The sequence below is a fragment of the Aplidium turbinatum genome, chromosome 6, assembly GCF_918807975.1.
Source record: "Aplidium turbinatum chromosome 6, kaAplTurb1.1, whole genome shotgun sequence".
In the NCBI taxonomy this organism is placed as follows: Eukaryota; Metazoa; Chordata; class Ascidiacea; order Aplousobranchia; family Polyclinidae; genus Aplidium; species Aplidium turbinatum.
Genome location: NC_137477.1, coordinates 22,828,104 through 22,944,985, shown reverse-complemented (window position 1 = coordinate 22,944,985; position 116,882 = coordinate 22,828,104). Strand labels below are relative to the sequence as shown.

Here is a 116,882-nt window from a genome sequence, read left to right as displayed (position 1 = left end):
GGCTACCTTGCCACTTCCCTGAATTGACGGCAGTCGTATCAAATACTTACCATCAATGACACCTTTCTCTCTCCAGTCTTCCACCAATTTTATAACGACCTGTTCCTGAGATGATCTGGTGCCGTCTGGTATCTCATGCATCCCCAGAAGCTTTCATTTCTGCATTACCTTCATCATCAAAACTAACGCCAGATACATATACACAGCACTGTTCTGATGAAACATTTCCTCTCATTTTCAGAATCTTACCGGCCCAGTGAATTATTGGCAAATCAGGGGCCTGGAACTCATCTCTGATAATTAATTTGGGAGTGAGAGGACCTATAGTCTTATTAGCCAGTCTATGAGCTGTTGTGACCTATATTAATATCTTCGACTTGTATGCCGGACGCTTGAGCCACATAGCGAACATTGTTCTTTGCCGATAGCTCATCCAAGTCGATCAGATGTTAAAGGTATAGACTAGGCGACATAATACCCATTTTCTTTTCCATTCAGGAGTTTTCCAGTTGTCACTGTCACTTTCTGTTTCTTCATCTGTACTTAAGTCCAACTTCACGGTTTTCAGATTGTCAGCAACATCCTCTTTCTGTTTCCTTTTACCAGCTGCACTGTGTCGTTTTCTCTAGCTCAGTCCCGTCTCTTCTACAGAGCATCTCTGCCCAATGCGCAACCTACTTGATCTCTCTGGAGCTGATTTTTCAGATGTTCCAAATCTGTACTCCAGTCAATAATACCAGAATGCATGAGAATTGATCGCGAAGTAGTCTTACATATATTCAGAGAATCCTTGAGCTTTTCTTCCATATCATGCAAACGTTTTTTTAAATGAATCACTATATTATTCCTCTCACGCCTGGAATCAAGTTCTAGTTGATACCAAGTTTCATACAAATTCCTCAGATGCTGATCTATATCAGCATTTTTAACAATATTAACCTTTCACGATTACTTCTCTGTTCCAGATTGTTTCTCATTTTTCTTACCAAATACCAAACCCACGCCAAAATGATGTTTCCATACCTGGCGAATTTCTTCCCTTGCTATCACGATGGATTGGTTGATCGTTCTGTGACTTTCGTCTCTGAGGAACAACAGCCTAGCAAGAACGTCAGAGCTTTTAGGAAGCTTTGGAACACCTAGTCTTTCGCTAGTGTTCCCAATGAGGAAGAACTTTCTTTTTGGTTTTTGTGCCAGTGAGCGGTGTGCTTCACCGGCCGTCTCATTCAGTGGCATTACTGATCTGAATCTTGTAACTTGCGTACGATCACTAGCTACTCTTCGAGTCACTGAGCTAATGATGATCTTCGTCGTGTAAAAGTAAAGCATTTACCCAGTTGGGAGAGTTCAGTTCGGCTTTTCGAACTTTTTGGTCTGCCATGGGGTACTCTGTTGCCGTCCATTAGTTAATAAGCAGGTAGGTTAGTAACTATAAGTACAGGCTATACTGTGGACTAATTAGTAGATTTTCATCGGATGTGAAAGTACACGAGAAAGTACATGTTATTTTTCCCTCATACTGATTGATATAATCACACCGACTAAAAAAGTTTATGCACAGCCTACATGCATTTCAAGGTTAAAATGACAATAAGATGCTCTTTTCATGTAAATCTGTAGTCCAAAACAGTGTGGTCACATCTATATGTCAAAATTCACTTTGCAAAATTGTTGCCGTAGAGTGTTTTTAACTCCAAATTCGAGTTCTGCGACCTCAAAAACCCCGTAATCGACATATTATATGATCACATTACGCCAGTTTAAGGCTGTAGACTTTCATAATATCTTATCTGGACGCCATTTTTTCAAAATGGCGGCAGAACCACAGTTTTGGCGAGAAAATTCTGAAACTCTACCAAAATACTTTTTAACAAAAGTGGAAACCCGTAATACATAGCCGCAATAATTTCTAAAAACTTTTTGAAAAATGGTACACCCTACTGTCCAGTGTCCACAGACTACAGCTAGCATGTTCACTACTGACTACTCCACTCTCTATGTCTATTGGCAGGGAATGGGAAGGGATGGAAGATGGAAAATGTCAAGGATGGAAAGGAATGGAAGATCTTGATGATCTTCCATCATTTCATCCCAATTTCATCATTAAGTTTCTATTATCAAGACATGAAAAATATTACGTTGCTTGCTGAAATAATTCGAACGGTACCGTACGTTTAAACAATAATTCAAACGGTACGTAATCCTTACGAAAATACTGCTGTTAAATTTTTAGCTTAAATTTAGCCTATGGTTTCGGAATGGCCCGTTTCGGTGAGTCCGATTCGGTGAGTCTGATTCGGTGAGTCCGATTTGGTGAGTCCGATCCCTTAACGGGGGATTTTTTCAATTTTTTTTTTAAATTATCGGGTACCGTAGCCTAATTATCATTGCCGTTTTAGGGTTAGGGGTTTAGGGTTAGAGGTTAGGAACTCACCGAATCAGACTCACCGAATCGGACTCACCGAATCGAACTCACCGAATAGTAGCAGACCCTATGGTTTTTAGGTTTATTTGTAGCATATTCAACGCGGAGATCAGAAAATGTAAAGATGGAATGGAGATGGTAGAAAATCTCAGGATGGAAGACAGAAAAAACGTCTTCCACTCCATCCCCTACCCTGTCTATAGGCTACTGGCACTGTTGCCACTCTCTTGTCATGGAAAAGTACTAGATTTGACTGAAATAAACACTAGATTCACAAAAAAAACACTAGTATCATAAATACACGATCGTTTACATTAGAGATGTACCGATATATCGGTATCGGCATCGGTATCGGTGATATCGGCCATTTTTGAGTATCGGTATCGGCATCGGTATCGGCAAAATTTGGCCGATACTGTGGCCGATACTAAACATGTATATAAAAAAGGCGTTTGCTGCGGATTTTCTGCGGAAGCAAAGATATAGATTTTTTAAAGTAGTAACTAACATCACATTGAAGTAGAAAAATAACAACCTGTTCAAATTTTTGATACCTCACAGTCCCATGATTCCCATCATGCAGTCCCATCATGCACGCACCTTTTGGCATTGTTTGCTTACAGTGATTCTTTCACTCAAACAAAACGTTTTGTTTCAGCAGTTTTGCGTTGTTCGATTCTTAAGTTGTGAAGGAGACTCAATTTCTCCAATATTTATCATTTGTGTTTTTTTTTCTTACTCTCAGCAGAGGATAAAACCAGGCCAAGACTACCCAGGTGGCGGGAATGTGTAGTTTTGCATCGTTTTTGCGTTGCTGGACGTTTGAGGGACCCGTGTGGCTTGGTTGTTTTTTGGTGGGCTGGTTCTGTCAGTTTGTGATTTGCAGGCCTCGAAATTCGTTTTTGTTGACGGCGGACAAACGTGTCCGGTCTGAGCAGCTATCTCGGCGGACAAATTAAGTCTCACGGCGGACACACCAGTTTTAACGTCGATCGTCATACTTAATCCCTTTATCTTGATAAATCTTCGCCATTTGAGAATCATAGCTACGGTTTTGGCTTTTTAAAATTTCAGCAAAGTTACTCTGAAAGGCTTTCATCAGACCAACAACGTGCGCTTGACGCCGTGTAGCTACTAAATATGATGATGATGATTGTTAAAAATTTGAATTCTATGGACTTTTTGTGTCTGATGCAAATAAATAATAAAAAAATAATACGCCGCATAACTGATTAACTTCCGCCGAACGAGGTCGTGTGGCTTCTTGCGTCACAATGCTCTGGGCACGAGTCGGAAAACTCTAACGCGTAACGCTACTATTTTCTGATGTGCAAAGTTTCACTATAGGCTTTTTTCTTTAGGTTTATTTTTACATGTTATGTGAGCGAAAGTGACGAAAAGAATAAACAAAACATTAGAAAAAGCACAATTATTTTTCCCCTCTCCATGATGCGGTCGCCTTTTCAAAATAGTATCAGTATTCCACGAGACCACGGCAGGCTCGGAGTTATAATCAGCGCAATCAAGGCCATCCAAACATATGCTTATGATGAGAGCTTCAATAGCATCGATCTTCAAAGACGTGCGCCAATCTCCACGAGATCAGTGCTTGTCGTTAAGATACGTGATACCGAGATCTATTCCGTGTCTTTTCTCCAGACCGGCTAGTTGAGGGAAAAACGTAAATGCGAGCTCTTCTTTAGCGATGAAATATGCGATTTCAAACAACCTCTTTTGATTTTTTTCGTTGTCACTCATATTGTTGATGGCCTTGATGATCGGAAATTGATGGCTTGGGGTAAACGATATGTTGTGATCTTGGACAAAGCTAATCCTTACATTCGTTGTTCATTTAATATATGCGTCTATCACCACTAAATTTCCTAGTAGTAGGTTCATCGCCCTCATTCTCACTTTCAGAATTTTCCCTGGGCCTTTTCTTTCTTACTGTAATACCAAAACTTAAGTTTTGCTGCATCTTGCTGTAGTAGCCTACTCTTATAATCTAACTTTGTAACCAACCTTGCCTTATCAATATTACTCGGAGATCAAAGCCAGACATTGTGACGTAAGACTTGAACTAAGTTGCGCGTGATTAGTGTAGAAGTACCGGTACTCCCATCGATTCTTAGCAAAAAATTCACCTTTGTTACGCTGATTCAATGTCATCAATCGTTAAAGCAACGTAAAATTCGAAAGTTTTTCTGCTTGAATGGAAGCTAAAAGATACAGTATTAACTTTTTCTAGATGCGCGCTTGGAATGCGATAATTTCGCATTCCCAGCGCAAATTATATTCTTGCAACAGTTGTTCGTGCTATGCAATGACGATTTGTATCGCTAGTTTCTGCGATATTTCTCGGCGGACAAATATGACCGATCTAGAGGGTACTTCCCGCGGACATCACATGCTGTGACGGCGGACATGTCCGCCGTGTCCGCCGTGAATTTCGAGGCCTGGATTTGGTTTCCGCCTTTCGTTGTGGTGGACTCACCAGGCTTGAACAATGTTGTGGCGGAGTGGGTGGGCTCGGGGTGGGGCGGTGGGACTGCAAATCCTCACTGAACTAATCAATAAGTAGTCTTGTTGCGCCTGGGATGGCGGCCTCATTGTGGGGGGAGTGTCCTTTCCTGCTGTCGGCACGGGGCTGGGCGCTCACTGGTGCGGCGGGCTGTTGCGATTCGCTGGCCATAACGGTGTAGCTTCCACGCTAGCCATTTAGACCATCCAATCAACTATATGTTTCTCGGCAGCCGTTTTGTAGCAAGAATTGAAATGGCTAGTGTGGAAGCTGCACCGTTGTGGTTGGCGGGTCACGGCAGCTCGCTGTGCTGGTGAGTGCTCAGCCTTGTGCTGGTGGCCGGGGGGGACGCTCCTTTCTTCGCAATGAGGTTGTCATCTTGGGCGCAACAAGACCATTTTGATTGGTTTGATGAGGATTCGTGGTCCAATTGCTTTCTTTTTGGGCCTACTTATTCTGCCGTGACATTGTTTTAGCTTGGTGAGTTTATTGCGGCTAAGGGTGGAAGTTGAATCGCCGACTGGTGGAGCCAGCTTGCTGGGGGCAGCCAAGTTGCACGGGTTTTTTGAGCATTTGGCGGGGTGGGAGCGATGCAGAATTGTGCATTTTTGCCGCCTGGGTGGTCTTGGCCTGGCAAAAGCTTTTCAACCAAACGACAAGCGCCTTTAGGTTGCACATTACTTGTCGAATAGTTTTTTGTGCGACTACACAAATCACTTGGTTTACAATTTACATCTTATTATTAAATATGATAGCCTATTTGGAGAGTTTGCGCAAACACTTTATTAATTTTTCAGAAACCCCAATTATGATGTAATGTTTTTTTCCTTATACCCCAATCATCAATTACGGTGGCCTTTCATTACTAAAACCTACTATTATGACACAACAATGCGGTTGAGATTGGATTCTTGAATCTTTAATAAATTATGCCAATTCAAAGCTTTTTTTAATAGTTTTATGCAAATAAGGTAAAACTTAGCATTTGATATAATTCCTTGCAAATACCAAAATTGCTTCTTTTTGTAACATCAAAGTATCGGCCAAAATATCGGTATCCGTATCGGCCTAAAAAAGTGATATCGGTATCGGGATCGGCCAAAATATTGGTATCGGTACATCTCTAGTTTACATGCATAATGTACAAAAATGACAGCCAATGGCGTTAGTGAGTGCTAAAAGTCCTCAAAATTTCAAAGTAGAACTGAATTTCTTTGAAAGTGAGAGCCCTGAAGGCATAGCCGTAGGGGAGTAAAACATTTTGGGGGAGCGAACAAATTTTCCCAAATTTGGCCTTTGCAAATATATATATTGTCAAAAATGCAATATTACTCACAATCATCTCTGAGGTAGCGTAGTCTAAGAACTCCACACTCATCAAATGTAAGCCGACGAAATGTAAGCCTCCGGTACCATATGGTAGGCTACGCTACCTACTTTAGTCTACTTTGAAGACTTTTCACAGTCATTTGTGTGTATTTTTTAAAGTATTTATGCTAAATATCTCAAATTTGGTCATCATTGGGTGTAACCGTGTAACTAAACAAAAAACTCGAGTCCACTTTGAAAAGCACTGCAAACACATTAATGCAGCCAAACAAAAATAGGTGGGGCTACTTTGAACACTGCCCAAACTTATGCACACCAACATAGCGCTAAATTGCTAAAAAAACATTGGATAGCAAAAAAAACACTAGAACACTAGATGCAACCCAAAAACACTAGCAGTGGCACCACTGGCCAAGGGCGTCCGCAGGTTTTCGGTTAGGGGGGGTCACTCTGCCCTTTCGGCCGGATGCAAAATTTTTTTTGAAAATTTGATTATTAGGCTATACCATCCAGACAATTTATCATTTTTATCAGTGTTTACATTTCTACGGATTTTTATCAAAATTGGCCAGAGCAAAAATTATCAGAGTTATATAATCGTGTTATTGCATACTATTATCGTGCTCAAGTGGACCTTGCGTAATGTGTAATATATACATTTGGGGTAATAATGCACTTTGTTTTGTCATAACTGTGTGGTTTCCGCAGCGACCGACTGCTAGTAGCTATAGTAGTTCCAAGAAGAGATAGTAAAGGAAGGTAAGAACAGAGAAAAAGAAGCATTTCAATTACGCGATGGTATTTGGGAGTCTATATAATCTTTAAAACCATACACAGAAAAAAGTTATGAGTTGTGAATATATCAACAGCAAATTTGAAAATTATCGTCAAGTATTCAGAGCAAATAGCCTACGCCCTACTGCGGTGGCACCAGTGAGGAATACTATCGCCGCTCTATTTACGTTCCTTACATGGACTCTTTAATCCAGTCTCTGAAGCTGCTTCTCAAAGACGAACATGCCGGCATTCATGTTATACCGACTGCATCCAGTGCAGATGGAAAAAATTGACCGTTCAGACTACAAAGCCCTGGTCAAAACCATACACCAATTCTACAACTTTGACAATTTTCAGCAGGACGCCATGTCGTGGTATGACATAACCATAAAAGGAAAATTTCCTCAGTCCGAAGACCAGGAAGAATTGGAATTTGTGGACTATGAAACTTTTTCCAGCTGTACGTCAAGCGATGATAACATTACTGACCTTCCCCGCCACTACTTGTACGGTAAAAAAATCGTTCAGCACAATGAGGTGGGTCAAAACATGGCTCAGATCAGCTATGTCTGATGACAGGCTATCCGGGCTGTGTATGATGAGTGTTCACAAAAGCCAAATAAACTGGGACAAAATTCGTTCATCCAAAAAGCCATCGAAACATTCGGCAAAGACCCACGTCGACTTCACTTTTTATTCAAGAACTGATTAACTAAAGTGGTGGGCTGGTGGCTGATTGTTCTTTTCTGGATGATTCAATGTTACGAACAGCTTCATTGAATTCACGAAATACGAGATGATTTTATCTGAAACTTTGAATTATCCTTCTTCAGATTTATGTGAGATAAAGCCAGTGCCCGCACTAGTAATGTGGTTCTGAGAGTACAGGAGCTCAAGTTGTCGAATTTTGCGATTACCAGTAGCTCGTAGGTAGGCTATCTTTGTAAATTAATAGAGGAAGTGGGATACTCCCGAAGAAGGGTGATGATCACAATCAGAGAGCTTGACCAGCCAGTCATCACTCGTATCACCTTCACCCCTGCCCCCTTTTTCAGAAAATTGCCTATTTTTGCATGTTCTCGCTTTTTTATTTTTCATCCAACAATTTTCCAGGGGGGGTCAGCTGACCCCATTTGCCCCTATGTGCGGACGCCCATGCCACTGGCTAAAGTACTGGGAGTGGGCTACTAATCAAAACGGATATACAGTAGGTCAGACTCCAAGTGATGATAACTGATAAGTGATACTTTTATTTGCAATTTACTTAAAATAATACTTTCTAAACCGGTCAAAATGTGCAACCATAAAAAGGGCCAAATAAGGCGAGATTTTCTGGTCTCATTTTCATTAATTTTTTAGACCAACAGCAATTTAAAAAGGCTAGCTTTCTGAAACTTGGCCGGAAAAAAGGCCATCCGGCAACCCTGTTAGCATAGTATCCGTTATCCGAATAAATATCTAAAATAGCCTTACATCTGCTTACCAGTTGTAGGTATTCTTTTAAATTTAATTTCTGCAGATACTGAATCGCAGCCAAATTGAAATACCAAATACTGTTATAAAAGCATCCAAAATTGATGATGCTACATTTCACATTCTAAGAAAAATGTTAATGTACCGGTACCTCAAAATACAACACTAAACAGTTCCTAAACTGGTTGAATGTTGAAAACTCATAGTGAAAATTGATTTGTCCAAATAAGTAGACATTTTTTCCCACATGATTTTATTAATAACTGCATTAGTAGGATATAGAAAAAAAAGCTAAAAAAACATAAAAAACCTAAATAAAAAACATAAAAAAAACATAAAAAGACCTAACCCAGTACCCCGTGAAGCAAACGCGCCGACTCCCGGGGGGGCCGGGGGGCGGCGCCCCCCGTAAATTTATGGTTGAGGAGCAACAAAAATGGCTATTACAAGTGGTGTTTCAAAGATAAAATACTTCGCGAAAGAGATTTAGATCATTTAAACGAACTTAAAGAATGCCGAAATCGAAAAACAGCCTACGTTGCTCTTGCCCTCAAACGCGCTTTTTCAACGAGGTCTTCCCGCTGTGAAATCAATTATGATTCAACAGAACGCATTGTTTTGTTCGCAATGTGTGAGAATTAAATCGAAAACCGATAAAAGAAAAGGTGTTAATAGTCTTGGTCGCATATATTGCCTCTATTAACGATGTCTCTTACCGCTATTATGACCTAGCCAACCTGACATCATTGTTTTATGCGGCCGCTAAGGTTTGACATCGACTTCAACGATCATGGAATGTTACGTAACAAGAACGATTATATCCTATACGCAAAGATAAAAAAAATGATCTCTTAAAACAGCTCTTTCTGCTGTTTTGTCTCGTGAGCTTTGCATATTGCTCAACAGGTGCATATAGTTCAGAATTGACAAGAAATCATTAAATTTGAAAATTAAGTTTGAATCACTACAAATAAACGTATTCAAAGCTTTTACTTCGGCCGACGTCTTTTCACACTTCATAATCTACGTCGGCAATGATTTTTCCGCAGCAAAAATGCGTTCATTTTAAAAACTGCAGAGCTGGAGATAACAGCTTGTCCCGTGTATAAGTTGAACCTGTCTTTTTGAGGTGAAAATCACTTGCGAAAAGCTCGACCTATACTCGAGTATATATACATATATAGGTAGATTAGTATTGATAGTTTTCATTGTTTTATCGAGTATATATATATAGGTATTCGATAAAAGACTATAAAGACTTTCGATAAAATACAGAAGAGAAAACACTTCGCCGTTGTTAACGCTTTGAAGGGTAAGTAATTAACAAAAGGAGCAATGCGAGGTTAATAAAACCGATAGCAGGTTTCCACTCTGCTTGAGATCATGATTTTTTGCGTTTTATTTCAATAACTTCACTGTCGTGATCGTTGTTATTCACTCGCACGAAAAGGAAATGAATCGGCTTGTTTTCCAATTCCAATTATGAGCTAACAATATCAATTTTTTTACGAACTACAGTAGGCGTACTGCATGCGTAAAACTAATCGTATCAAGCAGCGGTTTAAAGAAATTAGGGTTGCGACCTAGGTGTCAATATAAAAAAGACACTAAGCTTGATCAAAGACTATTTTAATCGAGTAAAATATCGTTATGGTTATGACGTCATCACCTTTCTCGTCCCCCAAGGTTTTTTGAAAAGTCGACGCCTATGCCGTGAAGAAATGTAGCTTAAATGCTAGAGAATAAGCTTACCTCTGCTCCCCAACAGACCTTTTCCGCAACTCTGTGCAATGAAGCATGACGTGGAAAACAATTGCGCTGGTTGCTTCACTTGTAAGTATCAAATAGACCTTTTGCATAACAAACCAACAGAGCGTGACGTTGGAGTCATGAACGACTAGCCGCTGTTCACAATGCTGTGCGATAGGGTTAGTGGCGTAGTTTGCAGGCAAATAAATTGTTTAACGTTTGCTTGAGCTGTTGTTTTGTGGTCTTTACAGGCGTGTATCAGTGTTTCAGTATAATTTGCCAGAAAATAAAACTCTTTTAAGTTGTAAACTTAGGCTACAGAAGTGTAAACCTTTGACCAGTTCTTTGCTGTATTGGAAGCAATCTTGCCAGGCAAAAATAGGAAGAATTTCTTGTATTATACAGCTTCAAAAGCTAAGCATGCAAATCAAAATATTGATGCAGAACTTAATGACGAGGCTACTTTCAAAATACCTCAAAATGCTATAGGAGCACTGCATCTACATAGATTAGCGGTGGAAGATTGAATTTTTGCTGGTGTTGAAGCTTCGCACCGTATTTTTCATTCATGAATGCACCTCATGTATTTAAGTTTGATTAGTTTGAACATATTCCCTCATTGTGACGTTATCATAGCAACCATGAAGCCAGACTTCAAAAAGGACTACCCAAGCACCATGATCATCATCGACTGCACTGAAGTAGGCCTACGTCTCGAAACACTGTCCTCACTTCACCGTCAGTCGCAAACGTACTCGAACTATAAAAGTACAAACACTGCAAAGGCATTAGTCATTAGTGGGAGTTGATCCAAATGGGGGTAATATGTTTGTATTTCAGTTGTACACTGGTAATGTGAGTGCTGTGACAAAGAAATATATCAGAGGAGTGGATTTTTTCACCTTTTGAAGCAGAAAATAGCTGCTAATGAACTGCACTTCATGATGCTGTTATGGCCGATAAAGGGTTTCTTATAGAAAAAGACTTATAGCCTACATGGTATTGGTCTACATTTGAATATCTCACCGTTCCTAGGTAGAAGGCCTCAAATGAGTGAGGACAAAGTGTTGAATAAACGAAGTATTGCACGCCATCGCATTCATGCAGAGAGGACCATAAAAAAATTCGTCAATTTCACATCTTCGACAGGAAAATACCAGTGACTATGCTTGGTATCATCAATAAAATGTGGTTGGTTCGTTGCATATTATGTTATGCAGAATGAAAATAAAATGTTGCAAGAGAAGGTGCCACTATCGTGGTCCATAATTCCCGGTCAAAATGCACACGCTTCACAATGGCGTCCTAAATTGCCTTTCCTAGTCTGTTAGCCAACACTATGATAAAAACGAACTAGAATTGAAGTGTGCCGATAATCTACAACAATTCATAAACACAAAAAATTTACTTTCACCTGCCACGGACCCCACTCTTGCTTGCAATAACAAGAAACGACTTCATAAACCGTAGTAAACCAGCGATTCTCAACCCTCAGACTCCGCGTAACTCAAACATCACGCTCTGGTGATTTTGAATGTGCAAAAGGTCTATTGCTTGTGAATACTTAACAACTTGTTTAGCAATTAGTGAAATCTTCATAAAAACGTGGAATTGTACCGATTGCAGTTTTGCATTTGTATACTTCTATGTTATTATTCAATGCAGTCCAGTACCCTCACATTCAACTTAACCTTCAAGCTTAGTTTATCTTCATTGTGACTGGCAGCACTGGTTCAATCATAGACATTATGACGTCACATGGCTTAACGTATAGAATAGGTAGGCACTTTTACGTATTGCACTGCCCGAAGAGGCAACCGGAATACACACACATTATTACACACATTGTACACACATTCACATTTCGGCATTCACATTGTTCTGCAAATTTATTTCACATTTGTCGCTCATGGTAAGATTGGTGTCGTCAGCAAATAGTTTAACATTCATGTTTGTTAAATTTGGTAAGTCATTTATATAAAGTAAGAAAAGAAGGGGTCCCAATGTCGATCCTTGGGGCACACCGCAGGTAACCTGTCTTGAGTTTGAAGAGATTCCATTGACGACCGTGTGCTGTAGACGATTGCTGATATAGCTTTTTAACAATTGTAATGGAAGGCCTCGAAAACCATATGTTTGCAGTTTCTGTATGAGAATAGTGTGATCAATTGTGGTCTAAATCCATACTGATGTGGTGTGATCAGGTCTTTTTTTGTTAGATAATTGTACATTTGTTCATACAGGCATTTTTCGAATATTTTGGTGAAAGGGGACAATAGTGATATGGGCCTGTAGTTGGGCCTGTAATAACATTTGGCATGGGATAAGCAGTGAAATAACGTGTATATCGATCTATAACGGTAAACAAGTAGCGATTATGATCTGACTCAGGTAGTGGACCAACAATGTCTACAGATATGTTGTGAAAGCGATTTGTGGGAAGATCAAACTTTTGTGGTGCAGGATGAGAATGTCGCCATACTTTACCTTTTTGACATTGTGGGCAAGCTTTGACCGATTCATTAACTTGCTTCTTCATTCCTGGCCAAACAACTTTTTCTTGAAGTTGTTTGAGGGTAGGCATTTTACCGCCATGTGATAACGAATGAAAATGATTGAAAACAGTCTCACGAAATGAAACGGGTACAACAGGGCGAATGGCGGTTGTTGACGTATCACACAGTAAAGTTACGTTGCAATTATGTATCGGAAACTCTTCTATTTGAAGAGACGAGTCACTGCTATTGAGCAATTTGGTAATCTCCGCGTCGTTCGGCTGAGCTTTTGCCATCTCAGCATAATCAAACCCTGGTACGTACTGTACATTGTTGATTTCTATACGAGACAGGGTGTCTGCCACACTGTTGTTTTTGCCGTCGATGTGCCGTAAGTCATTGGTAAATTCGCTGATGAAAGATAATTGACGTGCTCGGCGTGGGATGAGAGATTGATGCTGGGAATGAAAACGTGCAACAAAAGGTTTATGATCGGTGAAAATGGTGACGTCACGAAGTTCCAAATAATGTCTGAATTTTTTTACGGAATCGAATATAGCAAATAACTCTTTGTCAAAGGTGGGCTTTTTAGTTTGACACAAATCAAATTTTTTTGAGTGGTAAGCAAGTGGTTGTAGCTCAGCACCGTTGATGTCTTGAAAAAGACAACTCCCAATAGCAAAATCGCTCGCATCAGTTTGTAAAATCAGTCTTGCCCCCGCTTGAGGGTAATTGAGCTTGGTAGCATCAGCAGCGATGCGCTTACTGTCTTGGAATGCTTTAATAGATACGGCATTCCATGAAATTTTTCTGATTTTACTGAACTGTTTCGTTAAAAATTTTGTCAATGGGGCAAGGCATTCCGCTAATTTAGGTATGTGGGCATGATAACCGTTATGGTCTACTTAACCTAGCTGGCGTCTTACGTCATGGAAATTATTTAAAAAATGTGCAGAGATTGCAACATACTTCGTAAGACTTGTAAAACATTGCACAAACCGTTTCAACACCTGTTGGGAATTGAATAACAATGTTTATTACTGTTACGTCACAAAAGCTGGTTACGTGCATTTCAAATATCTCAAGTCAGTTTCGTCATTTTAGAATCGTTGGAAGGTTGGTCAAATATTAAAACTGTTTTGCTTGTGCTTACCAACTAGACGAAATTTCCGTCTTTTATTCAAGTAATTTGTATTGTGGTGACAAGTTTTAGTGGTGTATCGCGTTGCACTCCATTTTCGAAAGTCTGTTGGCTATTTTTTGCTGAAATAGCCTACAATTCTTGAAAGACGTTTTCAGAAGAGTATTTTTACCGTGTCATTGCATACAGACAAAAGGATCCGGGAATTTTATGTTACAACTTTCCCACAACTTTCAAGGGTACGCTGTAGCCTATCCCCCTCTCATAGACCTTGGTCATGACTAGTGTTTACGTTGACGTTGAGGCTAGCGCCGATAGTTTATTTTGGTTGATGGAAGTGAAAGCGCCGTCAACTATTTTGCCGATTTTAAGCGTCAAGTGCTATGCGTCATTTTTCGTTTCACAATGAGGGTTTCACAACAATGTATTCTGGCCAGCACGACTCATCCGAATTACCCGCTTTTGTGGTAACATATTTTATTTAGGTTATTTAAGTATGAGTTTAAGTATGAGAATGGTTTGTTTATAAGTTGAATTAAGATGAAGTCTGTCTAACTGCTTGATGAAATTTCTATCTATCTAATTTATCTAGTTTGGCTATCTGACTCCATGAAATAATTTCCACACAATTGTTATTCGAATTATAATTTTAAGTTATCAGAAGGTGTTCGTATAATGTTGTAGGTCTATAACACAATTTGATTTTAAACAGTACAGAATAATGAAATTACAGGATAGTGAAACATTATCACGAGTTATTACATTTTAATTAAACAATCAATTTAATGTTTTTCTGAGAGCTGAACTGGTCTAACTGAGTTGGTTTGATGTGAGCTAGTCCGATTTGATAGAGCTCTCGTCAAAGGACGAACAAGTCATTTTATAATCATCAGTTCCCTTTTTCTTATTGACTTCGGGAGCAGATTAAATGGAAAATTACAAAAACTTTAGTAAAAAGCAGGAAAACTTATATGTTGAAATAATGGATCGCTACACTTTCACGTTTGTTGGAATGGCTCCCTGGAATACAAGCGGAAAAAGTTCGCCAAATGGTGATCACTCATATCGTGAGTAGTATCGAGAACGAGGGATCAAAGAGAGAAAGCGAAAAATCAATGAACGTCATGGCGAAGATTGAAGAAACTTTATTTCAAGAGCTCTATGCCCTTGAAAAGAACGATGCTGGTGCAGTGGGTCTCGTTAAAATAAGATTTATACCTATCTAAGCCATCACAGCACGCTTGGAACAGTGATAAGCTACCTTTCCGAGTAAACGTTTTCAAGACTTGTTTTTGAAATACAACATACCAATACCATTTAGTGCTGCTGTGGAACGCATGTTTCACTTGGAAAGGACATTATGCCTCCCAAACGCAACAGTTTGTCGCACAAACGTTTTGAAATTCTTGTACTTCTACAAAGAAATGACTAATAAGCTAAAGCAGCTAATTAGGCTACAATAGGCTACAGTTTCAAAACACAAAACTTGCTCTTTATTTGTAGCTATTGTTAGTCTACACTTGGTTGAAATACTTCTGTTTTGTGTGACCCTGGCTAAAATAGCGCTGACGCCGTCAATTTTTTTTAAGAACTGACGCAGTACGGTACTTTACGCCGTAAACTTTTTGGGCAATTCGCGCTGACGCTTACGCCGTCAATTTATTTCATTGATTATATGAACACCTTCTGATAACTTAAAATTATTATTCGAATAACAATTGTGTGGAAATTAGTTCATGGAGTCAGATAGCTAAATTAGATAAATAGAACTTTCATGAGGTAGTCAGACAGCCGTAAAATGCAACTCAACTTATAAACAAACCATTCTCATACTTACATATAAACTATCCTTATACGTTAAATATAACCTGTTCCAATTTAGCCCAAATTTGGGGGGGCCTCTGTAGCGATCCATTATTTCAACATATAAGTTTTCCTGCCTTTTACTAAAGTTTCTGTAATTTTCCATGCAACTGCTCCCAAAGAAAATAGAAAAAAGGGCACACACAATAAAATGGTTTGTTCGTCCTTTGACGAGAGCTCTATCTAGGGATATTGGACTTAGGGGATCCGAAGCTTATCCGTTTTTTCATTTATTCCGTCCAACTGAAGGGCATGCCTAAATCGTGGTGTGCTCGTTTTTAGTTTGGTTTAAGCTGGTAGGTTATGAATATGGAAGACAAAGTTGTGACTAGTGTCAGATAGGCTAGACCGAGCAGATTTTTAATTTTCAAAATTCTGTTGATTGGATGAAGTGTCGATCTGCTATTGCCTGGAGTGGTCATTTTCTAGGCCTTAGGGTACCAGTACGGTATGTTGGAGGGAAATACGATAGTTAATTTCATTATAAACTAACGGTCCAAGTTTATTCATAATAAAAACATACTTGAGTTTAGTGCAATTCTTTTTGGCGCAGACAGTTAGGTGCCGGTCAAATAGACGCGCACACTGTGGCGTCTGGATATTTAGGTGCGGAGCACTGTGGCGCCCGTTTATTTAGGTGCTATTCCTAGTAAAGTCTGCAGATTGTATCAGCTTGGCAGGTAGGGCAATGCTTTTCACACAAAATGTTATATTGAACAAAAAAATATGTCATGGCTTCCGTGAGTGAAGCTGCTTATGCCGGCAATGCTTTTCCCACAAAATGTTATATTGAACAGAAAAATATATTGTATTTTAATGCGCGTGTTCGGCATTTATTTGTTGTTGGTCCAGGTTTGCGTCGGCGAACGTTTTATCAATAAATTATTCAAGTTTCCGAACATTACTGAGTTCACTTTTAGTTAAGTCAAATAATAACTACACTAAACATCAGTAAAAAATATACCGTAGCCTATATTCAAGCGGATGGTAGGCTTGAGTGAAGAGTAACTTAGTTTTCTGTCAAAACCCTGACTAGGTTTAATAACGAGCAAAGTCGCACCATTATGCTTGCAACTTGTAACCAAGGTTCACATGCCCTATAGAAGTGTATTCATGTAGTAGAGCGTCTACATACGTACTCGCAACACGACCAATCCATCCGAGTAGAAGTAATTGCGAAAGATAACAGATTAAGTAAAGGTCCATCTGGCTGCAACCTGTGTTCAGGATAAATAGCAAATGTCCTGTGGAGATGAGCTAAAATCAAGAGTAGTAGAGCGTTGTCTCGCACCTCATATCCACACGCGCATTAACAAAACAACATATTTTTCTGTTCAATATAACATTTTGTGTGAAAAGCATTGTCCTACCTGCCAAGCTGATACAATCTGCAGACTTTACTAGGAATAGCACCTAAATGAACGGGCGCCACAGTGCTCCGCACCTAAATATCCAGACGCCACAGTGTGCGCGTCTATTTGACCGGCGCCTAACTGTCTGCGCCTAAAAGACGTGGACCCAACACTGGTAGGTAGGCTAACAATACACAATTACACATCATTTCTACTTGTGCCAAAGAATGATATAATGCTACCAAGTCTTTTTCATATCTCATTGTGCTTATATCTGAAACTAAGTACTTGTGCTTGAATGTTATAGGTCATTCAAATTGTTTAACAATATGGGGTTTACCTGTTGCGTTCCTAATTGTAATACTGGTTATCGGTTATTTCAAAGTAATAGACCAAAAGTGTCACTGTTTCGATTACCTCGCAATCAAGATGCAATTCAAGCTTGGATTAAAGCTATTCCTAGAGAACAATATGCAGTCACTTCCTCCAGTAGAGTTTGTGCAAAACATTTTTATGATTCAGACTTTATAACAAGTACTACCGATGTCCGAGAAAGAAGAGTTGCAAAAAGAGAATGTTGCAACTGAAAAAGCTTCGCCTAAAACCGTCAGCTGTACCAAGAATATTTCCTGGTTTACCTGGTTATCTGACAAAGCAACAGCCACCTAAAAGATCCACTTCTACATCTACAGTGTCTGCAAGACTGAAAAAGGAAAATGATTTAACAACTAACCGAACAATTTAGACTCGTTTAATGATTTGAAAAAAGTGATGAATGCACTAGATGAAATCTTCTTTGTTGTTGCTGTCTCCGTTGACAATCATGTTTGCAACAGGTATTTATGTCTGCATGAATTGGTTGTGATGAGAGCTGGGTAATGATATTTTTGACATGCTTTAATTTGTCACTAGACCCAGGGTAGTTCCCAGTGCCGTTAAAGGGTAATGGTTTGCGCATGTGCGCGCCTATTTGACCGGCGCCTAACTGTCTGCACCTAAAAGACGTCGACCCTGGTAAGTTGGGTGTACTTTTATGCAGTTTGAATGTATATACAAATTTATTGGACAAAAGGTGTAATTTTATTGGTGGTAATGCTTTGCTTCACATAGTTCAAATTAACTAACAATGTACATACTCTTTTATTTAGAAAAATGTTCATGGATATGTGCGGGAACAACAAATTGTCAAGTTGCATTGTGCATCCTACAAGGAAAGAAAAGCATTTGTACCTATTATTTGACTTCACACACAATTTTAAAAATATTTTCAATAATTTTCTGAATAAAAAGACTTTTCCCCTGTTGGTGAAGATCATAGACACATCTTTGATGAAAAATGCACTGCTCATTTTGAGCATATAAAACGCTTGTATGCTCTTGAGGAACACAAGCCTCTGAAGGCTGCATTTGCACTGAGGAAAGCATCGCTAAATCCCAGCAGCATAGCACGTACATCACCTGGCAACATGCTTTAAGTAAGTAAAGTTGTAAAATATGGTATTAATGACACAGACCCATCTGTGAATTGAGTATAATATAGAACTCACTGCCTTGTAATGCATACACTTAAATGGTGCTCAGCTGGTGTAGTTTCTGTTTTGTATGCAGAAAGGTTTTGTCCGGATGATATGAGCATTGAGCACAACATTTTAAAATAGCATTTGAAATTGGTCGGTTATGACATCACAAAGACATATATAAAAGAAAGTAATAATATGCTAGTAATTTAGGTTAGCACTATTACTGGAAACTGTGTACGAAATTAAAGTCATAGAATAAAAAATACTGAATAAGACTATTTTTGCCAGCCGCAAGCCAACGATGGCCTTTGCTATTTTCAGGTGTGTTCTGTGAATCAACTGCGCAGTGCGCATGCCTTGGAGTTGTATGCTGAAAGCAATGCTGGGTTCCTGGAAACATCAACATTTGTGAAATTCATATCTAAAATTTGGAAAATCATGTTCGTTAAATCACCATTTAAGGGTATGTCATGTCACTATACTGATATCGCAAATTTTACATATATATAAAGCAGACTTCGTACAACCAACAGCAACAGCTTTTCTGCAAATTTTACACTAAGTTAGTGGAAGAAGTTAAAAACAGTGAACCAGCATATTTGGATCAATCTTATTGGTGCATACGACAGGGTTGAGAAAAACCCGGGTTTTTTTAAAAAAGCCCAACCCGCCCGGGTTTTTTTGGGTTTTATTGGTTTTTTTTTAAAAAGATGCAAAAAAAGGTAGATTCATGCTTATTTCACCTCAAAACTACTTTTTACGAGTGAAGTGCCTTTCACTCACAGTATAATACATGCTTGCATAACTCAATAAAATAATGCACTAGGGCTGTTGTTGCTTGAATGTTGCATCATCCATTAGTTTCAAGATCAAGTTGGATGTTGCATCATCCACTGATTTCTATACCAAGTTGATGCTACTGTGATAAAAATCACATTATTGCATCATTTGTTTAGATTTGAAGGCAAGGAGCATTTATGCCATCATGTTTAAATATTTTTTATCATTTATTATTTTATCATTTATATATATATTATATATAGTAATGGATGAGCAATTGAGCGATTGCGTGGCCAATTAGGCAAATGCTCTGAAACAGCCATGCGTTAGAATTCGGAATCTGTAATTGGTAAATAGCCTCCTAAATTGCATTTCACATCATATATACAGACTACAGTAGAGTAGTACTTTCACCAATTTAACTATAAGGCCTTCTTGCATAAATGAGTTTTAGTGTAGTATACACAAAGTGACATTACTTGATTTTTGTGTACTGTGCAATATCCACTGCGTTTTCAGTTTATTCTTGGAAATTACTTCACAATCTCATCCTTAAGTCCTAATTTAAAGTTTGTTGTAAGTGCCTTGTAGTGTTTTTGGGAATTTTTTTAATTTTCCAATGAAAACTGGACAAATATGATGCTCTGGGTTTTTTTATAGGTTTTTTTGGGTTTTTTTAAGTGGGTTTTATTAAAAAAACCCACCCGGGTTTTTTTGGGTCGGGTAAAATACCAACAACCCTGGCATACGACGACCCTAAAGCTGTTCTAAAGTTTATTATGCTTCCTGTCCACAACATTACTTGTGAAAATTTTCTGTTTTTTTTTTCAATCAAATTAGATCATGACCAAGTGGTAGAATCACTATCACCAGCAACTATTCCAACACATTAATAGCCAAATTCAGGACTTGTAGACTACATGAGGAAACATTTGCTACTAATAGCGGTTCGACATGTTACTTTCCAGGCGTCGCACTCTCTTATCAACGGTTACATATTAATGCAATGTTATTGATGACATTTTTTGTTTGTGAAATGCTCACTTAACTCACTGCATTGTGTGTTTTGAAGGTGTAGCAAAAAAGGATGACATGTGCATGCCAAGGAAATTTCCTAAAGAAGGAGAGGATCAACCTCCCATCATGTGCTACCTTGCAGCTGCAGTTGATATATTTGTGAAGTGGCAACAATCTGGAAATGCTTGTCTCACTGAGCAAACATTCTTGGCATACATTCAAACGATGACAGCAGTGCCCGAACTTGCTCAGTATTTGCATTAACAGTTTGGGATTGATGTACATTCTTCAGTGCCAACAGAGTTGTGCTTCGCTGTAACGACAATGGCTGTTCAGAATTACGATGTCGTACTCAGCAATTCTTCTGCTAAAAAGAAAATGCTCACCCTACCAAACTCACGCTCTGTTTTTATTCAAGCTCTTAAAAATGCAGCAGAGACGTCATTCGGTTTGCAGGCTGATGTGGCTTGTTCAAAAGGCCACTGCAATTTCGAGTTGATTGGAAAAACTTCGTTTAATTTTTTTGCCTAAAATGAACTAAAACGTTTGAACGCTCCCAGGCGCGAGGAACCCGCAAAGATGGCTCGAACAGCACGCAAGCTTACGAGTGGTGGTTCACGCAAGACTGCAAATACTTGAATTTGTGTCATTGCCTGATTGTGGTTACAGTGTAAAGTTATGACATCTGATTGTCCAGTGATATTTATTGGTATTATTTTTGTTTGTGTACATAGCCTAGTAGCCAAGTTTATGAACAATAAGCCATTAGTCGTTTTTTTTCTTTTGTGGATTCTACATGTAGCCTAATGAATTGGTTACCGGTATAACTTACAATATAAATAACTTTGTCATCAACATAAGATTGACAATAATGTACAGATACAACTTTTGTGAAACGACGAATAAAACAGCCAGTGCAAAACAAACATTTTCTCGTGTAGTAACACCGCATTGCGCAATTCATTGTAGGCAACATGGTTAGCCCTTCAGTTGGACGGACGAATTTTGAGTTTCGCATCCCGTTAGTGTCTAGGTATCCCTGGCTCTATCACATCAAACCAGCTCAATTAGACAAAAAGCTCTATCAAATCGGACGAGCTCACACGAAAGCAGCTCACATCAAACCAGCTCAATTTTGGAAAAGAGCTCAGTCACATTTTTAACTAAACAATCAATGTAATGTTTTCTGAGAGCTGAACTGGTCTAACTGAGCTCTTTTCCAAAATTGAGCTGGTTTGATGTGAGCTGGTTTCGTGTAAGCTTTGGTCAAAGGGCGAACAAACCCTTTTATTTTTTGTTCCCTTTTTTCTATTTACTTCGGGAGCAGTTTACATGGAAAATTACAGAAACTTTAGTAAAAGGCAGGAAAACTTATATGTTGAAATAATGGATCGCTTCAGAAGCAATTGAAGCATTGCTTCCCCTGTCAAAATTGAAAAAGAAGAAGATGATGTTTTTCAGTCAAACGATTTCGTAATTTTTTTTTACCTAAACACGAATTAGAACAGTTTTTAACTCATGTCCCCGTATAATTTCAGCTCGTTTTTCGTTTTAAAAAAGTTGGAAGCTTAAGGAAACAAAGATTCGTGTTGCTTCCCTTGCTCTCGTTTTTGGTATAAGGAGAAACAAGTGAGAGAGAAAGGCATAAAGCAACGCAAAGTTTGCGCGATTTACGTACCTTTTTACTAATCTGTGGAAGCAATTAGAAAATTGCCTCCTCCATCACAGAATTGCCAGAAGGGCCAAATTCCTCGAATTATGCTTTTTTAAGTTAACTCTTTAAAATGCATAATAATCAATATTTCTCAAATATCGTAACCTTACCAGATGAAACCATATTCACCATTGTTTAACGCATGTTCTATACTTGTTTAATACTCGTAATGTGGCGGATTAAAACTCATCTGCTAGAGTCCTTTTTTTTGCTAGAGTCCTTTTATACTTGCTATTTTTCGGGCTACTTTCAGAATTAATTTTGCTACAATTTATTAAAATCCGCTACAAGTCATAAAGTATATGTACATTTTACTATTTTTAATAGAAACAGGTAAATATATCCATTTTGCTTTTTTGCCTAATATTTTCCTTGTTTTTCTAATATTTTCCTAATATTTTCTAATTTTTCCTAATATTTTTCCTTGTTTTCCTAATATTTTCCGTGTTTTTTGCCTAATATTTTTCCTTGTTTTGGCCTTTCAAACTGAGGTGCGTTAAGAAAACCTTCCGTTTGAAGCTTAATGAGGGCAAATAGGTAAAAACTGACTGCATATTCGGAATCTATGATAAATTTCCAATATATATCAATAAAATAAATTTGAAAATTTTTTTTCTAAGTAGAACTGCCCCCTTAAGAATGCCATTCACCAAGCTTGAATATTAGGCTAATGAAACATACATGGAATAAGCATATAGATAATGGCTATAAAATTATATTTGGGTTAGGCTATCACAGCTGTAGAGGAAGCCTTTTTTAGAAAAATATATTAATTGTAATAGCTTGAGAAAAAAGCGCAGCAAGCGCGCATGCGCAGTAAAAGCGGCGTAAAGATTAAACAAAAGGCATGGAACCCGGCTACAATATATCTACGGCACCGTAAGCATAGCCACTTCCAATAAAATTAGGGTTTTGATCTTTGCCCAGGACTAAATAAAAAATTCCAAAATGCAAGTTTTTGTTTTCAACTGCTTTAAACTTTTCTCAGGTTAGTGCAGAACTCCTTATCTGGCAACATTATTGAGGCTATTATTACACTATGTAGTGTAAATATAGCCACGGCCTGAATTATAACAATTATGTGAAGTTTATACACTGGTGAAATGTCGAAACATTATGATGAGACATGACCATACTAGTAGAGATGACCGGCTATGTCACATTTTGAAGCCTTAAAATACCGGGCCGATTGTTTCGTAGCAGTTCGGCAGACAAAACACATTACTTTTGCCTTAAGAGTATGTAGACATGAATCGCAGGTTTTTGGACGTTGACTCAATGTAAGGAAAGTTCGTAAATTGAGAGCTGAAACATTGCACAGCTGGACATTTTGCTTGATGGGAGTGAACCATGAAGTAAACTCATACGTACGCAGTTAGTCACAGCATAGGCAAGTCTAGCAGCTAGAGTGAAAAGGAAAACAATAAAGTCGCACAATATGTGCAGTTAATTTTCATGTGATATTCTCAACAACATAGCACAGAAAAGTAATGCACGGTACCGAAATTATGCAGCTGATTACTGAGCAAATCAAGTTTCTGATATGCAATGGCTACAGACCTAGTTGTATCTTCACTTCAGCATACTTTTTAATTGCTACTGTAGCCTACTTTAACTTTGTAGTCAGTTGACGAAAAGAAAGCAGGTTAGCTTCATGTTTGCAAAACTAAACCCCACTAATCGGCCACCCCCACTAGTGGGGAACAAACCGACGATGGATTATGATGATGATGATGATAAACCAATCGTTTTCTGTTAGCAAAATATTGTAACTATTTGACCAATGTATGAATCGTAATATAATGCAAGTCTTGGCATGTAGGATAGCCTATACAATTATACATGACCACGAATCGGTCATGATCTGAAGTTCACATGTTCAAGTAGATGATGGACTTGTTGTTTCATTGCATTTTATAGGAATTAAGTGACAAAATGCCTAACAAATGCCTTGCGTTTGGTTGCAAATCAGGCTACTTTACTTCTGTTACCAATATTTCTAAGTTTGCTTTTCCTCTGGATATAGTGTAGTGTTGCTGCCGCAATGGATAAAATTTGTTAACCGGTCTAACTGGGAGCCTACAAAAAGTACGTTTTTTGTATGAAACATTTTGAAGAGAAATTTATAAGTTATGGTAAAAGAAATACCCTCAAGTGGCATCTAAATCCTGTTCCGACAGTTCACTCAATTCAAGCATTAAAACGCCATCACTCCATCAGCTTTACCAACTCCAGCACTAGCAGCACCTCCACGAAAAGCACCCAAAATTCATATAAAACAACTTTATGAACTGGTAGACATCTCGCAGAAAAACAGAATATCTTATTTTCAGTGACATAACTGGGGCACACTGCCCAGATGGTTTCCAGTAGGCTACTGTCGGGAATAAAACTTTTTGATTTTTTACAACATTATTTCTGACAAGTTGTCTGGCTTTCCCAAGGTTGCTGAAGCTGTTAGTAGATCGAAATTTGCATGTGCAAAAAGATTTGTTGAAAAGGGATATTCAATTTTGGAAAGAGGATCTAGCTGCAAGTGATCCATGCATTTCAAGCTTTGAAAAGTTTCAGGAAGATGTGGATGAAGTTGCCAATGAAATGTTTAGCGCAACATTCTCTTCTAATAGTGCAGAAGTTGGCTTTACAATAGCCGGTTATATTGCAAAAAACTTGTTAAACGCTCCAAATGTGCAATGTGCAAAAGTTTACTTACAGCTGATTCTGCAGCTAAAGCTCCTTTGTACTTTCAGCTTTTGTCAAGGGGGGCTTCAATGTGCCTTCTCAGCTACTTTCTGATTTTGTTTATAGTGCTTTTGCTGCTTTAGATGTTGTTGAAGAGAAGGTACGCAAATGTGGATTGCCTTGTCGAAAAGCTATGCAGTAGCCTATGTTTTCAAAAAATATATTTTCTCCGGTGTAAAGTTTGCATGTGACACACAGGTGGTCTGGGGCAACCACTTTGCATCGAAAATTGTTGTTAATATTTATTATAATAATTACCAAAAGATTATAAATGAGTCCAAAAGAAAGGATGACATTGTAGCATTTAAGCAAAGGCAAAAGTAGTTTAAGATTCTATTGTAGTTATGGGATGTCTTTTTTCCGTCACCATGATCACTATCGTCTTTGTAGTTCCCCCCCCCCCCCACTTCATTGAATAAAACATATATCATTACTTTCGCATGTCCTTACTCTATTTCTGTTGTAAAAAAATAGTCTGTGCTGTTTGTTATTGCTTATTTTGAGATGTTTGTTCACTAACAAATTATTAATTTGCACCATTCATTATGTAGTTTGGTAATGCAATATGTCTAAATGTAAGGTCAGGCACCAGTTACAGTATATGCATTAAAAACGCCTAACAAGTCTGAAAAATATCTGCTTTGTTGTACCCCATGCCAGTAAGAGCAGTTTCTTTGTTAGTCAAAATTTCAAGTATTTTTCTATTGGCCCGTTGTAAAAAGGCCTTCATATGTGACATAGCCGGCCATATTCTACTAGGTGGCCATGGATGAGATTGATTTGCCCGAATTAGCAACATTTTTTTTCACAGGGGGAGCGACTGCCCTCTCATCTCCTGCGGCTATACCCGAAAGATTCTGGCCGAGAGATCGCAAGGACAAAACATCTGGCACCCGAACGGGTGACTGTGGTAGTTGAACGACGATTCCTCACAAGATATGCTCTCTTGCAGGCCTCGAAATTCGTTTTTTGATGGCGGACAAACGTGTCTGGTCTGAACAGCTATCTCGGCGGACAAATTAAGATTCACGGCGGACACGCCAGTTTTAGCATCGATCGTCATGCTTAATCACTTTAAATTCTTTGCAATTTAAGAGCTATGGCGACGGTTTGGAAGGCTTTTTAAAATTTCAGCAAAGGCTTTCATCAGACCAACGACGTGCGCTCGAAGAGTCAAAGCGCCGTGTAGTTGCAATACGACATATAACTGATTAACTTTCACCGAACGAGGTCGTGTGGATTTTTGCGTCACAATGCTCTGGGCACGAGTCGGGAAACTTCTACACTACCGCACTACTATTTTCTGCTTTGCAAAGTTTTACTGGGCTTTTTTCTTTAGGTATGTTTTTGCGTGTTATGTGAGCGAAAGTAAAGTTTCCATGGGCCTTTTCTTTCTTACTGTAATATCAAAACTTAACAAATTTTGCTACATCTTGCTGTAGTAGCCTACTCGTATAATCTAATTTTGTAACCAAACCAACCTTGCTAGCCTTGCCTTATCAATATTACTCAGAGATCAAAGCCAGACATTGTGACGTAAGACTTGAACTAAGTTGCGTGTGCTCCCATCGATTCTTAGCGAAGAATTCACCTTTCTTACGCTGATTCAATGTCATCAATCGTGGCATCTAAGGGATACAGCTTGAATGGCATCTAAGGGATACAGTATTCACATTTTCTAGATGCGCGCTAGAATGCATGGAAATTATATTCTCACAATCGCAACAATTGTTCATGCTATGCAATGACGATTTTTATCGCTTATTTCTGTGTTATTTCTCGGCGGACAAATATGACTGATCTAAATGGTGCTTCTCACGAACATCACATGCTGTGACGGCGAACATGTCCGCGGTGTCCGCCGTGAATTTCGAGGCCTGCTCTTGGATTGCTATGGTTTGATTTCTTTATCGTAAAAAATAGGTTTGCCGAAAATTGGAATAAAACATTCATCGTTGAGAATCCTCACAATTTATGATTCTGATAAGGCCTCTACTAATTCCTTGGTTCGTTGAAATAAATCCAAGCAGAAATAAGAAAGTGATGATGAATTTCATGTTAAGCTTCTAAAAATTGTCATCGACTCTGCTTTTCACCTCACTATATATTTTGTTCTTAGTATTAGTTGAGCCCAATTAAAACGTCACATAGTACCAGACAATCCAGTAGACCAGTAGTCAGACTCGGAATTGGACCACTCAGCAATAGCATGCCGCAACCCCTATTGACGGTACTATTCTATTGAGTGATTTATGGTTTTTACAATTTCAGTACATACACATTTTCGTTCTGATTAACCACATAATAATCTCTTTTTTCAGGAATTGCATCTGAATTTATCACCAATCAATTGTTGATACTGTGTTTAATTGCATAAATTTTAAATGATATATTTTATCAATTATTCACAGCCTAGCTTATCTATTATATGTAGGCTGAGATCATAGCTATCAATCTCATAGCTATCAATTCAACCGTACAAGGTTTGCAACGTTTAAAAATGCCTGATTTTACAGATTATCATCACCATCACGTGCCGTCTCCGATCCAAAGGTTGGCTGTCATTTTCTTCCACAAGTCTCGTTCTTCCGCTAGGCCTACTCTTTTTGTTTCTCCAATGCTTGACAAATTAGCCCACTGTATTACATCATCTCCCCATGTTCATCTCCTTTTTCCCCTGCATCTCTTTCCTTCCACTATACCTTCAATAACCAATTGATGTAGCTGTCCTGTTGATCCTCTCAAAATATGTCCCGCAAATTTCATCTTTTGTTTTACTAAGTCGTTTGCCTATCTAATATCTATCTTGCACTGCAATTCTATTCCTAATTGCTTCGTTTGTAATGTGTTTTTTATATGATATTTTTAATATTCTTCTGTAGCACCAGAGTTGAAAAGCATTGATTTTTTTGTGAATTTCTTTGCTGTAGGTCCAACTTTCACTTCACCAACTTGCTGTAGGTCCAACGTTCCAGGCCTTATCAGATTTTACAGATCACCCCTTATTTATGAAGAAGATTTATACACAGCATTGTTTGAATTACAGTATAAGCTATGATGTTGTATTCTAGACTCAGTAAAACTTATAGCAAGCTAGTTAGCTGCTATGCATTTTTCCTTTCAAAATTTTTTACAATAATTTTTGAAAATTGTTTTTACTTAAAAACTGTACAAAATGACTTAAAAAAATTATGACAAACAATTTTGTAACTTTTAATCACTGCGAAATATTCAATGTGCAGTCTTCGAAATTAGCATATTTTTACTTCGGCAAAAACGGTGCCGAGGCCAAACGGCAAAAGTTTAAATTGTCTCGGCAATTGCTGTGAGCGTTTATTCCAAAAAAATTGTACTAAAACATGTAAAACGAGAAGTGAAAAATATACTAGAGTAGTCTATCACGACTGCACTATTTGATTTGTTGTGACGTAATAATATCAAAAGTAGCGATAAAGCGAGCAACACGATTACGCGTCACGCTGTTACAGCAATTCACGTTAAATAACTCACGGGGGAGGGAAGAAAGTTAATTTTGGGTTGATTCAACATTCGAATCAGCACAAATCGATTTAACTTTACCGGCGGGTTATATTGTGTAACAACAATGCCCAATAAGAAATTTACGTTTGTTTTACATTAATTCGACTTCTAGCGACGTTGAATTATCATAAAATAATGTTAAATGCTCAGCCAGATACCGGTAACAAATTAATAGCTCCCTGCGAGAAGATTGCCCCGATTTACGTATACAGTACACTAACATAATTTCAGCACAACTGCGAGCAACACAAAGTCTGTTTGATAAAGAACTAGAGCTGTCAGAATCGGAATCATCAGATGCTGTATCGGAGGAGGAGGTTGTCGCGTCATCAGACACATCAAGAGACTCATTGCTTGGCTGTAAATCTACACTGTCTTCGCCGTTCGCAATGGAGCGTCTACGTTTTGCGGCTTTTGTGCTTTGATACCGTTGCACACGCCTCTTTCGCAGCGGAATGGCTCGTTTCGGTGAGTCCGATTCGGTGAGTCCAATCTCTTAACGGGGATTTTTTCAATTTTTTTTTAAAATTATCGGGTACAGTAGCCTAATTATCATTGCCGTTTTAGGGTTAGGGGGTTGAGGTTAGAGGTTAGGAACTCACCGAATCGGACTCACCGAATAGTAGCAGACCCCTTTCGCAGAGCTCCATTAGGGTGTTGACTAAGGAACAAATCTATGGCTGTGACATAATGACTGGGAGGAATATCTAACCCTAACCTTACAACCGCTCGTGTGGCCTCGGCATTTTTGTTGCCGACGCTAATGCGCCATTCATGCATCTGCGTCGGCAATCACCTCGGCAATTGCCGAGGCTAATTTCGAAGACTGAATGTGTAACTTCACTTTGAATGCTGGGTATGTTATAAATGAAAGGTAGCCTATATAAAACCAATAGGCTGAGTAAACGAACAGCTCCTGCTGGATATCTTAAATTATTTTATTTTAGATTGTGTTTGCAGTAAGTATTAAAAGTTAAATATTAAACATGGCAAATCAACAAGAAGTGCCTGATATCATCCATGAAGGTCAAGACAATCAAGCGAGAGCTGCAGTAGTGGAACCTGGTGCTCCCCAACCATCTGCTGGCGTAGCGTTAGCCATTGTGGGGGCTAATAATGCTGTTGTTCATGAAGAGAATGCTGTGCAAAATTTGCGTCCTGTAGTTGGAGCTGTTTCTGGCATTCCTAATAGGGGTAACGTTTGTTTACGATGTTACAAATGTATTAGTGATATATATATATACAGAGGTGAGCATAGGCGTCGAAATAGGGTGGGCCGGGTGGGCGGCGCCCACCCTGCCGTGAAACGAGGGTGGGCAAAATATGTTTCGCCCATCCTGTTTTCATGATACTTATGAAGTGTTCCAGGCCTCGAAACAACTTTTTTTTTCCGGCGGCCAAACGTGTCCGACTGAAGCAAGCTGTTCGGCGGCCAATCACAAGCACATGGCGGCCATCGTAACGTCGACACGCATCAACATACAGTCTTCAAAATTAGCACATTTTTACTTCGGCAGAAACGTTGCCGAGGCCAAACGAAAAAAGTTGAAATTGCCTCGGCAATTGCTGTGAACGTTTATTACGAAACAATTGTACCAAAACGAGAAGCGAAAAATATACTAGAGTAGTCTACCACGACCGCACTGTTTGCTTTGTTGTGATGTAATAAAACCAAAAGTAGCGATAAAGCGAGCAACAAGATACGCACGTCGCACGCTGTTACAGGAATTCACGTTAAATAACTCAAGGGCAGAAAAGTAAGTTAATTTTGAGTTGATTCAACGTTCCAGTCAACACAGATCGATTTAATTTTCCGGCGGGTTATACTGCGTAACAACAATGCCCAATAAGAAATTTACGTTTGTTTTACATTAATTCGACATCTAGCAACGTTGAATTATCATAAAATAACGTTAATTGCTCAACCAGGTACCGGTAACAAATTAATAGCTCCCTGCGAGAAGATTGCCTCGATTTACATATACACGAACATACAGTAATTTCGGCACAATTGCGACACTGCGAACAACACAAAGTCTGTTTGATAAAGAACTATCTGTCAGAATCGGAATCATCAGATGCTGTATCGGAGCACGAGGTTGTCGCGCCATCACTGGAATCACACACATCAAGAGGCTTGGCTGTAAATCTACACCGTCTTCGCCTTTCGCAACGAAGCGTCCACGTTTTGCAGCTTTCGGGCTTTGATACCAATCCACACCCCTCTTTCTTTTTCATAGAGCTCCATCAGGGTGTTGACTAAGGAACAAATCTATGGCTGTGCCATAACGACTGGGAGGAATGTCTAACCCTAACCTTACAAGCGCTCGTGTGGCCTCGGCATTTTTATTGGCGACGCTAATTTCGAAGACTGAATATATCGCATCAATAAAGAGTATTGTGATGTCACTTGCATCCTGCTTATCAGACATCAGCTGCTTGGTCAATCAATAATGTTAAGAATTCAAGCATAGACAGTGTGTATTGTGATTTATCGGGTGCTTTGACTGCTTTCTAATCCTTTGTGATTATAAGTGGCAAAGTACTTTATTCACAAGACCGCTTGCGTAAAATTTTCTCGGAACTTCATGGCGGACAAATGCGGCCGACGGAAGGGCGAGACCAGGCGGACAAAATGTCGGTTTTTGTAGGTTAATCGCGGCCATGGCCGCCTTCAGTTTCGAGGCTACAATTATTTCCGTTTTTGTTAAACGCTGAATTATCCAACCAACTGTAGCGCAACTTCTTGTTTTACACTATGTCTCTCGCTAGGTAGCCTATTCGACAGAACAAAGCAATTCCGCAACAACGCTGCGTTGAAAAAATGCGGTATTCACTGCATTGTTGTTGCTACAGCAATTGCCACACGCTGGCAATTCCTGGTGAGAGAAAGCCACGTTCGATCTTTTCTCCGAATGGTCTCACTTTTGTTACGTCACAATCAAACTTCAGTTCCGGGTTAGCATAAGGGAATATGAATATGACATCATAATGAACATGACAATAAAATAACCAATACAAACTAAAGACGTACTGAAACAATCGCTTTTTACAAATCTTTCCTCACAAACTTGTTGCTGGGTATAAATAGGGGCACCGCGTAATGTTGTCATTTCATCATTGAAAAGTTAAATATGAAGCAAAGTGAAAGGCGCAAGAAAGCAAACATCAAACCTATTAAAGCTTAATTGCTGCAGCGACGCTAAACGTAGTCTTTGTGAGAAAGACTAACCATAGCGAATTTGCGAACATGCACATTCAATGAAATCTGTTTGAAAACTCTCGCCCACCCAGAATTCCTCTCTTCTAAGAAAAAATCGACGCCTATGGAGGTGAGCAGTAGCGCGCTACTTATTTGATAGTGGTCTCGCAGCTACAATTTTGTTGGAGTAGCGGGTGTAGTGGTGACGCTGCTTTTTTTCAATGTAGCGGAGAGGCGCTGCATTTTCTTCAGTTGCACTCTCGCTACCTACTACTTTCCAATTTAAAATGAAAAGAATGACTCGTTTTTAAAGATTTTTCATGGAAACAATGCGTGGTAAAATCAAAGCAGAAATTATTTGACTATTGCAAGAAAACATCGAGCTACGTTGATGCTGACAAGAATGTCCATTGTCCAACACCAATCACAACTTCAAGGATGAATTTTTTGGTGTGTTAGTGCCATCGCATGAAACGTCAGTACAGAAAAAAAGTGAATTGTGGCAGGCCCTTTTTCAGACAGAAGGAAGTCCTTGAGCTAATGTCTTTTTATTAAATACAGCACTCTCATTCCTTCCAGTGCTGCGGGGGAGAATTTTTTTTCTATTGGAAAAGGCGTTTAAAAGCCAAAGCGGGCAGGGCTCAGCAACCCAGTGTCTGTTTAAGCTATGACATATATAAGTAGCAGTTACGCACGCTACTTTCATCGATTGGTAACAAGTAGCATGTTACTATTAAAGTAGCGGATGCCCATCTCTGTATATGTATTTCTGCTGCGCCTGCGCCACATTCATTGTAAGAACAATGCTGATTAGAACAGACATTATATTTTTCCAATTCCTTGCTTACTCATTGCAATTTTGAAACCGAATTTAGCCAGCAAAAGTTATTTCTAAAAATTCAATGATGGATTGATCATGTGGAATTAATCTGGTTAATTGCTAAGTCAGATTTATGTTCACAGTTTTGTGTTGTGTGAATTGCTTAATACAACACCTGAATAGAGCACTGAGATTTAATTTAACTATGTGACTATGTGATTTAATTTTCAATCATAAAATGTTTTGAAATTAGTGTTGCTTAATTTTTTATTAACTACATGTTCAGATATTTCTTTGCATTTTGGAAGATTTATACTATTTTAGAATGGAAAGATATTACCACCTTTTTCATAAAGTAATAAATTAATTGATTCAAAGTTTGTAAGATTGTAATGTTGTCTCAATAATTCATCGCATTGTTTTTTCAGCAGCCAATCCACAACTGCCAATGGCACGTATTGCAGACAGGGGCATCAATGCTGTGCCATCATTTCCTGCTTTGGAAGTCATTGGACAAGTGGCTGGAAATCATCCCTTGTACAACTGGCAAGCGACCAAAGCAACATTGAAGGAAAGATTTCTTTATCTGTTCAACAATGAGCTCCAGGCAGATGTGCACTTTGTAGTCGGACGTGGTGGAAATTCACAGCGGGTTCCAGCACATAAAGTAGGCTATTTATTTCATTTAAAAAGAAAGATAAGATTTTTTGTTTTTGAGAAAACAAAATAATCTTCGTACAATGCTATTTTATGCAAGGGGACACTCCTGATGGAAATAATTTTTTAATAAAACAAAAATCATTTTGTAAGTGGTATGATTCACTCACCCTTATATTCTTTCATTTACTCGAGTATTTCGATTTTCAAAATGATATATGATAATGCTTACAAAAAGAGACCACTTCGTGTAATCCCTGTACTTGCATAAGAAAATCATGATGCGTGAATATTTTTATATCTTTAAAACGATTGATGGTAGAAAAAACTTGTATCATTTTTGGATTCAGCACTTGAAAATCATCTCCATACACTTAGAAAGTTGAGCCAAATAAAACTTTTAAAATGTGTTATTGTCATCTTCATTTTCTTTTAATTGCAGTTTGTTCTGTCCGTTGGCAGCGCTGTTTTTGATGCCATGTTCAACAGCATCCTCGCCACTCAATCTAATGAAGTGGAGGTGCCTGATGTGGAACCGGCTGCATTCTTAGCCTTGCTTCGTTTCCTTTATACAGATGAAGTAAATATTGGACCAGAGACTGTGATGACGACTTTGTAAGTATCCGACTTTGTATTTTGCGTTGAAGTTAAATGAATTTGAAACTTTCATTTGCATGGTGTACCTTTACTAGACGTGAGCTTTCATTGTGAGGATACTTTTTATCTGTTGTATATTTTTTAATATGGTTTTAGAAGTTGTACGTTGTCCAATTGTTGCCTTGTATGCATTCAATAAATGCTTTTTTAGCAAAATGCTATTTCCTCAAACTTTTGCATTAGGCAAAACATAGTCAATTAATCAAAATTAAGTGAAGAAAAAGTTGAATCAAATTCCTTTTTTTTTTATTTTATGGTAGAAATTCTTTGCTGCTCGTTTTTATTTTTTAAACTATTTTGTTAACCTTTTGTGTACATACGTCAAAGCTTTGCCTCATGTTTTTAGATATACTGCAAAGAAATATGCTGTTCCTGCGTTAGAAACTCACTGTGTTGAATTCTTGAAAAAAAATCTTAGTCCTGACAATGCGTTTATGCTTCTCGCTCAAGCCCGTCTTTTTGATGAGCCACAGCTTGTTAGTTTATGCCTGGATTGTATTGATCTGAACTCAAGGGAAGCTGTTTCTGCTGATGGTATGTTGATGATAATTTATCTCAGCCTGTTAACTTCGTTAATGAAAACAGAAAGATAATACTATTAGATTTAATTATCATCATGGTGTTTGAATAAATCTACATTATTGCTGGCAAAAGTGTACAAGAATGACACGAAAAAACTTCGGAATTCAAGATCAAGATGAAATAATACCACATGCATTACATTGAAGTGTATCAGAAAAGACATTGTTTGAAAAACTATTCCAGTTCAGAGTCAGGTTTGTTATGGCTTGAGATGGCTCGTCGGTCATACTTTAAGCTTAAAAGACCCTTTGCAGATATCTTTACTTTTTCATTTGTGGCTTGTCGTTATAACTAGGGCCATTTTTATTTTGACCTAAAAAATTTATTTTTACTTTATTTTGACCTAACGAAATTGCTTATTTGCAAAGGCCACAGTTCTTCCTTGAATTGATACCAGTTACCCAAACATAATATTTTGTCGATTTCAGACCCAAACGTGTTCAATAAAAGGGGCTTGTTCAATAAAAGTTTGCTTTGATTGCGATGCTTGTTGTCGCTCCAATCCAGTTTGATGGCGTTTACTTTTCTTGTGGCATTCAACAAAATCACATACTTTTTGTCACACTTCACTATAAACTCGCAAAAATTGCACCTTAAATCACCCCTCGGGAGTTGCATTAAATTTACCAGGAAAATCTCGACAAATCTGTCTAACTTTTGCTGAAGACGATTTAGCTAGCTTAGGCATTTTTATATTACGAAATGTCAGTAAGCTATTCCAAAAATCCAACTGTTGATCTTCGAAAAGACCACGTTTGTGGAGAGGAAGTGTTTTCTAAGAATTGTATGAATACGTAACAATGAATAAACAATGAACAATTTGCAATAAAAGTTACTGCTGATCCAAGTGGGCATTGTGACATATTTCCTGCTTTTATGGGTTAATATGGTAAAGGTTTAATTGTGTCCCAGTTCCTGATTTACAATGCTTCTGCGTGGATTTTGACAAAAATTACTCTCAGAAAACACAAAAAGTTTGTCAAAAACCATAATTTGACAAATTTTGACTTTATTGTCAATTTTGACTTTATTTTGACCTATAAACTTCTTAGAAACAGTCCCCTAGGTGCTGAAAACGACTTTATTCTTTGATTCGTGGACAGACGAGGTCCTTAAAAAATTTTGACTTTATTGACTTTTGTGGGCCCTAGTTATAACTTACTCTTTGTCTTGCATTTTTCAATCCAAGCCAAGTATTTCTGCATCACAGGTTTCACCGACATTGACTACAGTACCTTGATTAGTGTTTTAGAAAGAGACACTCTTGGACTGAAGGAAAGCTCCATATTTCCTGCAATGATTCGGTGAGTTGTCGTTGCTTTTTCACGACACGAAAGAAATATCCGCATTAATGCGAAAGCAATGTCTTATTGGATCTTTAAGCCATTCAGCCAATTTCTTCTAATATTCTTAAATTAAGTTTTGTTCCTTAGCGACGACGCAATTGTTTTTTTTTTTTTTGTTCGTGATCCATTGTTTGCATTGGTTCAGGTGGGCTGAAGCAGAGTGTGGTAGACAGGAGTTAGAATCCACCAAAGAAAACAAGCGGAAGGTGTTGGGTGATTCAATTTCACTGATTCGATTCCCGTTAATGAATGTCGAAGAATTTGCTCAAGGACCTGCCCAAACCGGAATACTAACTGATCGAGAGATTGTGGACTTGTTTTTGTACTTCACCCTCAACCCAAAGCCTCGGGTATGTGGCTGTGCAAACACAACAGTCCCTTTCAATCAAGTTTCTGTGCTAACAAAACGTTGTGGGGAAATTTGAATGCGTCAATTTTCTGCGCAACCATTTTTCACTGATACGTTTTTCGCACTTTGTATTTTTAACACATGGATTAATGCAAATCTTTCGATAGCGATTGGCGTTTCGCGCAAAAGCACATACCGCAGATTTTGCGCTAGAATTACTGTGACATGTGGTTGAGAGATTGCGTTGCTTTGTCAGGTGAGGTTTTCCGACCGACCAAGGTGTACTCTGACTGGAAAGGAGCACTGCGTGTGTAGATTTCTTGAAGTCTCTGAAAGGTTTGATGTCATTTTGTTTTCAATAGTTGCAAATTGCAATATTAAATGTTAATTTTACACCTGATTCTAAAGTGGCCCAAGTCAAAAAAGGATTTTGAGACAATCGAGCGTAAAGATTTATGCTATGATAAAAATGGTCATTGAAGGTTTGCAAGCTTTATTAATCTTTTTTAAGGTTAGCAATTTTTATAAAAAATAAAGATTGCAAGCCTTCAGTGACATATTTTATCATAGCATGAGTCTTTCAACTCGATGATCTCAAAATCACTTTTTTGACTTGGGCCACTTTAGAATCTGCTTGTCCCTATTGCATATTTTGCGTTTGGCTTGTTCGCGCAGCGATTTGTGATAAAGCCTGGAATCACTTTTATGGAAGTTTAGGAACTCTACTTTTTTTCAACACTGACAAAGCAGAGTTGTGCTTGTATGAAGTTGTTTACAAAGTTGGTCTTTTGGTAATGTCAATTTGCACGTAAACGCACTCTGTATAATGTTCACTTTGTCACTATCAACACATCCTTGCAACACAGATGGGGATATTCCGGTACAAGTGACCGTGTCCGCTTCAGCGTGAATAAAAAGATCTTCATCGTCGGATTCGGGCTCTATGGAGCTGTCATGAGACCAGCAGACTTTCAAGTCAACATCCAGGTATCGACCGAAGGACGATGTTTCCTACCTCACGCAGCCTACCTTTAATCAGCTGTAGCTCACCTACAAATTTTTCCCCGCACTGATGTTTTTATCACTGTATAACAACGTCGATTTTTGGAATTAAGAAATTAGAGAATACACAACCGGAAGTATCACGTAGTTCGAGACCGATCAAGACGGTTTAATTTCAAACAAATTCAGAACAAGAAGCATTGAAGGCACACCCCGTTGTTATCAAATTTTTTGTCAAGTTTTGATTACATCACTGAACTTTTCTTGTTGGACTAATCAAAAATTTATTTCTATTTCTCAACTGCAGGCCATCTGTTCAACTTTAAACAGCAGTGTGTAACCGTTTAGAGTGCTATGTAAATGGCTTTGTGCTAATTTTGTCTTCCAGATAGTTTCAATTGAAAGTGGAACAGTGCTCGGGCAAAATGATACCGGATTCAGCTGTGATGGAAGTGATAAAACTTTCCGTGTTATGTTCAAGCATCCAGTTGAAATCCGGCCGCACAACATTTACGTAGCTTGTGCTACCCTCAATGTAAGTGCAAGAAGATTTTGTTCCATTGACTGTCTTGTTCACCGTTATTAATGTATCCCGTAGTTTTTTGCCTTTACTTTTGTAACCTGTTTTGCAGCAACAAATTAAGGTTTGCTGTATCTAGTTAGTTTGCAAAGTAGAAGAAAGTGGAGTGGGGCATGTAAGGTATTTTATTAAATTAAGGCCTTTGGGATGTAGTCCTTTTTTAATGTGTGCAGTTAATGTTCTGAGAAAACAAATTCTTTTTTTAGAGATATTGATTTCTAGTCATTTGTAAGGTTTTTCAAATTTGTTTCTGTTTCTAAAAATGTTTAAAATATAATTAAAACTATTTTTTGTAAATATTACCTTTAGATCAAATAACAATATGCCACTGTTTGACGTTATGTAACAAACGATTAATATACGTATTTGAATGTTTGTAACATAAAAGTTGTAACGTTCAAATATTCAAAAAGGGGCACGACAGTTATTATGGGACTCGTGGCCAGCGGAGGATCACAAAGGACGTGCCGAACGAAGGCCAGACTGTGTTTACTTTCACTTTCGCCCATGGCGACAACAACGGAACATCTGTGGAAGATGGACAAATTCCTGAACTTATTTACTACACTTCGCATGTGTGATGTGTAGTAATATTTGGAGTAAAGGATAAAGTGATGTGACTTTAGAATTAAAGGAAGCTCGTCGTGTCGCACATTTCTTCTTCAACGTCACTCAACGGAATCTCGAGCAAAGGAAAACATTTCTGTTTCGTTTCCATTGAAATCGAAATGGTGTTATGAAAATTGGTTCATCTATTTTTGAGCTGACTGTTTGTTGAACATTCTTGTTGAAAACAGTGGTTTATTTTTCACAAGGTTTGTTTTGTATTTGGCGTTTATGGTACAGGAGATTTTTTTATGTTGTATCGCTTTGTCCTGCACATTATTATCTTGTTACAAATGGCATGCTACAGTCTTACTTTGTAACACGGCATGTTTAGTATTTGGTTAACGTAAATTGGGCTAGTTTAAACAGCGTATACCAGGTAGCCGACTTTACGCTTCATCTGATACCACTTTTAATGGCCAGTTTTTAAGCGTCTTTATTCATTGAGATGCGCAAGACAATACCACCCTTTCAGCACCTTCTTTGGATGCTTTCATATGGTGCGTTTTAAAAATGCTTTTGCAGAGCTCGTTCAGAATGAATTTATCAAAGAACGTTTCGAAGACATGATAAAGCTTATGGCATTTTTCAGAGCATCACTGCAAACACATTCTTTCCGCATTTAAAAAGAATGAAGTAATGAATGGTTGTTACTTCATTTTTTCTCGAATTTAATCTGTTGCCGTGTTTTCCTAGATTGTAGATTTCTCTAATGATAAATCCTGGTAATTCGACCCATCTTTTCATAATTCTCTGTCGATTATTACCGTATCACATTGCACTGACGTCACAACAAGAGCTACGTTGCTATCCTAGCTTGCAATATTCCACTCGTTTGCCGACGTTGAATCCACGGAGTTATGGTGGATTTTGTTAACTGTGATAAGCTGCACAGTGCACAATCCATCTGTGTTCACAAATAATTAGCAATCTTTGGTTTGGTTGTATTTGCAATAGTTTTTTGCGTTCATATTGTGCTGTCATTTCATTGCATGCTAGTGTTTTGGATTTTTTACTATCTACGAAATCCTTGGGGTCTGATGTGGCAAGGTTTTGGGAAAAATATTAGCTCATTATGACGTCATGAAGGTGTGGGACTTGGCCATTGAAGTTCCCAATACCGGAATCTTAACGTATACAATACTTATACAAAAAACTACTTTTTTGACTCAACAAGCAGTTAACAATCTGCCGCCCCCACTAGGGACAAAACCGAGTTTGGATGATAATGATGAGTTGATGACCAATCATGTTTTCAGCAACTTGGTAAGGTGGATAACGTATGTTTAAATTAGGGTGTCCCACTTTTAGGCGACTTTATGCCTACTGGAAGATATGCAATATTCAGTGACTGTTAGTAAACTCATCCTCTTCAGTAAACTCATCCTTAACAAAGCTAGCTTCTTCAAAATAACTTGTTTTACTACAGATACGCCGTTCGACCTTTAGAAGTAGTCATAGAAAACCTTATTCTGCAAATTTAGTCACTTTGCGATTAGTAGTTACCGAATTACGTCAAAATCCCGGTATTCGAAACTCAAACGCCGTGCCCTACGTCTTTACGGGGTAATAACGAGCTGAGCACATCTCATCACACCCTTGGCTTTTTAAAAATCGAAAATATGAAACACCCTACCATATTGCTTGTGCAGCAGGATAGTAGGCTACTACTTGCACCAGCAGCGTAGCGCGAGTTTTTTTTCGCACGATGTATAAAAATCAGGCTGGCCATATCAAAACGTGTATTTTTAATTGATGCTATATTTTTCGTTTGTTGGTAAGTCTGCCCACAATCCTGAGCGTGGGCCGGGAGGCTTTGGTAATTACAGCACTGATTTCACATCGGCCACAATTGTTACTTATTGTAACTTCGTAATTCAGGCACTTTATCGAAGGAAAGAAGATCAATCTTTGTGGATTCTCTTCGGGTCTGATTGTCAACAAAATCCTTACACTTCGACCTGCTGAGGTGTAATTGTCACTCCGATAGTATTACCATGTGTTGTTGTGATACCGTACCGATTTATATGTCAAAAATATAAAAGTTTTTCAAGAATATATGTTTGTTGTGGTTGAAATAAAGGCTGTTGTTAATTTAACGATAAAAAAAGCTTTGCTTATTGCAGCCTTCTTCTTTGCATTTCAAATAGCCGTGGTCCAAGCCCCTGCTATATTGTTTAACTCTGACAAGTCTTGTGCAGAGCATTTTACCTTCAGATCAGGTCATTCGAGCAGATGTATCGTCCGCTTTTTTTTTATAAATACGGTACTGCAACATTTCACATCTGCCGATGCCAATTCGTGGACGGTGGAGGCATGGCTCATGCTCACCGGGGAGAAGGTTATTCTGTGGGGCAAGTTTCATATTGCTTGGTGTGGGCTCGGTTGCTGGCGTTTCCTGCCATAGTAGGATTTGGAGCGATCTCGTCTTGATCTGCTGAATTTACCAAAGCAAGACTTTTTCTTGACTTTATTTGCCTTCGTCTGGAGGTACAGTATAATTTTTTGAAGGCTTATTTCGTTCCATACACTACGGCAGTGCTCTTCAACCTTTTTGTCTGTCATAGGCACAGGGATGTTTAATTGTGCACAGGAAGTAAAAAAAATAATAAGTAATTAATTAATTGTTTGTTAAAGTGATTATAGTAGTCTTGAACTGGACACAAGAAACTACGCATGCAAAAGTGCAAAAAATTGAAATTGATTTAATGGCTGGCTTGTTCCATTGTTTCGGCAAGTTGGACATAACGTGGTGTTAGCTCTTTCTCTATTGCCCCCCCCCCCCCGCATTAAAGAATCAATGTCAAGTATCGAGTTTCGTGTGTTTGACTTGATCTCAACAAGACTGGAAAATCCTTCTTCACACAAATAAGTGGTAGGCATCTGCACCAAGACATCAATGGCTTTTTACGCGAGATTTTTGTATTCGGGAAATTCAAGAAGAGAAACCCAAACATTCTGTGTAATCCACTTCTCGGAATTAGTATTTTTGATTTAAATCAGCCCGTAGTTCCAACAATTCCTCATCCTCAGTTGGTTCTTCATTGAAAACGGCACACGCATGACGCATCCAAAATGAGCGTATCTGTTTCAAAAGCACAAAGCAGGTTGGCGAGTAATAACCGCACACCAGCAGGTCCGGTTAAAAGTTTACAAATATGCCAATTGCTGTCTCTGTTGTGACTTCCACTATCACAGATCTAAGCTGTATACCTTAGTTTTGATCTGGTATACACTTGGGTTGGGTATACAGTATACCCGGTTGAAGAGCACTGCACTACGGTATATTATTTTAAATTAGTCTTGAGTGTTGTTTTCAAAATTGTGGTAGGCTACACGAAATCAAACGACCTGAGAGACACTAGTGTAGCATAAGTCCGGTCCTAAATTATGCACGAAGATATTTGAACAATGAATGACACCAAAATCCTTGGTGACACGTCAGTTTAACATCTACCAATAGGGCTAATCCAGTGGTACTTAATCTTGTTTTCTATCACGCTTCCTTTTAACAATGATTGCATGCTTTGCCCCCCCACCGAATTTTAATAAGTGCAGTATCAAAAGCATTTATTTGGTTGATCAGTCAGTGAGATGCTTGATACAGATTTTTAATTGGGGTTAATTGCACAAGTTTCTCCACCTAGCCTAAACCCAAGTCTTCAACTTTGAGCCTGTCCTTGGTCGAGTATTTATAATCTGTAGGTCGCTGCAGCAGCTGGGGTGTTTTGACCTGTGGATAACTCAACATAGAACAATTTTCCCTATGAACCTGAAGTCATTGTGACCCTTCTTGCACTCAGAGAGTTGATTCTTGCTTTGAACTTTGTTTGTTAATTGCAGAAGTAATGGACTAATGGGATTGGTGGAAATCGAACCCACGTCATCGAAATGAATACTTTCGTAACCTTAAACCGCTAGGCCAGACTGCCAACGGCGAAACGTGCACTTAATTTATTTTGCATCAAAAAGGTTTCGAGAAAAACGCTCACAATATCATGGGCATGAGTCACATGACAGCAACCAGCCGATTTACATCTTTCTTTCTGTTTGGTTAATAAACCTTATTATGTTCGTCGTCGTCGTGTGAGCTTCTGGGGCTGCCAGGGTCTATCCTTTTACCACCCCAAATTCACGATGTTCCCGGATTACATTGGAAGACTACTAGAGAGCGGCCAGTCTTTGGATTCATCATCCAAGACGGCTTGAAGATGGTACAGACATTGATGGTGTGATCTGCGGTCTGTTCCTCGTCACCACATTCACAGGAGAAGGAAAAGGTCATTCCCCATTGGTACAAATACGCTCCCTGGTCTTGGTAGCAACTGCAGCAGAAAATGTAGCTTCACAAGGAGATATGGAATCGAACTCAACAAGCATTCTAATTGAGACAAGTGGATATATAAGATAATTGGCCCAGAACGTTGAAAAAGTGAAAGATTAAAAGATAATTGACAATTAAAAGATAATTGTCAATGAGTAGCCTAATACAGTAACACTAATTTCTTTTTCACTTATAACAAAGCCACATTGTATACCAACCACAGAAGGTCCATCTGAAAAAACCTCTACTGGCGATTCCATTCCTAAAAAGCTTCATCTTTTTCAGTTTTGACGCAACAAAACAGGCTATATATCGGACTGACAGCGCAAAGCATCAAAATCACTGTAGATACATCAAATATCGCTATAGAGCTCGCATCCCCCAGGTTAAGAACCACTGGTCTAAACATTGCAGTATCGTTGTGCAACTTGTGCACATTGAGAAATAAAGCTTGTTTATTAATGTATTGTACTAACAAAACACATATGCTTTTGGTAAGCCATTGACACGCAATAATGACATGGCAATTAGCTGGAAACATGGAGAACAAAAGCACACAAGATTACCAGCAAGCAAAACTTATACACTCAATAAACTTTTGCGTTGAATAATCGTAGACAAGCAGATTTTATTAGCTTTGCAATTCATATTTGTGTTTGGTAACTTCAATAAATCAGCGACTTAATCTTAACTGCAGGAAGATAAGACCTATATGATGTAAATATACATTATTACATTACATTGTTTTATACATTACATTTCCGAAATATAATATACACTAACTTAAAATTTACTTTCACGCCATTTGCTCACAAAAATTACTGGTGGTGGGTGGTGTGACTGGTAACGTGAAATTGTAAATACAAAAATGCAAAAAAAACAAATCAAATCTATTAGTAATGTTATTATTCTTATTACATCAAAGTTAACTTGATAATGGGTCTACAACACCGCAGAAGCAATTTATCAACTAAGTCATTTCATGCAGCCTTCACAACAGATAGCGCTAATGCTCATTTCAGTCACTGGTATGGTCAACACTTAGCCTTGTGCTGATAGGTCTGGAAATTTTCTCCTTTTACAGGAGTTTCTTATCTCTGGGGTAAAACCAACTTATGGTTTATAACTACTAAATGTAAGATTAAAGTTAACAGGACTTGCAAATAAAATACAGCGCGTACAATTGTACATCCAGAAAATGACAAAACTGTTTTTTTTTTTAAAAAGGTTATATATATCTTAGGTGGATGGGCAACTACCGCAACTTAACAAATATTGCATTGCTTTACATATTTTGTACGAAAGCAAACAAAAATGTTCAAATAATCATCTCCAGTTCTCTGGCATAGTTGATAACCTGAGCAGCTAGTTCTGTGGCAGGTAGTGGTGCCGCTTCTTCAGTCTGCTGAGCTGTTACAAAATGAAAATTATTGTCACCCTCTAGACTCCAGTTTCTTTTTGATGCATAGTCTTTGAGATCTGATGCATCTTCAAAATACAGCATGCGAAGGGCTTCCTGGTATGATATTTTGGCATATGATTTTTCCATACACTTGGCAATTTCATCTCTAATGGTATCCAAAAGAATGTCTATAAAGAAATTGTAGCTTTCAGCTGGAACATTTCCTTTGGCCAGAAACAGCTTGTTATAATTTCCTTCCATTAAATATTGTTCCATAGCTATAGGATGCTTGATGTAAATGTTTGTTTGGATATCATTTGTGGACATTCTCTCCAATTCAGTGTGAAATTCAGCCACTCTATTTTGAGCTAGCAAACTTAACAAATTCAAACCAAGGAGCTGCTGCTTATAAGGAGATTCGGGAACTTGATCAGTGTAGTCCAGATAATAACATTTTAATTGTGACATATATCTCTCAAACGCAGGAATATCTTTCTTCATAATGCTAACTTGAGCTCCTATTTCTAAAATATCTCTAGCCAAAACATTCTCTTGAATAGAAGATGAGCTGCGATTAGATGGAAGGAAAGACAGGCCTGTTAAAGCAATTTTAAGACTCCGAAGATGCTGGTTACATTTTTCCAAATTAGGATTCTTTTTATTGAAGTCTTTCTTTAATAAGTGGTATGTGCTTACTGTACTTTTCAGAGAACCTGCCATTTCAGCTACTTAGAGTAAATGATTGGTTATACACAAGTCAATAAAATAACCTGAAAAAATAAAGTATTATTGATACACACAGACAAAATAGGAAGTTTCATATCATTATAACTTCTAGAAAAAGGAAAAGAGTTAAAATGCAACTACACTGGAAACATCCATAGTTTGCGTATGTGTACATCATTTTGTTAGGCATAAAGTTATTTATTTTTCAAGTTTGCTGACAAACGTTACAGCCTAGAATAATCCAGATCCTTACCCTCGCACTATGTGGAAATCAACAACCAGTTGCCACACCCCATATCAGAATGGCTAGATAGTAATAATCACATACAATCCAGAATGTGGGTATAAGGCCCTTAAAAAAGCTACAACTTCTATCATATTCTTATTAATTCTTAATTCAGCTCAAACCGTTTCCAACTTTCCAGTTCCCTCCACTCCAGGAGATTCTCTCACAACACAAAGTCTTCAAAAAATGACATATAATTCTAGGGTTTCCACTTTTAATAAATGTTCAGTTTTTTTTTTGTTCATTTTTTTTATTTCTGATCATCACAGCGAAAACAATACACGTCAACATAGCAAAGGTGTAGAAAAAGGTAGAATCGGCAAAACGCAAAATGAAATCTGCATATTAGTTGTCGCATTTGTTACAATAATATTACGGTAACAATTTATGTTACATCAGTTGGGAGCAATATTCCGTCAATTCTAAGTTTCCAAAATTGGCAATTTTCAGTCAACTGCCGCAGTTCTTTCGGACTGTGGTCTATAAGTTTTTTTTTTTTAATCTTTATCCTCGGACTGAAAAAGCCTATACTGGTTATTCCTGGTAGTGGTAGTTTCGCATACTTGTAGAGGCTTTTGACGCAGGGCCGGGTACAGAGATTGACAGAGTGAAGTTTACGATTGTTGAAGTCTGTTTGGGGAGAATTATTCCATTTACTAGGTGCCGCTGAATGGAGAGCAGTCCTGAAATGCGTTGCTCAAGCGCACACCCCGAGAGCCGAACCAGCGCGGCGTGATCTTGAGCCGAGAGCGTAACCACTGAGCTCAGGGCCGGATTTAGCTGATGAGGGGCCCGGGGGACTTTTAGATCAGGGGGTCCCGTGCAAAAAAATTTTTCGCGCCTACGGCGCGAGAAACCACCTCTACGTCTACAGGACCATTAATCCAGCACTGCGCGGTATTTTGCAGAAACTTCAAAGATTGAAAGATTAAAAAAAAAATCACATTTTTTTTCCACGAAGGGGGCCCTTTGACAGTCGGGGGGCCTGGGGCACCTGCCCCCTCTGCTCCCCCCTAAATCCGGGCCTGACTGAGCTAACGAGGCAGATGCATGACAAATCGAACCCTTCGCAATTGTGCTGATTTTCCTCGATTTATTTTCGCTTGCATCAGTTTTGACATTGATAATACTGTAGGAGAGTTTCATTGTAAACTGAGTTTATTGAATGTCGTATTTATTTTCCAACCACAACCAGCAGAATACACTGAATAAAATAAATTGTCAAAAATTAGTTCAAGTAAGTTTTCACGTCTTTTTCTTTCATGGTTGCCTTTGAAAACTGGACTCTGAGTATAAGACGACAAATGTGTGGTAACATTTATTTTGCGTAATAGTTTTATAACTAAAAGGTGATTTAAAATACCAAACAATGCACAAAATGGGTATGACCGCCTGAAGAGGTCGCCAGATAGGCTGGATTTATTGGAAAAACTTGGAAAATCACACAACTAACTGACTAAGGCGAAAGAGAAAATTGAATTGAGTCCTGTCTTTGTCATGAGTTACCAAGGGGGGTGGGGGGGGGCTTATATACCAGTCCCAGGTATACAAGTCCCCTCCCACCCCCATTGGTAACTCATGACAAAGACAGGACTCAATGGACATGGCTCTTTCGCCTTAGTTGTGTGATGTTCTAGGCGTTACCGGATTTATTTCATACATAATTTGCAGTCATACCAGGCTACCAACCCTCGGAATGGCCCGTTTCGGTGAGTCCGATTCGGTGAGTCCGATCCCTTAATGGGGGATTTTTTCAATTTTTTTTTTTAAATTATCGGGTACCGTAGCCTAATTATCATTGCCGTTTTAGGGTTAGGGGTTTGGGGTTAAGGTTAGGGGTTAGGCAGTGGTTCTCAACCGGGGGTCCGTGAATCGATTTCAGGGACCCCTAGGGGTCCGTGAATCGATTTCAGGGGGTCCGTTAAAGTTTCCGAGTTTTCAGCATGATTGATAAATTACAAAATTTAAAAAAATTTTGTGCTTTGTTTATGTATTAGCCTATAGTGATTCTCAAACTGTAAGTCGCAACGCATTGGTGCGTCGTTTGAAATTGCAAAGGACATTGCACAAAGGTTTGGTTTCTTAACAAAAAGTATCATATAAATCACTTAAACCTTTTAATAAGGCTATGTTGGCTTTGTTCAACTTAATTCTTTTGTAGCGGCAGATTGTTGTTCAATGATTAACTTGGAAATGTAAACTTCAGTCAGTCTGTCAATCACCACACAGTTTTGCAATGACTGTTATTAAAACGAATTAATGTTGATTACAAATGAAACAAGGGAAAACTTCTTTTTAATGGTCGCAAGTATTCTATTAACTTTTGATAAAATTTATAGAAAAACGTCAAATGAGCGTATAGGTTACCGATGTTGATCCTGTGTGCCAACATACCTATAGCTCATAATAACATAATTTCGTCAATCTCATCAATCGTCAAGTGCGTTGCAAATTCAGAAAATTCTTCTACGTGTGTTGCTTTGAAACTTATGTAACATAATGGTTCCATGAGGAGACGCGATATACCAAAAACTTTTAGGGGTCCGCGACCGCTTCGAAGGTACCAAAAGGGGTCCACCAAGACAAAAAGGTTGAGAACCACTGGTAGAGGTTAGGAACTCACCGAATCGGACTCACCGAATCGGACTCACCGAATAGTAGCAGACCTACCAACCCTACCATTGCTTATTTCAACATTATAATAAATTGACTTTGTTAATTGTTATTATTTTTAAAGGTCAACCTATTCTGATTGTTATTTTTTTTTCAATTTTGGTAGGGATGGTAGAAGTAGGCAGTGTTGGGCGCGATAACTCATTTTTCAGTTAAGCGATAACGATAATCGATAAACGAAAAATGCCTGAAGCGATAACGATAAACGATAAATCAAAAAAAAATTAAGCGATAACGATAAACGATAAATTATCGCCGATAATGTCCGATAACGATAAATTTTTTTTTCTTGATTAGCGCTGCCCCATCCCATGCAGCACGAACTGTTTTCATCAACATGACGAAAATCGAACATAATATACTGTCAAGGGACAAAACTTTTTGTAAGTTATGCATAAATAGAATCGCAATAGCGGTAGTGGGTATCGAATCTTCAACTTCTTGATCCAGAATCAAACCACTGAGGTAACCGCCGTGCTTATAATTATACTTTCAGGTACCAGTTGGATGCTTTTATCAATTGAGTTACACTGCCGCTTACGTGCAGTAGGCAAAATAATTAAATCAAATAAAAATACCATAAGAAATTCCAAACTTTGTATTTTGCTTTTAAAGGGCTGTTTAGTGTTTACAGCAAAGTCAGCAATAATTGAAAAAATTCCAAAAAACGCAAAATACTTGAAAATTTATCAGTAATCTTAAGCGTTATTGGTAGTAAAAATGTGCATACTGTGAAATCCATCAAGCTTGTCAAATTATCGTAATTTACTGATAATTTCAGAAAATTTTTTTTTGTTTTCTTTGTAAAACAATGGCAGAACGCTGAGTTGTTGAGATAAGCATTACAATGCAGGCACTGTATTAGTGGGAATAAAAATATTTGATTGAGGTAGGCTATGTCGCATAGGTAGGCTACAGTAAATAAGAAAGGTTATACTGTATTTAGCATAATTTTACCACGCAACTCGATCCGCCTATTGTCATGCACAAACTACTACAAGATGCAAAAAATGTGATGTCGGTCTGCATGTTAAATGCTTCAAGCAATATCATATTCCGCAATGACTTGTTGAACTTTCATTTCAATAAAATGCTCGATGACAATAATGACATGACCAGACATGAACAAGACATTTCCCATTAATCACTTTGAGCGATAAGTAAAATGTAGTAACGCTTAGCATTACGCACAAGAAACTTGTGAAATTTGATAACGGATTTGCCTAGCGTCTTTAATATAGGACGGCTTTTTTCTCAAAAAGTACAAACACAATTAGGAAAAAAATAATTGGGATATGTTTTTTAGGTCATATTATAATTATGCAATATTTAAATTTTCCGAAAATTTTTTAAGTATTTTCACTTTCGGCACAAATGGGTTAACTTTTTAAGTTAAATGGCACTTGTGCATTCGGTTATTATTTTTGGATTAAAGTTATATCGCCAAGCTAGAAAAATATCGATCTTACAGTCTATAACCGATCTTGTGTTGTTATTGTGTGTGAATTTTGTCTTTTAATCTGAGTTCGTGACGTAACCGCACGTCTCAAGGCAAGTTCTTGCAATTTTAGTTAATCTACTCATCTAAAGATTTAATGCGCTTAAAACAGTAAGTTCATGTTTTGACGAGAGAGATTTTATTTTTTTACGACAATTACTAAAAACCAACACTTCCAACGAAAAAAGAAAACACAAGAATAAAATAGTTGATCGTGAGGTGGCGCGAAAGACCATGTTTCCGATGTAAAAGCGACCTCGTATTGCGACACTTTCACAAACCACTTGCCAATTTCTTTCGCTTCGCTTCAAAGAAAGTTGTGGCGCCTGTGCGCTTACATTTTAATTCTAAAATTCAATTGCGATTGCCCATTGCAGCAAAACAACAAGAGATTTGTTGCATGCATTTCATTGCATTGCAATTTGCAACTCTAAAAATTATTGTGTTGTCAGGGCCGTCGCTGCAGGGGGACATGCCCCCTCTCCTGATAACGACCTGTGCACACACACTTCAGGCACTGAAGAAGAACTGGTTTTAATTTTAGTTTCATTAACTAGGTGTCTAGTAAAAATAATACTTTTCATGATCTTTCCACTTGTGTGTTGATCCGAAATAAAATTTATCGGCGATTAATTATCGGCGATAATCAAATATTGCCTTTGGCGATAACGATAAACGATAACAGAAAAAATAATTGAGCGATAACGATAAGCGATAGAAATTTATCGCCGATAAATATCGCCGATGAATTATCGCCGATAATGCCCATCACTGGAAGTAGGGGATTGCTCACTCAAAAGTAAGGTGGACAACTGGAGGGTCACAATGTTACGACAAAATTTGATGCAACTACAGCTTGATGTCTACTGCCATATGTCACATACTCAGGAGCAGTGGCGTAGCCAAGGGGGGGGTTTTGGGGGTTGCAACCCCCCCCCCCCCCTTTGGCACGCGTGTGACTTCACGATATTGAGAATGATGCTTTCAGTCTAAAAAAAATTGCTTAATTTTAAACAAAATTGCATTAAAAGAGCAAGTTTTGCCAATACTAAACATCTCAGCCAGGAATCAGCAACAAGAAAACATAGAGACTTAGCTTGATTTCCGAAAAAAGCCGAAGAAAACATGATCTTATCTTTTTGCTATGCCACCAGACACCAACATTTTACAGGAATATTCGTAACTACATTTTTGTTGAAAATGCTCTCAGAATGCACCAAATTCAAAGTAATTTTTCAAAATTTTCTGGGGGAGACTCCCCAGACCCCCCGCCGTTGGGTCGTCAAAACCCCCCCCTTTCAAAATTCCTGGCTACGCTACTGCTCAGGAGTCAGGTGCAGTTTATATGACCTGCCCAGTGCCCACGTGTGTACAAAGTGTGTATCGCCAAAATAAGTGTAGGAAATATGTGATATCATGTTTACGTCATGGTATTCAAGTAATGATAATGCAGGGGTAGATTTCACGCAACAACGGTAACGGTAGGTAGCCTCACACTGCTGCAGTAAGGTTTTGCAGATTTTCTAGCACCCAAAATTTTAACCAAATATAGCAATTCATTTGATGAGAATGAATTTACCTAAAAGCAAAGAAAACGTTGTACAGTTTTGCTGATTTTTGAACTTCTTAGTAACCCTCCAGATGTCCATTTCGCAAGAAAAATCGGTGCTGGTTAAGCATCGGCCGCCTCGGTCAGTGACGTCATTAAAATGTGTGACGTCATGCAAAAAAACGCAACTACTTTTAGGAAGGATGCAAAAACGCGGAATAGAAGTAAAAGCGGAAAGGCTATTGATTTTTAAATATTTGTAGTGAATAGTGCCTCCTAGCTTTCTCATTTCTGCTCGGATTTTAACAATTTTCCTATCGTTGCAAAGCATGATGCCTCATCTACCCGAATGGATTAAATGCCAGTCTAAAGTAGGCATTACATTTATGTAGCGCTAACTTTAACTTTACTATATTGTGCCAATTCTCAGCAATTCAATTTTTACAATAAAAATATCAAACCAACACAAATTAAAAGAGTATGTCTTGGTTTATTCATATGTCAACTTTCACATTTATATCTAATCAACAAAACGAGCAATCGTTGTTCAAACGTAACCGCTCGACGAAGCTTTTTTCCAATGCATTTTTCAAGGCGATTCGATCGTGGTTCAGTATAAGCCGCCCACAGTTTGCAGTGATCGGTGAATACTGCCTCCACCAAATGTGTTGTAGCTTTCTCATTTCTGCGCGGATTTAAGAAATTTTACCATCGTTGGAAAGCACGATACTGCATCTATCCGATTTAATTGGTTGCAAGTTTAAAGTATGCATTACATTGATCTAGCGTTAACTTAAACTTTACTATATTGCACCAATTCTCAGCAATTCAATTTTTACAATAAAAATATCAAATTAACACAAATTAAAAGAGTATGTCTTGGTTTATTCATATGTTAACTTTCACATTTATATCTAATCAACAAAACGAGCACTCGTTGTTCAAACGTAACCGCTCGACGAAGCTTTTTTCCAATGCATTTTTCAAGGCGATTCGATCGTGGTTCAGTATAAGCCGCCCACAGTTTGCTGTGATCGATGAATACTGCCTCCACCAAATATGCTGTAGCTTTCTCATTTCTGCTCGGATTCTAACAATTTTACTATCGTTGGATGGCATGATGCCTCATCTACCCGAATGGATTAATTGCCAGTCTAAAGTATGCATTATATTTATGTAGCGTTAACTTAAACTTTACTATTTTGTACTAATTCTTAGCAATTCATTTTTTACAATAAAAATATCAAACCAACACAAATTAAAAGAGTATGTCTTGCTTTATTAACCTAACAACTTTCACGTTTATATATTATCTACAAAACGAGAAATCGTTGTTCAAACGTAGCCGCTCGATGAAGCTTTTTTCTCAATTTTACCATCGTTGGAAAGCACGATACTGCATCTACTCGAATCAATTGGTGGCATGTCCAAGGTATACAGTACATTTATCTAACCCTAATTTAAACTTTACTATTATAACATCAATTACTCCAAAAGTGATATGACATTTGGACAACATCATGAACTCCAAACAGACTTAAGCAATGATATTCATAAGCAGACAATAGGCAAAAAGTGTTTACTAATTCCCTTTAATTGAATCTTGCTTGAACATTTTTAATTATTCCAGACATGTTGGATCAATGTGCTTGGCCTACGCAGTTTTTGAAGTCAAGATTCAGTTGGTCAAGCAAAAATAGTAGGCTACACATTTAGCCAAACGCAGCAGCACCACTTTTCAAGATTAAACAATAGAAACCCTTTAATGATGCAAAAATCAGTAGTCTTAACAGCATCAAATTTTACGTCTTGAAGCAGTTTAACATCGCCTATCTTAATACGAGAAGTAGAATGGGGTGACTTTGGTTCAGTTATGAGACACCGTTTACTTTAATTTTACAATGGTTCTGGGAGAAAACTTTAATTTACCCATATTGAGGGCTATCAAGAGCCCTTACATGTTACCAAGTTTGAAGTCATTTGGTCCATGCGTAGAATTAAAAAAAAAACAAAACTACAAGTGGTTTTCACTCCAGTGTTTTAAAAAAACTATAAGCAGTAATCTTTTTTAAGACATGCTCATTGCCAACCCCAAAAAGGGGTGTCACTGGCCTCTTTCAGAGTTTTTAAAATACTTTCAACAATCAGCACTCGTGATTACGTATCAAATATCAAGTTAATCGAACGAAAATGTACCACTAGTATATGGCCTGGCACCTGGTTTCCGTTTGTATTTCCTATAGGTATGTCAATTTTTGAAATATTAATCTGCACTCCATCAAGCCAAAATTGAAGAAAATGGATCACTAACACAGCTAATATTCTGTTATAAACGATAAAAAGTGGATTAACATCATACAAAAGTGGCCAAATCACACCATATTTTCTACATGTCAAGGGGTGACTATAGCCACCTAGGTGAAAGAAGCAAATGCCCAGCAGCCAAATTACATAATTAATACTGAACCTAGAGCTAAGACCTACTTTCTGTCAATGCTTGGCATACCCAGTATGGTCAGACACTGGCGTGCCAGGTAAAAGTTTGCAAAGTTATTTTTTGGTGTTATTTGGCGGCCATATTGGATCCTCCAGAGTGAACAACTGAATTCACATTTTTCTTAAAAAATTCTGAAAACTTACAAAAGAGGATATTTACAAACCTATGCAAATGACCAAAATATTGCAGAAATATTTTAAGTTGCTCAAGTTAACCAGTAACCTTTTTTTGTTTGGTACAAAGTCACCCCTGATGGCCAATGTCACCCATTTTACGGAATGATTTGTTCTTGATGAGAAACATCTGAAGTAGCATCTATCCATGATCGAAAATGTTTGGAACTGCCTATTTCATCCAAAAATTTGTTAATTTTTTAAGTTGGTACACTAATTGTTTTTGTGGCAAAAAGGGACCCCTTCAAACTTAAATAAACGAAAAACTACTCGTTTTTTCTTACAGTGCTTTGCTAGGGAAGAAAGTTACCCGACTTCCCTCCCCCTCTCGGAGCACCTGCTCGGTACCCATGAGATTCGCGGCCCCTAATCAAGGCACTTCTAACAAAAACGCACTTTGTATAAATATATGACTTAGTTTCTTCAATTTCCCGGACCTCTCGGAAGGGTTGCGGGACCCTCAAATCATCTCGGGCCCGAGTCCAAAAAATATACCTCCTTGTCAATGTACTGATTATATGTCTCGGCTTTTGTTGTATTGCATCTGTGATGTGTCATTGTCTGTACAGTGGGCTATGTTGTCGCAACGTGGTCAAGACAAAAGTGTTACAGTATAAATGTTATAATGGGACAAACTGATGTTTCTCATAGCTAGAGCAAGAGCAAGACGCTAGCCGTTTTGGTAACTTCTTCACTTCAAAGTACACGCAACACAATTCAAGTTTAAACTCTCTCTCCTCAGAATTGTTTAGAGAGTAGCCTATAGCATACCTATCCAAACAAACGAAACAATTTCTCTGTTATGGCTGTGAAAGCTTTGTCGTTTTTAAGTGTAAAATTCGCACAACATGGACTACTCTTTGTATTGTTGAGTAGCCCTAAAAAGGCCTGTTTTGGTAGCCCTAAAAAGAGCTTTTGAATAGTCAGGAAACCAAACCTTCTTACGATGTCGTTTGAAATTTCAAACGACACACCAGAACGTCGCGAGGTAGGCTAGGCTACAGTTTGAGAATCACGGTAATACACAAATAAAGCACATCCTACTTTTAAATTTCGTAATTTATCAATCATGCTGCAAACTCGGAAACTTTCACGCACCCTCTGGTCACAGCGGTAAACCATAATCTCTTCGTGGGAAAATTTTAACATAAAGTTCCCGAATCCGTTCGTCTGTATATAATGACCGAAGAAACACACACTTGAACTTCTTTTCAAACAGTGTATTTCTGTAAAATTAGCCCGCGGCTATCGAAATGGGGTTGCAACTCCTTGCACCTCTAAAACTGTCACTACGATACAGATTACTTGGATAAAAGACGGAGAATTTGTCCAGCTAGCAAGCACCAAATAAACCAGTTAAATGTGCGACCGACTTCCAACAAACAACTTCGAGAATGAATCAGAAAAATTTGTGATAACTCAAAGGCACAATGTTTAAACCGGTTTCAACAGGTTTGACACGAGTCTTACGGACGATGGTGCAATTTTGGCTCATGTTTTAGGAATTTCCATGACGTAATATTCAGTAGACCCGAACGGTTTCTACATGACGTTTGACCAGGCGAACAACCGTCTGGAACACCCTCTGAAATCGCTCTAAGACTCCTTGGGGTCCGAGGATTCCCGGCTGAGAACCACTGGCATAGATGACCTACCTGCAATGTACAACACAGTGGCGTAGCCAAGGTGGGGGTTACAACCCTCCCTTTGGCACGCGTGTGACGTCACGAGATTGAGAATAATGCTTTCAGTTTCTATGTCTCTAAAACAAAGTTTGTCTTATTTTAAACGAAACTGCATTAAAAGAGCGAGTTTTGCCAATATATCTAAGACTCCCAGAACCATTGCAAAATTAAACAAAGCGGTGTCTCATAACTGGACCAAAGTCACCCCATTCTACTTCTCGTATTAAGATAGGCGATGTTAAACTGCTTCAAGACGTAAAATTTGATGCTGTTAAGACTACTGATTTTTGCATCATTAAAGGGTTTCTATTGTTTAATCTTGAAAAGTGGTGCTGCTGCGCTTGGTTAAATGTGTAGCCTACTATTTTTGCTTTACCAACTGAATCTTGACTTCAAAAACTGCGCAGGCCAAGCACATTGATCCAACATGTCTGGAATAATTAAAAATGTTCAAGCAAGACACAGTTAAAGGGAATTAGTAAACACTTTTTGCCTATTGTCTGCTTATAGATATCATTGCTTAAAGTGCCCCTGACAGGTGGGATCCAAGTATAGTAACTTTTTAAAGCATTTCCTAGCGCAGAATTATACTTAGCGAACTTTTTAATCTTAACCTTGTAGCTCGACTGGTTAGGGCGTAATTTAATCAAACGACTGCTCCGCAGCGCCACCACAGGCGAAATTCCATATTTCACTGCTCTGGGACGACTTTGGTGGTATTACGTCATCCTAAGTGGACGTCGTTAGCAACGGATGAAACAAACGCTTCCTAGATGTAATTGGTGGATCACAGTTTGGTCGGAGTTGGTACAAGCGGTTGCTTTTTTCGAAGATTTATTGTTTTTTGCAGTTTAATAAAACTGTACTGGATACGTTCCTACAAAACCTAAAATATACTTTAAGTGAAAAATGAAGAAATCGTACGAATCATCATTCATATTTAATTCATCATCACTATTCAAAAATACATAAAAGTTCTCTCTCTCTCTCTCATAATGTGCCTTCAGTTGGCCAATGGCCATTGAAATCCTGTGTAACGGCCATCTGGATCTGGAAAATTGTTTCGGATTCGCCAAACAATGCATGACGGCATCACAATCCGATTGTTGCTTCCGAGAGCATCACCTTGTAGTATACACTCCAACACATGCCTGTAGGCATTTTTACTTTAGTGGTATTAACAAAATCATCTTCAGTGAAGTGAACATATACGACTAGTTTTGTACGGCCCATCCCACTTTCGAACACTTGAAGAAAACTTTGATCATTTTCTTCTCAGTAGCCTACCTTGTTTTGTGAGAAAGTAGGAAAAGAAAGCACACGGTCTTTGTCACTGACAATGTCACATAAACAGCAATTTGTAGGCATTGCCTCAACCATAAATCAAAGGTGCTGTTTGTGAAATACTGTTGTTACACTGCAAATGGCTATAGCCAGATTAGGACAAATAAAAAAGTATGAAAATTGTAGCCCTATGAAACTGCAATTTCAATTGAATTGAGATGCTGTTTGATAAAAGTAAACTCAACCTATTTGATCGAAACCTGATAGTAATAATAAGTTCACTTTTTCATTTCGGTAATTCTTAATTTGCGCATGCTTTAGATCAACAGAGCCCCACACATTCACGTTTTGCAGTAGCCGTACCATACTTTACCAAGTCATCACAGAGAAAAAATGTATCCTTCCCGCTTACTGTGACGTCACAGCGGTGTTGCCGTTTTTATTTTCGCAATTGAATGAGTGCCAGATTCGCCGATGTCAACGAAAGTTTGCAAGCGTGTAACTTAGTAGCCTGTTGATAATTTTTACGATTTGCTGGTCAGAAAAGTTTGTTAGTGTCATCTTTTTGGTATCTTAGGTAAATTTAGCGAATTTATTTTCCTGTCAGAGGCACTTTAAATCTGTTTGGAGTTCGTGGTGTTGTCCAAATGTCATATCACTTTTGGAGCAATTGATGTTATAATAGTAAAGTTTAAATTAGCGTTAGATAAATGTACTGTAGGCTATACCTTGGACATGCAACCAATTAATTCGGATAGATGCAGTATCGTGCTTTCCAACGATGGTAAAATTGTTAAAATCCGAGCAGAAATGAGAAAGCTACAGCATATTTGGTGGAGGCAGTATTCATCGATCACAGCAAACTGTGGGCGGCTCATACTGAACCACGATCGAATCGCCTTGAAAAATGCATTGGAAAAAAGCTTCGTCGAGCGGTTACGTTTGAACAACGATTGCTCATTTTGTGGATTACATATAAATGTGAAAGTTAACATATGAATAAACCAAGACATAGTCTTTTAATTTGTGTTGGTGTGGTATTTTTATTGTAAAAATTGAATTGCTAAGAATTGGTGCAATATAGTAAAGTTTAAGTTAGCGCTACATAAATATAATGCCTACTTTAGATTGGTAATTAATCCATTTGAGTAGATGAAGCATAATGCCATCCAACGATAGTAAAATTGCTAAAATCCGAGCAGAAATGAGAAAGCTACAGCATATTTGGTGGAGGCAGTATTCATCGATCACAGCAAACTGTGGGCGGCTCATACTGAACCACGATCGAATCGCCTTGAAAATGCATTGGAAAAAAGCTTCGTCGAGCGGTTACGTTTGAACAACGATTGCTCGTTTTGTTGATTAGATATAAATGTGAAAGTTAACATATGAATAAACCAAGACATACTCTTTTAATTTGTGTTGGTTTGATATTTTTATTTAAAAAATTGAATTGCTGAGAATTAGTACAAAATATTAAAGTTTAAGTTAGCGCTAGATCAATATAATGCCTACTTTAAACTTGCAACTAATTAAATCGGATAGATGCAGTATCGTGCTTTCCAACGATGGTAAAATTTCTCAAATCCGCGCAGAAATGAGAAAGCTACAACACATTTGGTGGAGGCAGTATTCATCGATCACAGCAAACTGTGGGCGGCTTATACTGAACCACGATCGAATCGCCTTGAAAAATGCATTGGAAAAAAGCTTCGTCGAGCGGTTACGTTTGAACAACGATTGCTCGTTTTGTTGATTAGATATAAATGTGAAAGTTGACATATGAATAAACCAAGACATACTCTTTTAATTTGTGTTGGTTTGATATTTTTATTTAAAAAATTGAATTGCTAAGAATTGGTACAAAATAGTAAAGTTTAAGTTAGTGCTAGATTAATATAATGCATACTTTAAACTTGCAATCAATTTAATCGGATAGATGCAGTATCGTGCTTTCCAACAATAGTAAAATTTCTCAAATCCGCGCAGAAATGAGAAAGCTACAACACATTTGGTGGAGGCAGTATTCATCGATCACAGCAAACTGTGGGCGGCTTATACTGAACCACGATCGAATCGCCTTGAAAAATGCATTGGAAAAAAGCTTCGTCGAGCGGTTACGTTTGAACAACGATTGCTCGTTTTGTGGATTAGATATAAATGTGATAGTTAACATATGAATAAAGCAAGACATACTCTTTTAATTTGTGTTGGTTTGATATTTTTATTGTAAAAATTGAATTGCTAAGAATTGGTACAATATAGTAAAGTTTAAGTTAGCGCAACATAAATGTAATGCCTACTTTAGACTGGCAATTAATCCATTCGGGTAGATGAAGCATCATGTATTCCAACGATAGAAAAATTGTTAGAATCCGAGCAGAAAGGCACTATTCACTACAAATATTTAAAAATCAATAGCCTTTCCGCTTTTACTTCTATTCCGAGTTTTTGCACCCTTCCTAAAAGTAGGTGCGTTTTTTTGCATGACGTCACACATTTTAATGACGTCACTGACCAAGGCGGCCGATGCTTAACCAGCACCGAAAAATCAATAAAGTGAGTCGTCCCGGTATTCCACTGTCCCTAAATTTTTGTACTGTCAAAAGCAATTTGAATAAATTTTGTGAGATTTGTGATTTCTAGACCACCTACTAAAGTTATTTTTTGCTCCATCGTAAAGCCACAGTGTTGTACTGTGATTTGGATTTTATATTTATTATACGGTACCGTAGGTACTGGTATCTACAGTAGTATGTGCCTATGATTTCTTGTTGTTTGTTCTCTGTTTACCGGTATGGTTTCTTTTGGTAGAACAGCAGCTTATTCTATTTTTTCCACTATATTTATTAAGTAATTTATCATGAAAACTAAAAAAGCACTACTGTGCTTGCAACACCACTATTATTATACGGTAATAAAGCAAACATATATCCTACTTAGATGCAACTTGGAAACAAAATATAATCGGTTTAGGCATAGGTTAGTCAAGTATGCTGTAGTTCAGAACCTATTTTAGAAGTGTAGATTGAACAATCTATTTCAGCCTAATGCTGCAGGTTTGCTGTAGTAATAGCAGTTTGTCATTGGAGATGACTAAGGAGCTACAGTATGTTCCAAAAGCTTGTGAAGTTAACTTATGTTACACCAGTAGCCTACCGTCAGAAGTGGGCACCCGCTACTTTTAAAGCTCGCTACCGCTACTTGGACCAAAGTAACGAGCGCTACCGCTACTTCTTTCGCTACTTTTCTCTAAAATGACACTAGGAAACACTCTTCAATGAATGTTATCATTCGTTTACACTGTCATTTTAACGTCGTTATAGAAAACACATTCTAAGGGAAATTTATTGTTACGCATCTTTCAAAAACACAAGTATTTCAAAATGAGAGTCACTAAGTCCAGCCCGCTTTGGCTTAAGCACATCTTTTCCAACAGAGAAATGTCTCTCCACCACAGCACTGGAAGGAACCTAAATAAAAGCGACTTAGGCTTTTATTAATTTTTTCTCTCGAATATTTCAGGGTACGAACTGAGGGTATGAACTGTTCAGGGTACGAACTAGGTTGCACCCGTTGTATTTAATGAACAGGTGTTTTAACTCGGTATTTGAAAAGCTCAAGGACTTGCTCCTGTCCAAAAAAGGCGTCCACAAATGCTGTTTTCTTTTTCACCGACGTTTCACGGAATGGCGCCAACACACCAAAAAATTCATCCTTGGAGTCGTGACTGGTGTTGGTGTCACTCTTCTCGGTATCAACCTGGCTTGATGTCTCCCGCAACAGTCGAATTACATCTGTCTTGTAATCGAATTACATCCGAAAGACCGAAACTTTGCAACCAAACCGAATATATAGCTGCTTGACCACGCCGGTATTGCCAAAAAAACGATTATTTTTTTATTTTTAATTAAACAGTAGCGGGTAGCGGGAGTGCAACTGAAAAAAGTAGCGCCTTTCTCGCTACCGCTACTTTGGAAAAAAATAGCACTTAAGCGCCGCTACTGCATTCGCTACTCCAACTAAAAAGTAGCGCCGCTACCGCTACTTTTACCAAAAAAGTAGCGTAGCTACAAAAGTAGCGCGTTACTGCCCACCTCTGAGTATCGTACATTTTAACTTGTTGCTTACATTTGTCAGCATGACAATTCTTTAAACCAAACAAAATTAATTTTCCAGTCTAATTTTTTTGGTGTTGTATTAGCCTATTTATGAAAGTTAGTTTTTTTTGGTTGATATACTGACACAGAATTTAAAAAAATTCTTTCAGATTATGGGCTGTAAATTAATAATTTTTTATTGATTAATAAGTGCATCAGGATGGCAGATCTACAAGCAACTTTTGAAATATCAGTGGACTTTCGAAATTTTTTTAATATTGACATGTTTCAGAGAGGGTTCTACCATGTTGTTATGGAAGCTGCAGATTCTTCATCAACTCGTTCCAATTTAGAACTTCACATCCTCAAAAATGAAGATAAATCATGTCTTTTACCTGCAATTATAAATGAGAACAGAGCTGTAACAAAAACAGTACAAATTCTTCATAAATATCAAGAAGTTTCTTTGGATCATACTTTTCTTTTTCGTTGTCATAGACTCATCAACAGCAGAAATATTTTGGAAAGTGTGTCTTCTCAAAAGTTTCATTTCATTGCAAAGCTTTGCTTTTGCAATATTGATGATGAAACACAATTGCAGCAAACTGATTTTGAAGCTGTCAGTACACGAAAAGTTGTTTTGCATGTTGATTCTATTGAAGGTTTACATGCATACACATTGCTTGTTTTTGACTATAGCTTTATGGCAGGAGTGGAAATGACCGTTCATGCATCTCTTGTAGCATTACACCAACCTTTGCTGTCAACTTTGATGGTATGTGGACCTGCTGGAGCAAATAATACACAAACTATTACATTAGAGAGTATTTTGTTTTCATCAGCAATTGCAGCTAAACAATCGACAGGGGCAATACCTTTGCAAGCTCAGATTGAACAAGCAATTGATATTCACAACAACATTATAGAAATTTTGTTGTCTATTTATCACCATATGAAAAACTATTTAACCATCATTCATCAGCATATCCCCGAAAAATCAACATATGTGTTCGAGTTTTCTGATGCTTTGGCTAAAATTGAAGACATGATTTTGTCTGATGGTAAGGGATTTACAAAAGATGAGTTACTTGATCAAGCCAATATGAATTTAGCTTCGGCTTGCTCTTTTGTACTTGCTTTATGGTCTCATATTTTGGAAATTATTTGTTTGAACCGACACATCATAAATAAACTGGCTTTTTCTTACCAGAAGAGGCGTGCTCAAAGATTTCAGTCATTATTTTTTTCTACAAGTAACCCACGCTTTTTATTTGATGAGCAAAGGTCTGCTTTATACAACAGCATTGCTACAGAAGTGAGATCATCCCCTTATTATCAAAACCTTCCACCACTGAGTTTAGAGTCTGTTGAAAATGATTGTGAAGCAGAGGCAATGCCTATTGTATTTGAGGACAATTTTGATGTGGCTTGTCAAGAAGTGCCAGTTTTTAAGCAAAAGTATAATTCATTTACTTTGGAACAAAATGTTACTCCCATTGCATTTGAAGAAAGGAAAAGTGTTTTTAGTAACCTGGACAAAAAAGAATCATTTAAAGATGTTTCTAAGTTACTACATAAAGCTAATGGTAGCTCATCAGAAAACCTCAAAAGTGTTTCTACATGTCCAACCAGCAATGTAAAAGCTTCAGCTGTAAGTCAACTGAACTTTACTGAAGAAATATCTTCTCATACCATGGAAGAACCTGATGATATCCCTTCCTTTGGGTCTGCACTTTCCCATAAAGCAACTGCACCAAGCGAAGATGTCACAAACTTTTCTTTTCCTGGATACAAGTCAAAGACTGTACCCACTATTTCACCACTTAGTTTAAATACTGTTGGCGATGGTGAAAAATGTACCTTACATTTAGAACCTCAGACAAATAATGATGCAATTCCTCCTTCATCAAATGTACTTGATTCATCTGAAGTTTTGACAGACTTGTGTTTCAATGAGTTTAATTGTCCACCAGTGTCAAAATCAAGTGGCAGTGTTAAAACTGAAAATAATGCTCAAGACAATACAAGTTCCAACACTAAAACAGAAAATGTCTCGAAAGGAGGTGATATGTTAACCTTGCAAGCATTTTTGGAAGAAGATTTAGAATTAAGTGATCTTCATGATGCTATATGTGAACCTGATACTGATGGTTTGATGAACACTGGAAAATTTGCATTAGGTTCAGTGTTTAATGGAAATGATAATAAACAGGATATTAGTTCATACCATAGCAGCTCTGAAGCAATGTTATTAATGTGGGAAATGAGACATGCTGCTGAAAAAAGTAAACTTCTCGGCCACCTTCAGTTTCCTGGACATATTTACTGTGACCTTCCTGTTACTATTCCTTTGTCACCTTATGTGATATCAAGAAAAGCGTTTATTAACAGCTACACAAGGTTTACCAACAATACACATCTCATTGTACTTGTTCATGGACTCGACGGGAGCAGCAATGATTTAAGAATTGTTAAAACATATCTCCAACTTGGGCTAAGTTCAATTCTTAATGCAGCAGGCTCATCAGACTCTGATGTTTCTTACCTCATGTCTGTTGCTAACGAAAAAGACACATATGATGATCTGCAAGTGATGACTGACAAGTTAGTGGATGAAATTCTTCATTACATAAAGTATCAATATACTTCAAAAAATGAACCTAAGCGAATCAGTTTTGTTGGTCATTCTCTTGGTGGTCTGCTGATTCGTTCGGCTGTAACAAGTTCAAGGTTGAAGCACTTATCATCCAGGTTTTATACTTTTCTGTCTTTTTCTGCCCCACATTTGGGAACCATCTTTAACAGCAGCACAATTGTTAACACCGGTCTATGGTTTATGCAAAAGTGGAAAAAATCTATTTGCTTGCGACAACTCTCGTGTAAAGAGGAGACTAACTTTCGTGACACATTTATTTATAAGTTGAGCATGAAAAAAGGTTTGGAATTCTTCAAAAATATATTATTGGTGGCTTCTGCAGAAGATCGGTATGTGCCTTATCAGTCTGCAAGAATTGAAATGTGCAAAACCGCACTAAAAGACAAAACACTCGGCCCATTGTATCAGGAAATGATAAACAATATCATGTCCTCCGTTTTAGACAAGTCAAACTTAAATCTGTTAAAGTATCACGTTGTTCACTCTTTGCGCACAAGAACAGCAAACACTGTCATTGGTAGAGCTGCACATATTGCTGTTCTTGATTCAGATGTGTTTTTGGAACAGTTTTTTCTTGTCACAGCTTTGCAATATTTCGTCTAAGGTAAAAAGTAGAAAATATCCGATGTTTTTGTGGTGTACCATGTTTATGTGCTTTTGAGGTGTTACCTTGTTAGTTGTTACATAATATGCAACATAACTAACATCCGTAGGAATGATCTCTAACATTTGTCATGGAATAAACGTAATGAGTGTTACAGAATAAACTTAGTGGAAGTGAAATATACTGTATAAATATGCGTATTTGATACTGGTTAAGCACATTAATATTTAAATGTCCATTGTCCAACCATACTCAGTTTAACATTTAGGAAGAACTTAGTCTATCAAATGTCCCTTATTGGTATGAAGTGATTAATGATCATGATATCATCATAGTAAGACCTTTAATTCGAAATCTGTGTGCATCTTTACCTTTGCAAACTCATGCAATGATGGTACGTGGTCACTAGTTAAGATTTGTCGAAATTCTGTTCTGGCCAGAATTCCATCTGGAATTTAGAAAATAGTTTATGTTGTGACCAAAACTTACAAAATGCCATCTAAATGTATTAACTAACCATGCAAACCACTTTATAATTGTGTGGATTACACTGTAACCATTCACAATTCTTTCAAAACTGAGAGATTCAATGTTATTTAATAGCATTACTTGGGAATTAACACATCACATCTGTGATCGCATTCTGCAATGAAATAGCAGTGCTGTGTGCTTGTGTAGCATCCAAGAAACCTAAAGAAATCGCTTAATTCTCTGATGTATTGTATTTGACCTTTGACCATCCCATAATCAATGAAACTTCAAATCTACATTGTCAATGAATAATTTTCACACTTCTGGAATGGATGAGTTCTTGCCATTGTGCTTGCAAAAAATAGAATGACAGATCGGTGATTCATAATAGGAAATTTTTCTTAATGTTTTTCTTGGCATCGCAGTTAAAATATGCTTATATTTTGTATAAACATATTGAGTTTACAAACTCATTTGAACTTGTTGTTGTCTTCATTTTTATAGATACCGTATATAATATACAAATCTTTTTGGAAAGCAGCAATTTTCTATACTTTTTTGATGTTTTCAAACTAAACTGGTGTGGACTGTTGTGTTTGTTTGTTTGTCTGGCATGAAATATTGTTTACATATACAAGGTATTTTAAAACAATGAAAACTATTAATACTCAGGCCTCGAAATTCGTTTTTGTTGACGGCGGACAAACGTGTCCGGTCTGAGCAGCTATCTCGGCGGACAAATGAAGTTTCACGGCGGACACGCCAGTTTTAGCGTCAAACGTCATGCTTAATCAGTATAATCACTTTATCTTGATAGTTCTTCGCCATTTGATAACTATAGCTACGGTTTAAAAGAAGTCAATCTGAAATGCTTATATCAGATCAACGACGTGCGCTTGAAGAGTCAAAGCGCTGTGTAGCTGCTTAATACGCTGCATAACTGATTAACTTCCACCGAACGAGGTTGTGTGGCTTCTTGCGTCACAATGCTCTGGGCACGAGTCGGAAAACTTCTACACCAACGCTACTATTTTCTAATGTGCAAAGTTTCACTGGGCTTTTTTCTTTAGGTTTATTTTTGCGTATCATTTAACGAAAGTGAATTTTCTCTGGCCTTTTCTTTCTCACGGTAATACCAAAACTTAACAAATTTTGCTGTAGTAGCCTACTCGTAGAATCTAATTTTGTAACCAACCTTGCCTTATCAATATTACTCGATCAAAGCCAGACATTGTGACGTAAGACTTGAACTAAGTTGCGCGTGATTAATGTAGAAGTACTCCCATCGATTCTTAGCAAAGAATTCACCTTTGTTACGCTGATTCGATGTCGTCAATCGTTGAAGCAACGTAAAAATCGAAAGTTTTTCTGCTTGAATGGAAGCTAAGGGATACAGTATTCACATTTTTTAGATGCGCAGGAAATTATACTCTCGCAACAGTTGTTCGTGCTATACAATGACGATTAGTATCGCTGGTTCCTGTGTTAATTCTCGGCGGACAAATATGACCGATCTAGATGGTACTTCCCGCGGACATCACATGCTGTGACGGCGGACATGACCGCCGTGTCCGCCGTGAATTTCGAGGCCTGAATACTACAAAAAGTGCTCAATGCTAAGCCAAAAAGCAAAGCAGAGCGAATTAAATCAAAATATAGTTATTACTATCTGAATTCTTAACAGCCTGTTTCACCTCAAACGGATCATCAGAAGGGTCTTATTCAAATAGATTCTATTTGAATAAGATTCTATTTGAATAGATTCTAAACTATTCTGAATAGATTCTATTTGAATAAGACCCTTCTGATGATCCGTTTGAGGTGAAACAGGCTGTTAAGAATTCAGATAGTAATAACTATATTTTGATTTACAAGGTATTTTATGTATTGTAGAGCTAAGGACATAGTGAGGTAAATGCCTTTCAGGTATATTTGTGCAGGGTATTGTAAATACACAAACGTTCTCTTTTATATTGTTTTGATCAATGTGGATTCACTCAAACGCACCTTTTTGAAAACGTTTTGGCTTTTGTTGTAGTCTTGCATGGTGTATATCAGTGGTCCTCAAACTTTTTCAAAAGATTTGTTGAACGGTCTTCTTGCGATTTTTTCAAGGACTCATGGTCCACCAAAAACTTAAGGCAAATTAACGCAAAAACGGTAAATAAAAATTTATTTATTACATGCAATTAAGAATACACACGTCAAGAAAATGGGTACACCTGCTTGGGTGTTATCAGTTCTATGTATGTTTGGTTAAACATGGTGTTGATATCATACGCGCCGACTTCCGAGGGGCGGCGCCACCTGTAAATTTATGGTTGAGGGGCAACAAAAATGGCTATTACAAGTGTTGTTTCAAAAATAAAATAAGAGATTTACATCATTTAAACGGACTTAAAGAATGCCGAAAGCGAAAAGCAGCCTACGTTGCTCTTGCCCGCAAAACAGCAGCTGATCGCATGGCTTTCTCTGGAACATGAATTACTACTGAGATGCGCACGCTCACAGTCACACACTGCTTATCTTCCCGCGTATGAAGAGCAACTTCAAAGTCAAAACACGTGGTACCGAAAAAGCGAATGCGAGGTTGAATGTTTATTCTCATTTCTCGAGTTATCCAATTGTCTGTTAGTTTTTTGTGACTTCAAACATGAAATCGGTTTTAGCAAACTTTATCGAGTTGAACTTAAAACTACGACACAACGAACAATTAAGTGACTAGACCTTAAAGAAAAAATGCACTTTTCAAAACTGTCATCCGTGTTTTGCTTCAATAAGCACTGTATTGATGTATTGTATATATTGTTAAAATGTACACATTTTATACACTCATCAACATACAGTTATACATTCTTGCACTACCTATTCGATAAAAGGCTATCGATAAAAAACAAAAGAGAAAACGCTTTGCCGTTGTTAATGCTTTGAAAGTAAGTAATTAGCGAAACGAGGTTAATAAAACTGGTAGCCGGTTTCCACTCTGCTTGAAATCATGATTTTGTTAGTTTTATTTCGAAACCTTGAGTGTCTTGATCGTTGTTATTCACTCGCACGAAAAGGAAATGAATCGGCTTGTTTTCCAACTGTTCCAAATGAGCTAATATCAAAATTTTTAGGACTACTGTAGGCGTACTGCATGCGTAAAACTAATAGTTTCAAGCAGCGGTTCTAATAAATTCGGTTGCGACTAGAGATGTACCGATACCAATATTTTGGCCGATACCGATCCCGATATCACTTTTTTAGGCCGATGCCGATACTGATACCGATATTTTGGCCGATACTTTGGTGTTACAAAAAGAAGCAATTTTGGTACTTGCAAGGAATTATATCAAATGCTAAGTTTTACCTTATTTGCATAAAACTATTAAAAAAAGCTTTCAATTGGCATAATTTATTAAAGATTCAAGAATCCAATCTCAACCGCATTGTTGTGTCATAATAGTAGGTTTTAGTAATGAAAGAATTGAGGATTGGGGTATAAGGGAAGAAACATTACATCATAATTGGGGTTTCTGAAAAATTAATAAAGTGTTTGCGCAAACTCTCCAAATATGCTATCATAATGGATAATAAGATGTAAAATGTAAACCAAGTGATTTGTGTAGTCGTACAAAAACTATTCGACAAGTAATGTGCAACCTAAGTCCTAAGGGCGCTTGTCATTTGGTTGAAAAGCTTTTGCCAGGCCAAGACTACCCAGATAGCAAAAATGCACAATTCTGCATCGCTCCCACCCCGCCAAACGCTCAAACAACCTGTGCAACTCGGCTGCCCCCAGTAAGCCGGCTCCACCAGTCGGCGATTCAACTTCCACCCGCTAGCCGCAACAAACTCACCAAGCCCAAACAATGTCACGGCAGAATAAGTAGGCCCAAAAAGAAAGCAATGGGACCACGAATCCTCATTAAACCAATCAAAATGGTCTCGTTGCGTCCAAGATTACAACCTCATTGCGAAGAAAGGAGGGTCCCCCTCAGCCACCAGCACAAGGCTGAGCACTCACCAGCACAGCGAGCTGCCATGACCCGCCAACCATAAGGGTACAGCTTCCACACTAGCCATTTCAATTTGTGTCGATGTCAATTCTTGCTACAAAACGGCTGCCGAGAAACATATAGTTGATATAGCCGACAAACCTATAGTTGATTGGATGGTCTAAATGGCTAGCGTGCAAGCTACATTTATGGCCAGCGAATTGCAACAGCCGCCGCGCTAGTGAGCGCCCAGCCCCGTGCCGACAGCCGGGAAGGACACTCCCGCCCACAATGAGGCTGCCATCCCAGGCGCAACAAGACCACTTATTGATTAGTTCAGTGAGGATTCGCAGTCCCACCGCCCCACCCTGAGCCCACCCACTCCGCCGCGCTATTGTTCAAGCCTGGTGAGTCCACCACAACGAAAGGCGGAAACCAAATCACAAACTGACAGGACCAGCCCACCAAAAACAACCAAGCCACACGGGTCCCTCAAATGTCCAGCAACGCAAAACTCACATTCCCGCCACCTGAGTAGTCTTGGCCTGGTTTTATCCTCTGCTGAGAGTAAAAAGAAACACAAATGATAAATATTGGAGAAATTGAGTCTCCTTCACAACTTAAGAATCGAATAACGCAAAACTGCTGAAACAAAACGTTTTGTTTGAGTGAAAGAATCACGTTAAGCAACCAATGTTAAAAGGTGCGTGCAAGAAGTCATGGGAGTGTGACTTATCAAAAATTTGAACTGGTTGTTATTTTTCTACTTCAATGTGACATTAGCTACTACTTTAAAAAAGTCTATATCTTTGCTTCTGCAGAAAATCCGCAGCAAACGCCTTTTATTTTACATGTTTAGTATCGGCCAAATTTTGCCGATACCGATGCCGATACCAATACTCAAAAAATGGCCGATATCACCGATACCGATATATCGGTACATCTCTAGTTGCGACCTAGGTGTCAATATAAACAAGACAGTAAGCTTAATCAAAGACTATTTTAATGGAGTGAAATAGCGTTATGGTTATGACGTCATCACCTTTCTCGCCCCCCAAGGTTTTTGAAAAGTCGGCGCCTATGGTTGATATTATGCATTACATCCAACATGTTTTGAGCTAGCTAGGTATCAATGTGACATTGACTTCTGTGTCTTTGACACCACCTGCGACAAATTGTTTACCGATAACTCAGATATTCTCCTCTTCACAGTGTCGTTTGACAGAGACACTTGCTTCAGCTTTTGAACTTTAGATTCTCCTAAAACGTTTGATACAATAATTTGGCAACATCAGTTGTTCTCCGATGGTGTGCAGCTTCTTAGCGATAGCTATTTTTCTTGCAACTTTGTAAGAGTTCCTTACCCTGCAGTATTTTCCTTTCATTGATCACTAGTGCTATCCAATCTTAACCTAACTAAACTATTAGCTTGCCGTTTAAAAAATCTGCATGTTTTGCTAATCTAGATGATATTAATGTGTTAGGCTACCAAATGTCTTTTCAGCTTGCTAGGTTTTAGAGCAGAACTTGCTAAAACTTTACAGCATAGCGCGCACTGTGGCTTTTCTTCTCCAGAATGTATCACAGTGAAACCAAATTGAACATAGGAATCATTGATCAAGAAAATGAAACATCTTCTGACAGGTGTTAAACCCACAACAATGCTTGATATGAACAAAAAGCTTAACTGAAGATAATCTAGCTACTAGCTGATCGAAATCGATTTTTAGCTATTTCTGATTAAACTAACTCATGTGAGAATAAATTCTTTTGCATTAGGAATCATTGCATCTTAATTTTTTTCGAGGCTGAGCCATTTTCACTTTTTGTACTCATATTTAAGTTAAAAATTCAGTTAGTAAAGTTAAAAAGTTATTATTTTTTGGCTAATTTGACTAAGGCTAAAAAATCTAAAAGTTTGGAAAGGCATTCAATTCAAAACTTACATCAGTAAAAATAACAAGCCTTAATCAACTTCGCCTAACTCCTTTTTAGTCAAGTATATTTTGTAATTCTGTTCTTGATCTGGTAAAGTGGTAAATACGAGTCTTGTAGGAGTACGTCACCACTATTTACCCCTTGATGTCACAAAAGCGATAGAAGCGAAACAAAGGCTATCACAACGAAACGAAAGGCCAGGCATAAAATCTGTGTGGAGGGATGCCAAGCCAGTTTACTAAATATATCTTTTAACTTCGGTTTGGAAAATAAGTTGCCTGAAAATTTTTATTTTCCACAAAATCTTTTTCGGGATTGTGTTAATTTTTTTGGAAGGTGCTTTGCGGTCCCAGTAAATTGTCTCGCGGACCCCAAAAGGACTGCGGACCCCAGTTTGAGAACCACTGGTGTATATGCATGAAGCGGTGGCTCTTGGCCATGTTTTGTTTCTTCCTGGTTTTTTTTTTGCTGAGACTTTTCGGTCATTTGTCCGAAATGACTTGAAAAAATTTGGCCATTTTTTATTTATTTTGGTCATTTTTAGTCATGTTTGGTTATATATAGTCAAATGACTATATATTTTTTCGGACATTTTGCTAAGAAATTGGTCAATGACCGATAAATGACCAAAACCCCCCCCCCCCCCAGGTTTCTTCCCTAAACGTCAACTCATGTATTATATTGCTTAAAAGTGTTTAAATAAAAGTACGTTCAAAAATTTAAAAAAAAATTAAATTAATAGCAAAATGTCACTTAACCATCTTAGATGTTTTTGTCTGCATATATATGCATGAAAAAATAGTGTGAATAAAGGTACTGTGTGTAATATCTTTGATAGTTATTGTTGAGGTAGGGAGAATTATTTTTTGTTACCAATTGCTTAGTATGAAGCACTGAGATGCCAACTAAAAATATACTGTAGTTGAAGAAAAATATTTTTCAAATTTTTATTGCTGAAAAATGGAATGTTTTTGAAACACTAGAAAATCTTAATTTGCTCTGCATAGTGCATATTAAATAGCATTTAATCACATTAATTAATGTAATGAGGTTATTTAAGTGCTCGTACATAGCTGAAAATGCTATGCATGTGGAATTATTTGTTCTTCAATAATATCACAATGGACTTTTTCCCAGACTAATTCAATCCTTTTGTCTGATTCCATGTGTCAACCTTGCTGCATTTTTTTGAAAAACAAAGCAACATTTGTATTTGTTGAAAATGTGCAATACCTTATAGTATTATTCATACAGTTTATTTCTCATTCGTTATGCTTCCCAATTGCTAATAGCAATGTTTAAGTTTGAAAAGCTGAAATGTGCTAAATGTGTTTCCAAATGTTTAGCCACTGTATTTATATTATTTCATGAATACTGTTTTGTTTTTTTTGAATACCGTACCTGTTCAGATTGACCTTATTTTAAATGACGTGGGGTGAACCATGGCCACCTGGAAATGCGGCCTGATTTGTCACATTTTGCAGATTTTGATTACAGCTACTGCTAGTGCTTGACTGACATTTTTTGAGATGTTTTTACTTTTTGCGGTTTCCTAATGACATAAAACTTTTTTGTTGCCTTGGGGAAGCAGTAGCAAATGAGAAAAAGTAAGTCGAAAAACGCAAAATCAGGCTGTTAATGAAAATTAATAGTCTGACTAAAATCTTTGAAGTCAAATTTTCTTTGTTTTTCAACATGTGAGAATGTTAAAACTTACTGTGTCGTCTGGAGAAAAGAATAAAGAAAGCTTAAAAATCTATTTTTTTGAAAAAATTATTTAAACGTTTGCCCAAAGTTAAAAAACCTGGAAATTTCTGCAAAATGTGACAAATCAGGCCGTATTTTTAGGTGGCCATGGGTGAACCTAAATCACATTCTCTGCTAGGGGTAAAGGTATTTTTTGAATTTATTAGACTTTTGAGTTTTTATGTTAGTTATTGTAAGGTTGTGATTTCAGCATAACTGATTTCATGCAGGTATAAACATGAAAGTTAACCATAATGCTTTTAACAGACTTCCTTGCCCTTTTTGAGGGTTGTTAACTATTCTTTTTGTTATTTGTTTACTCGTACTGCTATTATATGCGATTTTGTGATGTATACACATTTGTGTATTAAAAGATAAAAACCATTCTTTAAGAATAAGTAATAAAAACTTTTTGAATATATTGGTCAGTAAGGAGTTGCTCAAATATATAACATCTTAATTTTTTCAATTTTTCATATCACGCCAACTTTGATGCTTGTCGTTGACTCATACATTACAATATAGTATTTCTGATACGTCACGTGGGATTGTAAAGTACAACTTACATGTTAACACTAATTGTACAACATGAATCCACAATTGTTGTCTGATGAGGTCATCCGTATCTTAAACGGAAGTACTGGAGAATTGGCCGCAATTTCACTATTGACTAATTTTAGTGCTGTGATTTAATAACAAGTGATTTAATTAGTTGAAATTTTAAACTTGGCAGCTAAAAGTGTGCTTTTTCCTCGTTTCAATACTTTCCCTTAACTGCGTCGTGCTCGTACTAACAATACCGTGCAGAGTTTATTTTATTTCAAAATTGAGTTTAAAAATAAATCTGTAATGTGGTTGACAAACGTGGTTTGAAGTTGCATTGTAATGTGAAAAAAAAAACGTTCTTTTCTGGTGTCACCATGCCTAGATATCCTGTACCTAATCAATAATTACGTAGCAATGTAATACGTAATCCGTATGATTTGTTTTGCTTTAACAACGGTTATTTTGCTTTAGGAACTTTATCATAAACAGTAGGGTTTCTATAAAGTCCCTCAACTAGTCTTTGTGTATCAATCATCTGTGATGCTTCAGAGTGGACGCTTTCTGTTGTATTTCTGCAACGCATGACATGGAACAAAGAACGAACAAATCGTCTTACTCTGAGTTATACAAAGGAGACCACAGAGATGGTTGTCGTAAGTATGAAAGCATTATAACAAAACACGATCGTTATCTAATCGAGCTTGCAAAACATAAGAAACTTGCTAAAAACATTCATCGGAAAGATCCCGTTGCAAAAGAGAAAGAAAAGAAAGAACAAGGCTTTTCTTTGTATGTAAATGGTGCTAATGCCGAACCAAAGGCCAATTCAATGCGTTCCAACAGAACTTTGACTAGTTGCAGACCCAAGTCAACAACATCTCTTCCAAAACGTGGATACATCTCTCCTAAAGCAACAAAAGTGATGTCAAGATTAAATACCGCTCCAGAATCTCAAAGAAAATTTTGGGGGCAAGCTTCTGTTGAAATAGCCACAAGCACAGGCGAAAAACTTTATGCATCGGTTCGAGCAATGGATCTTAAGTATTCTGATGATTTTGAAGAGTCAACTGATTTTGAGAACATTTCCGAAAACCTCAATGAAAACACCTGTGAAAATACCTCAAGTAAATCTCGTATACCTGAGCCTTCGTCACGTAGGAAGTATTGGGGACAAGGTCCTGTATTTGTAAAAGCTTCATCTGGTGAAAGTTTACGTGCATCAATTGGTAAGATGAAAAACCTCGAATATTCCATGAATTTTGAAGAGTGTTCAGATGACAGTTCAACCGAGTCGGATGAAGAGATTGCCGAAGTCATCGAAACTGCATTGGTTGAATCATCATCCAAGTCTTTCAATCATCGTGACTCACCACTTATCGTATTAGGAAAACCATCTTACTCGTGAAAGAAGTTTTTAAGCAAGCTTTCGTGACGTATGTTTTTAGGATAAAATAATGTTTGACGAATTTTTCAGTTGTACTATTTCTATCAGCTTGAGAAACACATAGTATTATAGAGGTCCACATTTGAGCGGTTGTAAACGAGAGAGCTCATTTTCATTTCACAAGAGACAATAATCTATAAGGTGTAATTACAACTAGCATCTCGTCATTTTAAATAGTATCCTTATCAATTTTATATTTTTGTGTGCTTGTGCATTTTTAAGTTCATTACGCAAAGGAAAATCGTTATGTATCCCAATTCCAACAAGTGCACATAAAATTGTGATTTTACCATTCTTCGAGTTGACGTAAGGTTTGACTATTATGAAAGAAATGCACTTATGACATAGCCTACCAGTCAGCGAGCATTCACTTTTTGTAGTACATATTGCGTAATGCTGTTAAATATACTGTACATTATTCTTATAATTTAGCGTATTTCGAAATTTGACGTCTTCTGAAATTTTTTTGAATGTTTCGTTTGCTCTTCACAACGTCTTGACAACGATTGGGACACATTTCTAGAGCACGAGCGCAAATCAACTTGATAGCGATACAACAGAAAGTGTTTGAAAAGGTTTAGTAATTGTGGTTTTAGAATGTCCTAAGCGTGCTCGGCAAAGTTGTCACCTTGCGCATTCCATATTAGTTTGTTACTCGCTTTTGTACACGTCTTGTTTCTTCATTGTGCTATTCATTATAATGTTCTTGTTGTGTCATTCATTTTTTCAAAAACGTAGCTATATCAAGAAAAATAAGCGAAACCATGAAGTTTTTATTACAATGGCTTATAATGCATAGATTGAAGGACTTCATTACCAATTGATTTTCATAGAGTAGCAACTATATTTGATTTCACATATAAGTAGAGTAGAGTTATCAACACTTTGTTTCTTGCACTTGTCAAGATGCAATGCAATTACTGTGCCACTTATGCTGTCACAAAACGAAAGAACCTCTGTAATTTATGACAATGATTCCCAGTTGTAATTTTAAGCAAATATGCTAGGACTATTTTTCATACTTTTTCATATATGTTTAATTGTTTTAATACAATGTCTCGTGCAGGGGCGGATCCAGGTATTAACGTTAGGGGGGGGGCTATGCCATTGACATTCAGGCAAGTGATCAGCCCGGCACAAACAACGAAGGGGGTCTCCCCTAGAAACATTAGATTGAATTTGGTGCGTTCAGAGATAATTTCGAACACAAATTATGAGAAATTCTATAACTTGAAAAACCCTCAACAATGCTGTTGTTTACCAAAGAGAGGGATGAAGAGCTGATATGCCCTTGCCATGTCAAGTTGAAGCCTGAGCAATCTAGCCGCATTTATAGTTGAGACTGAAGGTTTCACTCTTGATTGTTTCACAGCAATTTAAAAATTGACCTCGGAAAGATAATAACAGGTAACTCTGTTTTCCCAATGTCACAGCATAATATTGATACAGACAATGAGGTTGTTATAGACTTACTGTATAACTTCGACGTTTTATTCCTCTGACAAGTTTTGAATTGTTATAAAGAGCAATGAGGAAAGGTTATGAATACATTCTCAACATAATGAGCAACAAAAGTGGGGGCCAGGTCAAAACACTGGGTTATGCTCCACTTCCCGTAGAATCGCCACTATAAGTTAGCTTTCGATATAAATTTTTATTTTGGACCAGCGAAACTACAATTTGTACATTAAAACTATAGAATGGCAGTTAAATATAGTTAAATGACGACCAAAAGATATAGTCTTCCTTGAAACGTGTCATGCACGGTCGCTGCACCAGACAAAGAAAGAAACTAACAATAACAGAAACAATTATTTCTGTGGACTTCACAAATAAAACGAAAATAAAAAAACTACTTTGCCTGTACGGGTAATACTAACAGGTGTCGTACCTTTGACTACAACACAAAGTTAAGTTTGCGGTTTCTACTGTTGGCAAATCAATTTATCACGAAGTCTGTCAATTAAAATGTCCCGATGCTGGTATGGTAAGGCCAATCCATTCAGTCTTTCCTCGCCGATGTTGTTCTTCAGCCAGGTTTTCAGCGACCGAAGAGATGAAAAGCTTCCTTCAGCTGATGCTACGTTGACTGGCAAGGTTAATAGTATTTTTAGAAGAGAGTGTACGATTGTGTACACATCTTCATCACACTGTTGTAAAGCTTCTTCCGCAGTCATCGGTAAGACTGCAGCAGTCGCCGGAAGAGTTATATTTGCTCACTACTCCTTCCATTGTTGGATCTCTGAACATAGAGCTGATTCCACACTATATATATGACGTAACAAACCGTTGTAGGCATTGCAAATGACCTTTGTCAATGCTATCGGATCGATACTTGAGCAATTTCGTGGTAGCAATGATGTTAGTTGACAAGATGCTAAAGTCTCATTGAGAAACATTGAACTTTGCTGTTTCTAGATGCAATTTCAAGGTAGAATTCCAATGGTTTTAGTTCCACGTCTGACCGCCAAAGTTACCAATCACCTGCTCTGTCAACCAACTTATCTAGGCTAAGGGATTTATAGCTATGCTCTATAGTGCCGGCAAAAAGTTTAGAAACTTTTTAAATTTTAGTATTTTCGTTCGGTAATTAGACTCTGTGACGAAATAATAGCCTTACACTATATTATTATTATAACTTAGCCTAACCTAATCTTCGAACATGGCGAAAGACTTATTCAGCATTGCTTTCGATATGTTGTTTTCCAAATCGTACACACATAAATGAAGAATAAAGTTACTTTCTTATATTTTGGGGGGAAGATCGCCCCCTCTGAATCCGCCCCTGGTCTCGTGTCTATGTATTATTTTGTGACGTTTTGGCACAGATACCGTGCTGTAGCCTATACTATTTCAACTTAGTCTGCATCAAAACACATAATATGTTTTTGTTTAGTTTGTTATAAGCCAGGGGTCGGCAACCTTTTTTGCTCTGCGGACCGGTTTCAAAATGAATTTTTTTCGCGGACCGGTCTTTAAAAAAATCTAATGTTCAACAATGAAAATTTATTGCAGATCATATACTGTAAGGTCATTATTTAATGTGGGCCTTGGGCTTGTTTTGCCTCAACGAGACGATCCCACCTAGGAAATATAGAACTCAACGACACCCGCAATGTTTCTCTCACGTCCAATCTGTTTCGCGGTTTCGTCTTTGTTGCTGCCATTACAGAAAATCCAGACTCGCATAAATAGGATGTCGGAAATGGCAGCAAGGTTTTTAATGCTTTTATGGCAAGGTCAGGGTATTCCGGCAAGACTTTCATCCAAAACGTTGGTAGAGTCGTTGTATGAAAAATAACTTTCAAGCTACCGTCATTAGCAATATCCAGGAGCTGGTCCTGTTGTCGAACAGGTAAGGTCGATTCACCAGGTTTGAAAATAAATGGATTACGGATCCAATCCTTTGCATTTCGAGGGTCTTTAGCGCTTGAATTCCATTAAAAGAGTACGCAAGTGTCTGCTCACAAGTTCGGAGAACTCTTGCTCAGGCTCACTGTCTTTCAAAGTCTCTGCTAATGTTTGAAACATGTCAAAAACCCCTTTGTTTACGCGCTGCTCCCACAATTTTAGTTTTTCTGTAAACGCAGCCACTTTATCTGCCAACTTGAATACAGTTGTCATTTTTCCCTGAAGTGAAAGATTTAGTTCATTGAGCAGATTGAATATGTCACACAAGTAGGCAAGTTTGAGAACCCATTTTTCATCAATAAATTTGCTAGCAAGATCTGAATTTTTCTCCAAAAGAAACCTTTGCAGTGGCTCACTTAGTTTAAAAACTCTGTTCAGTGATTTTCCTCTGGTGAGCCACCTTACTTCTGTGTACAACAGAAGGCATTTGTGCTCGGCATCCATGTCCTCACATATCTGCTCAAACAACCGAGTGTTCAGTGCATGCGCTTTTATAAGGTTGATCATTTTTACTACATCATTGAATACACTATGAAGCTCGGATGATATTTTTCGGCTAGCCAGCATTTCTCTGTGAATGAAACAATGAGTGGCCTCGCACTCTGGTGCGACCTCCTTAATTCGAGCAGTCAAACCAGACAGACGACCAATCATGGCTGCAGCCCCATCCGTACACAGACCGACACAAAAAGACCAGTTTAGCTTCCCTATGAAATATTCATTCAGAGCCTTCCACAGTTCGGAGGCTGTGGTTTTTTTTGGCAAATACAAAGCACATAACATGTCCTCATGAACATCCTCTTCATAAAGATATCGAACAAAAACTAGCAGCACACCTTTGTTTTCGATATCAGTAGATTCATCACACTGAATCGCAAACCATGGTGACTTCACCAACCGCTCTAACAGTTGAGCTTCAATGTCTATCGCCATGTCCTTAATACGTCTCGCAACAGTGCGCGCAGAAAGCGAAACCTGCGCTATCTTTTTAGATGCCGATTCTCCTAAAACTTCACGGCAAATATCACTACACGCTGGTAAAATCAATTCTTCTCCGATAGTAAATGGTTTATTATTAGTCTTAGCGATGCGGTGAGACACCAAGTACGATGCTCTTAGTGCATTTGGCTTTGTTGATAAACCTGTCCTTAGTAATCGTTTTTCAGCTTCGTGATCACTTTTTCTTCTTTCAAAAAAGTCCAAAGGTTTACCTTTTAGTTCGGGATGTTTTGTGTGCAAGTGCCGAATTAGTTTTGAGGGCTTCATAGCGTCGTTTGATAACTTGCTGTTACAAATTAGACAGAGCGGATAAGGTGTTTCGGAATCACAAGTTGAAATGAATCCGTACTTTACATAGGACGACTTATAATGGCGAATGAAAGAAGCCTTCCTTTTTTTTGAGGTTGTAGATGTAGACCCCTCGTTTGCGACATCAGATTTTTCAAATACTGTTGGCCCACGGCCATTTCCAAAAAAACTCAACATAGATGTTTGTTTTGTACTCATTTTTCTCGGATAAATCTGTAATATTTTACCAATTAAGTTTCAGTAACAATTTCTTAGGTGGTCCATCTAATTTACTGAGTGTCGGAATGAGGGTTAATTCACCGTACTACAACCAAGAACCAAATCCAAACCCTAACCCCAACCCTTACTTAATTCTAACCCTAATTCCGAAAAATCGGATATTTCGATATTTTCCTTTCCGACGTCGAGTGTCGGAATTATGGGAATGTTACGGTCTACGGAAACCTAACACTAATCATAATGTTCACCATAAACCTAAATCTAATCCTCAGTCCTCACCCTAAGCTTACCCATGACTTCCTGACAAATTAGCTTTTATTCTAAATATTCCGATACTCCGACGCTCTTTAAATTAGTTGGACCCCAATTTCTGTAGCAGCTGCTTTGTTAAGTGTTATGCTGGTATTACAGTCTAGTCCTACCATAGTTTGACTTTATGAACTTTTAATCAATAGTCAAACTGCTACTCCCAAAAACTTCTGCACTCTATCCAGTGGCGCCGGCAGGGGGGGAGCAGGCGGGGCAGCTGCCCCCCCCAATGTTTTGGGCATCATCTTTTTAATTTTTTTTTTTTAATACATATTAATATATTTTTTTTAATATTTGGATCCCAACCTCAAGTAAGTCAACTCAAGTTGCAAGGGGGGGGGGGGGAGGGGGAGGTAAAAGCTCTCTCTCATGGACTTCTCCATGCTCTCTTTAAAAAAAAGTATGGAAAACCTTGATGACTAAATTGTACAGTAGATAAAAAGATTTTCTACAGAAGCAAAGATATAGACTTTTTAAAGTTTTAACTAACGTCACATTGATGTAGAAAAATAACAACCTGTTAAATTGTTGATACATCACACTCCCGTGACTTCTTCCGCGCGCATTTTGGCATTGGTTGCTTGCAGTGATTCTTTCACTTAAACAAAACGTTGTGTTTCAGCAGTTTTGAGTTGTTCGATTCTTAACTTATAAAGGAGACTCAATTTCTCCAATATTTATCATTTATGTTTCTTCTTTAATCTCAGCAGAGTATAAAACTTGTAAAAGTTTTTCATCCATACGACGTCATGAATGAAATTATATCTCAAATCGGTGTAATGACGTGACATCATCTAAACATTTTACCGAATAATAAATTAACAAATTCGACCGTCAAAAGTGGTTTGGTGGTGGTAAATATTACGTAATGAAAAAAATGTGATAAGATTGGAAGACATTACGTCATGTATTTTCAATACAAATATGAAGTTTAAAATTTATTCTTTTGTTCATAGTCGTAATCCACCTTCAAAGCGGTACTACAAAGAACAATTTTCGATAAGGGGGGCATCAAGAATAAGTCGACATGACTTTTAACCCTTAGAAGGTTGGGCTCCTGGAGTCTTGCTCAGTTTGGGGGGGGGGGGGGGCTGTCAATTCTTCTTATGCTTTAGGAGTGATATATATAAGAAGATATGAATAAGAAGGGTGTTTGCGTACCACAAACAAGTGTACCAGCTTTAATTTTATATTAATATGAAACATTTCAGCTGTGATGCGGTGTTATTGAGAAGTTATATTTTGTATCAAAAAAAAAAAAATTGTATCCTGTAATTCATGGCTGTAATCAACACAACACTACAATTACAGTAGTTGTTAGTAGTAGGCCTAGTCCTAATAACTTGATAACGAATTGCCAGGCTAATGTGTCGCAAACCGGTGCTCTTAACATTTTGAGCCGAACAATCCTTCCGGTGAGTGGGCCATCTACAATAAATGTCAAGCCCAAGGTTGGAAAACAACTTTTGTAAATTCGCCCCATAACAGCCCAGTTGAATAAACGGCCAGATTTGCAAAGAAAACACGGCTAAAATAAACAATGGCTCAACTTTCGGAGTAGGCGCTTGAGCTAAGAGGGATTGAAAAGCTATTGCTTCAGGATATTTTACAAAAACGTAGTTTAAATGGTTATCTAGTCTTAGAAACTGGGGCTGCGTCAGTATTATTCTATCAAAGTAGCCTATGCATTATTCTAGGAAGTTGGTCTGAAGCTTGGAATTCATTCTTTCCAAACCTTTTGCAATACAAAGTTAAGTATCATAACATTCCAATAATAAAGATTCTGCGACGTCTGAATCGATGGACAACATGTGTGGGCCAGTGGCGTAGCTAGGGGAGGAGGCACGTCTGGGGGCGGCACTTTCAGACTATACGATTTTTGATTATAATTTGATAAAAAAACGCATTTCATTTTCACATGTTTTTTCTTGAAGGGGCGGCAAAATCTGAATCCGCCCCGGGCGGCACATTCTCTAGCTACGCCACTGGTGTGGGCTGTTGTCCAATAATAACAACAATAATAAAAACGAAGCTGTTAAAGGTTCTTGCCTTAGAAACATGCTACAAAGCTTTCCGATGCCTCGACATGAAACGCCTGGTGTTTATATTTTTCAGTTTTGTGATCGATCTCTTCACGTTTCAAACTTTTTTTATCGTTATTTTTTCGCTCAAGATAGGCTACAATATGCCTGAAAAACAAGCGACCCAACTTTGTTAGGCGACCCATGCGTTGTGGACCATTGAGTTAGTGTGATGGTTTGAAGATTTGTTTCTACAATAAATAGCATGTAATCAGGAGGGCTACATATTGTTCTCTGGTCATTCCCACAGCAATACTGCGCTCGGAATGTTGCTGTAGGCTGTATACTCACAGCTACAATAGGTATGAGTGGATAGTCTGGGGACTCTGGACTATACGACGTCCGCTACAAGTTGAAGAAGCGGAATTATTGGAGCGTTCCTTCTTCAGGAAAAAAATAGTTTTCTTTTAAATTCACACTTCACAGTCTCTACAATCAACGTTGCCAGATGGTGTACTACGACAATAATGTGGAAAAAATGATGCAATTTAAAACGGCTTGGTGTAGAAAATTTTTCATCTACAGTTTTACACCATCAAAAATTTGGTGTAATTTTGAAAATATTTGCTATTTTTTGTAATAAAGAATATTTATTGTTGTGTTGCATTTATTATTATTATTTATTTGCATCAGGCACTATTTATTTGCATCAGGCACACTATAAAACTCTTTGTCCGTAATCTTTGCTGACCTATTGCCCGACTGCTTTGAGTCTTGCTTGTCTGCTGAGATCTGAGGGTTTGTTTATTGCTAAACTACTTTTATCGGCTAAATGTAAATGCTTCACCGTGAGTAGTCCGTCCCGATAGCTATCAGTTGTCCGCCACGATTGCTCAGTTGGTTAACGCGTGACTTCATGAACGAAGAAGCTTGAAGTTCAAGCGGCGCTTGATTAACGCATTCCAGTAGCGTAGCCAGGAATTTTGAAAGGGGGGGGGTTTTGACCACCCATCGGCTGGGGGGCCTCCCCCAGAAAATTTTGAAAAATTACTTTGAATTTGGTGCATTCTGAGAGCATTTTCAACAAAAATGTGGGTACGAATATTCCTGTAAAATGGTGCTGTCCGGTAGCAAAGCAAAAGGATAAGATCATGTTTTCTTCGGCATTTTTCGGAAAAAAAAGCTAAGTCTCTGTGTTTTCTTGTTGCTAATTCCTGGCTGAGATGTTTGAATGTTTGGTATTGGCAAAACTCGCTCTTTTAATGCAATTTTGTTTAAAATTAAGCAATTTTTTTTTAGACTGAAAGCATCATTCTCAATATCGTGACGTCACACGCGTGCCAAAGGGGGGGAGTTGTAACCCCCAAAACCCCCCCCTTGGCTACGCCACTGACGCATTCTAAAGACTGCTCTCCATTCAGCGGCACCTAATGGATAGAACAATTCCCCGGTAATACCACTTAAACAATCGTGAACTTCACTCTGTCAATCGCAGTAACCGGCCCTGCGTCAAGAGCCTCTACAAGTATGCAAAACTACCAGGAATAACCTATCAAGGTTTTGTTAATCCGAGGATAAAGATTCAAAACCAACTTTATCCTCGGATTAACAATTGGTTACCGGTAATTTTAAAATTATTTATGCAAAAACTTAAGGTCCTAGACATGACTTTTTGGCTCTTGCACACTTGCACTGTTTTTATCGGAAGAGCAATTGAATGTTAATTTGTTAAAAAACTCATTTTATTTTGACCTAGCTTCTCTACCTAACTATCATACTGTATTGGCCGTGTTGTACATGTAACTGTGGGATTTTTGTTCTTTTCCCAATACTTTTCTAACACTTCTGTATTTTTAAGAGAAAATTTAGGACGTTGGTGTAATTCTAGATGAAATGGTGTAATTTGGAGGTTGAAATGTTGTCGTGAGCAAACTGGAGTCTGGCAACTCTGGCTACAATTTTAGCTTGCGAGTAGTCTACTCAACTGTTGTAGCTACTAGGGTTGCCAGATTGGGCGCTTTTACGCCCAATTGGGCTACTTTTGATTTCTCCAGGCGCCAAAAATTCGCGTTGGGCGCGCTTTTTTGGTTGGCGCCCAATTGGGCTACTTTTTTTACAAATATAATATAACTTTTTATGTAAAAATTGTATCATGTTTAAAATTTTTACCTAATTCATAATTATTTCATTGAGGAGTAGCGTTTTTGGAGGCCTCGGTCAGGCAGGGTTACCAATTTGGTACGTATAAAAATGCTAATTTTCAAAAATGTGCATGTTTAGGCTTCAATATCTGGCAATCCTGGCAACTTAAGTGATCCAGGTTTTCATGAAAATGCAGTGGACATCAGTTCAGCTTGTTTTTATTTCTGACGATCACAACGAAAAACAATATATTTCAAACATAGCAAGGGTCTAGAAAAAGGTAGAAGCAACAAAACACGGACGCTATAACGTGCATGACGCCAAAGCAGGACAATCAGTTATGGCATGGTCGCAACACCTTAATAAAGTTTTTACAAATGTAGAAAGATGAGAAAAAAAAGGCTAGTGAAATTTTTTTTAACAATTTATATGAGTAAAAAAAAGATAGTTTCTACGTTAATCGACCAAGGTGGGTTAATCAAAACTGTTGATGGTCTTGAGGGGAACACTCTTGATGCGTTAGCTCATCACGAAAAGCAATTAAATCATTTTTTGTGTTGCTTGGTGTGGAACCGGTAGGCTACTCGTTTGTAGTTATTTTAACAAACAGTTGAGTGAATGCATGGTTGCCAATCTGTCTGAAAGATGTGAAGAACTGGAAAAACACTTATAATTTGGGACTGATGATCAAGCGCTCTTGAAGAATTTTGTATAATAGCCTATTTCTTTGCTTGGGCTCCAATTTGGACTCTATTTTAGAACCCCAAAAACAATTGGGCTACTTTTGGGCTACTTTTTGCATAAGCTTGGGCTCTTTTTTATATTAACCTCTGGCAACCCTAGTAGCTACTAGCTTGTAGGCCTGTGACTTTTTCTCTAACTTTGATTCCTTCTTTATTTTTTTGCCATTTTAATAAAGGTAGTCGTTTTGCATGGATTAGGTTATTGAAATAAATCTTTTTCAGAGCTTTAGACCTACCTACTCCACACAATGTAGAGAAGCACAAATTTGAAACTGCTCAAGTACGGTACTTTAGCACTGACTCAAGCTTCCGATCCTAGCATTGTTGCTGCATTCAAGTAAGCAGTGGCGTAGCCAAGGGGGGGGGTTTTGGGGGTTACAACCCCCTCCCCCTTTGGCACGCGTGTGACGTCACAATATTGAGAATGATGCTTTCAGTCTAAAAAAATTGCTTAATTTTAAACAAAATTGCATTAAAAGAGCAAGTTTTGCCAATACCAAACATCTTAGCCAGGAATTAGCAACAAGAAAACATATGTAGAGACTTAGCTTAATTTCCGAAAAATGCCGAAGAAAACATGATCTTATCCTTTTGCTATGCCACCAGACACCACCATTTTACAGGAATATTCGTAACTACATTTTTGTTGAAAATGCTCTCAGAATGCACCAAATTCAAAGTAATTTTTCAAAATTTTCTGGGGGAGGTCCCCAGACCCCCCGCCGTTGGGTCGTCAAAACCCCCCCCTTTCAAAGTTCCTGGCTACGCTACTGCAAGTAAGGCATATCAGTGGGCCTAAGGTCTATTGAGCTTCAATTACAAAAGGGTATAGTAATGAAAAGCCACGAGTTTGAGTATGCCATGCTTTACCGTATCTGTCACAATGGATAATAAAAATGTTTTTGCCATAAGATATTGGAATCAACTACAGTAGGGTAGTCTTAAAAGTTGAAATATTTGCATTTATATACAGTAAGTTACTCTATTTAGGGGAAAGTGAAATAGCACTTGATTTATTTAAACTACATTTATTATTAAGTTGATACATTTTATTTTGCCTGTGGCTATATTTACACTACGGTATATAGTGTAATAATAGCCTCAATAGTGTTGCCAGATAAGGAATTCTGCCCTAATTTGAGAAAAGTTTAAAGCTGTTGAAAACTGAAACAATTTGTATTTTGGAAATTTTTTTTAGTCCTGGGCAAAGATCAAAACCCTAATCTTATTCCTAACTCTAACCCTCATCTTTACCCTTCCTAACTTTAATCCTAACTCTGGCAACTCCTGATTGTAACCATTGCATTAAGTGTGGAAAAATAGCCACTTCCTTTTATTTTAGTAGCGAAAATAGGTTTCCCTCAGAAGTACGGTACCGTAATTAAACAAAAATCACTATTTTTTCCTAGTTACAATATGCTAGGGGGAAAAGTTGCTTAACTTCCCCCTTCTTGGAGCCCCTGCCCTGCTGCCACGGATAGACATTAAAAGCACAAAAACATGATTTTGTTGTTCATCATCAATCCCATAAAATTTGCAATTATTATCCCATATTAAAAACAAGGTTATTATTTATTCAAGGCTATTTCGTGTTCCAAATTATGCCATTGATGTTTATGGTTGTATTACTTTTCTCTCTGTTTAACTGGTGCATCAGTTTAGAAAATCAAGGAACGAAAAACTCCTTGCTGGATTGTCCACAATTCTTTCAAGGCACTCCATGGCCACTTGTTAAAGATTTTGAAAATCGTGGCATAGTGCGATTATGTCAAACTCAGAAATTGGATAATGCAGTTGGTCAGCCAGTATTTGCAACAGTGTTTAGTACAAAAGACCACATTCCACTCTATTCTGCCAATGTAATACGTTTGTTAAGAAATGGTTCAGATAATCCCAGGCCAAGTAATAAATATTGGGAGAGGGTAGTTAGTCCGTTATGTGGAATAACACAACTTCCCACATACCCAATATCTTCAGATATTTCTTTTGTAGATAATCATTTCAAAGCAAGTTGCAAGCAATTTCAGGCTGTCACTGAAGACTATAAAGATAATGGAATGAACTTGGACAGAGGTCACTTAACCCCAAATTCTATTAATGCCCAAGATTCTGAAAAACAGTATGGAACGTTTACATTAACAAATGTTGCACCTCAGTTTGCAATGTTTAATCGCAACTCTTGGAGAGAGTATGAATGTGTTACAAAACAAGCCATCTTGGATTTGGCTCCTGGAGAATTTGTTTATATCATCACTGGAACATATGGTACAACAGGATGGATAAATAACCAGAATCAGTACAATAAAAATCCTGTCAAAATCCCAAAATATTATTGGAAGGCCGTGTGTTACCCTGGAAACAGTAGTCAGAAAAAAACAGCATGGGGTTATGCTATTGTTAAAGAAAATATTAATGAAAAGAGTCATGCTGATTTCCAAAGTTATATTACTCTGAAAGAATTTGCAAAGGCACATTTCATTGATCCTCCATTTGGAACAGAATGTATGAATGCTCCATTTGGTCTTTTTTCTGATATATTTAATGTGTGGGATGATTATTTGAAACTCCACTGTAAACCACCCTGGATTAAAGATGAATTTTAAAAAGGGAATGGTGGCTACAACAACATTCATATAGTGTGGTTTGAAAGTGATGAAATTAACAAATTAAAGAATAGCATTTAGTATTTTTGTATTTTAAACTTGGTGGATGCAACAATCTGTCACAATGTCTTTGGGAGCAAGTCTTTTAGGCGCAGACAGTTAGGCGCCAGTCAAATAGGCGCGCACACTGTGGCGTCTGGATATTTAGGTGCGGAGCACTGTGGCGCTCGGTCATTATATATAGTCATATTCTTAGTAAAATCTGCAGATTGTATCAGCTTGGCATGTAGAGCAATGCTTTTCACACAAAATGTTATATTGCACAGAAAAATATGTTATGGCTTTCGTGAGTGAAGCTGCTTAAACCGGCAATGCTTTTCACACAAAATGTTATATTGAACAGAAAAATATATTGTGTTTTAATGCGCGTGTTCAGCATTTATTTGTTGTTAGTCGAGGTTTGCGTCGGCGAAAGCTTTATCAATAAATTATTCAAGTTTCCGAACATGACTGAGTTCACTTTTAGTCAAGTAATAACTACACTAAACATCAGTAAAAAATATACCGTAGCCTATATTCAAGCGGGTGGTAGGCTTGAGTGAAGAGTGACTTAGTTTTCCGTCAAAACCCTGACTAGGTTTAATAACGAGCAAAGTTGCACCATTATGCTTGCAACCTGTAGCCAGGGTTCATATGCCCTATAGAAATGTATTCATGTAGTAGAGCGTTGTCTCATACGTAGGGCTACTCGCCACACGACCAATCCATCCCGAGTAGAAGTAATTGCGAAATATAACAGATTAAGTAAAGTTCCATCTGGCTGCAACCAGTGTTCAGGATGCATAGCAAATGTCCTGTGGAGATGTGCTAATATCAAGAGTAGTAGAGCATTGTCTCGCACCTCATCTCCACACGCGCATTAACAAAACAACATATTTTTCTGGTCAATATAACATTTCGTGTGAAAAGCATTGCCCTACATGCCAAGCTGATACAATCTGCAGACTTTACTAGAAATAGCACCTAAATGAACGGGCGCCACAGTGCTCCGCACCTAAATATCCAGACGCCACAGTGTGCGCTCCTATTAGACCGGTGCCTAACTGTCTGCGCCTAAAAGACGTGGACCCATGTCTTTTACCTTGGTTTTACAAAGTTATATCTGGTTTTGTGCATTCATAGTATGGTATGGAAGTACAAGCATACTATACATGTAGTTTCATGTAACACTTTCTTTTCAGTAGCCACTAGCCACCCATAATAATCAAAATAGTCAAAGTTCTTAGCCCATCCCTAAGTCCATATGTTATTATGTTTTGTGTTAATCAAATACAACTGTTAATTTTTAATTATATTCAGCATTAAATCAAATGTAAGCTCAAATGATGATGATGAAATGTAAGTTGAAAGTTTGTGCTTTTTTTGCACGGAATGGCCCATTTTGGTGAGTCCGATCCCTTAACGGGGAATTTTTTCAATTTTTTTTTAAATTATCGGGTACCGTAGCCTAATTATCATTGCTGTTTTACGGTTTGGAACTCACCGAATCAGACTCACCGAATCGGACTCACCGAATCGGACTCACCGAATAGTAGCAGACCCTTTCTTGCATGTACAGTATTATTACATGACAATAATTAATGTGTTAATGTTGAACTATTTATTCTGATGAAGTTTTACTTGTTTTGAAATCTGATTATTGAATGATCAAAAGCATCGCATTATTGTTTTTGAGTATGGTACATTGGTTTTGTTTTTACATCATTTTATTAAAGCCATTTTTGTCTGCTTTTATAAAACAGTTATATCTTGTTCCACTGTTAGTAAATCCTTTTTAATGTTGCTAGCAAAACTATAGGTGTTACATTTTTACCACTGTTTTTGTAAGGATTATTTAGTTGATCATATTTTTAGTGCACAGAGCTCTTCAGTTACTTTACTTCACAACCTGACAAAATTACAAAAGATGTTTTTTCATTATTCTGTGATAAAGTTGTGCCAATGTGAGCTGATGGATTTATGCAATTTTTTTAACCTGTATATCCTCACGTTCATATAGTTGTGTGTGGCGGTTTTTATATAGATATTGTGCTCAATCATGTACAATTGCACATGAATTGCTATTATGTGAACATTATTTTGCTGCTACGCTTGCAGTTGTAGAAGTAGATTTTTCATCAGAGACCCCTAATTTGTAACGGCAGAAAATGCAAGCTTTTTATGTGCAGTATTTCATGATGGTACTGCTATGTTGTGAATAATTATAAACTGTGTACATGTCTTAAATCACAATGTATAATTATATATATATCTTACTTTGATATATACCAGTAACTGATACTTTGATACTAGCAACTGACTGGTAGCTGACTCCTGTTGTTAGATTTCTATTTGCAACAACTAATTAAAGCAATATTGTCAGATGGAAAATTACAGCCTTTCTAATAATATCCATTGTAAAGTACTATATATGAATAATTTGATACGGTATTGTTTTGTGTGTGCACACGTTTAATAGCATCGATTGTTTTCAACTCCAGAGCATAGGGTGTTTAAACTTTGCTTTGTAAAAGTACAGTGTTATGTCAAGCATTCAAAATGACAGAAGCGATTTATATGCGTCTATCACTGAAGATATTTTCAAAGCATCGTCAGAAGGTAACCTTGAAAATGTTGTCAAGGGGTTTAAACTTCTACCAACCTTATCAAGAGACTGCAAAGACAAACGGGGTTGGACACCTCTTATGCTTGCAGCAAGAAACGGTCATGTTAATGTCATCGAAGCCCTATTACAAGATGGGTAAGCTCATTGTTCAGGTATAGTGGAGCTCAGTATGTAGCAGAGTTGTGATTTGCAAAAATAAACTTGTGTTGAGTATAGCCTACTTTTCCTTAACTTTAACCATACACGTCTGCTTAAACAAAACATATTAAATTATTTTAGGAGAGTAATTCTACTGTTGAGGCATGCAATTCAGGAGCAAAATTTAACCGTAGCTTTCTATTCAGTTCTTTAAAACGTTTTCAAGTACGCAAATTTTCATGAACAAATCTTGAAAGTATTTTTTCAATCCAAAGATAATGAATAAAAAATTAAAATTTCCTTCATCAATTTTCTGTTTTCGTAGGGCAGATTTGAAGATGTTCAACAATAGTGGACAAAATGCATTGGATATTGCTTCCTTTTGGAACCAAGGACCTGCCCTCAAAACTCTGAATCGCTTTCTTAAACCACCCAAAACACCAGAACTTGAGTTTGTTAACTACTTTAGTCAAAGTGTTGTTGATAGGCAATCTTATAGAAGGCAAGACGAAACTCACATAAATGATGTTATGAAATCAGAGAAATCAAAGTTTGTCATTTTTGGGGAACTGCAGCTTCTCACAAGTCAAAGTCCTCCTCATGGTCCAGGGAGCCAAGTTTTATATTTGTCATGGAAAGAAATTGAGAATCTTTTAAAAATTGTTCCTGAAGAAGATCGAGATATTATATTTCTTGGTGTTGGGGATATCGAAAAGGGTATCATGTACAGGGAAACTATGGGCTCAATAGTTGACACCAATGCTTATTTTGGGGTCAACTTTAAACAGGTCTGTATTGTTATGATGTTGAAAATTAAAATGTTTACAATTTACTTTCTACACTGTGAAAGTAATAAAACTACGTCACTTATAATTTGATTCAGCTTTAGGTGTGTGAACTGTGAAGTTTGTTCAGAGCAAGTCTTTATAACGCCCTTCAAATGACTAACCTAACTCTAGAAAATTCAGTATAAACCGCATGTGTGTATGTGCAAGTGCATGATTGTCTTGTGTGAACAGTGACATGCATCATTCCGGAAAGGAAATGGCGTGCACCAGCGAAAGAAATCGTCGCACTAAGGACGATTGGAGTATAGCGGTATACATTTATAGAACCATTCTGATTGGAGTCATTTGAACAGCATTATAAAGACTCATGGCTTAGAATTTTGTGTTATAAGAGTTTCACATAACGTTTCTTCCTTTTTGAAAAACTAGAAACCCACAGAAGATCAACTTCCCATTCAACAGAGAGGCGGTGAATATGTTGGAAGAGGCTATAGAAGCAGAACTGGGGTTACTTCTTTGAAGAAGGAAGAATCTGGTTTAATTGCTCAAGCAAGATCAGTTTTAGCTTGGCATGAAAAGTGGGTAGTGTTTGTGTTACGTCACAGCAGAATTTTACACAACAAATCCTGTGTAATTGCTTTTCAGTTTAGTGATTGGCAGCTTTCTGCTACAGCTGCAATTGATGCAGTTTGTTGATGGTTGTTTTTTTTAAGTAAATCTAATTGCATACCCAGGTAGTCGCTTGTGAAATGTGGATGCTGTACGTGAATTTCATTCTGATTTCAACGGTATATTTTATTGTTAAAAAACAGGTGCCAATGCTGATATTCATTTTTTAAATAAACTTCAAATCGATTTAGGGCTATGTTGAATCATTAGTTGTGAATTATATCTTCTGATTTTCAGAAACCGTTTTTGCCCTTCCTGTGGAACTAAAACTGTGGTCAAGGAGTCCGGCTACAAGCGCTTGTGCGCAAATGAAAGATGCGTCACGTTAAAAGGAACTCACAATGTTAGTTTCCCGAGGTATGTTATCACGTGATGTCGCTAAGACAATAACGAGGTGCGGTTTTACTTTTTAATCACTTTACTCTTGTGCAAGAGGAGTACTGGCATTCAGAAAAAAAATGTTCGAAAAGAAAATCTTCAGTGATTGTCAATTGTTAATTTGGTAACGATAAAAACGATACTTTTTTTCGAAGCAAAATTTTGTTTCTACTTAGGTTCAAAACATTTTTATTTTAAACAGCCCTAGTAGGCTAGGTAATCTAGTTTGCACCATGATTATTATTTGCCTACCTTGGTTTTCTCATCTTCTGTTACGTGTAGCAGCTTTGATGATGATATTTCAGAACAGACCCGGTTGTGATCGTGTTAGTTACATCGGTGGATGGAACCAAATGTCTGCTTGGGAGGCAAACACGGTTTCCCCCTGGTGTTTACTCCTGCTGCGCTGGTTTTATGGAACCAGGTACGTCATAGTATCGCAATATGCATTGAAACTACATTGCTGTAATGTGGTGGTATTCACAGTATTTATTCACTTACTCATAAACTTCGGTCTATTCAAGCGTCTATTGTATTAAAACGCATGGGTAATCGTCATTACTCCAAAGTTTATTAGAAATACATTAATTTTCCAATAGCACAATCAATGCTCATCCAGAAAACTGTAAAACAAAGAAACTACAAAATGAAGCAACAGCGTGGAAATTTCAGTGCTTGCTGCTGGACAGCGAATGACGACACTCATAATAGTTTGGCAGTATAACTTACCAAAACCTTTTTATCAATGCCTGTGACCGAACCTGCGAGACCGTGCTCACGATTTTCACAAGTACTGGTACACGAAGTGATAGGTGAATATTCAAAAGATACTTTCTTAGTTCGAGAGGCCGCAGTCAACCAAGGCTTGTAATTCGTTTTTAAACTTTGTCCTATATGCGCCTGTTGCGGCAACACCCCTTTTGCATTTTTTGTTTACTTTATACACCAGTGTCAATGTTTAATTAATTTAGCTCGTCATAGCTTTGCACTCTCCGTATGGTGCCAAGTGTAGGCAGCCCTCCTTTGCTTTGTATCTAAAACATCCGGTTTTGAGCAAGAAACTGCGTTGAACTTGCAATCAACATCCAGTTTTGAGCAAGAAACTGCGTTGAACTTGCAATCAGCATCCAGTTTTGAGCAAGAAACTGCGTTGAACTTGCAATCACTTCAATTGCCTAGGTGAAACTATTGAAGACGCCGCCAGAAGAGAAGTGTTTGAAGAAGCTGGTGTCAAAGTGGGAAAGCTATCTTATCATTCATCACAACCATGGCCATTCCCTGCAAGTTTGATGATTGGTTTAATTGGAAATGCTACCTCTGATGACATAAAGGTTGATGAAGTCGAATTGGAGGATGCAAAGTAGGATTTTTGCAATATATCCGGTAGTTAACTGAGCAGACTGATGTGATAAAAGATTTCGGAAAACAGAAAGATTGTTTATTCTATATAGTGGCTAAGATATCATCCTGATAGCTCAATTGAATAAACGCCCGGCTTCATCAACAATTAGACCGCAAAATCAAGCAGCGATGGCTCGATTCTCGAGGTGTGCTCTTTAACAAAGCGCTTTAAAGGACAGCTCTCCACATGAAAAGCAACTTACTCACAACAGACACATGAAAAACTCTCCACCTGATAAACAACTTAACCGACCTCTACAATGATTAACGCTGTCAAAGATGAATAATTTCACACACTGATACATTGTAATTATTTTGTTGCCATTAGTCAATTGGAGGGCTTTTTTCAATCCATTTTTGTTTTGTTTTATTAATATAACCAGTTGGGAGTAGCTGACTAGATGACCAAATGGTCTTTCGCTGCTCCTGGCTAATCACTGCGCGTATTTATGCGTTCCTCCATGTTCATGATTGTATATTATTGTGATGTAAGTTCTGTACCGTACTATTATAGAATCTGATTGGCAAATACAGTTATTTCTCTCTCCAATCTCTATTCAGCGGCATTTAATGCATGGAATAATTTATAGGCTGCAAGCGAAAGTTCACTTATTACTCTCTTCAACTGAGCGTGCCGAAGTAATTTCAAAGATAAGCTTCCAATGCTGCTTTTTCGATCCGCAATTACCCAAGAAACTAAAATAGTCACTTAACTTATTAAACATCCAATATTAACACAAAAAGCTCTTTAACCACTGATTTATAAAATGGTCTGCATGAATACCTGTGATATGGCATTACAAAATAACGAATCCTTAACCTTCAAGAAAAAAGCTAAATTGGCATGTGTTGAAGAAATTGTTATATTTTATTTCAGGTGGTTCAGCAGGTCGGAGGTAGTACGCGCTTTAAGTGAAGGATTTCACTCTGAAGGTCTAAAAATCCCCCCACCGACAGCAATCGCCCATCAGCTCATGAAAGCTTGGGTGAAAATGTCATCAAATCTATAAATTTCATCCCCTTGAATGATTTTTAGTGCAATTTTTGATCCTTTGCTCTAATTGTGTAGTTTCTTTTTCTGACCTCATTGGCTGGTGAAGTTTTATAATTTAGAAATTAATAAAAAATATTTTTATGTATACTACAGTGTTGTGTGTTTTTGATGGATTGAAAAGAACTTAAGTTTAACACGGTGTGGCGCCAAAGATAACTACAGATTAATCCTTTTATCTATTTTTGTGCTGTTTTTTAGATAAATTTTAGAAAGCAAAAAACTATCCGACAGGATTCAGGCACGCTTTTAAAAAAATCACTTGATCTGTAGAGAGAGAGAGAGAAACCTTTTATTTTGTCTGTTGCGAAAAATAGTATACGGTACAACGTACAAATATAAACCGGTAGCTTTAACGTAGCAAACACATTACTGGATTTAACTTTGTCTTTTTCCATTAAAAGCTTCTGTTGGTTATCAAATAGGCGACATTGCGATCTTTTGTCGCCATTACCAACTCAACCATAGAATTAATCTTTGTCAGAGGAACTAGAATTGATATGACCCGAAAGTTATCGATTTTTGTTATAATGAGATGCAGACCACGTCAGCCTAGACCTTTCAAAATTTTAGTTCATTCACTGTGTGTGTAGCCTATGTGAAGGCTTAATTTAAGAGGATATGGTAAGTTTTTGCTCTTTGGCAATATTGAAAGCTGACTGGACACACAGCACTCGTATCTTTTAATTTCGGATTTATAAGAGAAAACTCAATGTCGTCCGTCCTGATAATTCGATTTATATGATCTTTATCTTCGGACTGGGAAAGCTTCTTTGAGAGCTTAATAATCCTGGCAGTTTCGCATACTTGTAGAAGATTCTCATAAAGATTGACAGAGTGGAGATTTCGATAGTTGTTGAAGTGTTTTTGCTGGGGTATTATTCTATCCATTCGGTGCCTTTGAACAAAGAGCGGTCCTGGAATGCCGTTAGTCCGCCCCGTTAGCTCAGTGGTTACGCGACCGGCTCAAGATCCCGCAGCGCAAGTTCAACTCTCGAGGTGTGCGCTTGAGCAACGCATTTCAGAACTTCTCTCCATTCAGTGGCATCTAATGGATGGAATAGGCCTAATTCCCCGACAACAACACTTCAACAATCGGAAAACTTCACTCTGCCAATCTCGGCAACCGGCCCTGCCTCCCAAAGCCTCTACAAGAGTGCGAAACTACCAGGAATAACCTATCAAGGCATTGTCAGTCTGAGGATAAAGATTCAAAATCAACCAACCAATGTGTTGCTCAGGTGCACACCCCGAGAGCCGAACCAGGGCCGCTTGAGTCGGGCGCGTATAAGTCAAAATGATCGACTTTGCAAACAAAGAAATGACGAGCATGGCTCGCTGGTCATGGACATAGCCATGGGAGAAGAGAACTGGAGAAAAATTACTTCCCAAAAATAAATCAAACTTCACACAAATAGGCTACAATTTCTGCAGATGAAGAATGTACCCTTCGCATAATGGCTGCTATGAGTAAATTAGCCTTCTTACGTGGGCCTAATGTTGTAGTGCAATTAGCTTCAGTAGTCTACATATTCTAGTTTGCTGAGAATGAGAAAATTATCAGCCTATCTGTTGTGTCAAATGACTTCTCTGCTTCTGTGGTCTTTAATTCCATTCTGCATATCAATAAAATTGATTTTCGTTTGAATCTTTATCCTCTGACCGAGAAAGCCTCTGAAAGGTTATTCCTAATAATTTCTCGTAGGCCTAGGCCTAATTACCAGTGCCGGATTAATCAAGTGCGGTGCCTGTAGCAGATTAATTTGATGTAGGCTACAGATAATGACCGGGAAGTAGGCTAATTGGATATTTTATAGATTTGAAGTTGTTTTATAGATTTGATGTATTTTGGTTATAGTGTAGCCGCTGTTGCCCCATCGTGTTTCTCAAATAGTTTTTAATCAACCTCAATTTTGAAAATAATGTCTCTCCAGTAGGCTCGTCCCCGAGAAGGCTACAATTAGTTAGCCTACCATCATAGCCTACATAGATAAATGCGTATTAGGAGATGTGGTGTCAATGATGTTCTCTTTAATCGAAGTGAAATAGTTCAGTTCTGGAGAGGAGCAATCAATAGCAATGTGCTTTACGAATTTTAAAAACTGAGGTAGTTCATCGTTCAATCCCTCTTCCAAATCCTGGAAATATGCTTCTAAAAGTCTGTCAGCACTGTCTTGGATCTGCGCAGGTGTTAGGCCATTCAGATTTCGCAAAAAACTAAACCGTGTGTTAATTTAGATGATATCCATTGCATCTGGAAATGAACGGCCCCTGCCTACATCCTCATCGCGCGTTCGATTGTGGACAATTCTTCTTGTGCTTGTTGGTCGGTAATTCGCCACTTGAGTCAGCTTCTGCGCCTCTGACTAAAACTTAGCGAATTGTTCTCTGAAAATCTGTAGGGATCCTGCAAAAGAGGCACACAACGCTGAAGCAATGTTGAGATTTTGCCGTTTTGCTTGAAGGGAGGCTTGAGTTGGCTGGAAGCGATCGAGTAGGCTAAGCTATTTCAAAAATCCACGAAGACTCCAATTTCGAGCAACTCCATTTTCTCGAGGAGTCTATTTGCCTGCTTTCGACATTCTGCTTTTTGCTCTTGGTCATTTTTGAAAAGAAAACGTTCTACCTTAATGGCGTCAGCTCTTGCGGACCATCGTCTTGCAAAGAGCCTCTTTAGCACTCCACCACCTGAACACTTCAGAACGGACAGCCGCTGTGTTGAAGCAGCAAAGCGTACATAAATATTTTCAACGAAGTCAAAGAACTGAACTGTTTCTGGACACGATTGTGTAGCGCATACACCAACTAAATTTAACGAATGAGCATAGCATGGAACATATTCTGCAACAGCACCATTTTTTTTTTGACAAATGCCTGTAGCCTATAGTCTACTCCGTTAGCCTATATTTCCCGCTCATGTTGGACGCGTTGTTATAACTTTGTCCAAGGCAATCGGCAAGATTGATAGTCTACTCTTCTCACTGATGTAGGGCTTGTAGGCCTACTGTACACTGTACAGTAGCCTACAATTGAATGTTCTCTCAAACAATTAGTATCGTGGGCTCGTGGCACTCGATCAGGCAGTTGTTTCCAGCATAAATTACCAGTTTTTAAAGTTTAGCCTACAATAATTAGATAGGGACGTTGGGACTAGTAATTTAATCCTACAACTATAGCCTAATATTCTCCAATGCCATTCCAGTTTGCAAGCCAAAATTACTTACCGGTAGCCTACCAACTAGCCTATGTTCGACAGCTTTTTGCAAAGTTTTGCTCACCAAGCAATAAAAAAGTTTTGCTCACCAAGCGCGGGGCCCTGTGAAGCGCGGGGCCCTTAGCCGCTGCTACATCTGCCACTATCTTAATCCGGCGCTGCTAATTGCACAAGCTTTGAATCATTGAAGTACCGGTAGGCAGTTACCGTACCGAGATCGTCAGAGTTGTTTTTTAAAGTTTCTGTTGAATTTTAAATTTTATTATCACTGATCATGGGGAAAGGCCACAGCGTGACAGCGGCAGCGCTATGAACTTTGTAGAATCAACGTCACAAATTGCAAAATTAGTGACTGCCTCATAAACATTGGTCGTGAAAAACACGTGAAATTCTGAGGAAACTCGAGTAGCCTAATAGGCCTACACGTGTATTTCTCGTGTTTTTACGAGCCAATGTTTATGGGGTGCCATTGGCTTTGATGTTTACAAGTTGCTTATTTTTTTACTGAAAACATCCATTCTCCTTGATAGGCTATGTTATTATGGAAGCAATATCGGCCAGTGTCCTACGTCATATTGAAAAACAGTGGAGGCTTGCAAAAGAATTTATTCTCACACGAGTCAGTTCAATCATAAATAGCTAAAATTAATCGATTTTGATCAGCTAGTAGCTAGATCATCTTCAGTTAAGCTTTTTCAAATAACTTATTCTTTATATTCTTCATATTCTATATTATTATATTATTATTATTATAATATTATATATTTATATTGTATATTCTTTTATATTCTTTAATTTTATCTTATTCAAATATCAAATAGAATTTATTCTTGTTAAGCTTATTCAAACAGAAACCTGTCAGAAGATATTTCATTTTCTTGACAAAGGAGGCTTTAATATAGCAAAAAAAAATGGTTTAGGTCAATGTTATCAAAAAAATTAAATCCCAAAACTTAACGCTTAGCAAACCCTGCGAAAACTAAACTGCTTTTTATTTGCAGTGCCATAGAATAGTTGGATAGGCTACCATCAAGTCAATTTATTTTGTTTCAATAGCGTCACACAGTGGCGTATAGCTAAGGGGGGGAGGTTTGGGGTTGCAACCCCCCTTTGGTACGCGTGTGACGTCACGATATTGGGAATGATGCTTTCAATCTCTTTATGCTTAAGAATGATGCTTTCAGTCTAAAAACAAATTGCTTAATTTTGAACAAAACTGCATTAAAAGACCGAGTTTTGCCAATACCAAACATTCAAACATTTCAGCCAGGAATTAGCAACAAGAAAACATAGAAACAGCCTTATTTCCGAAAAATGCCGAAGAAAACATGATCTTATCCTTTTGCTATGCCACCGGACAGCACTATTTTACAGAAATATTCATTCCCATATTTTTGTTGAAAATGCTCTCAGAATGCACCAAATTCAAAGTAATTTTTCAAAATTTTCTGAGGGAGGTCCCCCAGACCCCCCGCCGCTGGGTCGTCAAAACCCCCCCTTTGAAAATTCCTGGCTACGCTACTGGCGTCACATATATAAACAAACAAGTTACTCCACAAAAATTCTCCGTGGCCTATGCCACTTTACATTTTGGATGTAGATACACTGCATTCAAGCAGTTTTTTTCATCGATGGGAAAAGTAGACTTATACTTCTGTAGGCTAACCAAGACTACCGTAATACGAATCAGCGAAAATGTAAACAACGAATTGGTTTATTGTGATACACTTAACAATGCGTAATTTCACAAGATAAAGGCGGATTCACACTGGCTAACTACTGCGCTGTAAGCTGCTTTTGACGTTAGCACGACGCCAGACACTCATCGACTTTTCACACTGTATTTTTCCTTTATTTGCCTTACTGCTCCTGTGCTGTTTTAAAAACAGCACATCGTTTTGCTATTCGTTTGTATTGGCAATTTAAGAAAACCCGCGGCTCTACGACGTTACAATCGGGTGTCTCTTTAACCTTACACAAAATATTTCACTGCACGCAGAGTTTCCAAATATAATTTACACTTATGACAGTCAGCAATTCTCGTTCTGTGAAACAGAGAAATGGGTATGATACATGATTGTGATGGTATTTTTGGATAGTTTTAGTCTCACATCTCAGTCTCGCCAAACTTAGCAATTCCCCAAATCAAATCGTTTTGTTTGTTCAAATACCGCGATATAATGGAGTGAATGAGTTCTCAAAACAGTATGTTGCGATCAATCCAGGCACGTCCTGTGATTACCGTATATTTGTTTTTTATTGTGTTACGGTACTTGCAACAGGCTAGGGTGGCAGCTGACATAGATGACCTTACAGGTTTTTTGTTGCCATCCTGTTGTGCTGATAAACACTCATTTGTATGTACTTTTTGTTTGTTAAATACCAGTATGTGCTGATTCTGGTTTGGTTATAGAATCGAAGAAAATGGGACACAAATGACAGTTTTTAATGAACGAACATGCTAGTTAAAGATAACACATCATCAATTGTGACATATACCGTAGGCTACAGTTTTTCAGCTAAATCAAGGAAATTAGATGCGTTTAACCAAATCTGCTTAAATTATACATGCTACTGCACTATGAGATACGGAATTCGGTGCTCTTCCACAAGACGCCCTGTTGGTCAACCAGACAAAATGATGACGTCACACATTGGAATGGACTATTATGAAGGAGGAAGTGCGGGGTGGAAATGGAACGAAATACACCAGAAGGAAATTGTCTCCCATTCATTCATTTCTTGTTCAATTTCAACAAATTTGCTATTGTTGGAAAGCACAAGCATAGATCTAACCAACTAAATTAATACTAAGTCCCAAAATGCTAATAGCTCCATCTAGTGGCCACCTAAACTTGACCAAATTCAAACCATTATCAAAAGTTTATTTGGAACGATAAGAACATTAAACGACAGCCAATTAAAAGAACATGTTACTGTTTATTGAAGTGCTAACTTTCATTGTTATATCTTATTCAATATGCGCGCAATCGTTGTTCGAAGACAGCCCCCCAACGAAGCTTTTGCCCAATGCATTTCAATGGCGAATCGATCGTCTTCCAGTTCACGCCCTGCATGTTCACGATAATTAATTGTCTCCCATTTATTCATTTCTTGCTCAATTTAAACAGATTTGCTATCGTTGAAAAGCACAAGCATAGATCTAACCAACTAAATTAATACCAAGTCCCAAAATACTACTAGCTCCATCTGGTGGCCACCTAAACTTGACCAAATTCAAACCATCACCAAAACTTCATTTTAAATGATAAACAATCTAAATCAAATCCAATTAAAAGAACATGTTACTGTTTATTAAAGTGGTAACTTTCATTGTTATATCTCATTCAATATGCGCGCAATCGTTGTTCGAAGACAGCTCCCCAACGAAGCTTTTGCCCAATGCATTTCAATGGCGAATCGATCGTCTTCCAGTTCACGCCCTGCATGTTCACGATAATTAATTGTCTCCCATTTATTCATTTCTTGCTCAATTTCAACAGATTTGCTATCGTTGAAAAGAACAAGCATAGATCTAACCAACTAAATTAATACCAAGTCCCAAAATACTACTAGCTCCATCTGGTGGCTACCTAAACTTGACCAAATTCAAACCATTATCAAAAGTTTATTTGCAATGATAAAAACATTAAACGACAACCAATTAAAAGAACTTGTTACTGTTTATTGAAGGGCTAACTTTCATTTTGACACCTTATTTAATATATGAGCAATCGTTGTTCGAAGACAGCCCCCCAACGAAGCTTTTGCCCAATGCATTTCAATGGCGAATCGATCCTCTTCCAGTTCACGCCCTGCGTGATCAATGGTGAATCGATCGTCTTCCAGTTCACGCCCTGCATGTTCACGATAATTAATTGTCTCCCATTTATTCATTTCTTGCTCAATTTCAACAGATTTGCTATCGTTGAAAAGCACAAGCAGGGATCTAACCAACTAAGTTATAACCAAGTCCCAAAATACTACTAGCTCCATCTAGTGGCCACCTAAACTTGACCACATGCAAACCATCACCAAAACTTCATTTTAAATGATAAACAATCTAAATTAAATCCAATTAAAAGAACATGTTACTGTTTATTGAAGTGCTAACTTTCATTTTTGTATCTTATTCAATATGCGCGCAATCGTTGTTCGAAGACAGCCCCCCAACGAAGCTTTTGCCCAATGCATTTCAATGGCGAATCGATCGTCTTCCAGTTCACGCCCTGCATGTTCACGATAATTAATTGTCTCCCATTTATTCATTTCTTGCTCAATTTCAACAGATTTGCTATCGTTGAAAAGAACAAGCATAGATCTAACCAACTAAATTAATACCAAGTCCCAAAATACTACTAGCTCCATCTGGTGGCTACCTAAACTTGACCAAATTCAAACCATTATCAAAAGTTTATTTGCAATGATAAAAACATTAAACGACAACCAATTAAAAGAACTTGTTACTGTTTATTGAAGGGCTAACTTTCATTTTGACACCTTATTTAATATATGAGCAATCGTTGTTCGAAGACAGCCCCCCAACGAAGCTTTTGCCCAATGCATTTCAATGGCGAATCGATCGTCTTCCAGTTCACGCCCTGCATGTTCACGATAATTAATTGTCTCCCATTTATTCATTTTTTGCTCAATTTCAACAGATTTGCTATCGTTAAAAAGCACAAGCATAGATCTAACCAACTAAATTAATACCAAGTCCCAAAATACTACTAGCTCCATCTGGTGGCCACCTAAACTTGACCAAATTCAAACCATTATCAAAAGTTTATTTGGAAGGATAGGAACATTAAACGACAGCCATTTAAAAGAACATGTTACTGTTTATTGAAGTGATAACTTTCATTTTTGTATCTTATTCAATATGCGCGCAATCGTTGTTCGAAGACAGCCCCCCAACGAAGCTTTTGCCCAATGCATTTCAATAGCGAATCGATCCTCTTCCAGTTCACGCCCTGCATGTTCACGATAATTAATTGTCTCCCATTTATTCATTTTTTGCTCAATTTCAACAGATTTGCTATCGTTAAAAAGCACAAGCATAGATCTAACCAACTAAATTAATACCAAGTCCCAAAATACTACTAGCTCCATCTGGTGGCCACCTAAACTTGACCAAATTCAAACCATCACCAAAACTTCATTTTAAATGATAAACAATCTAAATCAAATCCAATTAAAAGAACATGTTACTGTTTATTAAAGTGGTAACTTTCATTGTTATATCTTATTTAATATGCGCGCAATCGTTGTTCGAAGACAGCCCCCCAACGAAGCTTTTGCCCAATGCATTTCAATGGCGAATCGATCGTCTTCCAGTTCACGCCCTGCATGTTCACGATAATTAATTGTCTCCCATTTATTCATTTCTTGCTCAATTTCAACAGATTTGCTATCGTTGAAAAGCACAAGCAGGGATCTAACCAACTAAGTTATAACCAAGTCCCAAAATACTACTAGCTCCATCTAGTGGCCACCTAAACTTGACCACATGCAAACCATCACCAAAACTTCATTTTAAATGATAAACAATCTAAATTAAATCCAATTAAAAGAACATGTTACTGTTTATTGAAGTGCTAACTTTCATTTTTGTATCTTATTCAATATGCGCGCAATCGTTGTTCGAAGACAGCCCCCCAACGAAGCTTTTGCCCAATGCATTTCAATGGCGAATCGATCGTCTTCCAGTTCACGCCCTGCATGTTCACGATAATTAATTGTCTCCCATTTATTCATTTTTTGCTCAATTTCAACAGATTTGCTATCGTTAAAAAGCACAAGCATAGATCTAACCAACTAAATTAATACCAAGTCCCAAAATACTACTAGCTCCATCTGGTGGCCACCTAAACTTGACCAAATTCAAACCATTATCAAAAGTTTATTTGGAAGGATAGGAACATTAAACGACAGCCATTTAAAAGAACATGTTACTGTTTATTGAAGTGCTAACTTTCATTTTTGTATCTTATTCAATATGCGCGCAATCGTTGTTCGAAGACAGCCCCCCAACGAAGCTTTTGCCCAATGCATTTCAATAGCGAATCGATCCTCTTCCAGTTCACGCCCTGCATGTTCACGATAATTAATTGTCTCCCATTTATTCATTTTTTGCTCAATTTCAACAGATTTGCTATCGTTAAAAAGCACAAGCATAGATCTAACCAACTAAATTAATACCAAGTCCCAAAATACTACTAGCTCCATCTGGTGGCCACCTAAACTTGACCAAATTCAAACCATCACCAAAACTTCATTTTAAATGATAAACAATCTAAATCAAATCCAATTAAAAGAACATGTTACTGTTTATTAAAGTGGTAACTTTCATTGTTATATCTTATTTAATATGCGCGCAATCGTTGTTCGAAGACAGCCCCCCAACGAAGCTTTTGCCCAATGCATTTCAATGGCGAATCGATCGTCTTCCAGTTCACGCCCTGCATGTTCACGATAATTAATTGTCTCCCATTTATTCATTTCTTGCTCAATTTCAACAGATTTGCTATCGTTGAAAAGCACAAGCAGGGATCTAACCAACTAAGTTATAACCAAGTCCCAAAATACTACTAGCTCCATCTGGTGGCCACCTAAACTTGACCACATGCAAACCATCACCAAAACTTCATTTTAAATGATAAACAATCTAAATTAAATCCAATTAAAAGAACATGTTACTGTTTATTGAAGTGCTAACTTTCATTTTTGTATCTTATTCAATATGCGCGCAATCGTTGTTCGAAGACAGCCCCCCAACGAAGCTTTTGCCCAATGCATTTCAATGGCGAATCGATCGTCTTCCAGTTCACGCCCTGCATGTTCACGATAATTAATTGTCTCCCATTTATTCATTTCTTGCTCAATTTCAACAGATTTGCTATCGTTGAAAAGAACAAGCATAGATCTAACCAACTAAATTAATACCAAGTCCCAAAATACTACTAGCTCCATCTGGTGGCTACCTAAACTTGACCAAATTCAAACCATTATCAAAAGTTTATTTGCAATGATAAAAACATTAAACGACAACCAATTAAAAGAACTTGTTACTGTTTATTGAAGGGCTAACTTTCATTTTGACACCTTATTTAATATATGAGCAATCGTTGTTCGAAGACAGCCCCCCAACGAAGCTTTTGCCCAATGCATTTCAATGGCGAATCGATCGTCTTCCAGTTCACGCCCTGCATGTTCACGATAATTAATTGTCTCCCATTTATTCATTTTTTGCTCAATTTCAACAGATTTGCTATCGTTAAAAAGCACAAGCATAGATCTAACCAACTAAATTAATACCAAGTCCCAAAATACTACTAGCTCCATCTGGTGGCCACCTAAACTTGACCAAATTCAAACCATTATCAAAAGTTTATTTGGAAGGATAGGAACATTAAACGACAGCCATTTAAAAGAACATGTTACTGTTTATTGAAGTGCTAACTTTCATTTTTGTATCTTATTCAATATGCGCGCAATCGTTGTTCGAAGACAGCCCCCCAACGAAGCTTTTGCCCAATGCATTTCAATAGCGAATCGATCCTCTTCCAGTTCACGCCCTGCATGTTCACGATAATTAATTGTCTCCCATTTATTCATTTTTTGCTCAATTTCAACAGATTTGCTATCGTTAAAAAGCACAAGCATAGATCTAACCAACTAAATTAATACCAAGTCCCAAAATACTACTAGCTCCATCTGGTGGCCACCTAAACTTGACCAAATTCAAACCATCACCAAAACTTCATTTTAAATGATAAACAATCTAAATCAAATCCAATTAAAAGAACATGTTACTGTTTATTAAAGTGGTAACTTTCATTGTTATATCTTATTTAATATGCGCGCAATCGTTGTTCGAAGACAGCCCCCCAACGAAGCTTTTGCCCAATGCATTTCAATGGCGAATCGATCGTCTTCCAGTTCACGCCCTGCATGTTCACGATAATTAATTGTCTCCCATTTATTCATTTCTTGCTCAATTTCAACAGATTTGCTATCGTTGAAAAGCACAAGCATAGATCTAACCAACTAAATTAATACCAAGTCCCAAAATACTACTAGCTCCATCTGGTGGCCACCTAAACTTGACCAAATTCAAACCATCACCAAAACTTCATTTTAAATGATAAACAATCTAAATCAAATCCAATTAAAAGAACATGTTACTGTTTATTAAAGTGGTAACTTTCATTGTTATATCTCATTCAATATGCGCGCAATCGTTGTTCGAAGACAGCTCCCCAACGAAGCTTTTGCCCAATGCATTTCAATGGCGAATCGATCGTCTTCCAGTTCACGCCCTGCATGTTCACGATAATTAATTGTCTCCCATTTATTCATTTTTTGCTCAATTTCAACAGATTTGCTATCGTTGAAAAGAACAAGCATAGATCTAACCAACTAAATTAATACCAAGTCCCAAAATACTACTAGCTCCATCTGGTGGCTACCTAAACTTGACCAAATTCAAACCATTATCAAAAGTTTATTTGCAATGATAAAAACATTAAACGACAACCAATTAAAAGAACTTGTTACTGTTTATTGAAGGGCTAACTTTCATTTTGACACCTTATTTAATATATGAGCAATCGTTGTTCGAAGACAGCCCCCCAACGAAGCTTTTGGCCAATGCATTTCAATGGCGAATCGATCCTCTTCCAGTTCACGCCCTGCATGTTCACGATAATTAATTGTCTCCCATTTATTCATTTCTAGCTCAATTTCAACAGATTTGCTATCGTTGAAAAGCACAAGCATACATCTAACCAACTAAACAAATACTAAGTCCCAAAATACTACTAACTCCATCTGGTGGCCACCCAAACTTGACCAAATTCAAACCATTATCAAAAGTTTATTTGCAATGATAAAAACATTAAACGACAACCAATTAAAAGAACTTGTTACTGTTTATTGAAGGGCTAACTTTCATTTTGACACCTTATTTAATATATGAGCAATCGTTGTTCGAAGACAGCCCCCCAACGAAGCTTTTGCCCAATGCATTTCAATCGCGAATCGATCCTCTTCCAGTTCACGCCCTGCGTAATCACGATGATTAATTGTCTCCCATTTATTCATTTCTTGCTCAATTTCAACAGATTTGCTATCATTGAAAAGCACAAGCATAGATCTAACCAACTAAATTAATACCAAGTTCCAAAATTTTACTAGCTCCATCTGGTGGCCACCTAAACTTGACCACATGCAAACCCTCCCTAAAACTTCATTTTAAATGATAAACAATCTAAATCAAATCCAATTGAAAGAACATGTTACTGTTTATTGAAGTGCTAACTTTCATTTTTGTATCTTATTCAATATGCGCGCAATCGTTGTTCGAAGACAGCCCCCCAACGAAGCTTTTGCACAATGCATTTCAATTACGAATCGATCGTCTTTCTGGATTCACATTGCGTGATCGCGATAATTAATTGTGTCCCATTTATATTGAAAAAATGCTAAAGTCATAGAAAGTATTAGGATCAGGCACACAAATAGCCTAGTTGGTGGTGTGATGGCTTGTCCGAATCAAGTAATGTAACAAACACTGATCAATAGGAAAGCGATGTGTGCTCTAGAGCGGTGTAGAACTTTGATCCTTTGGGAGGTCGTGGAAGAATTCTTGTCACTCGGCCCTCAGTCGACATCTATTGGAAAAGCTCGGTTGAGGAAGCAAGTGATGTCAGCTCCAAGTGCAGGAGCCAGAAAATTGTTCCTATTTGGATGGAGAAACCTCTGCAAATAATAAAAAGCAACAACAACCAGCGAGACAGTGGGTGCGGATACTTATGTTTTGTTCAATGCTTAGCCAAGAAATTTTTTCGCAACACATAGGCTAAGCCTAATAAACCTAGGCTTAAATATGGATCAAAGGTAAGTAACGAAACCGTAATGAAATGACTTGGGCTTGCATTCTCGTGTTCTTTCATTACCACACGAAGTCTTTTTCCCAAAGGCATCCGTGTGTGTAAACAAAATGATTCATAGGTCCAAACCTTAAACGTTAACACACAAAAATCATGTTACAAACGTAAGTTAAAAAAATTATTTTGTTTCATGTGACATTGCACTTTTTTTAGCCTAGTTTGTTTGTTATAGAATAAATATCACAAAGTAGGCTATGTGGGCAGCAACTCTTTTTTATCATTAGGTAGCCCTGAAAAGGGCTGTTTTTTTTTTTTTTGGCAAATGGACGATGTGGCGGCTACAGTAAGGGGTAGGACTCCCTTATGGCGCGGAGAACTTCCGGAAAATGTCGTCCCCGTGGAAACTGATGTCGCCACATAAATTCATCAAGATACCCAGGTATCATGGGCCTTGTGGTGCCACCCATTCTTTTAAATTTCCGTTTACAATTCAGCCACAGGTTTTCAATGTGGTTCGTATGAACCCCTGTGGCCGAAACATAATGATGGTGATGGTTGACCGTTTGGTGGCGATATCCAAGATCTAAAAAATACGAAAGCAACTTTAAATAAATTTCAGCCTAAAATGCTTGCTGCAACGGTTTCCAAATAGAAATAACAAAAACATGTTAAATTGTTAAATTTATTTTTAATGGATGCATAATTGTTTTGGCATGAGCCATCGTGCTTTTTGAAAAGGAGCTGTGCAGTTAAGTGGCGAGGTCAGTTGATTTTTTTTTCTGCTCCCAAAGTAACTTTAAATGGTTAATTGTTGTTAACAGTTTCTACACTATGAATAAGTTGTATCAAGTGGGACCTGGCATGACAGTTTAAGCCAAATGGTTGGGTCTGATGCTATCACAACAGAAAAGTACACATTGTACTGTGATATGTCTTCAGACAAGCTAAACACAAACTGGTGGTTGAATGACCAATGGGACTGTGCAAGCAATCACTTTTGGGACATATTCCTACGTTATTTTAAGGCTGAAAGAAATTTTTTTCACTTAAAAAGTATTTTTCACTAGGGATGTAGATAAGAGCTACTGCTTTATTTTGTACAATCTTGAAAAGCCTTATTACACTACACTTTGCTATAGATCATGGCAAAAGTATATACCTTTTTAGATTTCAATTCATTGAACCTTTAAAGTGTCTTATTTTATCATGTCTGAAAAGAAAAGCGGGTCTATTTATTGATGAAAACCAAGAAAACAAGTTCTGCTTCTTTTCTCTTGAGTCTCTTTCATTCCATCATACCCTTGACAATCAATTGATGTATCTAGAAAAGTGTCTCCTGGGACATAACCCCTTGTCCCATTGATCATGTATGTAAGCAACCTATGGGACAGTTGTCTGACACTTTTTAATGATGAAAAAAAAACAATAAAGAATATTAGCCTACAGTCATCACTGTTTTGATTTCATGTTAAGAAACAATGACTAAACTTTGCAATAAAATTGCTTTAGTTCATGATTTGCTTTAAAATAACGTTTTTTTAGAAATAATGTCATATTCGTCCCATAGGTGCCACATCTCCCCTACACATTTTTACTCTCAGTACACCTAGTCTACACAAATGTTTAATCTACATGCATTTTATGTACTTCATCCAATCCATTTAATGTTTAACATAATCTACGTTAAGTGTTTACATGTTAGTGTAGCCTATGTCATTTTAAAATAGAACTACAAGAAACACTCACTAGACAAGTTAGAGTATGCACCCCATTCATCGGAATGAATCTCTGTTCCTGGTGCGATGTGGCGTAGAATTTCTGCCTCCAGTGTAGCCCTGTCCCGCCGCGGTACCATTACAATGAAGCATTCTCTAATAGCACAATTTTACTAGGGATATCTACAGGCATTGAGGTGCAAAAGAACGTGCCCTAAGGAGGGTAGGTTAAATAAAAGTGTTGTCAAATATTCCTTCAAATCCCAAGCCCAAGTGATATTGCTCACCTGCTCGAACGTAGTTGACTAGGCGTAGGCCTAGTTGTAGGGGGTAAACATGCACATAATATATAACTTACTTTGTTGTGGTGTCAATCCCGCCGAAGATCCACTGCTGTGGCACTGGGCGCCCTTGTGAATTTCCTGGTTTTCGTCTGGCCACCAAGGACTCATCGATAGCGACGATGTGGCCAGGTCCACCGATTTGATGCTGATTCCTCAACAAATCCTCCGAACAGACCTGTACGTTATCAACAAATGGCAAATATTCGTGTTCATCAATAGTGATGGTGTGGCATGAAGCCACATAGTAGCCTATGCTTTTCGTACAAGCACGAATGTTTGTAGTTCCAAAACCGTTTGTGTTTGAATGTTTTGCTTGGAGACCCAGGGCCTATGAGAGGGGGATATTGAGGGTACGGCGTACCCTTGAGGGCCCAGGCCTGTGATTGTTGGGAGGCCCAAAATTGTGATTTTATACTTTACGCGAAAACAGGATGGTTAAAACCACCCTAAACGACTAAATTCAAGCATAAAAGTTGTTATCATTTAGTCCTGGGGGGCCCGTAATGTAGCAAAAAGGCCCGGAGAAGTAATTGAGTGCATTGCGCGCAAATTAGGGGCCCAAAGTGGTGATTTAATGCTTTACGTGCAAAAATGTTCCATTTTAAAGCACCCAAAATTAAATCGTAAAAGTTGGTTTTTTTCCTGTTTGGGACTTGGTATTAATTTAGTTGGTTAGATCTATGCTTGTGCTTTTTAACGATAGCAAATCTGTTGAAATTGAGCAAAAAATGAATAAATGGGAGACAATTAATTATCGTGAACATGCAGGGCGTGAACTGGAAGAGGATCGATTCGCTATTGAAATGCATTGGGCAAAAGCTTTGTTGGGGGGCTGTCTTCGAACAACGATTGCGCGCATATTGAATAAGATACAAAAATGAAAGTTATCACTTCAATAAACAGTAACATGTTCTTTTAAATGGCTGTCGTTTAATGTTCCTATCCTTCCAAATAAACTTTTGATAATGGTTTGAATTTGGTCAAGTTTAGGTGGCCACCAGATGGAGCTAGTAGTATTTTGGGACTTGGTATTAATTTAGTTGGTTAGATCTATGCTTGTGCTTTTTAACGATAGCAAATCTGTTGAAATTGAGCAAAAAATGAATAAATGGGAGACAATTAATTATCGTGAACATGCAGGGCGTGAACTGGAAGAGGATCGATTCGCTATTGAAATGCATTGGGCAAAAGCTTTGTTGGGGGGCTGTCTTCGAACAACGATTGCGCGCATATTGAATAAGATACAAAAATGAAAGTTATCACTTCAATAAACAGTAACATGTTCTTTTAAATGGCTGTCGTTTAATGTTCCTATCCTTCCAAATAAACTTTTGATAATGGTTTGAATTTGGTCAAGTTTAGGTGGCCACCAGATGGAGCTAGTAGTATTTTGGGACTTGGTATTAATTTAGTTGGTTAGATCTATGCTTGTGATTTTTAACGATAGCAAATCTGTTGAAATTGAGCAAAAAATGAATAAATGGGAGACAATTAATTATCGTGAACATGCAGGGCGTGAACTGGAAGACGATCGATTCGCCATTGAAATGCATTGGGCAAAAGCTTCGTTGGGGGGCTGTCTTCGAACAACGATTGCGCGCATATTGAATAAGATACAAAAATGAAAGTTAGCCCTTCAATAAACAGTAACATGTTCTTTTAATTGGATTTAATTTAGATTGTTTATCATTTAAAATGAAGTTTTGGTGATGGTTTGCATGTGGTCAAGTTTAGGTGGCCACTAGATGGAGCTATTAGCATTTTGGGACTTGGTATTAACTTAGTTGGTTAGATCTATGCTTGTGCTTTTCAACGATAGCAAATCTGTTGAAATTGAGCAAGAAATGAATGAATGGGAGACAATTAATTATCGTGAACATGCAGGGCTTGAACTGGAAGACGATCGATTCGCTATTGATCACGCAGGGCGTGAACTGGAAGACGAACGATTCGCCATTGAAATGCATTGGGCAAAAGCTTCGTTGGGGGACTGTCTTCGAACAACGATTGCTCATATATTAATTAAGGTATAAAAATGAAAGTTAGCACTTCAATAAACAGTAACATGTTCTTTTAATTGGTTGTCGTTTAATGTTTTTATCATTGCAAATAAACTTTTGATAATGGTTTGATTTTGGTCAAGTTTAGGTGGCCACCAGATGGAGCTAGTAGTATTTTGGGACTTGGTTATAACTTAGTTGGTTAGATCCCTGCTTGTGCTTTTCAACGATAGCAAATCTGTTGAAATTGAGCTAGAAATGAATAAATGGGAGACAATTAATTATCGTGAACATGCAGGGCGTGAACTGGAAGACGATCGATTCACCATTGATCACGCAGGGCGTGAACTGGAAGAGGATCGATTCGCCATTGAAATGCATTGGGCAAAAGCTTCGTTGGGGAGCTGTCTTCGAACAACGATTGCGCGCATATTGAATGAGATATAACAATGAAAGTTACCACTTTAATAAACAGTAACATGTTCTTTTAATTGGATTTGATTTAGATTGTTTATCATTTAAAATGAAGTTTTGGTGATGGTTTGAATTTGGTCAAGTTTAGGTGGCCACCAGATGGAGCTAGTAGTATTTTGGGACTTGGTATTAATTTAGTTGGTTAGATCTATGCTTGTGCTTTTCAACGATAGCAAATCTGTTGAAATTGAGCAAGAAATGAATAAATGGGAGACAATTAATTATCGTGAACATGCAGGGCGTGAACTGGAAGACGATCGATTCGCCATTGAAATGCATTGGGCAAAAGCTTCGTTGGGGGGCTGTCTTCGAACAACGATTGCGCGCATATTAAATAAGATATAACAATGAAAGTTACCACTTTAATAAACAGTAACATGTTCTTTTAATTGGATTTGATTTAGATTGTTTATCATTTAAAATGAAGTTTTGGTGATGGTTTGAATTTGGTCAAGTTTAGGTGGCCACCAGATGGAGCTAGTAGTATTTTGGGACTTGGTATTAATTTAGTTGGTTAGATCTATGCTTGTGCTTTTTAACGATAGCAAATCTGTTGAAATTGAGCAAAAAATGAATAAATGGGAGACAATTAATTATCGTGAACATGCAGGGCGTGAACTGGAAGACGATCGATTCGCCATTGAAATGCATTGGGCAAAAGCTTCGTTGGGGGGCTGTCTTCGAACAACGATTGCGCGCATATTGAATAAGATACAAAAATGAAAGTTAGCACTTCAATAAACAGTAACATGTTCTTTTAATTGGATTTAATTTAGATTGTTTATCATTTAAAATGAAGTTTTGGTGATGGTTTGCATGTGGTCAAGTTTAGGTGGCCACTAGATGGAGCTAGTAGTATTTTGGGACTTGGTTATAACTTAGTTGGTTAGATCCCTGCTTGTGCTTTTCAACGATAGCAAATCTGTTGAAATTGAGCAAGAAATGAATAAATGGGAGACAATTAATTATCGTGAACATGCAGGGCGTGAACTGGAAGACGATCGATTCACCATTGATCACGCAGGGCGTGAACTGGAAGAGGATCGATTCGCCATTGAAATGCATTGGGCAAAAGCTTCGTTGGGGGGCTGTCTTCGAACAACGATTGCTCATATATTAAATAAGGTATAAAAATGAAAGTTATCACTTCAATAAACAGTAACATGTTCTTTTAATTGTTTGTCGTTTAATGTTTTTATCATTGCAAATAAACTTTTGATAATGGTTTGAATTTGGTCAAGTTTAGGTGGCCACCAGATGGAGCTAGTAGTATTTTGGGACTTAGTATTAATTTAGTTGGTTAGATCTATGCTTGTGCTTTTCAACGATAGCAAATCTGTTGAAATTGAGCAAGAAATGAATAAATGGGAGACAATTAATTATCGTGAACATGCAGGGCGTGAACTGGAAGAGGATCGATTCGCCATTGAAATGCATTGGGCAAAAGCTTCGTTGGGGGGCTGTCTTCGAACAACGATTGCTCATATATTAAATAAGGTGTCAAAATGAAAGTTAGCCCTTCAATAAACAGTAACAAGTTCTTTTAATTGGTTGTCGTTTAATGTTTTTATCATTGCAAATAAACTTTTGATAATGGTTTGAATTTGGTCAAGTTTAGGTAGCCACCAGATGGAGCTAGTAGTATTTTGGGACTTGGTATTAATTTAGTTGGTTAGATCTATGCTTGTTCTTTTCAACGATAGCAAATCTGTTGAAATTGAGCAAGAAATGAATAAATGGGAGACAATTAATTATCGTGAACATGCAGGGCGTGAACTGGAAGACGATCGATTCGCCATTGAAATGCATTGGGCAAAAGCTTCGTTGGGGAGCTGTCTTCGAACAACGATTGCGCGCATATTGAATGAGATATAACAATGAAAGTTACCACTTTAATAAACAGTAACATGTTCTTTTAATTGGATTTGATTTAGATTGTTTATCATTTAAAATGAAGTTTTGGTGATGGTTTGAATTTGGTCAAGTTTAGGTGGCCACCAGATGGAGCTAGTAGTATTTTGGGACTTGGTATTAATTTAGTTGGTTAGATCTATGCTTGTGCTTTTCAACGATAGCAAATCTGTTGAAATTGAGCAAGAAATGAATAAATGGGAGACAATTAATTATCGTGAACATGCAGGGCGTGAACTGGAAGACGATCGATTCGCCATTGAAATGCATTGGGCAAAAGCTTCGTTGGGGGGCTGTCTTCGAACAACGATTGCGCGCATATTAAATAAGATATAACAATGAAAGTTACCACTTTAATAAACAGTAACATGTTCTTTTAATTGGATTTGATTTAGATTGTTTATCATTTAAAATGAAGTTTTGGTGATGGTTTGAATTTGGTCAAGTTTAGGTGGCCACCAGATGGAGCTAGTAGTATTTTGGGACTTGGTATTAATTTAGTTGGTTAGATCTATGCTTGTGCTTTTTAACGATAGCAAATCTGTTGAAATTGAGCAAAAAATGAATAAATGGGAGACAATTAATTATCGTGAACATGCAGGGCGTGAACTGGAAGAGGATCGATTCGCTATTGAAATGCATTGGGCAAAAGCTTCGTTGGGGGGCTGTCTTCGAACAACGATTGCGCGCATATTGAATAAGATACAAAAATGAAAGTTAGCACTTCAATAAACAGTAACATGTTCTTTTAAATGGCTGTCGTTTAATGTTCCTATCCTTCCAAATAAACTTTTGATAATGGTTTGAATTTGGTCAAGTTTAGGTGGCCACCAAATGGAGCTAGTAGTATTTTGGGACTTGGTATTAATTTAGTTGGTTAGATCTATGCTTGTGCTTTTTAACGATAGCAAATCTGTTGAAATTGAGCAAAAAATGAATAAATGGGAGACAATTAATTATCGTGAACATGCAGGGCGTGAACTGGAAGACGATCGATTCGCCATTGAAATGCATTGGGCAAAAGCTTCGTTGGGGGGCTGTCTTCGAACAACGATTGCTCATATATTAAATAAGGTGTCAAAATGAAAGTTAGCCCTTCAATAAACAGTAACAAGTTCTTTTAATTGGTTGTCGTTTAATGTTTTTATCATTGCAAATAAACTTTTGATAATGGTTTGAATTTGGTCAAGTTTAGGTAGCCACCAGATGGAGCTAGTAGTATTTTGGGACTTGGTATTAATTTAGTTGGTTAGATCTATGCTTGTTCTTTTCAACGATAGCAAATCTGTTGAAATTGAGCAAGAAATGAATAAATGGGAGACAATTAATTATCGTGAACATGCAGGGCGTGAACTGGAAGACGATCGATTCGCCATTGAAATGCATTGGGCAAAAGCTTCGTTGGGGGGCTGTCTTCGAACAACGATTGCGCGCATATTGAATAAGATACAAAAATGAAAGTTAGCACTTCAATAAACAGTAACATGTTCTTTTAATTGGATTTAATTTAGATTGTTTATCATTTAAAATGAAGTTTTGGTGATGGTTTGCATGTGGTCAAGTTTAGGTGGCCACTAGATGGAGCTAGTAGTATTTTGGGACTTGGTTATAACTTAGTTGGTTAGATCCCTGCTTGTGCTTTTCAACGATAGCAAATCTGTTGAAATTGAGCAAGAAATGAATAAATGGGAGACAATTAATTATCGTGAACATGCAGGGCGTGAACTGGAAGACGATCGATTCACCATTGATCACGCAGGGCGTGAACTGGAAGAGGATCGATTCGCCATTGAAATGCATTGGGCAAAAGCTTCGTTGGGGGGCTGTCTTCGAACAACGATTGCTCATATATTAAATAAGGTGTCAAAATGAAAGTTAGCCCTTCAATAAACAGTAACAAGTTCTTTTAATTGGTTGTCGTTTAATGTTTTTATCATTGCAAATAAACTTTTGATAATGGTTTGAATTTGGTCAAGTTTAGGTAGCCACCAGATGGAGCTAGTAGTATTTTGGGACTTGGTATTAATTTAGTTGGTTAGATCTATGCTTGTTCTTTTCAACGATAGCAAATCTGTTGAAATTGAGCAAGAAATGAATAAATGGGAGACAATTAATTATCGTGAACATGCAGGGCGTGAACTGGAAGACGATCGATTCGCCATTGAAATGCATTGGGCAAAAGCTTCGTTGGGGAGCTGTCTTCGAACAACGATTGCGCGCATATTGAATGAGATATAACAATGAAAGTTACCACTTTAATAAACAGTAACATGTTCTTTTAATTGGATTTGATTTAGATTGTTTATCATTTAAAATGAAGTTTTGGTGATGGTTTGAATTTGGTCAAGTTTAGGTGGCCACCAGATGGAGCTAGTAGTATTTTGGGACTTGGTATTAATTTAGTTGGTTAGATCTATGCTTGTGCTTTTCAACGATAGCAAATCTGTTTAAATTGAGCAAGAAATGAATAAATGGGAGACAATTAATTATCGTGAACATGCAGGGCGTGAACTGGAAGACGATCGATTCGCCATTGAAATGCATTGGGCAAAAGCTTCGTTGGGGGGCTGTCTTCGAACAACGATTGCGCGCATATTGAATAAGATATAACAATGAAAGTTAGCACTTCAATAAACAGTAACATGTTCTTTTAATTGGCTGTCGTTTAATGTTCTTATCGTTCCAAATAAACTTTTGATAATGGTTTGAATTTGGTCAAGTTTAGGTGGCCACTAGATGGAGCTATTAGCATTTTGGGACTTAGTATTAATTTAGTTGGTTAGATCTATGCTTGTGCTTTCCAACAATAGCAAATTTGTTGAAATTGAACAAGAAATGAATGAATGGGAGACAATTTCCTTCTGGTGTATTTCGTTCCATTTCCACCCCGCACTTCCTCCTTCATAATAGTCCATTCCAATGTGTGACGTCATCATTTTGTCTGGTTGACCAACAGGGCGTCTTGTGGAAGAGCACCCGGAATTCTAATCAAAAACTGTTTTCCTTGATTAACATTTTATAAGCTGTATTTTTACAGGGGTAAGAAGGGGGAAATTGCCCCCCTTAGTTATGCCACTGTACGGTATGTCTTGCTTGTCAGCATAGCCATTGCACATAAAAAACTTCAAATACAAAGGAAAATATCAATGGGGAAACTTAGCCAATACAAAGTACCGGTATGATTCAAAAAAGACCAAAACAAGAAAACTTGCGACTAAGGTGTTGCGAAGTGCCAGGCCTTGAAACCTATCAAAACCACATAAAAATCTCTCAGAAGCCATCGGACGTGTTCAGTTTATTGTTTTGTTGGCGATACCGTAATGTATATAACCAGAGGCTTAGTCAAAAGTCATGGGGGGCAATGCCCCCCCAGAAATACAACATTTAGCCATATAAGTCAGGGACGTTACTTCCATAAAAAATACATTGTATCCAAAGAATATGCTGTCGTTTTTCAAGTTCCTGGGCCTTTTGGTAAGGTTATGGGCCCCTAAAATCATTTGGGTCCAGGTCCAAATGTCCCCTTGAACCCCCATATCAATGATACTGGTGTAACACATTTGCTGCTAACAGTTGTTAGAGGCAGTGATATGCAAATTTTGTTTAAATTTTTGCATACCAGTACGGTACACTAGCCAACTGTAATTTGGAATGTTTGTTTCTA

General features: G+C 37.7%; 6 protein-coding genes and 1 pseudogene across 8 annotated transcripts; 5 read left to right on the top strand and 2 right to left on the bottom strand.

Moving 5' to 3' along the window:
• The first annotated feature begins 26,653 nt into the window (after positions 1-26,653).
• LOC145771827 (BTB/POZ domain-containing protein 1-like) lies at positions 26,654-40,255 on the top strand. Of its 2 annotated transcripts, none has more exons than XM_082583560.1 (11): positions 26,654-27,128; positions 27,415-29,632; positions 32,892-33,127; positions 33,560-33,732; positions 34,121-34,308; positions 35,567-35,660; positions 35,848-36,052; positions 36,308-36,387; positions 36,918-37,038; positions 37,442-37,588; positions 38,047-40,255. In XM_082583560.1, the coding sequence occupies exons 2-11, from the start codon at positions 29,425-29,427 to the stop codon at positions 38,212-38,214; spliced, it is 1,620 nt and encodes a 539-aa protein (XP_082439686.1). In that variant the 5' UTR covers positions 26,654-27,128; positions 27,415-29,424; the 3' UTR covers positions 38,215-40,255. The 2 variants fall into 2 exon arrangements, with proteins under 2 accessions (XP_082439686.1, XP_082439685.1); XM_082583559.1 differs by having other exon boundaries at positions 32,889-33,127.
• Positions 40,256-42,191: 1,936 nt separating this feature from the next.
• LOC145771726 (26S proteasome non-ATPase regulatory subunit 8-like) lies at positions 42,192-44,730 on the bottom strand. The gene has a single exon (XM_082583453.1). The coding sequence runs from the start codon at positions 44,683-44,685 to the stop codon at positions 43,882-43,884; it is 804 nt and encodes a 267-aa protein (XP_082439579.1). The 5' UTR covers positions 44,686-44,730; the 3' UTR covers positions 42,192-43,881.
• Positions 44,731-60,656: 15,926 nt separating this feature from the next.
• LOC145772519 (protein FAM135A-like) lies at positions 60,657-63,695 on the top strand. The gene has a single exon (XM_082584388.1). The coding sequence runs from the start codon at positions 60,657-60,659 to the stop codon at positions 63,693-63,695; it is 3,039 nt and encodes a 1,012-aa protein (XP_082440514.1).
• Positions 63,696-72,852: 9,157 nt separating this feature from the next.
• LOC145772118 (protein KATNIP homolog) lies at positions 72,853-74,538 on the top strand. Its single transcript, XM_082583955.1, has one exon. It carries the CDS (start codon positions 72,964-72,966, stop codon positions 73,780-73,782), a length of 819 nt encoding a protein of 272 aa, XP_082440081.1. The 5' UTR covers positions 72,853-72,963; the 3' UTR covers positions 73,783-74,538.
• A 2,706-nt stretch (positions 74,539-77,244) lies between these two features.
• On the bottom strand, positions 77,245-78,498 carry LOC145772518 (SCAN domain-containing protein 3 pseudogene; annotated as a pseudogene).
• A 7,077-nt stretch (positions 78,499-85,575) lies between these two features.
• LOC145772517 (endonuclease domain-containing 1 protein-like) lies at positions 85,576-86,577 on the top strand. The gene has a single exon (XM_082584387.1). It carries the CDS (start codon positions 85,576-85,578, stop codon positions 86,575-86,577), a length of 1,002 nt encoding a protein of 333 aa, XP_082440513.1.
• A 2,544-nt stretch (positions 86,578-89,121) lies between these two features.
• On the top strand, positions 89,122-93,760 carry LOC145771846 (NAD-capped RNA hydrolase NUDT12-like). Of its 2 annotated transcripts, none has more exons than XM_082583579.1 (7): positions 89,122-89,377; positions 89,706-90,168; positions 90,598-90,746; positions 91,075-91,194; positions 91,521-91,639; positions 92,395-92,575; positions 93,494-93,760. In XM_082583579.1, exons 1-7 carry the CDS (start codon positions 89,160-89,162, stop codon positions 93,624-93,626), a joined length of 1,383 nt encoding a protein of 460 aa, XP_082439705.1. In that variant the 5' UTR covers positions 89,122-89,159; the 3' UTR covers positions 93,627-93,760. The 2 variants fall into 2 exon arrangements, with proteins under 2 accessions (XP_082439705.1, XP_082439706.1); XM_082583580.1 differs by having other exon boundaries at positions 92,395-92,598; positions 93,494-93,631.
• The last annotated feature ends 23,122 nt before the right edge of the window (positions 93,761-116,882 follow it).

Excerpts from the sequence above, each read along its gene's own strand:
- LOC145771827 (XM_082583559.1), top strand. The coding sequence starts at position 29,425 with ATGGCAAATCAACAAGAAGTGCCTGATATCATCCATGAAGGTCAAGAC. Across the intron at positions 29,633-32,888 it reads TTCTGGCATTCCTAATAGGG|CAGCCAATCCACAACTGCCA; the intron begins GTAACGTTTGTT and ends TTGTTTTTTCAG. Across the intron at positions 36,388-36,917 it reads TTTCTTGAAGTCTCTGAAAG|ATGGGGATATTCCGGTACAA; the intron begins GTTTGATGTCAT and ends CTTGCAACACAG.
- LOC145771726 (XM_082583453.1), bottom strand. The coding sequence starts at position 44,685 with ATGGCAGGTTCTCTGAAAAGTACAGTAAGCACATACCACTTATTAAAG.
- LOC145772519 (XM_082584388.1), top strand. The coding sequence starts at position 60,657 with ATGGCAGATCTACAAGCAACTTTTGAAATATCAGTGGACTTTCGAAAT.
- LOC145772118 (XM_082583955.1), top strand. The coding sequence starts at position 72,964 with ATGGAACAAAGAACGAACAAATCGTCTTACTCTGAGTTATACAAAGGA.
- LOC145772517 (XM_082584387.1), top strand. The coding sequence starts at position 85,576 with ATGCCATTGATGTTTATGGTTGTATTACTTTTCTCTCTGTTTAACTGG.
- LOC145771846 (XM_082583579.1), top strand. The coding sequence starts at position 89,160 with ATGTCAAGCATTCAAAATGACAGAAGCGATTTATATGCGTCTATCACT. Across the intron at positions 89,378-89,705 it reads GAAGCCCTATTACAAGATGG|GGCAGATTTGAAGATGTTCA; the intron begins GTAAGCTCATTG and ends CTGTTTTCGTAG. Across the intron at positions 90,169-90,597 it reads TTGGGGTCAACTTTAAACAG|AAACCCACAGAAGATCAACT; the intron begins GTCTGTATTGTT and ends TTGAAAAACTAG.